The 144,179-nt window shown below is 38.8% G+C and overlaps 1 protein-coding gene and 1 long non-coding RNA gene across 5 annotated transcripts; one reads left to right on the plus strand and one right to left on the minus strand.

Moving 5' to 3' along the window:
- Nucleotides 1-7,493: 7,493 nt before the first annotated feature.
- Nucleotides 7,494-109,803, plus strand: CALCRL (calcitonin receptor like receptor). 4 transcript variants are annotated; one of them, XM_072811438.1, is made up of 17 exons: nucleotides 7,494-7,905; nucleotides 8,292-8,405; nucleotides 27,088-27,155; nucleotides 65,788-65,878; nucleotides 66,053-66,141; nucleotides 67,243-67,335; nucleotides 69,590-69,725; nucleotides 72,211-72,321; nucleotides 72,415-72,527; nucleotides 73,945-74,036; nucleotides 90,762-90,888; nucleotides 94,031-94,184; nucleotides 95,648-95,708; nucleotides 95,794-95,860; nucleotides 100,937-101,155; nucleotides 101,309-101,350; nucleotides 106,745-109,803. In XM_072811438.1, exons 6-17 carry the CDS (start codon nucleotides 67,285-67,287, stop codon nucleotides 106,958-106,960), a joined length of 1,389 nt encoding a protein of 462 aa, XP_072667539.1. In that variant the 5' UTR covers nucleotides 7,494-7,905; nucleotides 8,292-8,405; nucleotides 27,088-27,155; nucleotides 65,788-65,878; nucleotides 66,053-66,141; nucleotides 67,243-67,284; the 3' UTR covers nucleotides 106,961-109,803. The 4 variants fall into 4 exon arrangements, with proteins under 4 accessions (XP_072667539.1, XP_072667540.1, XP_072667538.1 ...); XM_072811439.1 differs by lacking the exon at nucleotides 8,292-8,405 and adding an exon at nucleotides 49,544-49,714; XM_072811437.1 differs by lacking the exon at nucleotides 8,292-8,405.
- On the minus strand, nucleotides 46,973-49,821 carry LOC140624524 (uncharacterized). The gene is made up of 3 exons (XR_012023999.1): nucleotides 49,635-49,821; nucleotides 48,884-48,943; nucleotides 46,973-48,608 (listed from the first exon to the last, which is right to left on the minus strand). It is a non-coding gene; the product is annotated as an uncharacterized lncRNA (long non-coding RNA).
- Nucleotides 109,804-144,179: the final 34,376 nt, after the last annotated feature.

Raw genomic sequence — 144,179 nt, forward strand, 5'->3', positions numbered from 1 at the left:
GACGGGATTAAAAACTAAATCACGTAGGTTTCAAGTTCCAGTTCTACCAATTTCCAGTTGTATAAATTTACCAAGATTCCATTCCCTCATCTGAAGGGTGAGAATAAAACCCTCACAGAGTCAAAGAAAGTAGCTAAAGCCCGTAGCATAATTCTGGAAAAACGCCAGCTATCAACGTTAGTTTTCTTCCTCGAGTTCCCCTAAAACAGAACAGGCACTACTAGATGTCAAGAACGTAAAGATAATACTAATTAATCACTATTCGTTATTGAATTTGTCTTTATGCTTTACAATCAACCCAAAATAAGAGAGTCCTTTCCAATTACAGTGTTTTTATTTTCTGAATATCCACAAATACCATAAGAAGGGAATTTTAAGGATACCACATATATAAGGAACCATGGTTAACACCGTGGACGTTGACTTCGGCGAATAACTGCAGAAAGACATGGAAACACTTGAGAGGAGAAGTTTTTGTACTTGTCTCCTCCCAGCAGCCCCAGCACCGCAGCCAGACCCAACCCCACGGAGACAAAGTGTAGGGCCTGACCTGGATGGTGAGACCCATCACATACAGGATGAAATCCCAATTCCTCACCATCATCTACAAGGTCCCACAGCTTACGTTCTGATGTATCCACGTGGGTCTCTCTTCTTACTGCCTGTGGCCCAGACCCTCCTGACGGTCTAGACGTGGCACCTGGACAGATCTCGTTCACTCACAATCGTTTTCCGGCAAACCCTGTGTGGCACCCCCTTCCACCCCCCCTTTACTGAGCCAGCGCCCTCATCCCGCAGTTGCTGGGAGAATGGGCTGCTAAGAGCCCTCACCTGCATCCTTCTGCAAATTGTCCTCAGCAGATGCTAACTCTTCCTCTAGAAATCACGTACCCCACTCCCCGAGGGCCTCACACACGGAAGACGGATTCCCTGGCACCAGGGGAGGCCCACTCTGCCAAGCAAATTTCACTCCAGAGCCCTCCCCTGGTCCAGCAATTGATAGTTTGGGTCAAATCCAGATTTTACTCGAGACCACAGGTTTGCTCACCTCATCCTTTTCCCAAATCTGCTCTGTTCCCCTAATGCTTTTGCCTAAAGCCTAAAGATCACTCTTGGAGCAAACCACTGGCATCCGAATCCTTCTTTCTAATCTATGGACTGTCTTGTATTTCTTCCCTTCTAGGTTCCAGGGTCATTATTACCTTCAGAGACGGTGGTTTTCTGCAGGAGATGTGTTCTCCCTCCACCCTGTCCTCCTTCCTACCTACTCAGCCTGATTTATGTCAGTCATCAAATGCACTGCCTTTTTTTTTTTTTTTTTTTTTAAGCAAGCGGAGCATCTATAAGTGTATATTTCTTAATGTCTACCTAGGGATAGAAAGCAAACTCCTTGAGATCAAGGACCACGTCTCTACACCAGACCTTGTACTTGCAATATCTTTCCAAATGTTTGGCACATGGTAGGTGATCAATTAATATATGTTTAATAGACGATTATTGTTCAGAAACCTTGCTTTCTTATGATACAAATGTTTATAGAGATACATCTTAGAGGAAATAACTATGCCCTCAAATAATGTCTCCTTCAAATGTCAGTTGTATTAAGCCAAACAGGATCATGGCCAATTAGTGATTGATTTTTGTGTGTGTGACAGATAGTGACGGAACATAGATTTTTTATGCTTGGATACAGTGTGGGACTGATTTAGCACAGGTCAGAGACACCTTCACTCTGTTGTAAGCTCTTGAAGGTCTGGTTTGGATTCCTGGTCAGGTACACGGGAGGTAATTCCCTGTAGCCTAGCCATGGGCCTCAGAGCTGTCTAGCTTTAGATCACTTCAGATATTTAAATATACACATTAAAAAATAAATAAATAAATATACACATTACATGTGTACATGAGACGTATGTTCATTGGAAGACAAAAGATGGTAGGTCTCTTTTGTTCATTGTCAAGACCAATGTTTTTCCTGCTTGTTTGTTTTTAAGATTTTATTTATTTAATCATGGGATCACAGAGAGAGAGAGAGGCAGAGACACAGGCAGAGGGAGAAGCAGGCTCCACGCAGGGAGCCCAATGCAGGACTCGATCCCAGGACCCCGGGGGTCATGACCTGAGCCCAAGGTAGATGCTCAACCGCTGAGCCCCCCCAGATGTCCTGATGGTAGGTCTTTTTAATTTATATTTTAAAATCTATACTATGTTTTCACATTTAATTATGATTTTGCCTTTGCATCTATTTTATGATGTCTTTTCTCACTATTTATAAATTGATACTTTAAATGTATAGTGCACAGGAAGTCCCTCCCCAGTGTAACTCTAGTTAGTATGTGCGCCAGAATATTTTCTTAGTAATCTTCCCTAGTTGTTGGGATTTATTTTTTTAATCGGAGAGGAAAAAAAAAAAAGAATTTCAATTTTCAGCTAGGGAGCAGCTTTTTGCAATTTGAGAATGCTCAACACTAGATGGCAGGATGAGACTGTAGATACTAATTCCTCAAAGCCCCGTGTAGGATCTGCTGCTTTCTCAAAGGTGTTGAAAATTCTGAGGGAAATCCATTGTATTATCCTTTAATATCCGTACTGCATATGGTTCCACATTCCTTTATGCTTAAAATTTTTCACCGTACGCAACAGAGTAAACTATTGAGGAGAAAAACATAAACTATTAATAACTTTACAAGTTATAGAAATATGACAATAGCTGAGTAAAGAATCTGGAGTGGGATTGATTTCATGCAATTTGGCATCTTTAGAACTGAAAGCGCGGGCGTTTAATCATACGCCACTTAGGTCCACACACAGAAACTCCAAGTTAAATAAACCATTTATTCTTGAGACCAAGATTGATATTCTGCAAAGCAGAAGCAATATGGCACCAATTCACAATAAATACGTATCCACAGACAAAAAGGGTATCTATTTCAATGCCAACTAAAACTATCCTAGAAATAGGGAGAACTATTTTAAACTCTTCTGGGAAAGGAGACTTAAGTCTCCTAAAGGGATTACTCACCGTCCATATTTATGTGACGACTTGTCAGTGCCATATGGATAAGCATGGCTGGGGGGGGATCATAGATCTATAGTATTTTCTTCATTCAAATCATGTCATTTTTGAGTGTGGAGATGGAAACTGGGACTAACCTAGCAAACTGGGGCATATGATCACCCTAACGAAGGATGTGCAGTCTCAGAGAGTCCATTTTGTACTCATTTAAGTGAGCTTCTATAATTTTGTTGATTCACAGCATCAGTTCTGAATTCATCCATGATGTATCTCATGTGCCTGCATTAGCTCTTTATTCTAGCAAGGGTGACTGCTTCTGGAGGAGGAGAGGCTCAAACAATCATGAGTATCCACAAAAAATATTGATTTTCATGGGAGATCCAAATCCATCAGAACTTAATAAGAATGATTAAAACCACAGGCAGAGTCGTAGCCAATTGTCTTCAGCGTGTTGTTGGACCCTCTTGGGGAAACACCTCGTTCGACACTAAAGCAGATACTACCTCTAGGTTAGGGAAACTGTTTTCTCTACCCATGGGCGGATGTAATGTTACTCATTTCAATTTTGAAGCTTTCTGCCTCTTCCAACTTGTAGTCTTAGTAGATGTTTAAAAAAAAATGACATTATAATTTCCCTCGAATACGATCAACCATGTGCACAATTACAATTAAAAATCAGCTCTTTGGTTTTAATAACAGAAAACAGCCTGTTCACTCTGCGTGACCCAGCCACTGGACCCAGGCCCTTGTACTGAATGAAGATTCATTTCGTGATGTGAAATAGCTTTAAGTACGCTGAGCACTTGCGAGGTAAAGTGATAAAAGGTCAGGTCAACTTATTACCTTAGTAGAATTTCTCGATGTAAAGATGATAAAAAGTATGTGTCTCTCCTCGAATTATTGGTACATTCTTAGTCATGTATGTATGTGTAGCTTTGCGGACGGCGGGGACTATCTCCGTGTAAGTAGTGACTCCAGAGCACCGACAACGCAGACTCACCACCGCAGGGCTCATACCTGAAACATAACTTGCAACATAATCATAGAAACCGTTCCTACAGACCTCTCTAGCATTGTCCCCAGGGGCAGTCTGTCCCTGCTACATTTCCAGTAGAAGCATTTTGTTTTGTTTTTGTCTTGTTCACTTTTGTAGCAAAACCATCCTGCAAGGCTATAGCTGCACAAATTCAAAGTCGCTGGCGCAGCTGCAGAATGAAATGCATCGATCCACATTTTGGTCCATTTGACTGAGTCTGGATTAGTCAGTCACTAATCCGGAGACTGTGGGTTGGCCTCCTCCGGAGCTAGAGTCCAAGTGCCTTTCACCCGGCAGCCGGTGTGCATTCCCGGGGCATGATGGAACTCCGAGCCCGACCCAGGCCATGTGGACAACCCTTGTGCAGGGCCTACCCTTGTGCAACCCTTGTGCAGGACAGCGAGGCTGCCGAGCAGCATGTGCATCACGTCCCAGGCACAGGTTGTTCCTCAGTTCTGCAGAAAGCCTACTGAGGCGCTCTGCGAGGCGGGTGCGACTCCCCAGGGGTAGTGACAGCGGTGACCACGGAGAGGCAGGTGCTGGAGGCCTCACGGGCGTCAGTGTGTGCTACCCACGGCTACCCAGCGAGGCCCATCTTCGTTTTCCCCAACTCCCCAGTACGACTACTACGCATCTGGCTCACAATAACAAGCTTGGTCGCTAGGATGGGTGGCGAGTGTCTTCAATCTGTGTGGAGAAAGATGATCCTACGTGTGTACGAGGTGCACGATGCTGGCTAACGGAGTCATAGCACACAGCCTAAAAATCACCTGGCTCATTGCCGAAATATTTTCATTTTCTTAAATACGTGTCATCATCTTTCAGCGTGAACTTGAGAAATTCGCATTCTCCGTCCTTTGTCCTGTCCCCTGGATCCCAGAGTGGCTGCCTGGAAGCGCTCGAGCCATTTGTTTCGTTGGGAGCTCACGACACGGCGACTCTTAAGGATCTGGTCAGTGGGGCAGCTGGCCCATCAGCTCTAGGGAAGGCTTACAGGTGCGCCTGGAAAGCGCCACGCGAGTGTCTGCAGGGGCTCCAGCCACGTGCCCGATGGCTCACTTGGGTGTGAACGTGATAACCCCGCTGGGCCTTGTGGTGGCAGCTGATGACAGCAGAGGGAAGAGCTTGGGTGGGACAGCCCTAGGACAAAAGTTCAAAGCACAGACTCTGCGGTCCCTAGGCTTCACTAGTGTGGGGCAAATGAAGTAAATGAATCTTTGAAAAAAAAAAATCAATGCTTTCATGAGCTTATTGGGAAAAGTTTTAGATTTTCATGACTCAGGGTCACCAGCTGCGTTCACTCTTCCAGGCGTCGGTGTTACACTCAGCACAGAAGGCGAGGACACAGGGACAGGCCCGCTCGGGTAGGACACTCTAGGGTGGGAGTCCGCTCTGACTTTGCAGACGGGAACAGCAAGACCTATGAAAAGCCCCATGAAAGGTCCCACACAGAGAGAGGGTCGGAACCGGGCCTGGGATTTCGGGCCTCCGGGCTTCCCGCTTCTCCCGGGGACTCCTGACCCCGCGCCCTCCCCACGGTGGCAGGACTCAGGGCAGCCGTCCTCAGGGGTTTCGGCCGCCAGCCTGATGAAGGAGCCCTTGTTTGTGGGGTTCTGTGGGGCTGGGCCTAATCTGCAACGTTGACTTTTCCTCTTAGGGGCTGGAGGAGACGCTCAAACGAAGTGCCTCCCAGCAGCCTGGCGGGGCCTCCCCCCAAAGCGCACCTGCGCATAGTCGTCTGTCACCCGCACCTGCACTCCTCTGCGTGTTCCTCTCCTTCACTGGCACGCGTGCATCACTCCGTTGCTTGCAGGGCTCTTAACTCTAACTGGCAGACATTAGGATGTGCCCTATTTTTATATGCGTGTGTTTTTATTCACCTGGATCCCACTGATCTTAAAACCCAAGTTGTATAATAAGTTTCTTCCATGGATCCGGGTAATAAGAAGTGTGGGCAGGTGCAGACTGCCTCAGAAACATAGTGTCCCTTTAATTTACGTTGCCCTTTCCTCTTTCACTCGCGAACGAAAACCGTGAGCGTCTCATTTTGTTCCCGAATGTCAGTAATCGACTAGTTGTCCAGCGCCTCTGAGCTCGGATTTACCAAGATACGGAGACTTGAATGATTATCAAAGTCTCTTATCTATTTCTAAATGTCGCGTAACTTATCGATTCAAATTCTCAGAGATACAAGCGATTTTAGGTATTATTTGATTCTCCTCTTTTTTAGCCTACAGATGAAGACATTGATGCCCGGAGCTGCTTAGGTTTCAGCAATGATGCTGATTGATGTATCTCACACATTTACTGGATTATTAAAAGACAAGTGCATCTCAAATTTAAAGCATTCTTCCTCGATACTGTCCAACGATTTATTAAACACACTTGGAATAAAACTATGTGTTGAGGGAAAACATTTTCTATAAAATTAGAATATGTTACGTATTTTACATGATCACTCTGTAAGTCATCCACATTTCCAGTAGGGTTACTCTGAGGGATACAGGTAATAATATCAATCACTTTTTAATTTCATAGGTGATAATGACAGAATGAAGTGCAATATTTCAAAACGTGTGCAGTCATTTTAAATTTATAAATATGTTCTCAAAAAGCTACTTTCCCTAATATACATGCCTACATGTAATGACAAAACAATCCCACGGATCTGTACACACACACACACACACACACACAGAGCACGTGTACACACACCGGGGTTCATTTATGACACATACACACTCAGTTATGTCTTGGACAAAGTAAAAAAAAAAAGTGTAGAGACCTACAGGAAAACATTTCATCGTTTAATTGTGAGAAACCGGTGTGAGAATAGCTGTGGTTCTGAGCTCGGTCAGAGTGGGGTCACGGAGCCAATCGTGATGGGTGTTGGGATGGTTTGTGTGTTCACTCACGAAGGCGAGTTAGATAATAGTTCCTCGACGCTTTGCAAAGTGCAGTTCAACACACACGCACGCATATGCACACATATGCACAGATGCACACGCGCACACATGCACACACACACGCACACACCCGCACACACATGCACACACACGCACACAGATGCACAGATGCACACACACAGGCACACACACAGGCACACATGCACACACGCACCCACATGCACACACCCGCACACGCATGCACACACGCACACACACACATGCACAGATGCACACATGCACCCACATGCACACAGATGCACAGATGCACACACACAGGCACACACACATGCACAGATGCACACACGCACCCACATGCACACATGCACACACCCGCACACATGCACACAGCCACACCCACACCCACTGCCCTGACGCCTGTGATCCCCGGAGCAGGGGGTGCGCTCGGATTTCCTCCAGGAGGCAGGCAGCTCAGTGGCAAGTTGTGACAGCCCCGTCCAGGTGAGCCGCAGCCCGAGGTGCAGCAGCATCTGATGTCTGTCTGTTCACGCTGCTGCTCCTCGCTCCAGCCCCCCGCGGGAGAGGAGGGCTGCCTGCCTGGGGTATGCTATTTGGGGAGGAAAGTAACCTAACACTAACTGCAGGCGGGGTCAGAGTGATGTAACAGGAAGCTCTGATGTTTCCCTTCGGCTGCTGAGCACTTACAATGTGACAACACTTGCAATCTCCTCAGAACAACCCTGTCTCTGCAGCAGAGAGAATCACCTCCTGATCTGGGGACATCGAGCTCTGCTAACCGGACCCCAGCCTGTCTGCGGGGTCACCTGGCAAGGCTTTGCCTCTTCCTCACCTTGCCCGGGGCGGGGGGTGAACCTCTTCTGCGGAATCTCAGAAAATCAAATTCCATCCTGAGACTATTTCACCAAGAATTTCCCTAGAAGCTACGCCGGGTAAGTACATTATTCAGAACAAATACATGTCGTGTGAGAAGGCTCATCCTTTAGTCTGGCAGGGTTTCTGTGGTGGGACATGGTGGTCGGACTAATGTCCAAGCATCTTCTCATCTATTGCAAATGTTAGGGAAACGACAGGGCTTTACTCCAAACTGTGTACAGAGCCTATTACTACGAGGTATTCTTATGTACCGTGACATTCCGGAAGACAAACTGAGCAAGGAATAAAACTCCAAATGGATTAAAAGGCATACTTCGAACAAATCTCTTAATCAGGGAACGATGCCCTTTAAATTTTGCTCTGCTATTAGCTAAGCTTAAATTTTGACAGCTGGAAAACATTTCCCCCCCAAGAAGGGTCTTTAAACTTTTTATATTGTCAGTACTCCGAGGAAGGGGGATGGAGTAACTACTTATGGGGTCCTGCAGCCTCAGTCACTCTGCAGTTGGGGAAAATGGAGAATTAGAAGAAAAGTTGATCACTCTGGATTTATGAGGTTTGTCTCCCATTCGCCTTTCACCTTTATTTACACATACATCTCTGACTATTGGACTAATAGAATTTTCATTGTTCATTGTTGCCAGATGTGGTTAAGTCTCTCCCTTGCTAACCCTGAATGGTTTCCGCTGTATTGGATCAGGGAGTGGGCTACAAAAAACCAAAAAACCGAAAAACAAAAACCCAGCTAGGGTCAAGGAAATGTTACTTCTACATTAACTGTAATTTTACGATTCTTTAGTTAATAATATATTCCTTCAATTTGTCTGGTATCCCTCTGCAAGCTTTGGGGGGCAGGATGTGAAATAGAGATAACTGTGAATAAAGTAACAAAGGTTTCCCAAATATATATATATATATATATCAGATTATTAAACAGAGAAAGTGTGTATTTTTTTTAATGAATGTCCAGAAAAAACTTACAGTAATGTTGAGATGAAACATCTGTTAATGCTTCCTTCGCCAGTACAGATTGTGCTGGATTGTGAAGGAACGATCGTCTACCTAAGTGGTGGTATAGACACATCACAAATCTGTTGCTAAGAAAGATTAGATGTCAGATTTGAGTTCAGATTATATGGACTGATTTAGTTTATTTATTATAAAAGTTAGATTCAGATATGGGTTCAGATTATATTGACTGACTTAATTTATACATATACATATATGTATATATTCTTATCTACGTAATGATACTCTGCAAAATGTCCTTCAATGGGGAAATCTTGCACTTCATCACCCATAATCTGGCGCATTAACAGTGGACTACAAACTCATTCTGAGTAACTCCCTCGTAATTTTCTACTCAATTTTTCCACAAATTACTCCAAATAATGGAAACGTCAATTAAGTCTTGTTTTTTGTGATTCTTAAAAATATTATGCCTGAGTTCTGATTTCCTTTCAATCATTAATTGTATTGAATTCTCTGATACATGTGCAGGAAAGGAAAATGTGTTTTTAGAAGGTGACTTTGTAAATAACCATTAGATAATTGGGGAAGGAAATGAAGAGAACACATTAAATGCCTAATCCAAAGCCATGGGCTAGTAACAAAAATTAGAATAGCATTTTTTTAATTAGATGATTTTCTTAGCAGGAGGTATTATATTGAGTTAATATCATATTTTATAATAAGGAACTCTCCAAAACTTCTCTAATTGTTACTTAATTGCTAACCAAAACCCCATAATTTTCTTCCGTAACTTAAGTTTTTGCAACTGTACTAATAGTATGATTTATGATTTTTATTTTCAGAAAATACTGTTGAAAACCACTAAGCAATGAATTTTGAAGGTCAAAGACTTATTATTTGAGAATATCATTGAGCGTTTGAAATAAAGTTTGCTTTCTTTGATGATAAGAGAATATCAGAGGATCAATGCATGCTTTCAGCCATAAAGAATTAACTTCTTTTTCTAGATGCTCTAGGATCATAAAATCAACGCAAAGTTTAAGGCCAGTTCTCAGTATGAAACATAGGATTCAGAAATCATAAGAATGGTGTGAGCTGAGGCATGTTCTACCTGTAATATTCAGTTATCTTAAAGAAATATGCTTTCTGTTATTACTACAAGATCTTTTTTTTCCTGATAGATCTTAGCACATTCCAAAATATTCTTTTGTTAGTTAAAATATGTAGACTTTTAGAATATATAAAACTGATCATCCACTCTGAAAAAAGAAGATTGGAAAAACAGGAAAATAAAAAGAAATTAGAACTGGTTCTGTAATTTTTAAAATTGTATTAAATGAGTGACCAAGGTGTATATACTCTACTCACTGGTGATGCCTAGCATAAGTTTAAATGGAACCAAAACCCTAGCATATTTAAGAGAAACTTCATATTCATTCTATGTGTTTAAACATTATTTTACAAATAATGAATTTATTTCAGTAAGAAATTCAAAATAATATCAAGGCAAAGAAAGATGACTTTATATGCTTTATGTTAATGTGGAAAATTATTTGATAAACACATAAAACTAATCAAACTTCAGTTAATATGTTGTCATATATTTTAACTTACATCATTTTTGTGACTACTATAACATCATTTTGCTTTCAATTCTTAGCTCCGTGGTTAAAATTTCATAGTAACTTAATTTTTAAGAATTGTCTTAGAGATATTTATACAAAAGTTACCAAAAAGCTGTTTAAAGGATCAAAACGTACGTTCATGAAACAAAACTGATTTCATACTCTAAGTATGACTGTCAACGCAGCTTTAAAAAATGTTTTTAGAGGTATCATGATTATGATAACAACTTTTCAAGAAACAAATATATTTAAAGGACATTATTTGAAATCATTGGCTTTATTCTCTAGCTTATCTTTGGGATTCAGAGATAGTATTAATCCTAAAACATAAGCTGTCCCATTGCAACGGTGTTACTGAAGGACACTCAGGGTCAAATTTTGTAGCTCCTCTAAGTTCTTGATTTAATCAGACTATCAGAGAATACACTTAAGATGAAAAGTCCGCACATAGCTGTTTAAAACATTTGTCTCTATCTGGGTTTGAAGCCCATGCATGAACTATAAACATTTATAATTTCTTAGGAAAGCTCCCTTTTTCTACCAAAGTACTTCCACCATGCAGCACTATTAAATTATTTCAAGAAATCCTCTCATTTAATATAGGAAAATGTTCTGATGAAATTAGATGGAAAATAAAAATTTATGAGAAACACAGGATCAGGGCTACCTACTAGATATTTCAATCATTTTCCTTGTTTAGAATTCCCACAGGAATTCCTGCCCAAATCCGTCAACAGCAGTTACACAACTCAAAGTATCTGGATAGTTTTCATACCTTAATTTTGGTTTACCTACTGATAATTTGGTTTATAAATTTGAAGATATATAGTCTTAATTAGTAAAGCATTGAAGCAGTGATAGATGGAATATATTTAATTGTAAAATTTGGAATGTAAGTATTGAGCTTGTGTTATTTAGGGAAAAAGAACATATAATTAGATATATGATAATTAAGTCAACAAACCATGGAAATGATAGGAAATATATTTTATACATTATATTACCATTCTAATTTAAACAGAAAAGTCCTCAATAAGTCTAGATTATTTTTTCATGTCTAATTAGTATTATAATATTGTACATTAAATTTGATTAAGTCAACAATCTACATTTTCCAATATTTGTGTAATCTTAAAATCAAATTAGTTTTTAATTTAATAAATTATTTACAAAAAATGAAGAAATGAATTTTATTTTTAACTACACAATAAAAGTCTTACTATCATTTAAAAATAAAATAGAATCACTGGCTGTAACTGAGAGTCTATGTTTATGAGATTAGTAGTATTAATTATCAGCTGATAAATTGCAAATATTTTCCTAGAACAGGTTTCTTCTTTTTTTCCTTTAGTTTGTTTACTTATAAGATGCAGTATTCTACAAAACTAACACACTGATATATTATCGTTTGCAAAAATGATCAAAATAGTGTATTTATTTTTTAAATGTAAAACAAGTTTTATCTTTCATTCCTTTGTGCTTTTAATTAAATGCATGTTTTTTTTACCTTACTAGCAACTAAAAGGACAAAAATCTCAACTCAACCCTACATAAATATAAATAAGTAAATATATATATATATATATATATATATACATAACCAACCTACCACTATGGTATAAAGGCTATAGCTCTGCTTCATTGAGGTTTTTGGGTAGAGCCCAATTTTCAGAGAAATCTTCTTCCCCTTACCTTGGAATGTATTTTTTAAACTAAAAAATGTTAATATGGCATAAACTTTTGTATGAATCTGTCATTATTTTTTGAGTGTAGGTTAACCTGAGCTCAACTATGTTTCTTGTAAAAGCACAGTGACTCCTGAGCATGTCGTTTGGCACAGTAAATAACAGCGCTCTAGTAAACGGTGCCTCTCTCCTCACAGCTGAGTCTCAGGGGGTTCATCAGCATATTCATGAGCACACAGGCTTGGTTTTATCAATCAAAACTAAGATAAATCTGCCTTATATCCAAGTATCAGTTTCATAAATTCTACAATGAGTATTAATTGAATCCATATTCATTGATTAGCATAATACCAGTTGTTTAGGTGTTTGGGGCATAAATCTCAATTTTGTCTTCTTTCCAAGGATAATTTGAAGGGGAACTTTGGTAAGTGCTAGAGAAGAATGAAGCATGTTATAACTGAAAATAAGGAGGATCAAAACTATGTGAAAAGAATGTCAAACAAAATGTGTATGTGTGCATGTGCACGTTTTCCTAACTATGTAGTTGTCTTCAAATGTGAGGCAAGAGAGCAGACTTACCTCTACTTAAATAATGGATTCTATAATGTGCCCAAATCACACAGCGATTCAAGTGGAGGTGGCAGGAAATGAATCCTGGCAATCCAGACTCCAGAGCTCTTGCTCTTAACCCCTCTGCTTCCCTTTCCAATTAGTGGCTGGAATCTGGTCCCCCCTGGTGTGAATGGATATTGTCCCCGGAAGCTTAGGTGGAAGGGCAAGCAGACCTCAGATACATTGAGGGTTTGGTTCTAGATCATCTCAACAAAGTGATATAATAAACAAAGCTGGTTGAATGAATTTGTTGGTTTCCCAGTACTTACAACAGTTATGTAAACAGTATAGTACAAGAGCATTATGTTTAAAAACAACATATATACCTTAATGAAAAAACACTTTATTGCTAAATGTATATGCTAACCATCACCTGGAGCTGAGTGACCTGTACTCTCTTTGCTGGCGGAGGGCGTTGCCTTGGTGATGATGGCTGCTGACAGATCGGGGTGGTGGGGCCGAAGATTGGGGTAGCCGTAGCTATTTCTTAAAATAAGTCAATAATGACGTCTGCTGCATCCACTGACGCCTTTCATGCATGATTTCTCTGTAGCACGAGATGTTGTTCGATAGCGTTGTATCACAGCAGATCTTCTTTCCAAATTGGAGGCAGTCCCCTCAAACCCTGCAGCTGCTTTGTCAGCTAAGTTTATGGAGTTTTCTAAATCGTTTGTTGTCATTTCAGCAGTCTTCGCAGCATCTTTATTAAGAATAGATTCCATTTCAAACCATTATCTCTGCTCCCCCTCAAAAAGCAACTGCTCATCTGTTAAAGTTTTATCTTGAGGTTACAGCAATTCAGTCGCATCCTTGATTTCTACTTCTAATTCTAGTTTTCTTGCTCTTTTTTTTTTTTCCTACCACATCTGAAGTGACTTCCTCCACTGAAATCTTGAACTCCTCAAGGTCAGCCTTGAAGGTTAGAATCAGCTTCTCCCAAACTCCTGTGAATGTTGATATTTTGAATCATGTGTGTTTTTAATGGCATCTAGAATGGTGAACCCTTTCCAGAAAATGTTCAGTTTACTTTGCCAAGACCCATCAGAGGAATCACTATGTATGGCAGTTTTAACCTTATAAAATGTATTTCTTAAAAATAAGACTTGAAAGTTGAAATGACTCCTTCATCTATGGGCTGCAGGACAGATGCCGTCTTAGCAGGCATGAGAACGACATTGATCTCCTTGTATGTTTCTATCAGAGCTCTTGGGTGACCAGGTGCATCTTCCATAAGCAGTAATATTTTGAAAGGAATCATTTTTTTTTTTTCCGAGCAGTTCTTGACAGTGGGCTTAGAATATTCATTAAACCATGTTGTAAACAGATGTGCCATCGTCCAAACGTTATCGTTCTATTTTACAGAGCACAGGCAGGGGAGGTTTAGCATAAATCTTAAGGTCTCTAGGACTTTTAGAGTGGTACATGGGCATTGGCTTCAACTCAAAGTCAGCAGCTGCATTAGCCTCTAAGAGGAGAGCCAGCCTGTCCTTGGAAGCTTTGAAGCCAGGCATTGACTTTTCCTCTCTAGCTATGCAAGTCCCCTTTTTTTTTTTTTCAGCTATGCAAGTTCTAAATGACATCTTCTTCCTACAGGAGGCTATTTTATCTACACTGAAAGTCTGTTGTCTCCTGTAGTCACCTTCATTAACGATCTTAGGTGGATCTGGATAACTTGCTGCAGCTGCTACATCAGCCCTTGCTGCTTGACCTTGCGCTTTCATGCCACAGAGATGGCTTCGGTCCTTAAACCTCAGGAACCAACCTCCGCTAGCTTCAAACTTCTTATTCAACTTCCTCACCTCTCTCAGCCTTCATAGAATTGAAGAGGGTCAGGGCCTTGCTCTGGATTAGGCTTTGGCTCAAGTGAATTTTGAGGCTGGTTTGATCTTCTATCCAGACCACTGCAGTGGGAGATATGTGACTCTTCTTTTCACTTCAACACTTAGGGGCCATTCTAGGGTTATTAATTAGCCTAATTTCAATATGGTTGTATCTCAGGGAGTAGTGAGACCCAAGGAAAGGGAGAGACATGGGGGAAGCAGTCAGAGTACACACGACACTTACTGGCAAGGTCAGTGGTGCCCCAAACAATCACTATAGTAATATGAAAGAACACTGATCCCAGGTCCCCATAACAATGTAATAATAATAAAAAAGTTGGAAACACTGAGAGAATTGCCAAAATGTGATACAGAGACATGAAGTTAGTAAATGCCAGAGAAATGGTACCGATAAGCTTGTTAAACACAGGATTACCACAAAACTTCAATTTATAAAAAATGCAATAGCTGAGAAGCACAATAAAATGAGATATACCTGTACATAGTAAGTAGAATCTGCCATTGGTAATTTCCCATCTTTCTTTGTGTATGCATTTCCTTCCACTAAGTTCTTTCATCTACGCCTGCTTAACCCTCACCTTTCTCCACAGTAGTTACCCAGTGCCCAGTAGTTACTCTCCAGCCTCCAGTAGTCAAGATTAGCTTGGAAAACAAAAATTTTGCAGAATTCTTTCTTCTTCAGAAAACCTCAGTGTTGCTCTTACAGCGACAATTGATTGGATGGGACTCAGACACATTATCCAGATAATCTCCTCTACTTAAAGTCAACTGATCTTAGATGTCAATCACATCTACAAAAATCCTCCATGGCAACATCCAGACTAGTGTTTGATCAAACCAGGCACCATAGCCTGGCCAAGTTAATGTATTCAATTAACTGTTACAACACGTGAGGGACATTTACCCATATTTGCTCTGTTTCCCCCCAAATTACTTAGGTTTTTAGATTTTGGAAGTTCTTTAAAAATTTCTCCTCAAATGATAATTGGAATTGCAGTGTGTTCATTAGTTAAATCGAAAATGATTAACATCTTAATAATGTAAAGTCATCTAACTATGAGCATTGAGCATGGTATATATTCTCCAGTGACTGAGGCCCCCTTTTTTTTTTTGGATGGGGGTGGAGTCTGATTATAGGTAGAAGAAATATTTAAAATATTTAAAACAATGATATTATAATTAAGGGGGCTTACAGGGTATAAGGTTCCTATATTCCAAAAAAAAAAAAAAAAAAGTAGCATGTTTCATGTTTTTTCTCTACATGACTCATAAAACCTTCCAGAATCGCCCCTCCTCTTATTAAATTAAAGTCTGTTCTTATTGCAGCCTATCTTATTTGGGGAATTTTCTGTTCACACCAGAATTTAATTCTGTCAGAGAACAGTTTGTTTTTTAAGTTATATGACTTATTGTTCTTGAGAGGTGCAAGGGTTCAACAGGATGATCCTCAGTTCAGCAAGCTCTCACAATGTGCCAGGCCCGATGCTTGCTGCTGCAGGTTAGCAAAACAGGACCCTGCTCTGGACCGCCTCAGCTCCACCTCAGTGCTCAGCACAATTAAAATATGCACCCTTCATCTCTCCTGCTGGCTGCCACTCTACTTTTCATCTTGTCACAAGGTCAGGACTGAATGCCTGAAGTAGGGTGTTTTCTAAAATGACAAGATTTGATAAATGAGATATTTTTCATACATATTGATTACATTTTGGGAACCTTGGATTATAGACGAAACTTTTGTAAAACAAAACAAAACAAAACCTCAACCCTGAAAGAAAGAACGACAGTCTAATGGACTCTACTTAGCCCACCATAGTATGTGCTTCGGTGAAGACGTTCTGAAATACCTTATTTTCAACTGCTTCTAATATGACTTTGACAATTCATACTTTAACAGAAAGATTTCCTTGCATCTAAATCAACTGCAAACATCATGGCTGGGTGAGAAATTGTTCACTTTTAAGACAGAAAGAATGTGATTAAAGAAAGATAGTCTTAAGAATAAAGCTTTGAGAGTGCACCTGGATGGCTCAGGGGTCGAGCGTCTGCCTTCGGCTCAGGGTGTGACCCCGGGGTCCTGGGATCTAGTCCCGCATTGGGCTCCCCGCAGGGAGCCTGCATCTCCCTCTGCCTGTGTCTCTGCCTCTCTCTCTGTGTCTCTCATGAATAAATAAATAAAATATTTTTTTAAAAAAGAAAGCTTTGAAGAATGTTTGGTTTCATTAATTTGAACAGGAAAGTCTTCAAATGAGATATGAGCAAGTATTAAGGTCAAAAACAAACTGACAGGGGTGAAGCCCCAAAAATTATTTTCCTAAATATTGTTTAATATTTTAATTAATTGGAACTCTTCACATGAGTTAACCTCCTTAATTAGGCACTTTCCAAAAGGATTTCCTGTGCTGTGTTCCATGTTATCAGTTCAAAATTATTAGAAAACACTGAACTGAATCTTTTTGATCTTAAAATTAATACATGTCCATATTTAAAGAACTAGATTCCAGCTTATTTCCTTCAAAATAAATACACCAAAATTAACAGAGAGTTTATGTTTGGGTCATTGTATAACTCACACATCCTTTGAAAATCCACTAATTGTGTGATTTTTTTCAGGTTAACCCTGAAAGCTGATTATTCACTAAATTCTAACTTCATAAAAGACTACATATTCAAAGTTGCAGGCTCTCAACTCTATCGACTCTGGTACTATCTGTACCATAAAGGACTACATGTTCAAAACTGTTCGTGTTACATATAGTTTCTGAAGCCAGAGTCCTGAGTAAGGTAAATAAATCTAATTAATGAGTTTCTAACTTAGAAATAGGAGACTCTGGCTCAATATGTCTTCGAAGGACTTCATTGAGTATAAATATGATATAGATTCTGAAATAGTGTATGCTTAAAAAGCAAAAAGTTACATTTCTACATTTAGACAACATTCTACTTCTAACTACTCAAAGTCTTATAGACTTCAAGGACTGGTCTCCATTCTGGTCTATGTTTTTATTCCCAGATATAACTGCAGAACTTTATAATCATGGAAGGATGCAGCCTGTAAATATAACGTAGGAGCTTTTCTATCTTTTCTATCAATCCTAACTCAGATAACTCTTTAGAATTAAACTAAATTTGTAATAAACAACAAACATCGTGCATCCTATTTATTGATATAAGATTATAATAGAGATTAATGACAGGAAACCTATTTGAATGAATCAACGGAGTAACTTTCTGAGTTTACCATGTCTCTTCTACTCTTCATCACATACCCACCATTACAGCACCTGAATATGAAAGAAAATGCTAATCTTTCTTATGTGTGGGCCCATAGTTCCTGAATTTCTGATATCAATTGGTATAAAATTTTTAAAAAGATAAGCACCTTATCTGAAGTAAGATTAAAAATTATCCATGGGTTTCCTGCAGGGAGCACAGAATGCTCTTGCCTCAGTAATCCATAGGCCAGCTCCCCCACCCCCCTATAGTCTTTGCTCAGGTACAAACTGTTCCTTGGGACCTAACCTAGACACTATTCAAAGTCAGCTACACCTGCACCACCATGACCCTTTGGCTCATCTTCATCTATTTTGGTTTGTCCTAGCTTTTTCCCGTAACACCAATCACATTTCAACAAACCATCAACTATAATTTACAAATTTTCTGTCCGTATCTTTAACATGGAAGCTCTACAAGTACAAGCACTTCTGCTGTTTTTTCTTTATTCACTAATATATCCCAAGCATCTAAATAAATGGCAGCACCTAGTAGGTGCTTAAGTATTGCTTAATAAGTGATTAAGTGAGTAAATATGTTTCTTTGTCTCCACAGAAAACTAAACAGCGACTCTCTGTGATTTTTGTATGCAGTGTACAAGAGATGCTAGAGCTGAAGCTTTGGAGGTGTTAGAAACACAACCCATGGCGAGGGAGAAAATATTCAGAAACTAATTATCATTTTATTATTCTTAGGTCAACCTAATACTTATCACTCCACTGCTTTTGTAAAGGGAAATAAATTAGTAAAGATGCTTTCTGTAATGTAGTTAGTGTTCAGGTTTCACTGAATTCCAAGGAGTGACCTTTCAAACTAGGGTAAATGAGAAGGTTGCTGGGCATTTTAACACAAAATGTTGAAGCATTTCCCCAAATGGCCAAACAATGGCTGAACTTGGCAGGATTTCTTGTTGAAACTGGCAGACCTGCCAACTGTGGCCTCCCAACAAGAGTCTTGCTCCATTACTGATTGCCTTTCTGGACAATAACCCTAAAAAGTCTATAGAAGGAGAAAAAAACTCATAGCAGTGACATTGAAAAAAAAGTGAATCAATCTTTTAAAAATATGTATATATGTAGAATCCAAATTTAATTCACAAAAAATTATACAACTGTTTGATAAGTGATGAGTTATGTGTGTGAAAATCTATGATTCATGAAGCTTCTAAGCGTTGATTTGTAAATATTGAAAGACAATTCTAAAAAGAATGCCAACTGTCAATGCCCTTTCATTCTTGTGTAGTTTTGGAAGTTTTCCAAGTGTAGAGCCAAAGAACTATTTTATAAATGGAAATCTATATTTGTCATCAAGTAGAGTCACGGTTTGTTTGAAAACTTCATGGTGGATTTTCACAAAATATATCTTCTGAATGGACTCCTCTCACAAGTTATAACAATATTTGTCTTAAATTTAGATTCTCTATGTGTTGAGATTCATATAGCTAACTTGATTTGCTTTTAAAATGGACTGCTAATCATTCATTCACCTAGAAATACTATAATCAGATTTTTTTTCTTCTGAGCCCAGATATGCATGTCATTTATGGAAACCGTAATCTTCCTTTGAGAAAAAGACTTCTCAAATTATGCTCATAATATTCAGAGAAAATACATATATAAAATATGTTAAAGTTATTTTACTGGTTATTTCAACATATTATCTGACTGACTTTTAAACCTCAAGCAACAAAACTTGTCTGGATTAAACAACCCTCCATCCCAAATGAAGTATTGCTCCAAACATTAAATTGTCAAATAGCTTCTTCTTGGCACCATCCTTTCCTGTTCTTTAACTTTTCTTGAACTTCCTGGCTTTATTGGATATGGTCATTATTGAATAATGTGCTTATAATCAGTTTCTGATTACAAAACATAAATGATACCAATGCCCTAACAAAAATGTATTTCGTTTTAAGGATTAGTCTACATTCAATTTATTTCTGGTGTGTTTACATATAGCATCACAACCCAATATTCTATAACATATTTTCTTTGTCCCAGGTAGCTTAAAATAGACAAAATTAATAATAATAAAATTAAGCTGAGACCAGGAGACAACTGACAACTTTTAATCTAGAGAGGCTTGGCAAAATGGTGGGGGAAAAGCACTTAAAAATAAACTTTACATCAATAAGAGCCAATAAAAGTTTCAACGCAAGTACTCCGTACTAAATTATTGTACAGGGGAGCCTTGTGGGTTCAGTCTGAAGAGCATGTGACTCTTGATCTCAGGGTTGGGAGTTCAAGCCCCATGTTGGGTGTAGAGATCACTTAAAAAATAAAATCTTTTAAAATAAAATAAGAACTTAAAGAATAAGGAACTCATTTAAAAAATAGACTGCAAAAAATGACTAATTTCTTACAGGGAGCAGACACACTTTATACTTTCTCAAGCTAGTAATCAGCTCTTCCCATGACAGATACTCCCAGCAGTCTGATTCAGAAAAAGGCAGTGCCAAACTATTTGTTCTCTCTCATCAAGATTCAGCAGAGACACCACATAATCTTGAGAACTTTTTCTAATAGTGCTACTTGTAGGATGAAAAAAAAGGCTGTTCTGAGGTTTGAATAATTGCCTGACATAAGAAATTGCTGACAATTTAAAAAGGTTTCACTAAATATCACAGTTGGCTCTCCACTGCTTAGTGGATTTAAAGGTATATCCTAATATTCATATATTATTTTAGCGATTTTTCAGCCTTTATATCCGCTAGATCACCTTGACTGTGTTAAGTATCTCTATTCTAGAAGATTCATAGTAACACCAGAGACAGCTAGCTCGCCTACAGGATAAAATATGATCTTAAATCAGTTTTGAAGTTCATGATGTTGCCCCAAACAAATGTGTGTGTGTGTGTGTGTTTAAGATTTTATTCATTTATTCATGAGAGACACACAGAGAGAGAGGCAGAGACCCAGGCAGAGGGAGAAGCAGGCTCCATGCAGGGAACCTGATATGGGACTTGATCCTGGGTCTCCAGGATCACGCCCTGAGTGGAAGGCAGACACTCAACCACTGAGCCACCCAGGTGTCCCTCCCCAAACAAATGTTATTAACAATTCTCTAATTAGTCCTATTTTAACTAATTCCTCTTTCCAACTGTCCTCACCTCCGATGTCTCTAAAGGAACAAATGTGCTCTCCATCTTCACATGCCTCCCACCCTCGGAGTTAATCCAGAACACGGTATTTTGTTACAGGTCTGGTGATAGTGTCTTTGGTAAATGACAAGATGGAGGGTTTGAAGATTCCCCCAGAAGCTGATAAAACAAGACATGAAAGGAACAAGTTAGGGAGTGAGGGGCCAATCTGGAGAGCAGAGAAAAGAAAATGTTCAGAAAATTTTTTATCTACAGAACCAATCTCTATCTCTATCTCATCTCTATCTCTATGACTGTCAGAATGTAATTGACTTAGAAATTATCACTCACTGCGTGAACATGAAACCAGAGTGAGAGATGGGCTTTAAAAGTAAAAGAAATTAGATCAAGAAAAGGGGAGTGAACCAAAGAGAGAAAAAACGAAAGAGAAGATGAAAGAGGCAATAAAGGGAGATAAGTTGGTTCAATAAGATATATTTTATTGCCATAAAGGTTAGAAAGTAAAAATCCAGCCCTGAACTGCATAAATTAAGATGGGCGGAGACGCTGTGAATACATGGCCACGTCTACGTCGTTGTATGCAAATACCTTCCAGCTGCTTGGTCTAACAGCTCAGATAGCAAGACTTTACCTGCCCTTTGGTTTGGGAAATTAGGTTGAGGGTTAAGCCTAGAAGTTATTCCTTCTGATAAGAGGCGAGGAGTGTTTATGAAGCAGGTGTGAGAAGCAAACACCAGCCCCTGGATGATAATCATACTCTAAGGCTTGGGCCCAATTGGTCAAGATAATGTCTGCACAATTAAGGATTCATGGAGTCTGACCCACTGGCAAGTGTAGTCTGTGTAGGACACTTTCTCAAAAGGCAGCCCAGACATGGAGCTGGGTTAATCACAGCGCATCGACAGCAGCAGGACTGGTTGGTAAGATACAAACGACCGGGCTCATTTCGGACCTACCAATTCAGGCTGATGGCTCAGCGTGTAGAGGGGAGAAGGCTTGAATGAGCCCTGTGTGTCCTGAAATCAGCGTTCCCTCTCCTGAACTCTGGATATGCTGAGAATGAGACATAAAAACACAATCAGGTCCAAATTTACAACAACAAAATCAAAGCATGAACCAGACACATGTTTAAACCAAATGATTCTCTTTCTAAATAATAAAACAGCCAGCATTGATTGCATGAACTACATACAAATAACAAAACATATATGTTACTTTCTCTTCCAATTTTGGCTTTGAAAATTACTAATTTTGTGATGTGGGGGTGCATTTTCCCTGCCTGAGTCATCCTCACTTAAAAGTCTTGAGAACCTGGTAATAATCCAAAATACAACTTTATTGACCCTTTCTTCCTTGACTGGACTCAGGGGTAAATACACACACACACACACACACACACACACACACACGCAAACTGATTTATGAACTTTTCACCCCTGGCATTCCAAAATTTCCTCCATATAACTAGGAAAGTAACCTAAAGTCAAAATAAGTCATACACTTAAGTCATATTTGCAAAACTTTAAGCTTTTAAATTGTACATGGACTATGTCTTAAGTGTGAAATATTCCAAGGGAGTCTAATCTGAACAATATTCTGACCGAAGGAGGTAAACTTTCAAATTGGGTTGGTAATGTGTGAGGCAGCCGCATTCCCGCCCCAGTGCCCCGGCCTCTTCCACAGACATTGCATTTTGATATCTTGCTCCATAATTCCACAACGAACACCTAATTCCAGGGTACGGAGTCACACTCTCCATACCGTGCCTACAAAACTATTTTATAATTGTAAGAATCGGGCACACACAGGATTATGCATACCACAAATATATTATTTAAACAAATCGATGCCTGTCTACCTGGAACCCGGCGTGTCCATCATGTTCCTCTCAGTTAAGTCCCACACATGGCCCCAGAAGTTAGACCATTACCCCAAACTTGCACTTGTCATTCCTCTGCCGTACTTTAGGGTACTTTAGGGTACTTTAGGGCTTTGTCACATATGCACATGCTTTAAGCAACGTGTCTTTTAGTTCTGCTGTTGCTATTTTTGTGAAAGTCCCATCCCTCTGAACCAGAGCCTCCAGAGTTTGCTTCTCTCGTTTAGCATTTTGGGGACGCAGCCCTATTAATGCATGTGCGATTTCTTCCTTCCCACGGTTGCAGCGCCCCACACTATGAGGGTTCCAGCGTGCATTTCTCTTTGCTCCCGCTGAGACACATTTGGATTGCTTCCACCATTTTACTGTTACAAACGATGAAGCAACGAGTGAATTTCTCACGAATCTTCTGGTACACATATGCCTGAGTTTCTTCAGGGAATCTACGTAAGAGTGGGATTTCAGGACTTTAGCAATTCAAAGTGCTTGTACCAATTTATACTCTCATCAACAGGGTCTGAAGTTTCCACTGCACCATGTCCTTTCCAACACTTTCCATTATGGTTAAAACTTTTAAATTTCTGCCAGTCTCGTGGGAGTAACATAATATCTCATCGTGATTTTAATGTACGTTGCCCTGATTATGCATCACCGAAAATCTGTACGTGAAAAGAATTAAAAATTTTCTCTGAAACATTTGTTTTTAATGGGGTAGCAGTGACTTGAGGCTATAGAATTATGGCCAAGCCATTTTTGCTTATAATTATTTAAAAGAAGGACTAACTATCTCGTTTTTGTTAGGTGGTCCGGGGAAAGGAAAGAGTGTATTTTAGTACATTTAGAACTCCGAGTGTATGAATAGCATTTCTCACCGTGACAAGACCACGAACTGATAATCCCTAGAATCATATCCCTAACTTCCTATTTCCTTTATTCAAAAACCCCATCAAAGACACATCAAAATCTCTTTTAAAAATTGAGAAAGAAAATGACTAATTCCATTTGGATGCATGTGCACTTTTTCTGTAATAGGCTTTATTTTTTAAAGCAGTTATAGGTTCACAGCAAAATTGGATGGAAGGAACAAAGCTTACCCCTACTGCGCCGTCCCCATTCATGCACACACACCCGCCCCCCCCGCCGCCACTGTCAATGTCCATCACCAGAGTAGCATAGTTGTTACAACTGATGAACCTGAGCATAATCACCCCGAATCCACAGTTCGCAGTAGGGTTCAATCTTGGTGTTGAACATCTATGACTTTGAACAAATGTATAATAACATGTGTTGTATGCTTTTTATAAACTTTTGCATAGTTAAGATCATTTATGGAGCTTATAAATCTCTTGAAAGAGCTGGTGTCTCTCTACTGTGGTAAAAAGTATTTCTTATTCATAAAAATATTACAGAATATTGGAGCTTGTGCCCTTCACATAATCCCTCATTTCTGAAACCCCTTGATTGCCCTTGTGCACATCAGCTGAATTTAACCAATATATTTTTTCAATATTCTGATTTCCTCTTAATCAGTATGCTTAGATTTACATTTTTTGTAGCTCAATTGTTGTGTTAAATCACATTACATGAAGAAGGTTTATCTGTTATTCTTGTTTGCTGTATTTCTTTTGTGTTTTCAGGAGGTTTAGTTGATTTTGATTTCATTGTCTAATCAGTTCAGCCAATGGCCCTACTTGAAGAAGATAGGTGTTCTTTTGAGTTTTATCTGGGCTTAAACCTAGAGGCTTTATCTCTTCTTTGCATCTTTTCTTCTTGGATGTTAATTAATTTCTGGTGCTACAGATACAGATATTTTTCAGAGGACAGTAGAAGTCAGACCATGCTGACATATGCATTATGATATTAAAATGTACAACACAGGGGCATCCCGGGGGGCTCAGCAGTTCAGCATCTGCCTTTGGCTCAGGGCGTGACCCTGGGATCTCAGGATCGAGTCCCCCATCGGGCTCCCTGCATGGAGCCTGCTTCTCCCTCTGCCTGTGTCTCTGCCTCTCTCTCTCTCTCTCTCTGGGTCTCTCATGAATAAATTAATAAATAAAATCTTTTAAAAATGTGCAACACATTGGGGTGCCTGGGTGGCTCAGTTGGTTAAGTGCCCAAACTCTTGATTTTGGCTCAAGTCACGGTCTCAAGGTTGTGAACTCAAGCCCCACAAAAGGCTCCATGCTCTGCGGGGAGTCTGCTTGAGATCTTTCCCTTTCCCTCGGCCCCTCATCATGCTTTCTCTCGTTCTTTCCCTCTTTCTCTCTAAAATAAATAAATAAATGAATATAAATAAACAAATTAATTAATTAAAAAAACATGTACAACATGTTTACTAATCAAAATTATGTCATCAGTAAATTTTCTGATAGCCAGAAGAAACTACTGACATACTTGTTTTTCACTCATCCCAAATCACCAAAAGAATGGAAAGATTCTTTCATAGTGTTTTCAGCTGGAGTGAAATAAAATCTCCAGGGCCATGCAGAAGAAAACCAGTCATACTTCACAGTCCTTTCTATTTCATGTGCTATTTTTTTTTTTAAGCAAGTTGGGAAAATGCTCAAAATAAACTTCTTTTTTTTAAAGATTTTATTTATTTATTCATGAGAGACACACAGAGAGGCAGAGACACAGGCAGAGGGAGAAGCAGGCTCCATGCAGGGAGCCCGACGTGGGACTCGATCCTGGGACCCAGGGTCATGCCCTGAGTGGAAGGCAGATGCTCAACCACTGAGCCACCCAGGCATCCCTCAAAATAAACTTCAACTTTGAACCTTCTGAAGTCCATATATAGGCCAGTAAAGCCGAGACTGACAAGAGTTTTTACTTTTTTCAAAATAGCTTGAAGAAAATCCAGATTCTAAAACTGTGCAGTGTTTGTTGGTGTAAAAATAAACATCTACTTAATAAGACAAGATCATGATGCTAATTATAACATATACTACTACACAATCTATAATAATATATAATAAATTATTAAAAATATGTGAAGGTGTATAAATTTACAAAGTAATCCAAGAATCTTTTTTGAGTCACAAAGATTTGATTGCAGAGACTGCATTTTTTTTTTTAAGATTTATTTATTTATTTATTCAGAGAGAGCGAAAGAGAGGCAGAGACACAGAGATTGCTTTTGACATAGCTTTCTTCACATAGTTTTCACGTAAATACCCCTAATGGCTCCATAGACATCCTGGGCAATCATCCAAAGATTATTATTCGAAGTAGCAACAAATTGATGATTCATAAAAGTAAGTTCAACAAAAGCCTCCCGAATCACAATATGAACTAATGGAGATGAATAGTTTGCGAACAGAAATTTAACATTTTTGAAGTTCAGTAAGCCCAATTACCATGTAAATGTGCAGCAGGATAAACAAGTAGCTATATCTTGTCTTCAACATTAGTTTGGGTCTGAAAAGATGCATATAAACTCCATTTATAGGGACGCGTGAGTGGCTCAGTGGTTGAGCATCTGCCTTCAGTTCAGATAGTGATCCCAGGGTCCTGGGATTGAGTCCCACATTGGGGTCCCCACAGGGAGACCTGCTTCTCAGCCAGTGTCTCAGCCTCTCTCTCTCTCTCTCTCTCTCTGTGTCTCTCATGAATAAGTAAATAAAATCTTAAAAAATATAGATTTAAACTCCATTTATATACATTAAGTCTTTGTTTGGTGGTGGGTGGATCTTACTTTTTGGTAATGTCCTCTGTTTAAAGAAAGTTAAATGTTAAACTGCCATCATCCAGCCTCTGCTCCCTCATTGACAGGTTTATGTCACTCTTTGCCCATCACTCATTTCACTTGGATCACCCAGAACTCCTCCCTGTACCTTGAACCTGTGATATTCCATCCTCAGAACCACTGACCAATCCTTCCCTTCTGGAACATTTCTCCTGAACATTTCAGGGCATCCACTTCTTCCTATTGCTAAGATCTTAAACAACAGGGACCATCCTTCGTGTTTGTGCCCCTTAGAATCTTCATTATCAAAAAATAAAGTGCCAAGAACAAAGTTTTTGATTACTTCAGGTTAGCATGATGGCAACCTGGCAACCTCAAAGTGCCTGATACCTCTCCTCCCAACTTCCCATTAAAATTCAACATTTAAAATACAGGGGTTTATGGTTTTAACAACAACAACAACAACAAAAAAAACCTCACTAGTATATAACTTTAAGTTAAATTCTAGGGAATCCCATTATTCACTAATAATATTGCCAAATTCACAGGAATGTTCTCTTGTCATCCAGGGTTCTACGATGATACACCAACCACTTGTGCTGCCACCTGTCAAAACTTTGGATGGCCCTACTTTCAGGTATTGCACACATTACAAAAGAACATTCAGGACCTAAAGAAAGGAACATGTTTAATTTCCAATGAAGTTGAAAACAATACGAACATGTAAACAATAATAAGAAAGATTTCACAGAATGATTTATAACTTAATGTCAAATAGCTCCTGAATAAAGGGAATTTTGAAAGGGAGTCTAACAAAATACTGGCAGAGATGGACTTATGGACAAATATACAAGGTCATTTCCTTGGGACCTTTGGATACGCATTGAGCCCCCGAGTTCTTGTTCCCTGGGCCAGAAAACTAGGAGCATTAAATTAATTTGATCGGGTCCTATCAGATTTAGTGATATTAGTGATATGCTAATATTTGCCACAAACATCACACACAGACACACACACACAGGTACACACATGCACGTATATAATATCTGTGGCTAACCTTATTATAACTGTATATATGTACATAGAAAACAGAATTATGTCTGATGTTATTAAATAATAGGGCTAGATTGCTCGTTTGAACTAAATAATGTTCTTCTCTAGAGTTCTTTCTTTTCTGAATCACACTGGTGCTGTTCTATTCCTACAAGTGATTGTAAAACTTGATTAGGACATCACTTATAAATAAGCAAACAGGAAAACGGCGGGGGGGGGGGAGGTAAACTGTTTCAAAGATTTAAGTTGTTCTAGGGACTATTTTTAGAACTCCCTGGCCAAAAACAGTTTCCATTTTAATCCCGGGCATTAATTACAAGCTTCAGGGGCAGGGATGCTTCCAAAAAGATTACTGCTGTAGACAGATGTGTCTTCTTATTTATATTTAGCGTTGTACTTCCCTGTCAGATAACATATTAATTATGCAATTATTATTACACCCTAAGGCCCCTTTCCTGACAAAATTAGTTTTCCTGTCCTAACTTATTTTTAGATTGCAAAGTAGTTAACAAGTCAATCATGTATCATCCCGATAAACGATAATAGCATTCATGAAAAAAGGCTCCTAAATAATTTTACCTTAAATTCGAAGCTAAGTGGTATAATTCCTTCTTCTGATTTTCAAATTCCCAAGTCATTCGGCTGGACCCAAAAATAGGCCCTCTATAATTATTCTTTTTCCCACAGCACGTCTTTGGGAACTCATCATTGTTGTTCTATCCTTTTATGTGTCAGCTTCCTTAGCACATTACATTTTATATGAGTCACTGTTCCTTAGAGCAAGGTTTGAATGCTCAAAATGCCTACTTATATCTGACAGCCGGGTTTTTTTTCCTGAACTTTTTTATGTGAAGTGGAGCCAGATCAATTTTTATAAGCCCCAATTTTGCTTAACGAAGACATATAGGAAAGAGCATAAAATGGAAGGAAATTCACTTACTAGGCAAAAACCAGTTTTGACCTCCACTGCCTGTGTGTACCAGTGGAAACTATGAGGATGACATGATATTTTTTCTAAGGGTCTTTCCAACTTACAAATTTTAACATTTATTGGATACTGCGAAGGAGATAAATCGGATGTGGCTTGAACATGAAAGGTGCTAATTTAAACTGTTTTCATTAGATTGATCTCTGATATGAGTATTGGTGCATTTCTGGGGAGAAGTTTCCTGCCTCTTTTGCACTTTTTAAAATCTTATGTGTAACAAGGACAGTTTAAGGTGACGTGTTTAAATTCCAGCAGGAAAGCTGCTGAAAACTGTCTCTGGGGAGGTTAAAAAATAGAACTGAGACCCAGGCCTGCCATTTGCTATGATACTAGTTTGACTCATGTGTGTGGTTCAACGTGAACCTAATGAAAGAAGCACAGGACTGGGACTTGGGCAGCTCCCGGTCTGAGCTCACCGACCACAGCTGGGGGAGAGGAGGCACGAAGTCTCCTAAACTCCTACTTTCCAAGTCTGTAGAATAAGCAGCCTTCACTGCGAGACTTGCTCAGGTCCACTCAGCTCTGAGATTCTAGAACCTCTGAAAGCAATTCTGCTCAATTAAGGACCGGGACGACATAAAGTACTATCTGAAGTTCTTCGCGACCAAGTGATTTGTGACAGTTCAAGGCTAACTTCGAATATTTTTGCGCCGCTTTATTTAGAAAATCATCACTTAGGCTCTGAAACATAATCGATGGCTAAGAGGTGGGAAAGAGGGAAAAACTAAGGAGACTATCTCTGGCTGGATTGAATTTTGGCGATAGAAGGATCTGTTTCTAGTTATCACTAAAGGTTAATAATCTGACTAAAAGTTCTTCTATGTCTCAACATAGCAGCAATATTAATTTTTAAATTTCTAATAATGTGACAAGTCCACTTTCACATTTAACTCTTAATCCAAGTGAAACTGAATCTCAGATATAAGTGTTTCCACCAAATTGATAGACAGGTGTATTCACACTTTCCATTAAATATTTAGTCTTTTCTATTACTGATTTGAAATTTAACTAAATTGTTGTATTTATTAAGTTCTATTAACAAAATTATTTTTTGTTTTTGTTATTTGCTCAGTTAAATTTTAGAATTATTTATCACCTTGGGGCGCCTGGGTGGTTCAGTCAGTTCAGTGTCTATCTTCTGCTTACATCGTGATCCCAGGGTCCTGGGATCGAGTCCCGCATCAGGCTCCCTCTCCCTCTGCCTACTGCTCCCCATTCTGTGCTCTTGTGCTCTCTCTCTCTGTCAAATAAATAAATAAAATTTTTTTTCTAAAGAATTATTCATTACCTTAATAGCATGATATTTATAGATTATTTGGGAGATAATTAAGCAATTAAGCATCTTCATATATTTTAGTTTTACATCTACTAACACACAATGACTATTTATTGAAAATTATTTTATGGCTATAAAATAATTATATATTTTCTTCTAAATGGCTTTATCTGCAGGAGGAGTATTTATTCTTGAATATTGGGTAAGACTTCCCCAACAGAGCAGGATGACATTTTTCTCAGAAAATATGAATAGTGCTGAGAATCAGTAGTGAGTCAGTTTGGTTAGAATAGTAAGAAGTAAATTGAGGTAAAGCTGGAACTTGATGTTTGTAAATTGTATTAAATTACTCCAGAAAAGTTGTATCTCTAGTCTTTTGAACCATGCTCAACAGATCAACTCCATGCATGATTGTCCTACCATCCCTTGTAAGTGTTACAGCAAACTGTCCCATTGCTCAGAGTTAAAAACAGATGAACTAGAAGACAATTTTTCTAGGAGATATGACCTATTATAAATATAGGTATAAAAACATATAAAATACATTCTTAAATGTAGTTTTTAAAGAATCAAAGGATTTAATTCCTAATAGTTAGAATGTCCCCCCAAATACCTGTTCTCATCTTGCTGTATAATGAGACATGTTTCCAATAAAAATGACTGAAATAAAAATTATGAATTCAACAAAATGAATTTAGCACAACTGATGAGGAACAGTTGTTATATATACTTGTTATTTATGTTAACTTACATATGTCACATGCAAATTTAAGAATGAATCTAAGTCAAACACCCACCTCAAAACTCAGTGTTGCCATGATCAAGTGCCTTGGTATCCCTTAAAAATATGCTTCTCTGAAAACTCCTTTCTAATTCACTTTTAACCTCTCATCCCTGAAATAGCCCTTTCCTTCCTTGACCTTCATAAAAAGTTGTATACATATAAATTGCTTTAGAGCATAGTAGACTTCATTGCAGATTTTCATAATGAAAGACTCAGAAGAAACTGACACGCTAGCAATGCAAACTTCAAATCACTTCAAATTAAATGGTGAACATCGCCATTTTTAAATTTTCACCTATCCCCCCAGTATCTTATATATTTCCAGCCTCTCTCCACTGTTCTGGATCCACTCTGACTTTCTTTATTCTTTCTCTTTATCACCTATTTGCCTGATTCCTTTCCAGAAGAGACAATAATACATTTTCTGATACTGATTTATGGAGACAAAATTTCTTTTTATTTGAGCACCTGCTAACATTTATGGCCATGTGCATGCTCCACTCCAAGTGTTACTATTTTATTTTATTTTATTTTATTTTATTTTATTTTATTTTATTTTATTTTATTTATTTTATTTTATTTATTTATTTATTTATTTATTTATTTATTTATTTATTTATTTATTTAAAGATTTTATTTCTTTACCTAATCTCTACACCCCTGCTGGGGCTCAAACTCAAAACTCTTAGATCAAGAGTTGCATGCTGTATCAACTGAGCCAGCGAGGGGCCCGATGTCATCTTTAATGTATTTTATCCAGAAAACCCAGTTCCTTCCATAAGATGATTTCTGATGCCAATGTTATGATAATAATTTAAGTTGTTATGAGAATTTTAATACTCACTTCATATTTAATAGCTAAAAAAGTTGTCATTGAAATTTAATAGAAATCACACTATATGTAGTGTAGATAGTATGAATTTTCATAAATTTATTTACTTATCATCTGTTCCTTTTCACATTTGCTTTACATTAAATTATAATTTAACCCTTAATCATTTTTCTGACTGTAGTACTCAGCATAATGGTTCTCAAATGCAATGCATTTTTATTTAGGTAGAATTGAATTTCATCATCTAATATGTCTTACACTTTAGACCAGTGATCTATAAACCAGGGTGTGGATACTCCTAAGGGTAGGCAGCAACAGCTTATTTTATAGGAATCAATTTTTATATCTTTAACCTTCATTTAAACCCCATTGTAACTCTTGCCATTAGAAAATCCCCAGGGTTCAAGCTGTAGGCCAGTTCTTCATTTTTACCTCTCCTTTCTTATAGTCTTCCTTTTTTTTTTTTAAGATTTTATTTATTTATTCATAGAGAGAGAGAGAGAGAGAGAGAGAGGCAGAGACACAGGCAGAGGGAGAAGCAGGCTCCATGCAGGGAGCCCGACGTGGGACTCAATCCAGGGACCCCAGGATGATGCCCTGGGCTGAAGGCGGCGCTAAACCACTGAGCCACCCGGGCTGCCCTATAGTCTTCCTTTTACTTCTTTACGCACACACACATGCACACACATGCACACATATATGTGGGCATTCTTTCACACTTTGAGTATTACTACAAAACATTTCTGCAAAGTGCTAACAATACGTTAGGCCATAAATAAGAGGACAGGGACAATGTTGACATTGATGCCACCCAGGCCTCCTTCAAAATGAGTTCCCCCTTTTCTTCATTTCATTTAACTATGTATTAATAATATAATTTTACTTTTGCATTTAAAAATCATGTTTCAAAATTTATAATAAATTTACTATGATTTGATCTAGAGTATAAATCCTAAAGCCAAACTACCTGGTTGAAATCCTGAATCAACCACTTTTTAATCACTTTGTGAAGTTAGTAAACCTACTTGTTCCTCACTTTCCTCATAGGTAAACCTGAGAAAAACATTGTACTTATCATACATGCTTTTTAATAAGGTGATCATAAAGTCCAAAAACCAAATATTACTTTTTAATCTGTTATAAGTGAGAAATTATTAGTATTGTATTTTAGAGAAGGAGGAAGAAAGAAGGGGCAGGGGCAGAAGGAGAGAGAGAATCCTAAACCTAGGGAAGAGCCCATCCTGGGGCTTGATTTCTCAACCCTGAGATCATGACCTGAGCCCAAATCAAGAGTCGGTTGTTTAACCAACTGCGCCACTGAGAAAAATCATCTATGATGCATCATTTATGTTTTCAGACTTGGTGGCCACCCTGTACCTAAATTGATAGAAATAGAGATAGAGGTCTTTAGTACTATCAAGGCTTGGTATTTGGTAAACTTTTCAAAAGTGTTAGCTACTATAATATCAACATCATCATTATTATTATTTCTAATAAAATCATAATGGTAATACAATCAGGTAGGATTTTTAAAAAGCATTCATTGGAAGTCATTTGGATGGGAAAAAATTTTTAATAAAATTTCGCCAAGGTACATATTTTGTTGCATAGAAGATTTTGAGAAACGAAGACTTCATTGAAAATCTTCCTATAAAAAGATTAGAAGAGGCTTGCATAGTAGCCATGTAGTGACTTCAAAGGAAAAGAAAGACAACAAACATTGCAGTCCTTAAAATGTCCTGCTCACTCAGTGATTGATTTTCTGCCTCTCTCCATCTTTCTGGCTTAATTACAGTAAGACTAATCGGATCTGGGGTAGCGTGACTAGATACTACATATATCACATGGAAGTGTGCCGTTGGTGCTACTAGTAAGTAAAACAAATATACGGCTTTATAAGCAGTGGGTTGGAACATAGCAAAAAGGTTTCTCTTTTGTTATTAAGGATAATAAATCATAGGGAGGTTAAGAAAGTTCCTTTTGAAACCGGGGCTTATAATTCTATGTATAATAATTTATATCTGTAATTTCTGATTATTAACAAACAGCTTACTTTTTTTGATAATGAAGTTTTATTTTTGATAATGAAGAACTTTACACATTCGCAAAAAAACATAAAGAGGTTGCCATTAGCTATGGGAAAACTCCCTAACCTTCTACCAAGATGCATGGACTCATAAAGTCAGCAATCAGCTGTACAGAGAGTATCTTATGGAGGGATTGTTAAGATATTTAACAAGCTTGTTCAGTGGGATAGATCCATCCTTATGACTAAGAATCAGACCCTTCAGGCCAAATTCCAGCCAGAATCTGTCAGACTCCAGATGAATTCTAATAGTTGATGGGATGTGGATTTCCCCTGTCTAGGAAAACCCCACATTAAAAAAAAAAAAAATTGCCTCCCCACCCCCCACCAAAAACATTATTTGTTTTGCTCCGATATCTTATTATTGTTTCATTTGTCTTCCATCCTATCTCCCAGACCCTCCTTAAGCTTCCTTTCAAACCAAATTACTTATCTTTCTTTGGTATATATTGATTTTGACAAAATCTTTCATCTTCCCAGAACATGCACACCCTAGCCTGAGTGTGACAAAGTAAAATCACCAATTACATCATGCCACTTCATTTATACCTATCAGGATTATAAACGAGCTGCTTATTAACTTCCAGCCCACTCTTCCTAAACTGCCCATATTTATATCTCTCTGGGATTATCTCATTTTCTGTTTATGTTACTCTATTAGTCACAATATACTTATAAATGCCAGATGGGGGGCGCCTGGGTGGCTCAAAGCAGCTGCCTTTGGCTCAGGTCATGGTCCGGGGTCAGCCCAGCCCAGGGCTCTCCTTCCGCCCCTCCCCCTTGCTCAAACTCAAAAGCACACACACACTCTCTCTCAAATACATAAATAAAATCTTAAAAAATAATAATAATAAATAGTGCCAGTTGGGCAAGGCTTCCTCTTAGTGGCTTGCTCTGTTAATGTATAGAATTCTGCTAATGTATTTAATGATATGCTATTTATATGTCTACTAATCATTAAAAAGCTGAAAAAACATTGACATGTATTGCTTCCTGGAAGAGGGAGCAAAATTTCTACCTAAAGCAGTGGAAAAATGCCTAGGACCTAGGAATTAAAAAAGGATGTGGCATATGAGGAAAGCACAGTCATTTATTGTATTTTACAGGAAATTCCTGCTGTGGCTAAAAGTTCTTTGCTCTCTCAGACTGCTGTAGATAGAAGACAAAGGAAAACCAACACAAATTGTTGTAGCTTTTAATATGCTGAATCTGAAGTTTGCCTGCCATGAGAAATAGACTCTGGATTTAAAGGAAACTAACGCTATGATTCAATAAACCTGGCAAATAGACCTGGTGACAATTAGTTAATTCAAGACAGCCTTTAGGCCCACTTTTATTGTTTTAGGCTGTTTTATAGGACATCCAAACCTCCAGATGAAAATTCAACTCTCTGTCAACTGTTTTGTCTACATGACACCAAAGAGTAAGAGAAACTTACGTAACCAATAGCTATCAATTCCCACCATGAAGATTGACCTCGTTGGGCATGTCCACATTTAAAAAAAAAAAAAATTTGGCTACTGTTCATGAGGCTTTCAGCAGGACAGCCCCTATCTACGAGGAAAAATTATGCCCCGCTGAAGTTATTATTTTTTATTATCTCTCAAATAGAGGAGACTTGTTTTTTTTTTTCACATTTACTGCAGAATTGGTAACAAATTCTAGGTTTAAATCATTTGGGATTCCACTTTAAAGAGTGTGCTAATCATAGTTACTTATTTCCAGGAAAAGTTTATTATTCCCTATTTACTCTCAATTTTTTCCAAAGTCTTTGGACATTCAGTAAAGGATCCAGAAAACAGTGCTGTGACACATAGACTCCACATCACTGGAAACACTAACACACATACACACATAAGGTCACAAAATACTTTAGAATGAATTTTCTCATCATAAGTGTAAATTTTCTGAATCATAGCAGACCTTAGAATTTATGGTTATATCCTGATCATAAAAATATTCCCCAATAATATCCTATAGGATAAGTTTTGTGTTTTCTTTCCAAGGGAAAATAATATTGGATACTTCTATAACATCTCAGATTCTACATGACGTTTGATAGAATATTCGGTGGAAAATTATGCATAAATATTCATACATACATAGATGTAACCTTGAAGAATGTTAGCTGAACTTCAAATGCGTTCTGAGGGAAAATTTCATGAAACAAAAACGAAGGGAAAGAAGTGTGTTCACAAAGATATACTAAGCTAAAAAGCATCAGACTATCTTTTTGGTCTACATTTTGTAATGCCTGGTTTGGAAAGGCCTGTATATCCTTGTAGCCATAAAAATTCTTCTAGGGGCACCTGGGTGACTTAGTCGGTGAAGCATCCAGCTGTTGATTTTGGCTTAGATCATGATCTCAGGGTCCTGGGATGGAGCCCTGTGGGGGCTCCCCACTCGGCAGGGCATCTGCTTGAGGATCTCTGTCTCTCCCTCTGCTTGTCCCTCTGCCCCTCCCCCTGCTTGCACACGTGCACATCTCTCTCTAATAAATAAATCTTAAAAAAAAAGAAAGAAAAATTATTTTATTACCTTCTATTATTATTGCCTATCACTGTCTTTGAAGGTCAAATTAATCTTTGCTAAATTTTAGCAGGGAATAGGGAATAGCTATGTTTTCTCCCATAAGCCCTCTCTATCTAAATATTGTAATGTAAATAGAATTGTAATTTCTATTGGATTATAATTCTGTAACTTACAAGTCTTTGCTACCATGTCTGGCACAGAGCTTTCAAAAGCCTCATATTCGATACTCTAAAATATTAGCTTTAAAGCTTTATAGGACCACAGGTATCCTTACAGATTTTTGATACAACCCCCTACATTTTTTAAATGAAAAAATTGAGAAACAAGCAAATAAAAAAAACGGTTAAAAGAAAGAAAATAGTAACCTCGTATCACAACCAAAATTAACATCTGTTTCTTTTCAATATACTTGTATTGACTGTTGTACACAATGACTGCAGATGACATCATCATGTCTTTTAGAAATTATCTATAGATAACACTCCATTCTTCACATAGACTTAATCTTTCTCCATGTTCTTCTGGATGTTCTCTAATATGGTGAACTTGAAACTTTAAGCATTGTCTCATGAAGGATATTGTTATCCTTAGGATATCACTCTCATTAGATTTGATAAATAAACCCCCTTCATGATGCTCCCAAACAGCCACATCCTGTTAAATCTAGACTTCAAGAAATCACACTGTTTTAGGTTTCATGTCCCATCCAATGTCCCCTAAGTTCGTCAAGTTATTTTCTAACTGGGCTCACATCATATGCTGATGCGTCTTAAACTTCAGGAGAGTTGTTGCCTCAAGATCTCTCATGCGGTTTTACAGCCAACTCTGTTCAAATAAGCACTGTGATCGTATCTGTTGAAAAAAATCTGAACTATCAAATTTTTGAAATTGTTCTCCATCACCTGACATGATGAAAATGCTACCCAATGAACAGACAGTGCACACGTGTGTGTAGAGACTTTGTGTCCATGGTGTCTATTCCAGGTCTCGTCATTTTATTGTATTTCTTTTCCCTTATGTAACAACCTACTTCGCACTAGGGCCTTAAGAAACTCACCAGGCAATAAGTTTTTATGTTGAAAAAGGTTTCAGATAAAATGTATTTTATATGGAAAATAAAACCAGAGTGAGCAGGGGCATCAAGCTGACGTCAAACATTGGTGAAATAGAAAAAATAGAGACAAAGCACAGACTGTTCATTACATATAACTCTTTTAAGTCATTGATTTTTAAATCTGCCTGAACCTATATATAAATATATATATTTTTTACTGAAATATCAGTAATAAAGAACACATGACCATTTGTAGTTATAAACGGTTGTGCACATTCTATCTCGAAAATGCTGTTGGCTCCGTTCACAGGATTTTGCATATCTGGGATGATTTCTCTGACACAGCATAGGGTAACAAATAGGGATTTGAGTTAGGGGGCATGTTGCTAGTCTCTCTTCTGCCTCTGACCAGTTGCATTAATGTGGTCAGAACATTTCACTTCCCTGGTACTAAGTGTCCTCATCCATAAAGTAAATGTTTTGTACCTATTTGATCTTGTTTTGTGAAATGATGATATTTAAACAAAATAATAAACACAATACATATAATTGGTTTGCGTCAAATACAAGCTTTTATTCCTATTATTATTAATGAAACCATTAGGTTCTTTTAATTTCTATGAATGGCATGGAGTTAAGTTTTGGCAGATTATGTTCTATTTTGAATCATTTCACTACTCTGTTTCACTAGAATTCTATGTAAAATATGGGTACTTACTGTGGGTAGCTAATATGAAGGTAAAATACTGAGTTGAAAGTGTCTTCTATAATTAATTCTCTTCAGCTGTTAACTGGTAATACATGTATGGCTTATAGATATCTCACTACATAATCTTCAAAAAAAATCATGTTACATACTGTTTGGCTTTTTATGAAAAAAAAAAAGATACTTTCTGGAGTCAGAAAGATCTCAAATTGTATGTGATTGCTAAAATGAACAACCTCAAGGCAAAAATTGCATAGCATTACTTATTATGGTCCATTTTTTTTCTCGAAGTATATTTTAATGCTCTTAATATAGGCAAAGAAACCAAGTTGAATATAAGAGAACAGTAAGGATTATTTATTTTCATATCCTCTCTGTAGGATGTACCATGGTGGTGCACACACAGTAAGCAAATGCTCCACGATAATGGATCTTTTAGTGAAGGTTTTGTTCTATAGGGGTGGGAGGGGGAGCATATGTTTCATATAAACTTTGAAATAGTGCTGATAAATATCATAGCCAGTGACTATTTGGGAGAGTGAAATATAACAGGGTCCAAAGGTAGTTCTGGTTAACAGGTATATTTAGGAGCCAGAGAGTCTCAGGTTGGAATCTTAGCTTGCTAACTTCATGAGTGAGATGACTTTGAGCTTTAATTTCCTTACCTGGAAAAAATAAGAGAGAGAATGTAATAAATTGAATGTGATAGTGTGCTTACGGCGCCTATGACCATGCTTAGCAAAGTAAACAATAAAGAGTAGTTATTACTATGTAAATTATCCTATAATCCTGATTGTAATTGTTATAAATAACATTGAATTAAACCTTGGTTTACAGTAATTTATTTTAGATCGTATTTAGATAATATATCTATTTTTGATATTTTGATAATGGATTAATTGAATGCTACCTCAATGAATCCTGATAATTTCTGCTTTCCTTTTATTAATTAGAGGAACCAGGATGAGATGCCCGGTCCAAAGTTTACTTCCTAGTACCTTGCACCAGCATCTATACACTTGAAAAATATACAGAGGGACTTTGAATGTTACTGAAGAAGAAAATAGTAGGTTGTTTTCTTTTGTGAGAACTAACCTGTGATGAGGAAAACATAAAGACCGAGTATGGCCTAGTGCCTATACTTTACTGGTCATTTGAATTGGTTTGGGGATTCTAAGGACCTGAAGATGGAAGCGACATTTTCATGAGAAAATTAGTAAAACTCTGGTCAGGAATTGTTCAGGGGGCAGTACAGCAGAGGGTCAAGTTAGAGGCCTTTTTTCTTTAGAGGCCGTTTTCTACCATTTCTGTGCAGAACACAGAAGGATGCTGGTGCCTCTAGATTTGAAGACTTTGAGAGGATTAGGATAGAGTCTTTGTGATATCATTGCCAACTTGAAGTAGTAAGTCATGGCAAGATTAAGGTCACTACAGTGATTCTTAGGGCAGAGGACATAGACCAAGGAAGTTTGAATGCTGGAGAACAAATGGTGTGGGTTGATCCTTTGAAAGAGACTGGCTTGTGAAGCATCTCTAGGGATTTCAAGGGACACTTGAGACTTTGCAGGATGCTGAAGGACCTGGGTTCTAAGGGGGAGACAAAATCAGAAATTTGTGGATTATTGATAACATGACTTAATATCCATAGGCTTCCAGGGTCCAAGAAGATTTCAGCCACACGAAAAAGAGTGTTTTAGTCTTAGTCTTAATTTAGTCTTAATGACAATTAAGATATTTCAATAGTGTGGAACCAAGAGGTTTCAAGGCGTTTGGATTTATGGAAATAGTATGTGAACTATGGGATTACTCACTTGATTCAAAGTGTCTTGTGGTTTCACGTGAGTCACCTGGCAATAAGAAAGTGTGTGATGCTTCCTAATAAAGTCATTTTCAGATCGGAAAAAATGAGGGTAGCGACTTCCACGTGGGAGGTCTTGCTATTGCTCTACGAAACCCTAAGGATTAATCTATTCATGGCTTGGATAGCTCTAGCTAAGAAGGCAACATGTAAATTCTTGTAAGTCAGCATTCACAAGTCAGCAGTTAGTGTGTTCAGAGGAAACTCTCCAATGGCTTTGAAACCCTTAACTCAATTATTTCTTAAAACCCATGCAAAGCTTTCAATATTTGCTATAAGTCTACTTAGAGATAAACTCCTAGACGTGTATTATTGATATATTGATGTGGAAATAATTTAAGACTAGATATTAGAAATTTTCTTTCATTTCTTGTCTGAACACAAGCCTTCCCCAACACTCTACTGTCTTATATCCCTTTCAGGTACATTTCAGAATTCTTTTTCTTTTTCTGAATATACCACTCAAACATGTAACACTCTCGAAAAGTAAACTCATATTATCTCCTGTTGGGTTTGGACTCCCAATTCGGTTGTATGAACCCTTAAGGATTTATTTTCCTCTTGGAAGTAGTTGACAAGAATTTATAGTCAGTTTCAATGTATTCTTTTAATAGATGTTTTTTGGCCTGGCACGCTCTTTGTAGCTGTAGGCAAACACATGAAACTTGGCAAAGGCATCATGCATGCTCTTCATCACAGAGACAGCTGCCTCTCCCTACTGGTCCCCTTCTTTTCTTTTAAAAATTTATCAAAAGGAGAAGAAAAATTATGAAAAAGTATGAGTAGTGGCCTATTTGAGCTACACTTTCAGCCAGGTTCCTTATAATGTTATATCTACACTTTGAAAAAATAACGTTTCTATAAAGAAGAGATTTTTCCAACATACGCATTATGAACATTAAGTCATAATATCATGAAAAAACTTTGATCTCACCCAGAACTAGTTATTTAAATGATTCTTTTCGTCAAACTGAAGCTTGATACAAAAGACTGACTTCTATCTTGCATTCATTATCTTGGAAAGATATGATCTTTTAAAAACATGAAATAATAGATTTCATTAACTTCAATCACTTCATGAAAATGATTTTTAATGTTCTTATACTGAAAGCTCTCTTAGAAATGTTAGCATCAAAAAATAATAATAATAAAAACAAAACAAAACAAAGAAATGTTAGCATCTATTAATTTTATAGATTTTGGAATCACAACTGAAGGTTCAATGATTAGTAGGGCAAAGGTAAGCTGGTATTTGAGCCAGTCTCTGCTTCCAAAAAAGATGAGCATGTGACTCCAGAACTAAGAGTTATTAATTATAGTATTTTTTGAACTGTTACATTTAATGGCTTAATATTATGCTATTCATCTTTATAATGCTGTCAGACAGATACTATAGATCCTTCAGAGGTAGATTTATGCTTCTATTAAAATAATCTAAGGAAGGCCTTTTAATGCCTTTTAATTTAACTGCACGTATAGTACGAATTGTTCTTTTGCAAATTAAAATATATTTCTTTGTTCTAAATTGTGAATAAATGAAATGGCCCATCCATCAATAAGAAAGTGTTTTAAATGAGATAATTTATAATAATACCATTTATAAAGTTCTTGGAAATTGTTCCAAGGTTTCTAAGGTTTCACTTTAGATTCAGGTTCTGAGAACTGACTAAAACCTAACTATGTTAGTCTGCTAGAGCTGCCATAAAAAAAGAAAATCACAGATTGGGAGGCTTGAGCAAATAAATTAATTTTCTCACGGCTCTGGATGCTGAAAGTTCAATATGAACGTTTTGGCTGGTTTGGTTTCTCTTTAGGCCTCCCTTTTTGGCTTGTAGATGTCCACCTTCTCACTGAGTCCTCACATGGCCTTTTCTCACTGTGTGTGCATCCCTCATGTCTCTTCCAGTTCCACACTTACAACCTCATTTAATCTTAATTTTATCTCCTTAAGGACCCTGATTCCAAATATAGTCACATGGTGGGTTAGGGCTTCAACATGTAAATTTTTGGAAGAAAATTTAGTCCATAAAGCCAACAGTTTCTAAGAAATTATTTCAAAAAAAGATGTAATAGGTAAGAGTTACTTTAAAAACTTGTTATCCTAGATAATAACTGAATTGAATCCTTAAGTAGAAAAAAATCATGTCCTCTATATGCCAGTAACTCCCTTATTCATTTATCCATTCATTCATTCATTCATTCATGAGAGACACAGAGAGAGAGCGAGAGAGGCAGAGACACAGGCAGAGGGAGAAGCAGGTTCCATGTAGGGAGCCCGACGTGGGACTCGATGCCAGAATCCTAGATCACACCCTGGGCTGAAGGCAGCGCTAATCCGCTGAGCCACTGGGCTGCCCATAACTCCCCAATTTAAATTGTTGTGTAGGAACATCTTACAAATCAGTCCTTCAAAAAAGGAATTTTTTCAGCCAAATATTTCATGAGCTATACATAATTAAAAACCCTTTAATGACTGAATGTCAAATTCAGATCAGAGATACTAGTAGTTTCCTACCAGAGACACTATTAAATGCCACAACGGTTTATGAAAAAATCTTCTGTATATCAGTAAGCATACTTTTCAGATCTATCTTTCTCAGATTCTTCAAAAAGATTTCTCTGTCCTTCATTCCTCAATATTTTTCAAGCATGCCCCTTTAAAGAACAAATTTATTTTGTTTGCTAATCGTGGCCTGAAGATAGATCTGCTTCCTGACAGACGCATTTTGAGAAATGACCTTGGCTATGCTCATTGTTTCCTAGGGGTTCCCAAAACCTCTTTTCTGGTCAGAAATTCAAAGGCAAGCATATAAGCACTGATTTTAGCCACATTCCCAACATTTAGGAAGCATTTATCTAAACATTTATCTAGATTGTCTAACGTGGAATGGCCTTAGATCCTATATATATATATATATTTTAATACATTTATTTTTTATTGGTGTTCAATTTAGCAACATATAGAATAACACCCAGTGCTCATCCCGTCAAGTGCCCCCCTCAGTGCCCGTCACCCATTCACCACCACCCCTAGTTCGTTTCCCAGAGTTAGGAGTCTTCATGTTCTGTCTCCCTTTCTGATATTTCCCACACATTTCTTCTCCCTTCCCTTCTATTCCCTTTCACTATTATTTATATTCCCCAAATGAATGAGACCATATAATGTTTGTCCTTCTCCGATTGACTTACTTCACTCAGCATAACACCCTCCAGTCCCATCCACGTCGAAGCACATGGTGGTATTTGTCGTTTCTAATGGCTGAGGAATATTCCATTGTATACCTAGACCACATCTTCTTTATCCATTCATCTTTCGATGGGCACCGAGGCTCCTTCCACAGTTTAGCTATTGTGGACATTGCTGCTAGAAACATCGGGGTGCAGGTGTCCCGGCGTTTCACTGCATCTGAATCTTTGGGGTAAATCCCCAGCAGTGCAATTGCTGGGTCGTAGGGCAGGTCTATTTTTAACTGTTTGAGGAACCTCCACACAGTTTTCCAGAGTGGCTGCACCAGTTCACATTCCCACCAACAGTGCAGGAGGGTTCCCTTTTCTCCGCATCCTCTCCAACATTTGTGGTTTCCTGCCTTGTTAATGTTCCCCATTCTCACTGGGGTGAGGTGGTATCTCATTGTGGTTTTGATTTGTATTTTCCTGATGGCAAGTGATGAAGAGCATGTTCTCATGTGCATGTTGGCCATGTCTATGTCTTCCTCTGTGAGATTTCTGCCATATATATATATTATATATATGGCATATATATATATTTCTGCCATATATATATATTATATATATATCCCATATCCTGTCTAGAGCTCGTACACTTTGACCAACAGAATGCACAAAAACCTCGGCTCAGCGGTTTAGTGCCTGCCTTTGGCCCATGGTGTGATCCCGGGGTCCTGGGATCGAGTCCCACATCGGGCTTCCTGCATGGAGCCTGCTTCTCCCTCTGCCTGTGTCTCTGCCTCTCTCTCTGTGTGTGTCTCTCATGAATAAATAAATAAAACCTTTAAAAAAAAAAAAAAAGGAACTTCAATATACTGCCACTGGGGCTCTTGCTACTTCATTTTTTCCCTGTAGGGCTTGATTTGTTAAATTATTCTGAACTGCTGAGGTTATTGAGACAACACCAGTGTCCACTCCTAAACCAAATCGATCAACCAATCAACGAACACAATATATTTTATTGTCCAGGGAGTGGAATTCTAGAGTAAATGGAAGGGCTGTGGAGCGGGGAGGGGATGCGGGGGTTAGGGATGCGTACAAAAAGAGGAGACTCATTTCTCTGGCTGCTTTAAAAAAAACAAAACCACCCGTACTTACTAATTTCCCGATGAGCACAACTCTCCATCCTATGAGCTTCAGAAAAGACAGCAATTTGGGGATGATGTGTTTGTCAGCTTTCTGTCTGTTGGGTACGTGATAGCAGATGGCATATATACGTTGCCAGTCAGACACTATTTGTAGCCAGGATCCACATACGTACTTTGATTTTACGTATTATTTATTCCATGATGATAAAAGAAAGATCATGTTTTCAATCTCCTGCAGATTTGGCAGCGAATAATTATGACCTTTCTTTATAAAAGTGGATTTAAACGAGTCCATTATGACATGCCACTCTCTACATGAAGATGTGAGCAGTGAGTTTAAAATGTGGTCATTTTTTTATAAGTTTATTATTTAAAGTAACTTTTTTTTTTTTTATAAGTGAAATATTGTTGACTAGTACTGGGGAATTAAAAAGCCTCCTTGGCTAAAATACGCTAATTGACTTTCTTAGGCAACTACAATTATACAGCTTTCCCAAACATGATGGGAAAGATGTTCCTCCCAAAAGTGAAATTTTTGTATGAATAAAATATTTGCTTACTGATGTCCCAATTTAGCTTTCCACTCCTCCTGCTGGGTGACGATGATATCCAATATTAAATTTGCATTATAATAATAACTAACATTCATCAAGTGCCTACTAACGTGCCAGAAAGTGTTCTTTACTTACTACGTCAGCCCTAAATGGGATATAACATCATTATCCATGTTTTATGTAGATACCAAGGTTATGGAGGTAAAAGAATTTGCCTGTTAGATACATAATATCGGTTTATATCAGAACTGAATGAAATACAGACTTCATCAATGACTAACTCCAAAAAAGCAATCCTTCTCACCTCTCCTAAGACGTACATGGGAACAGAGCGAATTCTGGGTTGGCCTCTGTGACACTTCATACCTCTTGAGACGTAAATCAAAGTTTTGTGTGTGTCAGCACAACAAGTTATGGCTTCAATCAAAAAGATTATTTCAAAATCAGGCCAATGACAACTACTTTGTGCAGTTTTCTATCAGAATTGCTGATGAGGAGAATAATTTCTTATTCTTAATCCTTATTTCTTAATCCTAATTTCTTATTCTTGATCCTTATTTGCTGGAAAGAGTTTGCCCCAAATCTGCGTTTATCCTTTCTGATGAAGTTTTGGAATATAGGTGAGGTTTGGTGGATGAGGTCCGGAGCCCACGACCAAGATGGCTTTGGTGCAAAATGGTGGTTTTGTTGAAGCCTGAGGACTGGGCGTCAGGCTGGAAGAGCCCCGGGGTTGTGAGGGGAGGCTGAGCATATCCCTGGGCGTTGCGGGAAGTAAGGAATGGGAGGTTTTCAACAGAATTTCTGTAAGCTAAAAGGACCGACAGGGTATGGGAGGCCTTGCCCTGGTCAAGTTAATTTGTTCATCTCCCGAGTGAAGCATTAACACTAAGAAGGTCGGGAGTTCCCTGCTGGAAGTGAGGTTATTGATAAGAATACTTTTTTTCTCGTAATTCACCAAGACATTTTGTGAACGGAGGGAGACTCCAGTCCATAGGACTATAATCTCTGTAAGGTAACCCTTTGTCTTTCCTTTCCCCTCGCGTTAGGGCCGCCAGGGGTGCCTGAGGAATGTCCCGCACATCCCCCCGGGGGTGGGGGTCTTTGTGGGGTCCTCAGCTGGCCTCCTGTTCCCTCCTCCCTTTTGGTTTGTGAGTAACAGTGTTAAGTAAGATCATGGTCCTCCAACGTCCCCTTGCCTTCCTCTTATGGGAGGGGACAGAAAGAATTTATTTGGTAAAAATGTAACAATGACAGGTAGCCCAGTCATCAGATGGAGCAGTTACCTTGTAAGATTTCAGATAGAAGAGCTGATCCGAATCACGTGAACTAATAGATGATGTCAAGGAAGACAATGAATGTTGGAATCTCTGAAATGGGAAATTCTGATATTTCATTTCCTGCTTTTCTCTCTCCCTGTCTTTTGTTATTTTTTTTTTCCCACCTCACTTCCCTTTTGGGGTAGCCTTTGGGTCCCACACTCGGGGGCTAGTTCTCTCCCCCTGCCTCCATCCCTCCCGCTCTCGTGCCCTCTCCCTCTCCCTCACAGTCCCTTAGAACACAATAATACTGTCCTCCTTGGTCCAGAGGAAAACCCTGGCCTTAACTAAGATTAATTCCTCAATCAAAACAAATGAGCTTGAAAAGCTGATCCAGGGAAGGGAGGGAGGGGGGGAAATCTTTGCTGCTTAAAACACTTTCCCAGGATTTCAGGGATGTGACCCATCATTGTTTGGTAAACCGAGTCAACTAAAGGCATTCACATGTAAAACACTGCTTTACAAAGAGCTCTCAGTGGCTGGTGCCGCCTTGGGACTTGGGGCGGAAGTCGGGGAGGAAGAATAGGGGAGGACAGACCGTTAGCTGAGTGTAAACACTTTATGGGATCTGAATTAATTTATGTGCGCTCTCTTTAAAATATAATTGCTAAAAATAAAAAAATAAAAATAAATAAATAAATAAATAAATAAATAAATAAATATAATTGCTACTCAATTTTTAGGGAAGAATTTAGGAAAAAGCAAATTACGGATCTCCATGAAACATTTTAATTATGAACTGTACGGAGCATGGAAAACGAAAGGCTAACTTAAAAATGTTAAAGAAAACTGCATTTTTAATCTCTTTTTTTCTTCTTGGTCTAGCTATTGTTATTCTTTAGCTATCCCTGGAGTATAATCACCATCCACTACACAGTGATTAAAACGCTTAATTTCTTTTACTCAAATTGTATTGGTAGCTTTTCTGAGATGGGGGAATTTGTAGATGAATTATAGTAAAATATAAAAATTGTTCTGGATTATCACAAGAGCAAAGAAAACTAAAACTAGGTGCAGAAGAGAGTTTTTAAATTTTCAGTTGTACAGAAAATAGTCCAGTGCAAGGTTATAGTGAATTCATTTATTTATTTCTGCAGGAGGCCTTTGAGCTTCTGTATCATCATCACTTTTTGAAAGGAAGGTACACAGTACATGATAGAATTTTATGAGCATCATATTAGCATTATTTTGCAAACTGTAATATTTGGTTGTCTGTATATCTGAAATAAATTAGTGGAGAAAAGTTCCTTTTTTTTAGCTTGGCCTTCAATACTTAATATATTTGCATTGATATCTATATATATCTTGAATATAATAACAGTATTTTCCACTCAGAACAATAGAACTAAAGAACAAAAAAGAACCTTAAGAATCTAGTTCAATAGCCTTATTTTACAAGTAAAATACAACTGAGACCACCAAAAATAAATAGGTTTGCTCATATATGTATATGAGCCAAGACAAGAGTGTACAGAGGTGAGAATATAAGTAACCTGAATGCACTATGTGCAAGAAGCCTTGGGTCACATCTGCTGCTACAACCAGCCCTCTCTCCATTTCCTCTATAATACTCAGGTTTGGTTAAAATTTGAACCCTGGGTTTGTTCATATTCAACCAGATGCTACTTGAATTTTTTTAAAGTGACATTTTACCTAAATACGCTTACTGCCAAGGAAAGCTTTAGTATCAGTCTATGTCTATATCTCATGGTATCCCAGTTCTCACCTTATGCCCAAAGACTTCTCAACTCTTTTATTTTTAGATCTGGATTTTTTTTTCTCTTAGAATACAAAAGTCAATGCTGTCATAAATTTCTAGGATTAACAGGAAAAAATATCCTACTAAACTTGTGAACATGCACCATTTACGAATTAGAATAGTTCATTTGAAACTATTCGTAACTTCCCCTTTTTGATTGCCATGATGTAGTCACGTACCAATCTTTAAAAATTTTTTTCAGAAGAATGAGAGAAGACTTTTTTGACTAGTTTAATAGTGTTTTTCTTTCTTTTACAAATGGGTGGGACAGGCATGCATGGCCTGATCGGTCAGAAGGATGTGTGACCCTCCATCTCCAGGTTGGGGGTTCGAGGTCCACAATGGATGTAGAGATCATTAAAAAAAATAAAATTAAAACAATTAAAAACCCCAACAAACAGAAAAACAAGTGGATGGGATAAACCATCCTAAATTTTCTTTTATCCTTCCTAAATACACATGAATTTTATTGTGATCAGTTTTTGTAAATCATTAAAATAATGGTAACTTTTAGAACTATGGATACACTTGGTAATGGGTATTGTTTACTTCTTCATGAAGAAGGACCAATACTACGCACCAGGTGAGGCCGTGGAGACCTGGGGATCAGGAAAGCAAGGCCCCCCACTTAGCCCTCACATTTAGTGGGGAAGATGAGGGATGGGGCCTCCCTGAGGCCCGTGTTGTAAGGTGCCGGATGGGGACGCCTGCAGAAGGAGCATGAAGCACAGGGTGGAAGAGGCAGGACGTGGGGGCGACTGCGGGATAAGCCCAGAGAGGGCTTCTTAAGGACGCGGGGAAGGCCACGTCCTGCAAGGACACTCGTGAGGTCCTTCATAAAGCCTTATTAGCTTCATGGCATAAAATAGCTTATTTTTTCCCCAAAAAACTCTACTCTTTTTACATCAGACTTGAAGATTCTCCAGTTGAGTAGTCACCATGTATTTTTAAGGATGTTGATTCCATCAGTCCTTCCCTGAGTAGGAAATAAAACAGGAAACAGGTCCTATCTTCTCATTTAGCTCCTCCTCCTTCTCCCTCTCAATCTCATTCTCTCTGCCCACCCCCCCCCCCCCCCCACACACACACACACTGCAGAACGGGACCAAACCACATTCATTTAAGAGGCTTTTTTTGTTGCTTATTTTAAGTACTCTCCGTGGCACTACAAACAATGGTTAAAAACCCATAGAAGGCAACCAAGGATATTAGGCTCCCCTATACCTCCTCTTTTTTCCTTCTCTTTCTTACCTACTGTTACGTTCTCTCGTCCAGAGGCGGAGTCCTCCTAAGATGCACTTCATGATGAGGCTGGATAGCAGAAAATTTGTTTCATTTGTAAACAGAGTACTCTGTGTATCTTCACTAAAGAATTTATTCCCAATTTTTAAATTTTTTTTTTAAATTGGGATTTTAAAAAAATTCCAATTTTTAAAAATTGGGAATAAATTGTTTCCTACAAGTAATTTTTCCTGTTTTCCTACAAGTAATTTTCATAAAATACTAAGAACTAACTGAAAATATATGCCATTTTACACAAGAAAGTAGTGTTTAGCTCAAAAATCATTTTGTTGTTTTATTATTTCTTTGCCACACACAGACATACCAACTTTTTATTCCCCCCCCCCCCCCTTGGGAGGATGGTGGGTGGCCCAGAATCAAGCCCTGACAGTAAGAATGAAGTGATAAAGCCCAACTGCTTCACAGCCCCGCACTGGCACTATTTTACAGTAAGGGACCACATTACGGTTTAAAACACAAAACAATGAATTTCACTAATTATTAACAGTATTAATTCAATCATTTTAGTTGTTTTGTGTGTGTCCTTATGCTGTGAGTATTTTGGACGACGAAATAGGCTTATTCAAGAGCTGCTGCAGGCTTTTCTTTCTCTGACCTTGAGCCTCTTAGGTTTTGCACCTGCCCCGTTTATCTGCGACTACTGACCCCTGGCCTCGCCGGCCGTTAGCGGGCAAATAAGACCCAGCAGCTGATAACGCACCGGGTGGCCCGGGCCGGCGTGTGCAGAACATCAAAGCCTCGGCTTCCGCCCGCGGTGAAGAGCGATGGACTGAACCGCAGGTGTGTGTTCACCTGTTAGAGGGACGTTGTAGCACGTGGAGGAAGGCGCCTCCTCCGGGGCGGGCTGCAAAGGCCTGGTGGGAAGGCGGCGGCCGGGGGGACCTCGAGCTGACCTCGCCCGTCACCCCCTACCCCCCAGGTGCTCCCAGGGGCCCCGGGGGACCTCGAGCTGACCTCGCCCGTCACCCCCTCCCCCCCACAGATGCTCCCAGGGGACCTCGAACTGACCTCGCCCGTCACCCCCTCCCCCCCAGGTGCTCCCAGGGGCCCCGGGGGACCTCGAGCTGACCTCGCCCGTCACCCCCTCCCCCCCAGATGCTCCCAGGGGCCCCGGGGGACCTCGTGCTGACCTCGCCCGTCACCCCCTCCCCCCCCAGATGCTCCCAGGGGCCCCGGGGGACCTCGAGCTGACCTCGCCCGTCACCCCCTCCCCCCCAGATGCTCCCAGGGGCCCCGGGGGACCTCGAGCTGACCTCGCCCGTCACCCCCTCCCCCCCAGATGCTCCCAGGGGCCCCGGGGGACCTCGTGCTGACCTCGCCCGTCACCCCCTCCCCCCCCAGATGCTCCCAGGGGCCCCGGGGGACCTCGAGCTGACCTCGCCCGTCACCCCCTCCCCCCCAGATGCTCCCAGGGGCCCCGGGGGACCTCGAGCTGACCTCGCCCGTCACCCCCTCCCCCCCAGATGCTCCCAGGGGCCCCGGGGGACCTCGTGCTGACCTCGCCCGTCACCCCCTCCCCCCCCAGATGCTCCCAGGGGCCCCGGGGGACCTCGTGCTGACCTCGCCCGTCACCCCCTCCCCCCCCAGATGCTCCCAGGGGCCCCGGGGGACCTCGAGCTGACCTCGCCCGTCACCCCCTCCCCCCCAGATGCTCCCAGGGGCCCCGGGGGACCTCGAGCTGACCTCGCCCGTCACCCCCTCCCCCCCAGATGCTCCCAGGGGCCCCGGGGGACCTCGTGCTGACCTCGCCCGTCACCCCCTCCCCCCCCAGATGCTCCCAGGGGCCCCGGGGGACCTCGAGCTGACCTCGCCCGTCACCCCCTCCCCCCCAGATGCTCCCAGGGGCCCCGGGGGACCTCGAGCTGACCTCGCCCGTCACCCCCTCCCCCCCAGATGCTCCCAGGGGCCCCGGGGGACCTCGTGCTGACCTCGCCCGTCACCCCCTCCCCCCCCAGATGCTCCCAGGGGCCCCGGGGGACCTCGAGCTGACCTCGCCCGTCACCCCCTCCCCCCCAGATGCTCCCAGGGGCCCCGGGGGACCTCGAGCTGACCTCGCCCGTCACCCCCTCCCCCCCAGATGCTCCCAGGGGCCCCGGGGGACCTCGTGCTGACCTCGCCCGTCACCCCCTCCCCCCCCAGATGCTCCCAGGGGCCCCGGGGGACCTCGAGCTGACCTCGCCCGTCACCCCCTCCCCCCCAGATGCTCCCAGGGGCCCCGGGGGACCTCGAGCTGACCTCGCCCGTCACCCCCTCCCCCCCAGATGCTCCCAGGGGCCCCGGGGGACCTCGTGCTGACCTCGCCCGTCACCCCCTCCCCCCCCAGATGCTCCCAGGGGCCCCGGGGGACCTCGAGCTGACCTCGCCCGTCACCCCCTCCCCCCCAGATGCTCCCAGGGGCCCCGGGGGACCTCGAGCTGACCTCGCCCGTCACCCCCTCCCCCCCAGATGCTCCCAGGGGCCCCGGGGGACCTCGTGCTGACCTCGCCCGTCACCCCCTCCCCCCCCAGATGCTCCCAGGGGCCCCGGGGGACCTCGAGCTGACCTCGCCCGTCACCCCCTCCCCCCCAGATGCTCCCAGGGGCCCCGGGGGACCTCGAGCTGACCTCGCCCGTCACCCCCTCCCCCCCAGATGCTCCCAGGGGCCCCGGGGGACCTCGAGCTGACCTCGCCCGTCACCCCCTCCCCCCCCAGATGCTCCCAGGGGCCCCGGGGGACCTCGTGCTGACCTCGCCCGTCACCCCCTCCCCCCCAGATGCTCCCAGGGGCCCCGGGGGACCTCGAGCTGACCTCGCCCGTCACCCCCTCCCCCCCAGATGCTCCCAGGGGCCCCGGGGGACCTCGTGCTGACCTCGCCCGTCACCCCCTCCCCCCCCAGATGCTCCCAGGGGCCCCGGGGGACCTCGAGCTGACCTCGCCCGTCACCCCCTCCCCCCCAGATGCTCCCAGGGGCCCCGGGGGACCTCGAGCTGACCTCGCCCGTCACCCCCTCCCCCCCAGATGCTCCCAGGGGCCCCGGGGGACCTCGTGCTGACCTCGCCCGTCACCCCCTCCCCCCCCAGATGCTCCCAGGGGCCCCGGGGGACCTCGAGCTGACCTCGCCCGTCACCCCCTCCCCCCCAGATGCTCCCAGGGGCCCCGGGGGACCTCGAGCTGACCTCGCCCGTCACCCCCTCCCCCCCAGATGCTCCCAGGGGCCCCGGGGGACCTCGTGCTGACCTCGCCCGTCACCCCCTCCCCCCCAGATGCTCCCAGGGGCCCCGGGGGACCTCGAGCTGACCTCGCCCGTCACCCCCTCCCCCCCAGATGCTCCCAGGGGCCCCGGGGGACCTCGTGCTGACCTCGCCCGTCACCCCATCCCCCCCCAGATGCTCCCAGGGGCCCCGGGGGACCTCGAGCTGACCTCGCCCGTCACCCCCTCCCCCCCAGATGCTCCCAGGGGCCCCGGGGGACCTCGAGCTGACCTCGCCCGTCACCCCCTCCCCCCCAGATGCTCCCAGGGGCCCCGGGGGACCTCGTGCTGACCTCGCCCATCACCCCCTCCCCCCACAGATGCTCCCAGGGGACCTCGAACTGACCTCGCCCGTCACCCCCTCCCCCCCAGGTGCTCCCAGGGGCCCCGGGGGACCTCGTGCTGACCTCGCCCATCACCCCCTCCCCCCACAGATGCTCCCAGGGGACCTCGAGCTGACCTCGCCCGTCACCCCCTCCCCCCCAGATGCTCCCAGGGGCCCCGGGGGACCTCGTGCTGACCTCGCCCATCACCCCCTCCCCCCACAGATGCTCCCAGGGGACCTCGAGCTGACCTCGCCCGTCACCCCCTCCCCCCCAGATGCTCCCAGGGGCCCCGGGGGACCTCGAGCTGACCCCGCCCGTCACCCCCTCCCCCCCAGGTGCTCCCAGGGGCCCCGGGGGACCTCATGCTGACCTCGCCCGCCACCCTCTCCCCCCCGCGGGGATCCAGCCCTCGCTCCAGGGACAGACACCCTCGGGGCCAGCGCGCAGGTGCGGGTGCAGGTGCGGGTGCAGGTGCGGGTGCAGGAAGCGGCCCCCCCCCCGGGCGTGAGGCTCACGGGCCCCCCAGGTCACCTCGGGAGGCGCTGAAGCCTTAATTTTCCTCCAAGAAAAAGAGTTGGGCTTATTAGGTCCCCAGGGAGGCTCGCATGTGATAAATCCGGTTTATTTTTAATTTCATCAATGAGTTCGCCCTGTACAGACATTTTTCTTTCCCTTTAACGGGGAAAACAAATCCGACTTCAGTGGACAGATTCCACACTTGAGTTTCTTTGGGAAATCGTCCGCGTCCTCGGGGATTTTGCGTTTTCGTGACGCCGCAGGGTGGGGGCGGCCGGGCTGGGGCTGGGGCTGGGGCTGGGGCTGGGGCTGGGGCTGCGGCTGCGGGCGGGCTCCTGGGGCGCGGACTGGGGGGGCGAGGGGGGAGGGGGTACAGGGGGGAGGGACGGGGGGCTCAGCGCGGCCTGCTCTGCTCCTGCTCTGCTCCTGCTCTGCTCGGGCCCAGGTTCAGAAAAAGTGCCTGACACGACAGTTTAGCAGGAAAGCAGCTATTTTAAAAGTCTTCTGGGAACATGTTTGTGCAACAGGAAAAAACACACAATTGGGTCGATAGCGGCCGCCGCGCGTGGCGGTGCTCAAGGGCCGCGGGCCCTCCGGCCTCAGCCCTCCCTCCCTCCAGCCTCCGCCTACCCCCTCCGCCTCCTCCTTCCAGCCTCCCCGTCCCGCCTCCAGCCTCAGCCCTCTCTTCCTCCAGCCTCCCCCTCCCCCCTCCAGCCTACACCTCCCGCCTCCAGCCTCCCCCTCCCCCTCCAGCCTCAACCCTCCCCCTCCGGCCTCCCTTCCCCCCTCCAGCCTCAGCCCTCTCTTCCTCCAGCCTCCTCCTCCCCCTCCAGCCTCCCCCTCCCCCCTCATCCTACACCTCCCGCCTCCAGCCTCCCCCTCCCCCCTCCAGCCTCCCCCTCCCCCCTCCAGCCTCAGCCCTCCCCCTCCGGCCTCCCTTCCCCCCTCCAGCCTCAGCCCTCTCTTCCTCCAGCCTCCTCCTCCCCCTCCAGCCTCCCCCTCCCCCCTCCATCCTACACCTCCTGCCTCCAGCCCCCCCTCCCCCCTCCAGCCTCAGCCCTCCCCCTCCGGCCTCCCCCTCCCCCATCCAGCCTCCCCCTACCCCTTCCAACCTCCCCCTCCCCCCTCTAGCAGCACAGACTTAGTCCCGGGAGGGAACCCTGACACGGAGCCCTGTGGGGTGGGCCCGCAGGCCCAGGGACAGGACAGGTGAGGGCGCACCCATCCCCGTCCCCATCCCCGTCCCCGTCCCCGACACCCTCCCCGCCCCGCGGGACCTGGGCCAGGGCCCCCTCGCTCCTCGTCCCGACCCCAAGTGGTCCCGCTGCTGCTCCCCGGGGGGCGGGCGGGCCTCCCCGCCTCCAGCAGCCTCTACGCGGACCGGGGTTCCCGGACTCTGCTAAGTAGTCGTGTCCCCACCCGTTACTCTTACTCTCACTTCTAGCCTGCGTGGTTACTGTCATGCTGCAGGTGCTTGGAAGTCACCGGAGCCCCCACTGGTCTCCCTAGCGCTGCCCTTGCCGCAGCCTTTGGCTTAATCCTTCCGCTCTGTGAAAGGAAAACCTTGCCAAGAGCCCTACTGCTTAAGGCCCCCACTACTACTACCACCATCACTGCCATCACTACCACCACTACCACCACCATCACGGCTACCATCACTACTACCACCATCACCGCGGCCACCCCCCCACCAGCACCACCACCACTACTACCACCACCACCATCACCACTATCATCACTACTACCACCAGGACTATGACTACCACCATCACTATTACCATCACTACTACTACTACCCCCACCGCCACCACTACTACTACCACCATCACCACCAACACTACCACTACTACCACTACCACTACTACTACTACCACCACCACCACCACCACCACCACTACTATTACTACTACTATTTTTTGTAGTGGACTTAGCAAGTCTTTGGAATACATGTCATTCATCCGCAGGGTGGTACCCATAGCAGACATCAGTGATGGATCATCAGCGCCTGTCACTGAGTCTAGACCTAAGCTGGTCGTTGCTGATCAGGGTCCCACTTGCCACCACAGCAAATCAGAGAGGCATTCTACCCAAACATCTCTAGCCTTAAACAGCATTAAACAAAACCTCCTTGATGTGACCAAAAAATACCATCTCCAGTCTGCCTCCCTGTGTCTCTGGAAGGCCTAATCACTTGTGTACCTGCATCTTTAAACATCTGTCACTTCAAATTACTGATTTTTAAAAACTGCACTCAAGCGTCCTATTCTTTATGTCTCTCTCACTCTCTCCACGTGCGTCCGCACGCACGCACACTCACACATAAATCACTCCCATGTAGGACGCATCATTCCATTTGATCAGACACTAAAAAGACATTTATTGACTTCCTGTAGCACTCCGTCATCCATATTTGTGCACACCTATTCTTCTAAGGTTTTAACCATCTCTCAGAGCAAAAATTAAAGCACCTCTGGATCCCCAGCACGTAACATTCCTTTGGGAATATACTAGGTTCTAAGTAAATGTTTACAGTAAATGAATACATGAATATATTAAAAAATACAAAGATGGAACTATGTTTAATGGTTGTAAGAAATAGAGATCCTGTAAAGGAACACATTTCAGTATTCTTGGAGTATCTGGGTGGCTCAGTTGGTTCAGTGTCTGCCTTTGGCTCAGGTCATGATCCTGGGGTCCTGGGATCAAGCCCCATGTGGGGCTCCCTGCCCAGCGGGGAGTCTGCTTCTCCCTCTCCCACTGCCCTTACCCCCTTGTGCTCTGTTTCTCAAAAAATTTTTTAATTTTTTTTTAGTATTAAAACATTCTGTTTACTTCCTTAGAAAAATAATGGAAAATGTGGTTAATTTTAAATAAAGTGTGCATTTGCCTGAGACACACCCCATTGACTTTTCTCTTTCCTCCCGCCCTCTTCCTTCCCCCTCCTTTCCTCCCTATTTTCCATCCTTCTTTCATTTTTTTATTTTGCCTAGTAATAACTTCATAGAAGGAAAATAGTTGGGATGTAAGCTTTTTTTTAAAAAGATTTTTTTGATTGATTTGAAAAACAGCAGAGTGAGTGAGAGAGAACATGAGTGGGAGAGGGACAAAGGATGTAAGCTTTTTAAACTTGGGTTAATTTCTAAGAATGACTGAACTAAGTTTCATTCCCTAGCTTTCAGCTGGTTGGCCTCATTTTTTAAAATAGGTTTTTTTCCATATGGCAAGGTAGCATGAATGCCTCAGGATGATAGATAGCCCAATAACCTTGTCCCATGCAAATCCCTAGAAATTGAAAATCTTCCCTGATAAGTCTAGTAGAAACGTCCCAGAGAGAATGCTGATGATGTAGCTTGACTGCATTTCCATGCCTAGACCGACCCAAGTCAGAGGATTACGCTAATCTGACCAGATTTCAGTGACTTCCCACCTCTGTGACCAGGAGGACAGACTCACTTGAACCAGAGGGAATAGATTTTCTACTGGAAAGTGGGGTGCATTTTATCAGAGAAAAAAGATATTGTTCTGGATACAGTATCTTCAGAGTTCCTGTGGTTCCCAAATGCTGAAATATACCAGGAGGTACTGCATAAATTTGATTTGTTAAGAAAAATTGAAAGCTCCAAATAACAGAAATACAACTTTGATGATGAACTGCTACGTTAAGTTAAAATTCCAAGGGAATTATATGTTTTCTGATTTTATTGCCTTTGGAAGAAAACATGTTTTCACATGGAATTTGACTCCTGACTTTGTAAAAGGGAAATAGGTGTAAAGCTCTTCATCCAAAGAGCTGGAAAGATATATTTTGTTTCTATGCTCTTTGAGCAAGCAATTCTTTCCATATTAGATCTCCTGGAGGGAGAGTGTTTCCATCAAGTACAAAGCATTTTTTTTTTTTCAGTATCCCTCCCACCTTTTACTAATTGGGCTGAGATTTGGCCCCTTGCCTCTTTCAAATAAAAAGAAGGTGACCAAAATCACCGGAAAATGGCTAATCATGCCCACAATGGGAAAATTATTCCCATGAGCACATACTTCAGAGTGTAAAATGAAGCCCCAAATTTAATCACAATTTTATCTGTCTTTAATGGCTATTCAGCTATTCAACCTGGAATGTTCATTAGATAAGCAAGTAAACATAGAGTCAATATATATATATATATATTCTTTTTTAGTTCCAATATGGTGTCAGTAAAGGCTATCATAGTCAACCTAAGACTAAACTCAAATTTGGGAGATTTTAAATCTTGTTTTTAATTGGATTAGCATGCTATATTCTTTAAGATGCAACTATTTGATTACAATGCATACAATTTGCTAGAGCTTTAGTTTATAGAAGTTCAATATGAGGAGATATGCAGTTATATTAACTAAATGGACATCATATTTGGGAATATGCTTGTTACCATTCACTTTATTTGATATTTTCATAACTGACTTCAATGACAGAATTAAAAAACAAACATTTTTTTCTAAAGCAGATGATAAACTGACAATGCATATGACCAACCCCTTGGAATATAGGGTGTTTTTCACTTACCTTGAAATATAGAATAAATTCTCACTTACAATACTGTAGAAATTGTGGCAAATAACTGAAAAAAAGGTGTATAAGCTTACTTACACTTCCAAAAATTTTAATGTGCTATAACAATAATAACAATAAAAACAATAGCTGACTTTACTGAATTCTAAAATGTCTATGGACATTATCTCATTTCATCTTCACAATAGCCTTCTGGTGTCGGGGCTACTTTGCAAATGAGAGAACTAGTCTTACAGAAGTTAACTTGAAAGTGGGAGGCTGAGTTGGGTTTTCAAATCAGAATTTGTAGCCAGTACAACTCCTGCGTCCACCTATCACAGTTGCCCCTCTATTAGGCTAATTATTAAATATTAGTTGGATGTTACTTTATTTGACCGTCTCCCTGGAAGAGGGAAAGCTGTGTCATTGGTTAGTAGGACAATATCTATAATATGTATTTTCTTAGCATGTGGAATTTAATAGTTGTAGTTGAGCTCAGATGTCTCTTCAAAAGTAAAACAGTTTCTGGAGGCTTTTATTGGCTTTTTAAAATTGGCTATTAGATGTGCTTTTATATACGAGGTCATTCATAAGATTCTGATGAATTAAATGTAATCATCTTCCTTGCCATTTCATTGATTACCTTGTTGAGTTTATGCATTGTGGATCATTCCCTAAAATGCCCTGTGATTTCTGGAGCTATATGATTAAAATTCTTTTTTAGGGATCCCTGGGTGGCGCAGCGGTTTGGCGCCTGCCTTTGGCCCAGGGCGCGATCCTGGAGACCCGGGATCGAATCCCACGTCGGGCTCCCGGTGCATGGAGCCTGCTTCTCCCTCTGCCTGTGTCTCTGCCTCTCTCTCTCTCTCTCTCTGTGACTATCATAAATATAAATAAATAAATAAATAAATAAATAAATAAATAAATAAATAAATAAATAAAATTCTTTTTTAGCCCATGTCATTTCCTTTAAAATGCAAAAGAGATAAAAACCCAATGTATCTCAAATTCTAGTCCAGGAGCATGTAGGCTGTTATAATATGTTGATGACAATAAGTGTAGCTTAGCTTAAATGAACTAATCAGATCCCATTCTGAAGAAGTCTAGAGGGGGTGGGAGGCTTTATGAAGAAGTATGTTGGCTTTTCTAATTTTAGTTTTCTGCAGTGGAGAAGAGAAAACTAGACTTGCCCCAAATGGCCTTTCAAAAGTAAGAATAGCTCTAGAAAGACGCAGCATATGAAGAAGTGAAATCAGGATATGATTTCTTTTGGCCTGAAGTACCTTTTCCCTGAATTCTTATGCAGCAAAGGAAAAAATCATGGGTCTTGGTTCCACTGCCTTAGATTCAAATGCAAATTCCTCTGGGCCATTAGTAGGAGGAGCCCTAGGGAACGTCTTCCTGAGCCAGAAGATACAGTGTCAGAAATGGGTTGGTTTCCAGGATATTTTGATTTGGATTAAGCTTAAACAAAACTATTCCTCCTGTCTTTTACATAAATTTTGAATCCTTACTCAGGGTTCAAATGATCATATCCTACTCTTTCATTTTACCGATGAGATACCCGGGAAGGTATGTACCTTGCTCAAGCTCATTGAATGGCAACATATTGACTGAGCACCAGGACTAAGTTCCTGTCTCAAATGTTGGTGAAATCTCCCCTCATTAGAACCTTATGGACTTAGTAGTATGGACTCTGTCTAAAAGTAATGAACTCATTACTGTTCTCCAAAATGATAAATATTTTTGTTGAGGAATCCTAACATTCACTTCCATCTCCTGACACAACTCGGTGAAAGTAGATGCTCAATAAATAGGGTATGATGAGTAATTGAATTTCTAGAAGTATTTCTTAAATTAAAACTCATGTGGGTTTTTTTTTTTTTTTCCTCATGTGGTTTTTAATCTTGGTACTTTACCACAATGGCAAGTCTGGGTCGTGAAGCTGTTTACTAATGTAAGTTTAAAAAAGGAGTAAAAATATCCCAACTTCCCTAAGAAAATGAATCAAAAGGGGGAATTGCAGGAGAAAGAAATGTAAATGTGCCTGATAAACGAAAGTGAAATGAAATGTGAAAATTGCATGCTTTGGTGAAATGAAATGTGAAAATCGGATGCTTTGGCAAAATAACTGAGTAAGCAAAGACAGAGATGTATCCTACAGCACTTTTTTTAGCCTTAACTATCTAAAAAAAAAAATGGCTCAATTCTCTCCATCAGTACAGTTGGGCTGTCGGGCTTCAGATGTAGAGCTGGAGAGTCTGAGTTCTTAGGTTGGGGGTTAAGCCCTAAGCATCTGGTTGCCCTTGGCCAAGTCACTAAGATGTTTGCTGGAATTCCCTGGTTCATTCCATCGAGGTTGACATTGCCATGACTAATTAATATTACAGCGTAATAACGAGAGGAGCAACAGCTAGTGCTTACTGGGTGCTTATTAGAAGTTCTTTACATCTATCACCTAATTCAGCGCTTGGAACAACTCGACGAGATGGGTTAGGATAAAAATCCTAGGCAACACTGACCAAGCCACTGTTTGTATCCTCCTTGTCCTGTCGGAAAACAGGCGTAGTGAGTCCAGGTGGCGTGAGGACTGGAGGCTGAAGCCCTGCCCTGTGATGCCAGCACGCCTCTTTTAATAAGTCTGCAGTGCAAAGAAGGAAGCCCAAGATTAAGTCCTCATTTTCTCGTTGGGTGCGCCACGCAGGAAAGAGTTGAAATGAGTTTCTTAAAATCAGCTAACGATTCAGGAACAGATAGAAGCAATTCTGCTGCTGAGGCGAGGGCCTTGCACCATGCGGCATGCGTTGCCCAGTTTTGGGGGGAATGATGACCGGCCAGCAGTGAAGCAGAAAGTCACCCCTTAACATTTGATGGGAAAATGTGATTTTTGATCAGATGGAGACCTGCAGTCACGGTCCTGTTACGGCTGTAGAGGACCGCCGGGCGTTTGGTAGCTTCAGACAGCACTCCTTCCCCGTGTCACAGAGGTCAGGAGCCCCGGGGGCACGGCCAGTGTCTCCAGTTCAAGTCTTACAAGGGAAAAATCAAAGAACTGTCTTGTGGAGGCTCTGGGAGAGACTGTCGCTCCCGATGCATTCAGGCTGTTGGCACATGAGGTCCTTGAGGTCGTAGAGCGGGGTCTCCGGTTCTTGGCTGGCTGTTCATCTGGGGCCACTCCTCCAGGCTCCTTCGGGTCCTTGCACATGGGTTCCCTGGCAAAGCCGCCAACGGGGCCACATCTCTCGTTTCCTCTTCTGTTGCGTGTCCGTGGCTGACTACTCGACCTTACGCTTCCCCTCGGAAGGCCTCAGAGGAGGAGTCCAGCCCACCAGGACACCTCGTGGTGACCTAGACACTCTTACTATTATAAGGCCCACACCCTTACAACATCACATTCCGGGTATTAGGGAATGGAAATACCTGGAAGCTTATGATTCTGGCTCCCTCGGGATTCTCCTGGCGGTACCACCGGTTCTCAATGCGAGCTGCATACCGGGGTCACTTCGCAACCTGAAAACACGCTTATCCCAAGGCCCCATCAAGACGCACTGAATCCAGTCAATGACTTTTTCTTAAGGTGTCAGAAAATGTGTGCCTCATGGGGCCAGGAGCACCCCAAACTCCAGCTTCTTCAACTCGATTACCTTCGTATTATACGGAATCCTTTCAAAACACCCCATGTGGACCTCCTCGGCACGCCTAGGGTTTGGAGCTACAGGGTCGGAGCAAATGCGTGTCCTACTCTGACTGTGCTCTCCATCTAGTGGCATAAACAGACACAAAAAGGAATCACAATATTACAGGCTATGTTTGAAAAATAGTTATCTGAGTACTTGGCAGCTCTGCGACGTGCATTGTGTGGGGGGTCGTGGCAGGCCGTTTTGCTGGATTTAGACCTGATAGATTTTTTTAGTAAGGTCTACCTCCAACGTGGGGCTCAGACTCACGACTTCAAGATCAAAAGTCACATGCTCCTCGGACTGAGCCCGCCAGTCTCCTTTGTAGTTACTTTTAAAACAGTCTTGCAGGGGTGCAGCTGGGTGGCTCCATCCGCCAAGTGATCCACTCCTGATTTCAGCTCAGGTCGCGGCCTCGGGGTCCTGGGATCTGGCCCTGGGTCAGGCTCTGCACTCAGTGGAGAGTGTGCTTGATGATTCTCCTTCTCTCTCCCCCTCCCTCAAATCAATCAACCAAATTTTTTTTTTAAGATTTTATTTACTTATTTATGAGAGTCACACAGAGAGAGAGAGAGAAAGAGGCAGAGACCCAGGCAGAGGGAGAAGCAGGCTCCATGCAGGGAGCCTGATGTGGGACTCGAACCCGGGACTCCAGGATCACGTCCTGGGCCAAAGGCAGGCGCTCAACCACTGAGCCACCCAGCGATCCCCTCAATCAACCAATCTTAAAAAAAAAAAAAAAAAAAATAGAATAGCCTAGTCTGGCAGGACCAAGAGCCAGGGGCGTGTGAGCGGGTCCAGGATTCAGCACGGTCCAAGGAGGCTGCTGTATTTACGTTCTGCTTCCCAAAATTTAAAAGGCCTGAATTTCCTTGAAGTCTCACCAAAAATGCAGAGTCCCAGTTCTCCCAAAGGTTCTGATTCAGAGGGTCTGTGGTGCGGCCTTGACATTCTCACGCGTCCAGCGGGTTCCGGGAGTGATTCTGATGCAGGTGAGGCAAGAATCCACAGTTTGAGGAACAGTGGTTTATGCTACATCAGCGACTTGGTGGTTCCCATTCATTCAATCGTCTAAAAAATCACGGAAGCCGCAAGGGATATTGTTTTTTTTTTTTTTTTTTTTTTTTTTTTTAAAGCCCTTGTCTTTGAGTCTCTTACGTGAGTATCAGATGCTGAGGAAGAAGTCCTCGTCTCTGAGTTGTCTTACTGCTTCATGGATTGAAAGTGTTAAGGACATTCCAGACCGAGATGGGGGTGGGGAGTTAAGACCTTATACTGGCATTTATTTCTTAAAGATTTTATTGGAAGTAAAGACAGTAATTTGCTAAAATAATTCCAGCAAAAAGACAGGTTTTGCCAAAAAAATAAGCACTGAAGGGAAAATAAAAGGTAACCAGGATCTGGTACTTGGATATGGTGAGTCAGTGGCGCCTTCTTCGGCCGAAGGAGCTTCCATCTGCCATCCACGCGGGGCCCCGGGCTTGGGGGGGCGGCCCATTCCCCATTTTGATTGAGAAATGTCACCAGTGAATGTGCCCTCAGGAAAGGCGTGTGCTAATAGGAGACCTGTCCCTGTGCCCACGCGAGGCTGAGGACACTTGATGGTAAACGAGGGGGTGCGGGAAATGCCTCTGCTCGCCCACCTTCCAGTGACGGGATGGATCGAAGGAGAGGGCGTGGCGTGGGGGGCATAGAAATCCAAGGTATTCTGGAAATGGAGGAATGGAAGTTAAAAAGTTGGGTTTTTTTTCTTAACCTTGGAAGTGAACATATCCTTTTAGTATCGGGGTTAGGCAACTCAGCTAAACATAAGAATTGGTAAGAGAAAAACACATTGATGAAAAGCGTATTTAAGAATGATACGATTTTGAGAAAATGAAAAGCAGGTTTGCAAGGCACTGCTATGCATTTACAGGATTTAGGCTTTTGTGTTCTGATAACTTGGTATTGATTAAGTCACCCTGATTTAAAACTTTCTTATGTAGAATAAAACCTGATTTTACACTGAAGTAAGCAAGAAAAGATTGGTTAAAAGTTTTAGACTTGAGGGACGCCTGGGGGGCTCCGCGGTGGAGCGTCTGCCTTTGGCTCAGGGCGTGACCCCGGGGCCCTGGGATCGAGTCCCACATCGGGCTCCCCGCATAGAGTCTGCTTCTCCCTCTGCCTGTGTCTCTGCTTCCTTCTGGGTCTCTCACGAATAAATAAATAAAATCTTAAAAAATAAATAAATCAAAGTTCTGGACTTGGAAATGTAGGCCCATGAAAATGTCTTGTGGTACAGATCAATGGTAATTTTAGGAAATGAAACCCGAATGAGATCACATAAAAGTCCTGAGTAACTAGGAAACTATATTTCAAAAGTTCTTTGAGGTTTTACGACATTCTTCAAAGTTCTTACTGTGATGAAATAAGTCATTTTTGCTTTATGTTGGCGATGCTTTGGACAAGAAGAATGAAGACTCTTTAGAAATAAGCTACTTTTTTATTCCACGTGTATAGTAAAGAACATTATTTTGCTTCTCATTATAGAACCAAAGCTTCCAGTTTGTTCGGTTTTGAGAAGTGAAAATAAAACAGAGCTGATAGGACCCGTGAGGCTGGCAGTTAGAGAAAGTGCCCGTACCTACTATTAGGATGCTGTGATCACAAATTCACTTAAGAGTTTAAATGAGAGCTTTCTTGGTTTTGAATAAGTCCTTTTCCTCCTAAACAAATCCGAGGACACTTGGAAAGGCCCACTGGCGGATCTGGTCATCTATCTTGACCCCTGGTTGCCTCACCTCTCGGTAGAGCTGCCTGGGACCACAGTACGCACAAGGCCACAGCAGCTCAGCTGTCAGTAGAGGATTTAACAAGACCTGAGATTTGCAATGATTTGCTGAAGAGCTTCGGTCAGTTACCATCAAACGTATCTTAGCAAAGATAAATTTGGAAAGAGCCAAACATGGAAGAGAGAAGGACTTGCTCAGCGAACATACCAGAAGCACGCAGAGAACCAGGGAGGCAAGCTGAGGAGCACGACCCAACATACTCTGGTGACCATCGTGCCCTTGCATCCACCGCCAGGAGCCTCGGCCCCACCTGACCTTCGGGTCCATCCTCAGGGGTCTTACCCATGTGCTCAGCGTGGGCCTTGGTTACCGAGTGTTAGGCCGCGTGGAGAGTAGGGGCCCCTCTGGGTTGGAAAGACTGAAAGACTGCCACCCAGACGTGCTGCTGCACCTGACAGGACCAGGGGCCACGGAGCAGGCCCTGGGTGAGGAGCTTTACGAGTCTGCACCGCCGGAAACGACCCTGTCACTAACAACAGTCACTACGTTAGTAGTTAGTGACCCTGTCACTAACAACCTGCTTCCCAGGTCACTACGCAATCGGGTGACGAAGGAGGCTATGAAAGCGGAATTGTTTGCATTGGTAAATAATGTCTGAAATGAACGAGGTCTTCTTAAATTGTTGGTGCCAGGATAATCTAGTAAACGCGAAGAGGTGCCTCACTGACATACTTTTTGGACATCTGATTCTGAAGCCTATTGGATAAGCAACATAAAGAGCTGCTGGTGTCGGGTGAAATGTTTTTCAAATACATTGGGTTTGGGCAAAACCCCAAGTGTGTTTGTGAAGCACTTTTCCCTCCAATTTTTGTGCCAGGCATAGAGTACAGTTAATTTAATCCCGACCCATGTGTAAATCGTCAAAGCATTATTTCATTAAAAAAAAAAAAACTTGATTTCCAAATAGAATGATATTTCTTTTCATTCTTGTTCACAGACTTCTGGATTCCATATAGTGAGCACACAGAAATGGGAACTACCAGTGCTTTAAGTCTGGTTTAATGTTTATAAAGACTTCCAAAGTCAGTAAACTACTGTTTATTCAATATCCAAACAGCCACAGAACTTAAAAAACCTAGTTTTCAGGACGTTATTTTTTAAGAAAGTGAAAATGCTGATATGAGAACTTGATTTCCCGATTTCCATTGTCAGTATAGATTTCAAAACTATCAAGAGCCTTCCAATAGAAGAAATGGCAGTTTTAATAGTTATGCTTATTTTTCTTGAGTGTAAATTTAAAATCCTAAAGCAGCATACTGGTTTAGTTTTTTCATTCATTTCCTCATGCATTTACACAGCAAATGTAAATTAACTGCCAGTCCCCAAAGATACATGGATCAATCAGATGTCGTTTCTGGCTTCCAGAGACCATACCGGCAAGGGAAATGGATGTATGTAACTAGGACTAATAACACATTCCAAGGAGTCATTAAAGAAAGTCATTCAAAGGAAAACTGTAGTGTAATTCAAAATTTCACTATCTTAACCATCGCAGACGAATGGAAATTAATGTAAATTTCTCCATATAATGGAAAACAACAAATATTTGTAAAAAAACCCCAAATATATTATAAGCCAGAGATTTTTAAAAATTGGAATAGCTTAATAAAAATACTTTAATATTTAATAAAAATACTTTAATAATAATAGCGGTATTTTCTTTGAAAATCTTAATTTTCATGGAAATCATGGAAATTTTGTTGGCTCATTGAAATGACATTAAATTATTACATCAATCAATTATTTTAGGTCATGACCCTTGGATTGAAGAAATTCTTCAAGACAATGTCCAATATGATCCGAGGGAAAATGTGATTTGAGTCTGGAGACAATTGTGTATGTAAGTATTGGAAAATTAGATTTTCTCATAGTAAAATGTAATAAAACCTAAGATATCAACTCATTAATTATTAAATTGCAAAAAACTTTAATTCATTGTTTTCCTTCTGCTTCTGTTTTTAATATCTAAAATTAATACAATGCCTCCTGAATTTTTGGTTATTTTTTTTTCAAGATCAACTAATAATAAAAGCTCAGCATAACTGATAGAAGACAAACATTATCGTGAAGATTGCTACAGTTAAAAGGAAACGCTGTGTCTAGGTGAGTCATTGGTGAGGGCAAGCAATGACACAGACTCTATGTTCTAGAAATTGGTGTGCTCTCATTGCATGTGATAATACAGATGATAAGTATAATATGTGGGAACGGTTTTTGTAATTCTTACTCGAACATTGGCCGTATATTAAGAATCATGACCAGTTTCTTAATAAAATTAAATCTAAGTTCATCGTTATCTGGCAAATAGCTATTTTTTTTTTTTTTTTTTTTTTTTTTTTTTTTTTTTTTGGCAAATAGCTATTAACTGGATTTTTAAAATCTCCCTTGCCTTGAAAAATACTTCTTATACATTCAGTTTAATATTATATTATGACTATATCATGATAATTTCTATCTCATAAAAATACTGTCAAAGTAGGCTGCTCATGGGCCTTGTGGGGAGTAAGCAATCCCACCAGTGTTTGTCTCTAAGAATTGAGAAGTTAGGGGTATTGCTTTAGAGCCATTTTCATGAGCTCAGAATTATATCTACCGTTAGAAATATTTAACAGAAATACTTAATGTGGTATTGTCCACTTCCTGTAACCTCATTTTAATAACATAGATGACTTGGGGAATCTTTTATTTCCTGATTAAATGATGAATTTCTATCAAGTTATAAGGGCCATTTTTATGACATATGGTTGTTGATTCTCAAGAAATTGGCCTGAGAAGAATTTTCCCCCATAAATTATTGATGAATCAGAAAGTTAAAAATGAGATTAATATTGATAGAAAATAAAGGTGAGCTTTATGGTAAAATACGTTTTCAAAATTTGTGCTTTTATGTTCTGTTTGTGACACTCTTTATTTTGATACTTTAATCATTTTATTCCAATTTTGGTAAAGGCAAGGAAAGTAAGATGTTTTATAATTACTTAGAAATTCATAGGTAAGAAGCTTTCCTGTTTGTAAGACTAGAATGTCTTTAGGTTCTTTAATACTTTAAGCCATAATGTTCTTAACATTTGAAATACAGAAAACTATTAATCAAATTCTTCAAGCAAAACTATTGCATAGTTTAAAAAAATTTACCGTGGAGTACCTACCATCTGTGTCTATTTCATAAATATTAATTATATATTTTTTTTGTTTCATTTGCAGTTTGTTTTATATTATATAGCTTATTTCTTTTTGGCTTCAAAGATGGAGAAAAAGCGTTTCCTGCATTTCCTGTTAATCTTGCCTTTTTTTATGGTAAGCATAAATTCCTGCAACTCCCTATTTACGGTTATTGGTTTTAACTTCCAATATGCCAATATTCCAATATTAAGAAGGGTTACGAACAACAGAATAACATGCAGTTATTCGATGCATAAATATAAGCACATTTTTAATCAACAAAGCAATACTTTATTCTCTTGCAGTTCACACTTCCAGGCTTTAATTCGGCAGTGGCGGTGGGGGTGGGATGTCAGAGTGAGGACGGTCAATGATAAAATGTCAAAGACATCAGAGGAAGGTAATTATCAGAGCGATTGAAATAAAAATGAAATGCTCTGTGGTGTCGTTGTACATGGTACATAGACTGTTGATTCTGCATTAAATCTGTTTAAAAAGCAGGCTGCAACCTGCTGGGGTTTCTCTCACTCTGCCAATAGATGAGTCTATATTAATTGAAACCAGGCACTGTTTTTAAATTAATTTCCTTATCCATTCTTTCCAACACGTATTAAGCATCTTTTTCTGACAGGCACTGATGCTGGGTTTGGGGCAGGTGTGTCTGTGAGTGTGCACACTCCTGCACGCCCCTGCCCGCGTCTGCAGGGAATGTGAGGCCACGGCTCTAGTGGAGGGATCATATTCCTTAAACCTAGAACTTTATTTACAGAAATTTTTTTTTTCACATTTTTCTCTGTCCCACGTTAAAAGAGGGACTGTCCTCTTATCTCATTACATGTATTAGGAACCGAGAGGTGTAATCCCACTTAATTCTGTGCCAGCAAATAATTTTCCTGTGGTGTTTTCAAGTGATCCCCATAAAAAGATTCAAACAAAGACACTCAAGAAAAATATAGAAAAACTAGAGGAGTAAAAAGCAAGACTACATTCCTGTCAGCATTTGTATTTGAAAACATTCTCTGGTCTCGGGCAATCCAGACGCTGCACTGCTCAGATGTTATCTTAGGTAAATAGACGAGAATTCAAGAAGCAAGACTCCTGTTTCTTCAGCTCGCTTCCTCCCTGAGTGTGCCAAAGAGCTGCACCTGCCAACTCTGCTCGCCGGCAGATAATTCCGTATCAGATTACCAATCTGATTATTGTAATTTAAGGATTGTGACCATTTTTTCTTGAATTCATTCAGACAGTACGCAAATCTGAGTTTTTAGGACGAAAAATGATACTGGTTTTATGCAATTCTACAAACTTCCTGAAAACAGGAGAAAAATATTAATTTTCCTGATGCTGTAAATTTACATTTATTGCTCGTGCAGCACAGCTGCTGCATCAATCTTTATTAGGAGATTAAAACTAATCAAAGATTAGAGTAAATGTTCAATGGTGGGCAGGTGATAGTGAAAATGAGGGTGCCATACACTGAGGGAATATTACTATTTAGAATGTATTACCTACAGATTCAGGCTAGAGAACAAGAATCAGGAATAAGGGGGCTTCCTGGGGCACCTGGGGGGCTCAGCAGTTGAGCATCTGCCTTGGGCCCAGGGTGTGACCCCGGGGTCCCGGGATTGAGTCCCGCGTTGGGCTCCCCGCATGGAGCCTGCTTCTCCCTCTGCCTGTGTCTCTGTCTCTCTCTCTCTATGTCTCTCATAAATAAATAAAATCTTTTAAAAAAAAATCTTAAAAAAATAAAAGAATATGGGGTCTTCATGGTACAAAACAGGAACGAAAAGTCATGAAGATATTAAAACAGAAGTGAGGCCTAAAATAGTGCTACTGAACTGGAAGATCATAAATATATACCTTGTCCAAAACATTTACTGACGTGTGTACGATGAAAAGTCTCTTTACCAACAGCATAAATGAATATTCTCAATATTTTATCAAAATACGATGATAAAAATGGCAACGATTTTGAATATTTGCCACGTGTCCGATGCTTCCCTCCTGTTACCTCGATATAATTTTATCCCACTTTACAACAAGAAAGCAGCAGCTCAGGGGGCTCAAGGTCTTGCTCCTGTTCACAGAGCAGGTGAGAAAAGTAGAGGTGGCTCCTGCATATTGCTCTCGTGTATTCCAGAAGACTCGTCCTACAACCAGCTCCCACAGGCGTCGGGGAGCCCCTTAGAGACTGTCCTTGCCAGGGCTGCCCTGGCAGCTGCTTGGGGTCACTTGAAATTAGATGCAGTGGGGATATTTAAACCATGAAAACTGGAAAACACTCCAAATCAGGGATTCTCCTCCCAGAGCCAAGCGACCACGTAGCACATCACTGTGCTCTGATCGTCTCCCAATTCTGAAGGTTTTGTTTGTGTGTCTTATCCCTTAGATTCTCGGCGTAGCAGAATCCGAGGAGAACATTGATGACTTAATTCAGTTGGGTGTCTACACTAGAAATAAAATCATGACAGCTCAATACGAATGTTACCAAAAAATTATGCAAGACCCTATTCAACAAACAGAAGGTAAACAGGACTATTTAAGTTTAAATGCATTTGATATATTTTTAAAAGAAAACTACTGCATTACATCATTTATGAGTTTCTTAGGTCCATAAATAAAAATGGGTTAGTTGTTAGCTTTCCTGTATGTGCACATTCTTAATTATATATGAATATTTTATGTCATGATTTATCTGGCTCCTTTTAAAAAAATCTAATAAAAGGTGTGTGTAACAGGAATATTTTTAGTAACTTTTTCTATGGCACAAAGATATTTGAAATATAAAATGTGTGTCTTGAATTAAATCAGTGGCTGTTGATCTTCAGTTTATGTAATCTGTATTTCTTTTTTTTTTTTTTCCACAAGCTGCTGGATGGGAGTCTGCATAATAAAATTACAATTTTTTTTTTTTTTGTAACACGTGCTCTGCATAATCCATTTGTTAGCAATGCTAATGAGCCTAAGTTCTTCTGTTTCAATTAAGATATTCCTTAGACATTTTTGTAACATTACTGAGGGCCTGCTAAATGCCAGATATCTGCCTTGATTCTGACAATCCAAAGATGAGTAGCACAATCAGAGTTGCCAGATTTAACAAAAACAAAATAAAAATCACACACAAAAAGAGGCCCTGTATTTTATCTGGCAACCCTAAAGACAGGGTATAGCTTCAAAATATAAAATGCAAAACTCACAACAAAACAAAGCAAAGAGTAAAGACTTTCAATATTGCTAAATTATCGGTGGAAACAAAGATCTTAAAATTTTTGGAAAAATACTTGATGATATATAATGTTTCTTATATAAATGAAATGCTAAAAGTAAGATATTATTAATATTTGTAATTGACAAATTGAACTTGCTTGTGAGGGAAAAAAGTGTCCCACATTGGGCGACATTTAGAATTTTAAGGAACAATTCTTCTTAATGAAGAGTCTAACTGAACAATGTAATTTGCTGAACTTTGGAGAAATATTTAGATATATCCAACTAGATATTTTTATCATGAGAAATGTATTCAGTTAAAGATATCTTGGAAGTGTATCAGACAATGACAAACTATCTGATGCTGTCAATAGGGGTTAAATTATCAAGTACATGAGTTGTGTACAAATTCTCTATTAATTGATCTGGCTTCTTGCTTTATTCCATTAAAATCTAAGTGTTGTAAGTTTAAAATTATTGAATTAATTTCTTCCAGGTCATGTAGATATATTGAATAGTAGAACTATCTTTATGAGATAATTTTGTGATAAAATAATTTTAGAATCACTGCATAATCAATCTTCCTGTTGGAGCTTCGTACCACACTTTGTGATTTTAAATACTCTAGAAAGTCTTCCAATAAAGAACTGTCTTTATTTTAACGTTGTGCTTCCCAAATCTTTTGACCACAGAAACTCTTAATGGAATACCTACTCCTGTCTCACTCAAATGCCATACCACACAGTGTGGAAACTTCTGGGCCTTGCGCTCTATCATACTGCCAAGGTTGTCATTAACTAAATAGAATCTTTTGGACCAGTGATAAGGACTTATTTGAAATGTTTTCTATCAGGAATTTTTCTCTGATAGTCCACAAAATGCATTTTATTTGGTAATGTATGAGGGCAGACTATTTAAATGAGTGTCTGAAAATCACAGGAGAAAAAACTGACATGGTCTGAGTTCTTTTTTTAATTAGAATTATTTATACTTTCAGGCCAATAGAATTTTTTTTTCCTACTCCCATGAAAGTTAGGTTGATTCTGAGATTGCGGCACAAATCTGTTAAAAATAACAAACATTTCATACAACAATCGGGCTTCTATTTATGAGTGCTTTGCCTGACAAGATGGAAAATTACTTTATTTGATTATAGACTGTTCTAACATTGTAACACTGGTCATTTTACTTCTCTATGCCTTTAAAAAAAACATAATTTTTTTTTCACGTAAGAAGTTCCTTCTCTTCAGGCTGGTAAACGGAAATCATAAGAATGTTAAACACTCTACTCCATTTGAGAAGGAAAGGAAAGGAAGTAAGAGCTAGAATTTGGTAGACGATTTGAAATATCTGTGAGGGCCAATGTAATGAAATAGGAAACACTGGAGTGTTTTTTTTTTTTTCCAGAAAATACTAACTCTTTGCCCTAAGAACACAGTTTCTAAGATAAAACATTTTCCAATTTCCCATATTTTAAAAGATTTTAAGTGGAGGAACACTAAGTAACTACTACCTTTCCGGTTAAGGACAACTATCAAAGACCACTTGATTTATTGAATAAATAGCTACCATTGAGAGCTGAACTTCTAAATATACTTTTATAGGTATTTCTAAATTTAATTTAGCAGTTATTCCAATAATGGCTCGGGGAAAAATTTAAATAATAGCTATAGATTTTATATGAGGTCTTCATTTTCAGTCGGTGGTCTGTATTTCATGTCAGTATTAACCCACCAGTAAGACTTTGTCTTCATGTACAACTAGAGGGACTAGTAATCGCTGTTTTCTTACTCTTCCCTTCAGGCATTTACTGCAACAGAACATGGGATGGTTGGTTATGCTGGAATGATGTTGCAGCTGGAACCGAGTCCATGCAGCACTGCCCTGATTACTTTCAGGACTTCGATCCATCAGGTAAAAGCAGAAATTTACATAGAAATCTGCTTGATATTACAGAAACCTAAGTTGACTAAATTACTGTGTCTTCTTTCCTTTTGAATTTTAAAGAAAAAGTCACAAAGATCTGTGACCAAGATGGAAACTGGTTTAGACATCCAGAAAGCAACAGAACATGGACAAATTATACCCAGTGTAACGTTAATACACACGAGAAAGTGAAGGTAGGGAATAAGTACGAACTGAAATGTAATTTACGTTGTCTGTTTAAAAAGTTAGTTGCTGATGGAGGATTGGAGAAAATTCACCTTGTGTTCCATTCTATTGTAAAGCCTTTTCATGATATACTTTGAGAAAAACAATGGAGAATAATTATTCATTTTGTCGTGACATGGAGGAAGCAATCCTGTTAGGTAATAGTGTATTTACAAGTCAATGTGTCGGTATTGGAGTTTCAAATTTCCCAAAGAAAACATGCTTTAAAAGTATGAGAAAAAGGAACACTTCCTTGGTGTTGGAATTTTGAGAACTAAGTTCAGGAGTTGTGCTCAGGCAAACAAGGTGAGCCCAACAGGGTTTGAACAGCTCCATCTGTCCCTCAACAGAAGGCTGCCTATCGACTGGCTCCTGGGTTATTCTCACTCACATTCCTACCTTTAGCCCCATCAGGGAAGTCAAGGTTAGTCACGATTTGTCACAACAGTTAAGATTGGATAGAAAGTGCCTGTATGTATTTGCACTTGGGGGACTACAGAGGCAGGTGGTCGGTGACTGAAGCCGAGTCCTGCAATCTGACTTCCTCTTCCCGCTCTTTACCACCTATGTGACCTGAGGCAAGCTAGGCCCTCTCTCTGCCTCCCTGCCCTTGTGTATAAAATGAAGATAGCAATAAACCCACCCTCTAGGTTGTCATAGGGATTGACTGAATACAAGGAAAAACCTGAGAAAACTACAGGCATATAGTAAGCATTGGCTGTCAGCTACCATTATAATTATAAATCACATACTCTTTGCTTATTCAGAGAAGGGTTTAAAGAGAATTATAAAAATATACAATAAAATAACAAGTTACAAATAGATGGAATACAGAAAAATAAAAAAAAATCAAAGAGGAAAAGTCAAAACCATGCGAAAGAATGGATTTGTATGTTCAGATCAGAGGCTCCTATAATTACTATATCGAGATTCATCTTGGGGTTTCAAATTTGTCAGAGGAAAAAGAAAAACTCAGTAGGAAGGAAAGCCTTCTCTAAAGTAAACATGCAAAAATAATTCCATAGCGTTTGATTTAATGTGCACAACGTGATAGAGTGAAAAAGGTCAATATCCTTCAAAACGTAAAATGCTAGTTTCACATATTACACAAACTAGATCAATAAAAATATTCCTTCCTATCATATGACTTCTAATTGCTTAAATAAAAAGGATATACAGTTCATAAATTTTGATGTCACTTAATGAGTTTGCATAGACACTCTTCATTCCAGATGTGTTCAAGTATCTACCACAAGCTAAATGAAATGGTAAGGCTATGAGAGAACATATTTTTAAAAATATAATTTATTCTGTTGACTCGAGCTTATACACATGGAGGATTATAGTATTGATATGAGCTTGTTTTTTTGTTCACACAAATTATAGACTGCACTGAACTTGTTCTACTTGACTATAATTGGACACGGATTATCTATTGCTTCCCTGCTTATCTCGCTTGGCATATTCTTTTATTTCAAGTAAGTACATGTAAAATATTTTTTAATTTACTAGTTGTCCCTGGTGAATGCATTGCCATGTGCATGTTTATGTCATGTGCTGATAATATATATGAAATATAGATGATTTATGTTTAAAATAAATTGAATTTAAATAATGTGAAATATATTGATCTTGACTTTGTAAAATATATAGAGCAGAGGTAGATGAAAATTTGAAGCCAAACTTTACAAAATTAGTAGACACATAAGACTGAAGTCATGTCGTAAGAAGAGAGCCAAAATCATTATATAAATATATTTGTTTTAGAAACTCAAACATTATAGGCCTTCTTAATTGAAATTTCAACTTCTAGGTCAATTTTAGTGTCGGTATACATGGTACAGTACAGAAACTGGTGTTTTGTGTGAATAATGGCAATAGGATTTTATATATATTATTAAATCTAATAATCTAAATATAGTGTGGTTAGGTTACTTTTCCTTGTTTGGGCGGTCATCATTAATATAGTTCGCTTATATTTTGAATTTTACTTGAAATTTACTTCCTTTTTTTTGGAAGGAAGCGTCAACTCCAATTTCTTGATTTAACCAATCAATAAGCGATTTTTTTAAATGGATAGGAAAGTAAATTCCAAATCATGCATAGAATAATTTATGCATTAACATGGTTTTCATAATTTTTTTATCAACAATAATTCTAGAATGCAGTGTGTAGAGTGAGTAGCTGTATTTCATTGTGTCTTCATTACCATTGTCATGATCTTCTTCTTTTCTTCTTCAACAATTATCTTGGGACATTAGCAGCCTCAGAACGAGCTAGAGTAGTAGCCCATCCCAATAATCCAAACCCAGAAATCATCAGGCAGCTGGATGTTAGATGCATGTAACTAGAGCAGCAGCTCTTGGCCCACCGTCCATCAAATATTCAGAGTATATCGAATAATAGATGAACCCACCAACTATTGTCATATCTCATGGCTCCAAAAATCACAGGATCTAGAGAATGCATCAGAATTGCTGTTTTTTGGAAAACTTTAAAAAATTCTTCAAGATCAGTTATTTTGAGGAATCCACATAGATACTTGTTAATGGCACTTTTGATTTATAACATTATGTAGGCACCTCTAGGAACTGATTTCAGAAAACTCCACTCTGAATAAAGCTAATTAGGTATTTGTGCACATCTTTATATTTGACATGTTTTCTTTAGTAAATTGTGTAAAAATGTATCGTTAATCGAAAAGAATTTTTATCCTAAAATACAGAAAACATTTCTTAAAGATTTAAATTTACTATACTATATTTTGCAACAAGTTATCAAAAGGTTCTTGCTCAAAACAAATGGCCAGTTCTCAGTCAATGCCTTTATAATGAGCTATGTCCTATCAGTTGCTTACATATAGCTTATTAAAACTTCATGTCTTTACTCTTAAATATATTCTTACCTCACTTATGATTTTTTAAGTGACTACTGTCTTTGGAGTTGGGAAAACTTTTTTTTATGATTGTATAATAGATTAAATATATCTGTTCTAAGAAGTAGAAAATAAATCATTTTCCAAAATGATAAATTTTATTTTTTTAACCTTTAAAAAGATTTTATTTATTTATTTATTTGAGAGAGAGAGAGAGACCATGAGTGGGAGGAGGGGCAGAGGGAACCAGCCTCCCCACTGAGCAGGGAGCCCGATGTGGGGCTCGGTCCCTGGATCCTGGATCATGACCTGAGCTGAAGGCAGACACTTACCCGACTGAGCCACCCAGGCGCCCAAAATGATAATTTTTCAATAGAGTCCTCTGGTCCATACTAATATGTACTTTATGCTAACGGACAAAGTGAAGAAATGTTGCTGATGCTAACAAACTTATTGGTGATATATGGCAATGAAAATTAATATTTAGTGACATTAAAAACAAAATAAAATTATAATTTCAAATTCTCATTTAGTATATTAAAATGACTAAACAGTCTAAGATATGGTTAATTCCTTTTCTTGTTCACGAAGACAGGGTCTTTATAATTTAAAAATACCAACTATCCATATGACTCTCAGCTCTTAGAACGAAATAATGCAATTAATTACCGTTAAATTTATGCAGTACTCCTAGAACTCAGATTTTTAGTTCATGAAAATTTCATATCTATGGCACTGTCCCATACCGCACAAACACACTGAGAGAATTAATTTAAACGTAACTAATATTAGCTAAGCTTCTTTGTTTTTAACCATGAAAACTCTTACAACTATGACTGAATCTCAAGGAGATCAGCCTCTATCCTAAAGGTATAAAATAGAAATAATATGAGTTATTTAAGACTGTCTTACAAATCTTGGGAAAAAAACTTGCAAATTCTAACCATTTCTAGCCTCAGGAAAAAGAATTCACTCCTTAATTAAAAACAAATAATCATGAGAGATAAGACTTCCACTTAAATTTGCAATATTTTTTTAAAACTCAAAATCAATTTAAGCATGTTACTTAAATAATTTTAATACTCTGTAATTTTAATACCCTACTGAGCAATTTCTTATATTTTTGCAGTTTAGTTCATATTCACTTCTTTTACTGCTTTGTTATGTACAAAGCATGTTAACTATTTTTATAATTTAACATTATATAATTCTTTCCATGTCCCTAAAGAGTTTTAAAAACTATTATTTAGTCATTTAATTGGCTGAATAATATTCCATTTAGTAAGCTGACAAAAATTTGCTAAATTATTCCTCTATTTTTGAGCACTAACATTACTTCCAATTTTTCCTATTCATAAAAAACACTGCAATGGACATTTTCAGATACAACCTTTCCCATACTTTGCACTATTTTTTTAGGCTACATTCCCAGGGACTTGGGATTTCTTGGTCAAATGGTATATATATTTTTATGGTTCTTGAAATACATCATCTCAAAAGTGTCTCAAAATAAACACATTTGAAATAAGTTCATGGGACGCCTGGGTGGCTGGCTCAGGGGTTGAGCGTCTGCCTTCGGCTCAAGGCGTGACCCCAGGGTCCGGGGATGGAGTCCCACGTCGGGTTTCCTGCATGGAGCCTGCTTCTCCCTCTGCCTGTGTCTCTGTCTCTCTCTCTGGGTCTCTCATGAATAAGTAAATAAAATCTTAAAAAAAAAAAAAAAAAAGAAACAAATTCATATGTACCTCCTAAGCTGATGCAGTTTTTTTTTTTTTTTAGAGTGACCAGGCTTTGAGGAAATACCACCAGCAGCAATCTGTTGCATCTTGTCAATTTTCTTCCCTGTCCTTTTTCCTCATCCTCTGTGGAGTCAGCCTTGCAACAGCTCTCCAATCTATCCGCTTAGTTACACCTCTACTGCCAGCACCACCAGCCTTGTCTTATCTAGCCGCAGCAAATCCATATTTCACCACCTTCATTAATTCTAAACAATGCAGCCACAATATTTTCAAAGCTTTGGATCAAATACAGATAGGATATTTTCATCCTTTGTTTTAAAAATCTTAAAATCTTTCTACTGTAATTTATATAAAATCAAAATCATTAATGTATCCTCTAATTGAATATCTTGCCTATCCTCCCACCCTCGCCTACTTAAAGGTATTCAACTTTCAGATCTAAGCATCAGTTCCTCAGTGAAATCTTCCCGAATTCCTTAATCCAGCATTTCTAAAACTGCAACTAGTGACAGTGGATGCAGAGTACATTTTTAATTGCCATTAAGGAGACCACCTATCTCTATCGATTTGAAACTAATGCAATTGAGACCCTTTATTCATTAGAAACACAAAGAAAGAGGCAGAGACACAGGGAGAGGGAGAAGCAGGATCCCTGCAGGGAGCCCCATGTGGGACTCGATTCCGGGACCCCGGGGTCACGACCTGAGCCGAAGGCAGACTCTCAACCACTGAGCCACCCAGGCATCCCAGAGACCCTTTAGATTTAATAATGTCTTTTTATTTTCCATGTAATAAGCCAAAATATTCAAGCACATTTAATATCTGAATGACAAAAAGTTAAGAAGCATAGCGAGTATATTTCATGCCAAAATCAGTAGTCATACAAAAACAAAACAAAACAAAAAAAAAAAAACAAAATCAGTAGTCAAAACGAGAACAACAGTCTTTTCAAATACCAAGTCGAATGGTCCCAAATAAGTTTGAATTTAGCAAGGATGTAAATAAAGTCCTACACTAATTCCATAAAGTCAAATGTAAAATTAACGAAGCTTCTTCATGAAAGTGTCTATGATTTAATTGAGCAAATGCTTGCTGTGAACTGAGGCAGTAGTGAAAACGATGAAAACTGCCAAGTGAAAACAATGCTACGAGCCAGAATATACCAATAAATGCAAAGTATCCAATTCCAAACCTCTACTCAGACCTGTCACTTACTGTGTCCACTGTGGACTGATTTTGTAAGAGGAAAAGCAGATGTTATAAGAATTGGCTTATTGACAGGGAAGCAATTGAAGAAAATAATGTCTACTGATGAGGGACTCAAGGTACCAAGCCAGAAAAAGACAAGATATAGGGGCACATTAGATGACTCGAAGAATCCAAATGACTATACTTGGGAATAGAGTTTATATAGTAACATAAAAGTAATTTGGCTCAATTTAAAAAAATAAAAAATACCAATAGCTAAACAAACCAGAATGAACCACCAATTGACCAACTGGCCATCCTGTCACTCAAGACAGAAATTAGAAGTCAATTTATTGGGAATTTTGAAATGGAGGATTCCTATACTGGGTTAGTTCATAGCTAGTCCTAAGGATCCATAATGCTACTTCCAAACCCACATCTCTGAATGAGCAGTAATTTAATAAAGAGGATTATAATGAGTTAATATTTTTAAAATAAAAATGCATAATTTCAATATCAGGGAAGTTAGTGTTTGTGAAAGTATTTTATAAGCTAAAAGCAAATTAAACAGAAAAACTGTACTGTTGATTAGTAATTTAAAGAAAATCTGGTTCAATATTTTTATATCTGTATTTAGGTTTTTTTTTTTTTTTTGAAAATTATTTATTTATTCATGAGAGATAAAGAGAGGCAGAGACACAGGCAGAGTGAGACTTGATCCCAGGACCCTGGGGTCCCACCCTGAACTGCTGAGCCCCCCAGGCGTCCCCATGTATTTAGGCACTTTACTTAAGAATGCAAACACTATTTAACTAATACAAGTAATTTTAATTTTTACTTGAAGTCTTTAAGTTTAAAGCTTTAGAATCAATTTAGTTTCTCTATGGAAAAACACTTTTTAAAAAATACTATAACTATATGTGTGTGTGTGTGCGCATATATATATGCTAAGTACTTTAGTTTTAAAGATACAATCTGTAGAGTCATACCTCACTTTATTATTTCATAATTTTATTATTTTTAAAATATTTTTATTTATTTTTTAAGAGAGAGAGAGCATGAGCTAAGAGAGGAGCAGAGGGAGAGGGAGAGGTTGGAGGAAAGAACCTCAGGCAGAATCCATGCTGAGTGTGGAACCCTATGCAGGGCTCAATCCCATGATCCCAAGACTATGACTTGAGCCAACACCCACTTGGGTACTCAACTGACTGAACCACCCAGGCACCCCACATACCTCATTTTAAAAGAGAAACTATAAATTTCTTGTTGCCCCAAATGTCGTTCTCATATTCTAATATAAATAAGCCTTATTTTTTTCATAAAGAAAGTTTTTAAAATTGAGAACACTGTATACAATGAATTTATATATCTATTATTTTCTAAAATTTCCATGCTCTTATACATGATATCTTGCATGCCACACAAAATTTTGTTAAACCAAATGAATGTCTTGCCAATATGTGGAATTTGGTTCTTGCCTCCACATAAAGAAAAATTAAGGTTTTCAATTAGTTACATTGCTTAAACTTTATGCAGATAGTACAATTCACTGTTCATTCTCTAATGAACTTAAAAAATCTTTAATGATGAGTTACCATGAGAAATGCGTATCTGATTTCAGGCATAAGTTAGTTTTAACAGATAGTGTAACACAGTAATTAAAAATGTGGGATATATTCAAATTTTGTCATTGCCACTTATTAATAGTTGGATTTAGCCTGATTCCACTTTTCAATAAGCCTCAGTTTGAGTCATAATGTTGTTTAAAATACTGGACAAAGAAGATTTACATAGTAATTGGCATGTAGCAATTTCTCAATAAATGGTAAGAAAGAGGTACTAATGGTATCATTGGACCATATTCATCATGTAGGCACAGAGACTGCACTAAGTCGTCATCTAACATTAATTAGCCCCATCTAATAGTAATATAAAGTGGAAAAAGAAAAAGCTAGTGTGGAGGTACAAAGAGCTACGGGAAGACAGAGGAAGGAAAGACTCATTCTGACTCATAGAATCAGAAGATTCCTAAAGTGATAACCTCACTGAGATCAATGTTAAATGATGGGTAAAAATTTCAACAGGTAAAAATTGTAAACCACAACCAGTGAAGAGATCACCCATCGAGTCCAACACCTGATTTTCTTTATGTTCTAAGTAGTTAACTAAGTTATCCAGACTTCCTCCCAATCTGTGTTCTTTCTACTTGGTGTAGTAATTTTATTTGACTTTGTCTTTTGAAAAATGGAGCATTTGAACAAAAAGAAGTAAAACTACAAATTATTTTTTTTCTTATTATATAATTTTTTTCTTATTATACATTCTCAGGCTTCAGGTTAATCATGAAAAACCCTCTTCCCAGTAAGACCAAGGTACAGTTTTCTAAATATGTTTTTATGTGTCCAGACATCCTGACTCACAGAGAGTGCTTAAGAGTATGTTCTCTAGAGAGGCACCTTTGGTCTCAGATACCACCCCTGTCATTCAAAGAACTTGTGTAGCAAGTTCTTTCATTTCTGCAATCCTTAATTTCACATCTTATTGTATCAGTATCTACATCATAGGTTTGGCCTAAGTACTAATATAGTATATATTCAGTGTTACATGGAATGTCTAATTTGGAAACGTTATCTATTATTGGCATAGTTGTCAGTCTTATTAGTCCACTGAAACATTTTTATATAAACATTTAGCCCTGATAGGCACATTATACCAGTGGGTGCTTTTAAAACAGAATGAAAAAACACAATTTTTAGTTTTGTATGTGCTACATTTATAAAGAAATTGTCATAATGTTCATGTAGAAAAATAAGTAAACCATGAATGAAAAATTTTATAAACAAATTAGTCGTATAACTATACCAGAAAAATTTATGGTTAAGTAAATTAGTCAAAAATAATAAAACTATGCTCACAAGATACCATTTAGCTTTAAACTCAGTGCTTGAAGCCATATTAAAGAATTTGTAGCCTTTGATTTTAAGACATTTCTATGATATGCTCCTCAGAACTACCTACCAAAACAGTAACAGCTGCTACCTACCAACCATCCCCGAACAGCAAGTAATGGAAAGAACATCACAAAGTTGGTTCCGCGAGAGCACAAATCATCCCTGTTTTGTTTGTTTGTTTGTTTGTTTGTTTGTCTATAACACATTCCAGGGCTTACCTAGCACGAGACTTTGCTCGTAGTAGGCACTCAGAACATTCTTGAGGAGTGAAAGACATGAACTGACTTGGAAGTTTGTTTCTAAGACTGACTTTCCCATGACTTATCTGTGACCTTTAGACAAGTCCCTTGAATTTATCTGGCCTTCCCTGTTGCCATCAACAAAAAAAGCATTAGAGTAAGACTCGTTAAAATTCTAATCAGTAGAAGAAAATGTATAAAACGATATAGGATACTCTGTGGCTAGACTGAAGGAAGACCAAGACCACTTCAGAAAATACTGACTTGAATGGTTAATGAAGCCCCTACAAAGAGTCAAGAGCCCTAGAAATTTTAGTGTTCTTCCCACCAACCTGGAAACATCCTATAGGAATTGAGGTTTCACATAAAATCATTGTGTGTCGAAAAGCTAGCAGCCTCTTTTTCTGTTTCTTTTTTTCCCAAAGATGTTATTTATTCATTTGAAAGAGAGAGCAAGCAGGAGCAGGGGGGAAGGCAGAAGGGATGAGGGAGGGACAAGGGGGATGGCAGGGGGGAGAGGGGAAAGGGTGGAGAGGGAGGGGACAAGGAGGAGGGAGACATAGACTCCTTGCTGAGCAGGGAATCTGACTAGTGGCTCAATCCCAGGCAGGATCATGACCTGAGCCAAAGGCCGATGACCGACTGAGCCACCCAGGTGCCCCTCTCTTTTCTGCTTCTTAACCCAGCTCCCCACACTGCAGTCATTCTTGCTCAGTCTTTGGTAGAGGTGACATATTTTGTCTGTTAATTCAGGGTTACTGACCCATCCTAATAAAAAGAACCAAGAACCAAGCAAAAAAGTTGATTTAGGGTGCTGCTTATTATTTAGAGAGAGAAAAGAAAAAGTCTCCTACTCATCCATGCTTTAAATTAGAAACAGAGAACTCAAAACACTATTTACCAGATATACTTCAGTTTTATATTAGAACCAATTAAAGGAACGAGTCAGAGCGAGAGATAAAAAGAAAGGGAACCAAAAGGGAGGGGAACAGAGAGACAGAGCTTTGGGATTTGCCAAGCCCTGAGAGGCAATGACTCTTACTCATAATGATCCTTAGAAAAACAAAGCACAACCCTTTAGATAAAAAAAATAAATAAACTTTACCAGAATTAGTTATAAATTATATTTTAATTACTGTTTAAAATTTGAGAGCATAACAAATCTTGCTCTTACTTTCAACCCAGATAAAGGGCTCCATCTTCTTGCACATAAAGGAGCACATGTAACATCTGAATTGTATGGGGGCGGGGGGAGAAATGGCTCTTTTTTTTTTTTTTTTTGACATCTTAATTTTTCTGACATTTCAGACACTGACTCCAAGTAATTTCAAAGCCAAGTTGCACATTTGCAACTATATAGACAATGATGTCATTTCTAGGTAGTTAAGGTCCTATATAAAATTCAGCAAAAATTCTACTCAGTTGATAGGCCAAACTTTCTTTCTTTCTTTTTCTTTTAAATATTTTATTTATTTATTCATGAGACATACAGAGAGAAAGAGAGGGAGAGATAGAGGGAGAAGCAAGCTCTCCACAGGGAGACTCGATGTGGGACTCGATCTCGGGACCCCGAGATCATGACCTGAGCTGAAGGCAGACACTCAACCAGCTGAGCCACCCAGGCATCCCTAGGCCCAGCTTTCCTAATAAAATAATCCTTTAATGCTTATATTTATGCTTTTCAGGACAAGTGATCCAAATCTCATCTTTGTTTTCTTAGATTGTTCTAAATATAGTCAATCAATGTTGTGAACACTTAATCTCAATTCCAGTTTCTTCATATATGTCTTGAACTAGAACAACGTGTAGTTTTCTTCTTTAAGCTAAGAATTGTCACCTAAAAACTGTTCATGATTCAACCTTCAAGTCAATTTTAAACAAGGCTAACCATGTAAAGAGATCCTACAGAGGAACATAGAGCACAGAGTCTTACTCTACAGACCATATCCTGACGTGTTTGTTTTGGGAAATCAGAACTTTGACTTAGTAAGTTGTTTAAAACCTGGCAGATGTGCCCCATCAGAGGTTTGACAATGGCTGAGTTCAGAAACAGTCATCACGTGGTCCCTGAGTAACATCTGTCTCCGGGCCTCCCCAGGATCAACCTGGCTTTCTCAACTCTTTGGTCCATTTCACTCCTGGTAAGTTCCTTAATGCACTAGGGTTCCAAGACACATTTTCTTCTGCTTTATGTATCCTAAGCTCCCTTCAGCTTAACACTGAATATTGGTTAATTAACCATAGTTTTTCATGTAATATTTTATTAGATCATACTCATTCTATTTCCAAAAAAATGAACTTTGATCAATGTGGTGAAAAATCCATCCACCTCAAACTAAACATGGTGAGAACAAAAAACATTCCTATTCAGTAATGTGAGTCTTGGTTGGAAAGCTTTTTAAACATGTCCACTGTAATTATATAATAAAAGCATTGTATTCCCACATTAGAGTATCAGATTTAAAAAAGGAGGGAGTAGTACAAAAACCAATAGATTTGCTCTAACAAAAATCAGTTCCACTCTAATATAATTGCTATTACTGGTTTACGGAGAAGAGTCCCAGGTATGGAAATACAAAGTAGTAACTGAATTAAAGATCTTGGGCTTATTTTCACCAGCAAATTCATTATTTAAAGCTGTAACTAAATGTTAAGGATCACATATTTCTGTTAATATTTTTGATAAATATGCAATTTCTTCATAAGTGTAATCTGTTTTGCGTGAGCAAGTTAAAACATTAGTGCTATTTAAGCATAGCTAAATTTTCACGGAAATAGAATGACAAATCATTTTAAGAAAACAAATGACCCATTGCTTGATGTTAAGACTATAGGCACTTGAATGGATTGAAACTTCATGATCTCGGGATCCCTGGGTGGCTCAGCGGTTTGGCGCCTGCCTTTGGCCCAGGGCGTGATCCTGGAGACCCGGGATCGAATCCCACGTCGGGCTCCCGGTGCATGGAGCCTGCTTCTCCCTCTGCCTGTGTCTCTGCCTCTCTCTCTCTCTCTCTGTGACTATCATAAATAAAAAAAAAAACCTTCATGATCTGAAATAGCATAAATAATATAACGTTCCCTCCTCAAAGTCATAATATATTTTGCAATTTGGTTTTCCACTCTTGCGGGCCTCGTTTATTTTGCTAGACTGTACCCACAGATATGACTATATATTAGGAGAAAGCCAAAGTAAACCCTCCGACGTGTACCATCTTCTTAGTAGTTAGGAAAAACAAAAACCAAAAATGACTGGATAATACGCTGTTAACATTTGCTAACAGAACATTAAAATGTGATACAAATGAGTATGAGCTTCAGAATCAAAAATTCTTTTAGTAAATTATGCTCTTTAACTTTCTTCAACTTGGAATAAATAGAAAACAAGGTGGAGTCTTGCCTTATGCCTTTATTCACATTGTTCTTTGTGCCCTGTAAAAACTCTAAGCTTAATTGAAAAAAAAAAAAAAAGACTTTGGCTCAGGGTATCTTCTTAATCTGCTTGGAATGGTTTTCTCCCCTATCTTCTCCTCTCCAGTTCTATCTTGAGTCTCCCCATCATTTTGGTCATAGTTTTTATTTCTTAATCCTATTTTAGTTTCTAAAAAACATGTAACACTATCAGGAATCCCATGACGTAACTTATGTGTGTATTTACCCTCTACTCTCACATGAATGACATCTGTATTATTCAGAAGTGTTTCCTCAAAAATCTAGAAATAGTGTAAAATATACTACTTATGCATCAAGAAACAGTTCTGAGTGATGAAATGTATAGTAAAAGAGACAAAAACCTTAATTATGTTCTTAAAATTCAACATTCAAATTCGACAGATCACTTAGGATTGTGATCGGAAGCAACCTACTTCCATTTTATTAAAAGATAATGACACTGCAAGGGCTTATTATGTGACATAATGAATGTGAAGTACTTATCTCTGTGTCTGGGATGTTCTAAAAGCTCAATAAATGGTGGCAGCTACTGTTATAAATTTTATCTCTAAGGGGGGGTTTTTTGAGGGGTGTAAGAGGAGGCCTGACTGTTCCTACTTTTGGTTTCCTGCCCATTAGAAGACCATGAAGCGGTCTTGCATGGGGCAGCTCACACACGCGAGAACACCATTTGGCCACACAAAATATGCCCATTTGTTTGTGCACCCATACTCATGTGTTATGGTAAATGAGCAGTCTTGGAAGGAAGGCAGGGGCGAGGGAGAAGGCAGTCTGATGGAGCAGGAGCTTCTTGGATTCATTGATCACCTCGGTTGAAACACTCTTGTGGTCTTCCTAGTGTGACCAAATGGACCCGCCGCAGCCTCCAGAGAGAGCTACTGAGAGAGTGTATCACTGTGTCGTACCTAACCTGCTGAACCCATCCAGTCCATGGTCCCCTCCGTAGACAAAAGATAGCTGTACTCCTTCTCCTTGTAGTAGACTTTTTGCTTTCTGCCTGCTTTTCTCGCAGTGTTCCAGCTGGCATGAGCTGTCCTCCCAGACACATGGTTAGTGTCTTGTTGGGGAAAGAGCTAAGCATTAGGGAATTAAATTAGACACACTAGCATAAGAAAGCAGTACTTGGTAGACCGGGCTGTTCTTCTATTGCTTATATTTCCTCTTTTCATTACTAGTTTTGCTCAGGAATAGTAATGAGTGAAAGTAGTTTGGAAATTTCAGGTCAAAACCAAATGGAAGACAAAGGCAAGTACTCTGTTGATACTGTGGCTGAACCTTGAATGCGGGGCAGGGTGACATTTGGGGCCTGGATGGGACCCCTGGGTGGCTCCGTCACTTAAGCGTCTGTTGATTTCAGCTCAGGTCATGACCTCAGCCCTGCATTAGGCTCTGTGCTCAGTGGGGAGTCTGCTTGAGATTCTCGCTCTCCTCTCTCTGCCCCTCCTCACCCACAGGCGTGCGTGTCCTCTCTCAAATAAATATGTAAGTCCTTAATATTCGGGGCCTGTATGATAATGAAAATGGTAATTTGGAGACAACTCTGGATAGGATGAAATTCCTTGGGAGATAAATCAGGTCGCTTGATCTATTGCTCTTCATCACAGGACACTGTCTTTCCAACACTAAATTCTTTTACTTTGTGACAAAAAGACGGCAATTCACCGTTTCATTGTATTACCTAAAATACGGACAGTTTTAGATTACTAAGGTGAGACTTGATGCTGTTTTATTATTTGTGAGAGAAGACCATTAGGAAACTTGATTAAAGTCAGCCACGTGATAACTGTGTTAAAAAATAATAGCTCACTTAACATGGATGAGATATTATGCTAAACTCTAGACGTGATTAATAATCTCACTTCAGTTTACAGCTAATCCTATGAAGTACTATTGTTACCTGGATTTTACAGATGTAGAAACTAAGGGTTAGAGTTTTAAAATAACTTGCCCAAGTCATAGTGTCAGCAGGTAGCACAGGCCAGGTGTTTGTAATATTAAATTAAAATTAAAATTAAAATTAAAATTAAAAATTAAAAAATAAAAATTAAATTAAAAACCTTCAGGCCACGTTTCAAAACCCACTTTGAAGTATATGTACAGATTGGATGGTTCCTCCTCCTAATCATTCCAAAAGAGACCTGAAAGGCATAGGTCCCTTACACACGAAGGATAATGGGTTGTTGACATGCTTCCATCAGCTGCCTCGATCATTCTGCTCATCAAATTATGTACTGAAATAGTATTCTAAAATAATTATATGTAAAAATATGAGGTGGAAACAATCCAAACCCACAAGCCACATCTTCTCTTCTGTGGCTATGCTAGGGTAGAAAGGGACATTATAACTTACGAAGAAGGCAGAGGGACTTTGTAAAACATTCTCCAAGTGTATGAAACAATTGTTTTAATATTCTGAGTAAAATAGGCACATTTTAAAACTTAGAGTAGATGAAACTGGTTTTAGGTTGACATATGAAAAAAAAAAAACCTGGATATTTGTAGGGTTTTATGTAAACAAACCAATGTGTTTAACCATGTACGTATTTTGGTTTTCATTTACCAATTGATTTTATTCATGCTGATGAACTTACATGTGTCAATGAATATGTTTAGAGAAAAACAATATGCATCACTAGAAAAATGGGAACATTTTTTACCCCAAACGTTGATAGAAAACATGTGTCAGATAGCATCTGTCTGCATTTAAGTCGCACAGGACCTGGAGGAAGAATTGGAAAAAAAACTAAAACCACAGCCATAGGCGAATATTGTAGATAGTGGGACATATTTACACAGCACAAGGTGAATTTACTTTGCAGTGGTTCAGTTCAACACAACAACATGAACAGTTAAGCTGGATAGGAGGGTTTCTAAAGCAGAAGTATTTGGCTTGAATATGTATGTGGACCGTATTGTCTAGATAATTTTGTAAGACACTCAAAATAAGCTTTACGTCTCTGTATTGAAATGATTTCATGCATCCTCTTAAGGATTGGTTTGGCTTTTATGTTAGATATTTTATTTATAATAGGATTTCATTTTATTATTTCAAAATTTTGCCCATAATATGGCATTATTTTGGCTCTCCAAGGGGAAAGTGCGGAATATCCATGTATCACAGAGTAAGAGAGTTAGAAGCAATTTATTTTTGCTAGTGGACTCTTGATAACTCTATCTTTAGAAGAGAGTAGATGCCAGCAGGTCATTTTTAAAGTTCTTAACTTTCAAACCAGATTGAGGTGGGAGCAGAGTCATCAGAAAGGTGTATTTCTGTTCCCCAGAAATGTCTGTTCTGGGGAACAGAAATACACGCTCTCCTAGAGTAGAAAAGGAAGTTTAAGTGTACACGAAGAAAATCAAAATTTAATAAAAAAAATTAAAATTGTTTTCAACTAACTACAGTTAGCATTTCATCTACTTATTTTTAATGTTCGCACACATGAATATTACAAACACCAATAGTCAATATAAATGCTGTTCACTTAGTGTTCCTTAGCTCATCCTTTGGCTCTTCTATCATGAATTGCTATTTTCAAAGGCCTCCTTTAGTGTTTGTTTTCCTTCATTACAACTTACTCTTTACAAACATTTCTTATTTGCTGTCTAAGCAAACCTTCCCAGTATTTTGGTCATAATTTGAAAACTCTGAAGCTTTGTTGTTTATATACATGTCTTAACCAAAGGACCTAAATATAAGTGTGCTCAGCAGGAAAGGGCAAAATAGGCCAGCTAAGAAAAATATTTTTTATTTCATTTTTCCCATGATGATAGTTGAGTTATTCAAATTCCGTTCTGGAAAAAAAAAAAAAAGTGTCTATTAAGCAGTTTTTCCCTAAACAATAGTTGGCACTGCACGGACACAGGGTAAGCTCAAGGAAGGCATTTTAAAATAAGACCACGTGGACATATTTTATGTGTTCATAGTGTTCATCATAAAAGAGTGATTACAAAAAAAAAAAAAAAAAAAAAAACCACTCATGATACAAATGCCTGGAAAAGAATATTCTTTTCTAGACCTATTTCTCACATTCATTGATTTTCTTCACTCTCAGGGAACACAAAGCTCTCCTCCCGGCTGCCGTATTTTGTCAAAATAGAGCCACCTTTGCATCGATGTTGACTTTACTTAAATAGTAACAGCCGTCATGCCACTTCTCTGTTAAAAAAAACTTGTGAAGATTTTTTTTTCCTATAGAATGTCATCTATACTCTGTTTGGTCCCTGCCTGCCTCTCACTGCTCTCATGCGCTGCGAAGTCGGACCAAAGACACCCTAATACGAAAATACCAGCATCTTCCAGCTGTTTCTGTCTTAAAGGACTCCAGCTGGACTTGGCACACTTGCCCCAAATGACTGTCACGCTCAGTGACTGACCCAGAGCCATCCCACTCATAGTTTCCCTCTTAGAACCCACTTCTGTGGAAGGCATGTATGGAAAATCAGTAAATACTAGTTTGGATTGAATTCACTTCTAGGCCCTTTAAAATACTAAAGCTGTGTATAAAAATCGCAGATCTCTAGCTGGAAGAAATTCCGGAGCCAACGCAGCTTAAACCTTGCATTTTTAAATATAGACAACCCAGGCCTCCAGCCTAGCTATAATATCCCGGGCACATAGTTTATTTAGGGTAAGGTGATGCAGTGATAAAATTAAATTATAATCTCCTGGAAGTTTCCAGAAGAGAAGTCATTAGTTTGTGTTACGTAGGGGGGGATTATCTAGGTTGACCATAGTAATATCGCGTAATTCTGTAAAAGTACAAAATGAGCTTTTAAGTCTCTTCAATGAAATCGTTCCTGTCTTCCAACAAGTGTTTTGTTTTGATGTTAAATATTCAGTTTCAAATGGATTCCTTTGTATTAGTTTAAATATAAGTGATCGGATAAAATGCTTCATGAAGGAGGGAGAACTTGGGTTGATCTTTGAGCCCAGGTAAGGCGGTCGTACGTGGGCAATCTGGTAGAGGCGATGTGGGTTCGATCCGAGGAACGGCATGACTTATCATTAACAGTGACTTTTCCTAAAATTCATTTCTATATGAATTCCAAATGGCCAGTTCTTTAATTTTGTTTTATGTGGGAGGACCTCCAGCCCAAGGTGGTAATATTTTTATACCCTCGTGTGGCTGGCTCAAATAGAAAAAAATTGAGGAAAGGTGAACAAACATCATTGGTTGCTGAGTATATATTTTTTATCAATTTATCCATCCTGAACACAACGTTATCTTTCTCAGGGTTGGTGTGCTAATCACTACCACCACCCAGAGACTCCGTGAATAGAACCACCACAGACAATCATAAACAGGCTATTTAGACAGAACAATCGACGTGGCATGATGAAAAGAGCATGATCTGTGTAAGATTCTGATACATAAATCCAAAGTTTTCAAATTAATTAGCTGCAGGATTATTTTTTTTTTAATTTTTTTGATCAATTAACCTCACTGAATCTCAGTTTCTGTGTTTCCGGAATAAATTAAAACATTAATCACATTGAGAGATTCACAGAAGAAATTTACGTAAAAGTTTGGTACGAGCAGATTTCTATTCCCACGTGTGTCTACCTGCACTGAAGCAACTCGTCTGTCTCTGTTTAAGGAATCACAAGTTTTCCCTAATTAAGATTCTATCGTGAGTGAATCTTGAGGAGAAAAAAAAAAATGATTCTCGCAGATTTGGAACAGCTACTAGGAATTGTGGATGTGTCTTATTCGGATGATTGTGAATAAAAATAAAATATTTGGTTTCTCTTGCCTTTTAGGAGCTTAAGCTGCCAAAGGATTACCTTGCACAAAAACCTCTTCTTCTCTTTTGTTTGTAACTCTATTGTAACGATCATTCATCTCACCGCCGTGGCCAACAACCAGGCGTTAGTGGCCACAAATCCTGTAAGTAAAACGAGGTTGTTCCCTTAGGTTCAAGAGTTTAGAGGGAAAGAAACGTGTCAGGGGTGGTGGGGGGTGGGTGCGTAGGGTGCCCTGATATGTGTGAATGTGTGTCAGGACTCTATGTTGATATTTTAAGGTCTGGCATATAAAGACTACGTGTATCTATACTCCAGTCTATGAAGGCAGACGCATCTCAGCCTTTCCCAAGTCATAAAGGTTGACTATCCAAAGGAGGAACGTGTCTCTTCGCTTCCATGATTCATATACAACATACATACCCCCCTCCCCCATTTTATGGCTGGAGTCCCACTGCTGGTAGGACAAGAAGGGCTTATGACCATGTGACATTCACTCTATCGAATTTAAGAAACCAGTCGAAGCAACTGACTACAGATGTAGCTCGAAAACACAAGGCGTGAAAACAGAAAGACTTTAATATGACATATTTGGGATTGGGTTGACTTTCAATAGTTAATAAAACCCCGGGGGAAAATGAATCATACACCCCCTGGGTAATGCTAACGTCTCCTGAGGTTGGACTTTTAAAGGACTCCACCAGGTCCTCGGATCTCAGCCAATATTTACGAGTTGTTTCCTTCTAACCCCTCTGGAAGCACAATTTGTTTTGCTTTTGGAATTTTTTTATTGAGGTATAGTTGACATACAATGTCACAGGAGTTTCCAGGGCGTGACCTAGTGACTCCACAGCGCTCTGCGTTGCTCCCGGGGAGTGTGGCTCCTGCCCATCGCCCTGCACCACCCCGGCCCCGTAGGCCCCGTCAGCGATGACATCTGCCCGCTGCACCTTGCGCTCCTGTGACTCCTTCCTTCCGACCCTGGAGGCCTGTATCTGCGACTCCCCTTTCCCCGTCCTGCGCACCGCCCGCTCCCCTCCATCCCTGGTTCCCTAGCAGCTTGTTCTCAGTATTATGGGGTCTGTTTCCAAAAGCATAATTCTAATTATGTCCTAATACAAAAGCCATATTTTCAAAACATAAACTAAAATTTATGTACATCATCAGTGTATAGCTTTTATGCAAACTAAATGCACATCTGAGCTATATTTAACATTATCGGCGTAAATAACAAACATATTTTCAAATATTTAAGATCATCTGCTTTCATAATGTTTGTGGTATCCGTATGAGAGCTCTGGACCCGGATTTGTGCAGGAGCGTGTATGCAGGGTGTCCATCACGTGGTCTTTTGAAGATGAAGTTATCTAGTTACTGAAATCAGGAAAGGGAAGGAATTTGCACTGGGGGCATCAACAAACAACACTCTATGCATTTTACATGTGTTTTAGGGTAATTTCCATAATCCTGAAATTCCCTGCACTGTTTGCACATATGTACCCGGACTGCGTAACCCTGTGTATGCTCCACTCTCGCTGTCACAGGGCCAGGAAAGGCGCTGGGACAGAATGAGCAACAGAAAAGATGGGCGGGCGGCCTACCCTATGAGAGGGACTTTCTCTAGAGCGAAGAGAAGCTTTGTCACGAAGCTGCAGAGCCAGAGACTCTAAATCTCACATTTACACGTGTTTAACGTACAGATGGCGAGCGGTACTGTATTTCTGGGGTGTTCTCAGAAAATTCATTGTTTGTGTCAGCAGTGCCCTCCGTAGAAATACTTCTATGAAGCATGTTTAACTTTTTATCATAGTGGCTTTTTAAATATTTTATTTATTTATTTATTATTTATTATTTATTATTTATTTATTTATATCATTCATTCATTCATTCATTCATGAGAGGCAGAGACACAGGCAGAGGGAGAAGCAGGCTCCATGCAGGGAGCCTGACGCGGGACTCGATCCCGGGACCCCGGGGTCACGCCCTGGGCCCAAGGCCGACGCTCAACCGCTCAGCCACCCGGGCTGCCCATATCACAGTGGCTTTATAGATGAATGTTTTAAGTGAAATCAGGAGTAAAAAGCCCATTAGATATGCATGTCTAAAAACTAGAACATATAAAAATTGGAAGCGAAAGTCTCTTATTTCTCTATAATATAGTTGGATAACTCATTTGTACCCTTGAGAGGACTTTGTTATGCTTGACATCGAGAAACTTTATTTAAAATTTAATGCGGTGCTCTCTGCCGATGTATTTAATGGAAGAACAGGTTTTATAAATGTCCGCGGGAAGAAGGCATTGTGTAGAGTCATGAAAACAAAATTGGAATTGCAAGACTCGTGTTCAGGGTGTAGCTTTGATCGATGTTGCCCGAATATTAGCACATCACTTAACTTCTCCAGTATTGAGTTTTCTACCTGTAAAATACGTGACTGGTGATAAATAGTGCTCCACAGAATTAAAGATTAAATAGAACGAGCTCTTAAAAGTATTTTAAGCTAACTAACATGCACATCACAATTACTGGTCTAGGAGATCCTGCTATGTATTCTCTAGTGTATCTCACTTCTGGTTTTCTCTTTAATGGAAAAAAAGTTTACTTAGAAAAATAATGATAACTGCCACCAAATATTTATTGACCAGACTGGAAATTGGAAGCTGGTGGGAGTAATTGGCTATATATTTCTGGGAGAGGTTTAAATTTATTCTCCTTTCTAAGGGAGCAAAACATATCTCTGACTCATGTTTACTCCGTGCTTGAACCTTCCTCTTCTGATCTCCTTTAGAGAAGAGAAAGTGGAGATCTCAGGAAAAGGGGAAGGAACCCTAACTTTTTCTTCTTTGCACTTACATGAAATCTTCAAACCTCATATTTGAATAAGATAAAATATGGGCTCATTAGATTATTTGCTAAGTAATAATTGCATTGGTAGCAGTCAAATGTGGGACTTTTGATTATTGGGCACTCCTCCTGAAAAAGCGTATTTGGAAAATACACGTTCATCCCTGTAATAAATTTGGAGTTCACACATTTCCCGGGGTGGGTGGGGGGTGGGGGAGGGGCATATATCATTATAAATCTTCAGGGTCACTGGTTAAAGACTGGATGAAGATGAAGACTTGCCTTTTCCAAATCTGAGTCATGAGTGTATAAGACTTTGTGGAGAGGAGAGAAAATTCCATGTTTCTGTATAACGAAGCTACACCAGGCCGTTGCGCTACATGTGAATTCACACACTAACTATTGGTGACTTGCTTTTTTTTTTTCTTTTCTTTTTCGTCACAGGTCAGTTGTAAAGTGTCTCAGTTTATTCATCTTTACCTGATGGGCTGTAACTACTTCTGGATGCTCTGTGAAGGCATTTACCTCCACACTCTCATTGTGGTGGCGGTGTTTGCGGAGAAGCAACACCTGATGTGGTATTATTTTCTCGGCTGGGGTAAGTGCCAGCGCGCGTGTCCGCGGACTCACGTTTTCAGAAAGCTCTTGGAGGATGGAGAGCTCCCTGGTAATCAAAATATACTTGCTCTTAATCATCCTTAAACAACATCAGGTGATTAACCTTTGCTTATTGCTGTAAATTGAAACATATATACACTGAGAACCACTGACTCATTGTTTCCAGGAGTCACAGGTCAATAACACAATGTTGGGCTTTTTTTTTTTTTTTTTCTATTTAATATTCCAGTGTGTATCTTGGCTAAACATGCAGTGGCTAACACAATAGAATTAGAAGCATGAATCAGGGATTCGGTCTTCATCTTGTTAGAATTTCCTTTTCTCTATGTGCAAAAATCCCTACGCACTGGGCTTAGCCAGCTTTGAAATTCCAGTCTAAAAAAGTTTTTTTTTTTTTTTTTTAAATAACGTTTTATCTCAAGAATAGAGAGATCAGTGGTTGAACAAAGCCATACGAAAGATCTATTTTTTCCACACAGTCTCCTGCTGTGGTATTATTCACACAGCAATTAACGATACACTTCTGGCATTTTTTTTTTCTGCGTTTTTTTTTTCAGTTTTTATTTTAATTCCAGTTAGCTAGCACACAGTATTATATTAGTTTCAGCTGTGCAATAGAGAGCTTCAGCACTTCCATCCATCACCCCGTGCTCATCACGAGTGCCCTCCTTAACCCCCATCACCTATTTCACCCCCCAAACCCCCTCCCCGCTGGTGACCCTCAGTTTGTTCTCTGTAATTAAGAGTCTGTTCTTGGTTCGTGCTTTAGTGTATTTTAAAAAAAAACAACTAGAATAGTGCAAAATATAAAATGCTGAAAATGAACTCAATTAGACTAGTTTCCAGGACATAACTGAAATTATAGTTATGTACATCAATCTGCCTGTCTACCCAGTAAGACAATAGCTACGGATATACGGAGGCACGGGCACACACACACGCTATCGCCAGGGTACATGGAATATTTAGTGTAGGTCACCTTTATAAAACGTTTCTTCATGTTGGAAAGATCTGAAGTAGGAAGTTAAAAACATGCAAAACCTCTAATACATAGACCCTCTCTCCTCCTTCACTTGGTCAGTCTCAGCTTCCCACCTCTGACCGTCTCTGAAATATTGGCTAATTCCTTATCACAGAAAATACATATAAATCCTAAGCCTTGGGGCTTAGGCAGCGCATTTATGGCCTTTGGCTCTGAAGTCCACTGATTCGGAACGACTTCTGTTAGAAGAAAACACACACACGGACACACAAACCTGAATATATCAACACCTCATACTTTGCCATATTTACTGCTTGACCGTACAGATGATATTTACTCATATAATGACCAGTTATTTTTGCTCCTAGAGACCCCTGAGTTTCATATTTTATGACACATTTTAGGAATTCCATCTGTAGAGAAGGTTGCCTGTTTATCTTCTTTTTGTCTGCTATTTACAGGATTTCCACTGATCCCCGCCTGTATACACGCGGTTGCAAGAAGCTTGTATTACAATGACAAGTAAGATCATCTCTCTTTCCGATTTCTGTTGGAACTAAATAAAATGAAAATCTTTGACATGATTTTCCTGTTTCTTCTCCCCAAGCTGCTGGATCAGTTCTGATACTCATCTCCTCTACATTATCCATGGTCCGATTTGTGCTGCTTTACTGGTAGGTAACTAAAATTTTCCCTTTTTCCATCATGGTTCATATTTCAACTTTATTCCCCGAATCATCTGACCTATGGGATCTTTCGGGATCCTGGTGGACATAAATGACATGTTCACAGTGTTTAATTGAAGACGGTTTAACAAAAGTGTTGTAGCTGAGGAGTTGGCAGGAAGGGCAAAGGAGCTAACTGGAAAGGAATGGCCCCGCACCAGGGCCCTGTAGCGGGAAGTCGTTAATGGTTCTAGACCTACGAGGGGACGAGAGTGTTACTGGGCTTGGGCTGGTGCTGGGAGGGCTGGTCCAAAGGAGCGGTGGCCCCGAGTAGAGGAACACAGCCACTGCCCCAAACCACAGTCTGGCAGGGAAGACGAAGGAGGAAGAAATACTCTAACTTCTCTCTTCTCGGCCCTGATTACTTGGCCAAATGCTGTAAATGTCAGAGAGCAAGCAGCCTGGGCAGGGAGGCCGCCCTTAGAGAGGGAGGCTCGGGCTTTCCTGGGCGCAGAGCAGAGCAGAGCGTTGAGCTAACGACAGGGAAGGGCAAGTGGGGAAACCCTCTACACCTGCGATGGTAACGAGAGGGAGTTTACAATAAAGAAAAGAGTCTAATTTGGAAAAGAGAGTGTTGGTTAAGCTGTTGTTTTATTATTATTAAGTTTTTATTTATTTATTCATGAGAGAGGCAGAGACACAGGCACAGGGAGAAGCAGGCTCCATGCAGGGACCCCGATGCGGGACTTGATCCCAGGACCCCGGGGTCACGCCCTGGGCCGAAGGCAGACGCTCAACCACTGAGCCACCCGGGTGTCCCTGTTGTTTTATTATTATAATGATCATCACTTAATACTAACACACCAATTGGATGTTTTCAAGTGTGGTCACAGGGAAACAGTCACATTCAGTGTTTTCATTACATTATTTCAATGGGGAAATAAATTCACATCAATATGCTTTTTTTTTTCCCATAGAGCATTAGAGACCAGAATGCAATTAATGTCTGAGATTATGATTACAGCTGACATTCCATCATATATAAAAAGATAAAGGTGGCATGTTTCTCAGTCAACATTCAGAGCTTCCTAATCCTTGTTTTCAAATGCTTTTTTTTTTTTTTTTTTTTTTACACAGAGATTCTTCTATTGTTTTGCTATATTTGCTAGATGCAGTGTAGTGTACAGTGGTGTTAGAATCCTGGTGAAGGGGATCCCTGGGTGGCTCAGCGGTTTAGCGCCGCCTTCAGCCCAGGGCCTGATCCTGGAGACCCGGGATTGGGACCCACATCGGTTCCCGGCATGGAGCCTGCTTCTCCCTCCTCCTGTGTCTCTGCCCCTCTCTGTCTCTCTGTCTCTCTGTCTCTATCATAAATAAATAAATAAATCTTAAAAAAAAAAAAAAGAATCCTGGTGAAGCCATCCTCAAAGGCTTGTCCCAACTAGAAGGGAAACTCCTGGAGGCTGAAAGCCTGGCCTTGAACGCTCCTTCCACCTTCTACTTGCTGTATGACCTGAGACAATGGGATTAATCACTGTTTCAAGTGCCTTATTGGTAAAATGAAGGATAAATAACAATAGGGACCTCTAGTCCTTTTAACAAGGAGTTCAATGACTTAGTACAGATAAAGGGCTTAGCCTGGCACGTGGGAAGCACGTGGCAAGTGTCGAACTTCTGAGCTGCGCCCGGCTACGCAAGAGGCAGCTGGAAAATTAACGCGTGGGATTCATCGTATCACTATGGGAAGTTTAAAATACCTTAATGTAGACTCTAGTGAGAATCTCACAGGCAGAGGCGTTTCCTTCCTTTCTGCCCTGCACACCCTGGGGACACGGTGACATACTGCACTTAAGCTGCACCTTACGATACCCAGGCCTCGTCGTCCTAGAGAGTCGGCGATAAATCTAGCTCACCCACATCAGGCTGTCTATATCGGAGCCAGTTCTGCTTTATTTTTAATTTTAATTTTAATTATTTTTTTTAATTTCAATTTTATTATTTTTATTTTTATATTTTTATTTTTATTTTTATTTTTATTTATTTTTATTTTTTGGTGTGTGTGTGTGTTTTCTGGTGTTTAATCTCTCAGTGCCGTTGTGCTCCCTCCCGCGATTAGGGAATAAAAAGAACAGATACCTTGTAAGGTTTCTTAAGGACTAAATGAGATGCATCTTGTCAGCCCGGTGCATAGAATACAATAAACTCTCCCAAAAAAACGCTTTTTAAAAGTTTCTTGTAATTCCCACACAATACCGTGATTCTGCTCCAAGGCGTGTTCAAAGCACTTAGATGCATTGTTCGGGCCACACAGGAGCTTGCAGAACAAATATAAGGCAAAATTTTAGTCCGAGAGCTCTGATTCTGCAGGGGGGTAAGTAATTCAAATGCCTACGTCCGAGAGGGTCAGGAAGTAAGTCAAAGCACTGAGCAAGTGAAGAATGTGATTGCTTAACCGTGTGGACACGGTCCTTGGAAAAGCCCCTGCACGTCAGCTCGGGAGGCGGGAGTCAGTGGTGCAGTCAAGGGTCAAGGGTCACGTAGAAACAGAGCCCATCAAGCGGCTCCGCAAGAAGCGAAGTGAAAAACCACAGTGTTTGCATGAGACTTTTTCCATTTTCTTGGCTTGAACACAGGGCAGGAGCCTATTTTTCTAACAGGATAAATGGTTGTGTCTTAGTTTAAGTCCTAGGGCTCCTCGCTGGTTCTGGTTGATTCCAGGGCCTTGGGAGGGGCCTTGGCCGCCGTCTACATGGTCACATGCTTCGGTACAACTTTGACACAGAAAATATTTCGGCCTCAATCAGTGTCTTTCCCCTCAGACTTCCCCTGTCCCGTTTCCCCTTGAGCAGGGTGGTATTCGAGTGGCCACAGCACTGTTGGGATCTGGCCAAAGGGAAGTCGACAGAAGACACATTTAATTTGTGTTCAGGGAGAGATTTTTGAGTCAGTTCAGCGTGTAGTTAAGTGGGCTGTCCCGGTCCGGGGATGGCTTCTAGTCTTCCTGCATCCCTGTGCTGATGTGCACCGCCTCCTTCCAGGGACCCCAGGGCGGTATCGTCACATGCAAACATCCTGTGGTGCCTCCGTCTACGGGGTCCTTATGAGTACTGGAGTAAACACGAGTTTCTTTTCTCCACCTTCACTAGTTCTGCTCTCAGATAAATGAGATTTCAGATATAGCTCATCTGAAATTTAAAACATCTATTCCATCCTTATTCAAAATAAATGGTAATATTTGCAGACATTAAAGTAGGATGACTTTCCGGTTCCTGGGTTCACATTTTTAAGTCAGATTTGCCATTTTGGGGAAGGCCTTTGCATTTGGAAGTTTCCATATCACAGCCATCTAAACTGCAACATTTCTGATTTTATAATTTTTTGATTTTTGCACATAGAGATCATAAAATATTTTATATTCTGAATTTATAAGCAGAAAAAAGGGCATTATTGTATTTTCTTCTAGGGGCTGGTAATAATTTCCACTTAGTCAAAACTTTAAAACAGCAATGGGCGCTTAGGAAGGGTTTATAATAAGATGGACGGAATAACAGCTGCTGTGTTGATTTGTCATATTTCCTTCTCACACCTGTTGAAATGGCTTATTCTGCTTTTGTCTGTAGCAGAGACATTCCTGTGTCTATCACCATGTTACTTTTCATAGATGTGTTTCCGTCAGGATCGCAGTGAGCCGTAGATCTCTGGAGCATATGTTCCGTTAGATTCTCTAAGAATAGTAGTGGAGTATTTTTAAGCCCGGCTCTTTTCATACCATATGCCTTAAATCAGCAAATGTATGTTACTTGTTCATTGTTGTCTACGTGAAATGAGACACCATCGTTGTTATTCCAATTTATGAAGGCGGGCAGATATAGATCACTCATCAGCATGTAGTTTTAAAAGTTTTAGAGGATTAAAGCACACATGTTAGAAGTGAGGGTGAAGAAAAAGGAAAGAAAATATCGCATAATATAGCCCCCGTCGGGCTCCTCTGCAGTTAAGAGCCATAATCTTATGGAAAGTGTAAAAAATGGGACAGGAAAAATAGAGAAGCACAAAAAAGCACAAAAGGTATTGATTTGGATAAAGATAAGCTAGCTCATATCCAATGTGAGAGAGGGAGAGAGATTAAAGCAGAACTCTGTTTCCTAACTTAGTAACCACACTATGTTTTTGAAGCTTTATTTTTAAAACGATTTTATTTATTTATTAATGAGAGAGCGAGAGAGCACGTGCACACAAGCAGGGGTGGGGGGAGGAGCAGAGGGAGAAGCAGACTGAGCAGGGAGCCCGGGTGGGGCTTGACCCCAGGACCCTGGGGATCATGACCTGAGCCGAAGGCAGACGCCTAACTGACCAAGCCACCCAGGCTCCCTATTTTTGAAGTTTTACATCTCCCTTTCAAGGAGAATGATTTCTCTTGGGGAAAATTGTGAACACGCAGCAAGTATGTAATTACGGAAAGTAATTAACAGAAGGCCCCTTGGGATGCCAAAGCTGCCTTAACTCTAGGATGATCTGGGTTGAACATCAGCTGGTGTAAGTGTACCATCAGCCTCCTTAGAATGATAAAGTGCTGTCTCGGGGAGTTGTGAGGGTTACAAAAGAGAAAGACGGGAAGGAGAAACCAAAAGGATAAAAATGGTTATTACGGTATAATATGTATTTGGAAAGTACTAGTTCGGACAGTGATACAGAGGAGACACTTGAAAAATTAGTATTTGTTATAAACAGTTCTTTATTTGAGCTTTTTGAAAATGTTCAAAAGATTTAATTTGGGGGCCATAGCAAAATTTAAAAAAAAATTGCATAAGAAAAAGAACTGAGAAAAACACTCAGATATTCCTTAATCTGTTCCACGATGATTCCACCATGATTTTATTTTTCTGAAACCTAACTCCATTAAAACTGACGTGCTTGTTAACAATTCTAGAAATATAAATTAATATATAAGGCGTATATTCTCTGTAATAGAACGTATTCTTGTACAATGAAAATAATCTAAGACATAAAAATCAAAGATCCTTCGATAAGCCTTAATATTAAATATTAAATAATTTTCAGTATGCCATTTTATTTTTTTTTTAGGTGAATCTCTTTTTTCTATTAAATATCGTACGTGTTCTCATCACCAAGTTGAAAGTCACTCACCAAGCGGAATCCAATCTCTACATGAAAGCTGTGAGAGCGACGCTTATTCTGGTGCCATTGCTCGGCATTGAGTTCGTGCTGATTCCCTGGCGACCTGAAGGAAGGATGGCCGAGGAGATCTATGACTACATCATGCACATCCTCATGCACTACCAGGTACGGTGTCCTGGAATCAGGAAGGCAGCTTGTGAAATTTGGTGTTAAATTGCACATAGCTTGGGTTTGGTTTTGACTATGTACGTAGCATGTGGGTTACAAATAATGTGTCTTTTCCGCTTGGAATCAGAGAATTCTATTTTTCTTTTACAGGGTCTTTTGGTTTCTACAATTTTCTGTTTCTTTAATGGAGAGGTATGGCGCTTGTTTTTTATTCCTTTTATCCTTTTCTATTTGTAATAGATCTTTTTCTTTAAAGAAAGAAAATCATGCGTTCTCTAGGAACAACAATGTCAAGTTCCTTTTTGATCAGGATAAAAACGTAGAATGCAATTCTTCTTCCCAAAAGCTTGGGTCATCCTGGAGTTCAAGAGTAGGGCAAATCCGGGCTCACTTTAAAACACTCCATCAATGACTTTGGTTCATGCAGCCTCTGTCCTACCTCTTGCATTAATCCTATTAAGTCTGTCCTTTGTCCTAGGTGTAGTGCTAGGCAATCCTTGACCCCATAAAACATACACTCTAATAGAAAAGAGAATTGGTTCATTTTCATGTTCTCCCTTTGTCTGTTTTTTGTTTTGTCTCGCTCATGTGGTCTTCTTGGAAAACAGTTTTTATGGTGGTTACAAAACGATTTTTAAAAAATTAAACTCTCAGTTATACAGGGAGGACATGCAGTAAGTTAGAAAACTTAGGAGAACAGAGTGCTGTCATTTGTAACACGGTGATGTGCTCCTGGATATTTCAAGATTTTTATCCATGGCTTGCCTGATTAGAAAGTTTCAGGTGTTTTAGGAACTGGGACTGTGTTTCTTATGCATATGAACAGCGTTAGAGCTCAGTGGTTTGGGCAATACTGATTTAAGCCCTTCATCTGTTTTTTAATCCATTTGACAAATTTTAACCTGTTGGAGGATTTTGGTAATTTCAACAAAGTTTAGAAATCTAGACAGCACCCGAGTGAGACTTGAATACCTGGTAACTGTGAAGCTTATCACAAAGCTTCAGGCGGGAAACGTATGAACCAGTAGGTGTAACTTTATGTGAACTATTCCTAAAAAATACATCGACATTGGAAATCATGTACACATCATAAAAAACTATAAAATATTGCTTCCTTTTGCAATGGTAGTTTACTTCTTTCCCTTAGCGTATAATGAAGTTTCACGTTTGCTTTTATTGATTTTTAAATTTTTAAATTTCATTTATTTATTTATTTACAATGGAGCATAGAACTTTCGAACGTAGTAGGCTATCTTTCATATGTTTAAGTGGTGTTTCCATGATTCTTCCGCTATACGGTGAACGAGAGTGACTTTTTCTGAGCCGACGAGAAGTACAAATGGATAATCCAATGAGGAAGAACAGAGAAATCATTTGTTTTGATACTAAAATTTAAATAGCATTTATTATGGACCTCTATAAATCAATGATCGTCTACTCGATGAATAGACAGTCTTATTGGTTGCCTATATGGGGTTTTATAATTACATGTAGGTGTGAGAGAAATGGCCTCCTTGCCAAAGAACATGCATACAATGTGAACTATAACACCTCTGTTCCTACAGGCACAGATTTCATTTTTATAAAGGGTGATTTCTAAACGTAGAAATCATCACCCCCAGTAAAATGTTTTGTGGCGGGAAGCAGTGCAGAATAAAGGCATAGACCCGGCAATGCATTCCGACCCCAGAGACGCCACCTTGTTCCTGGCTGTCATACTTGGGGGGCAATGTTCTGAACCTCCTGGAGTCTCAGAGTCCACTTTTATTCAAGGGAAATAAAAGCACGTTCCTTACACAAGTCCCACAACGATTAGTGTGAGCTAGAAACCCAAAGGTCTTAGCACCGTGCACCCCCCATCGATGACCAGGACAGTACAGAGTCCTTATTAGGTCCATCAAATCATTCATTTTCAAAAATACACGTACAAATGGGAGTGATATTTGTATTGGAATCTATCTCAAGTTGGACTTTTCATTTGGAAGAGTTGCCCGGGGAATATCTGATGCCAAACCCTCTTGCTGCACATCCCCCGTGGAAGCAGAACACAACGGACCTTGATCTTCTGCCATGCTCTAAGATTGAGAAAATTTTGGCAGTAAAAAAATTACAATAATACAAAGTGTTTGAGCCCAGTTGTTGCCAAGTCCTTTGGTTCCTCGTAACATCTCCAATATGTGTCCCCCTTTCTTCTCCTCTCAAGATACAGTCCCTATTTGTGGATGACTCATTTCTCATCTTAAGAAATACTATCATCCCTCCTTTCTTGTCTCTTTGCCTCTTAGTCTTTCCCACTCTCATAACATGAAGGTACCAGCTGCCAAATTCATTTTGTGCAGTTCCAACTATGTCATGTACTTCTTAAAATCATTTGCTCAGGCTTACGTTTCCTGCTTGCTTTCCACAGAGGTCAAACAGCTTCCCTTTAGCTTAGTCTCTACTCTTTTTTTTTTTTTTTTTTTGACTCTCACATTTTGTTTATTTTCTTTTTTTAGCCCAAATCTTCTTATTTGCATTTATCACTATTTAAATAACTGTGGTGGGCCAAATGCTCAGGCCACATTCATCACATCTCTAGCCCACTCAGCCCAAACTGTGGACCCTTAGCATGAACGAGAGACCTAGTCATGAGAAGGGCCCTCCCTAACCTCACGGGTAAATCTAGCTACACCTGAGAGGGATGCTTTCGTAAAGTGAACAAAAAGATTTATTGAGAATAAGCAAGCCAATATTCTATGATGAGAACTAGATAGCATTTTTAATATGGAGCTCTATGAACTATTATTTAATTAATTTAGGTTAAGGAGTATAGAGTTGATTCCTTATCAAGTGCTAAAGGGCATATAAAGTTGTAATGTCACATTCTAAAAACAGCTGGCCTCACTATTTGTATAATACTCCTGTGTAAAACAATGAAAAATGTTTTCATATCTTTAATAACATCAGGCTATCTTCCCTTCCAATGGCAATTTCCCTTGTTATCTTTCCCCATTACAGTTTTCTCACTAAAAGTGTATCGTAAGTGGCCACTTTAATGTTCTGTCAAACAGGTAGGACATTGTATTAGAGGAAGCAGATGAAAAATATGAATCCTTATAGAGAATAATATAAACAGATGCCTACAAGCCCCGTGGGTCTTTAATTAGGTTCATTTTTAACTTCAGTAAATAAGTCCACACAGTTCAGGAAATTGAACTTCCATGGGTTTCTGACGATTTAGTCATAAGGAAGAAATAGGGTGATGATTGTAATCAAAGCAGATAGTTTAAGAGCAAACAGATATTCCAAAGGTCATTTTGACTGCTGGAGTTGAATTTAAGCTTTCATTTTTAAGAACATAAGTATTACATTCACAGCTAAGATATTTCTTCTTGTCAGCTGCTTCCCTACATTTATGTAGAATCTTTTGTGTAAAGTTACCTTCCACTTCCTTTCAAGCAGAAACTATATAGTAAATATATTTAGTCCATCATTTAGTAACAAAGTGAAGTGAATTTAGCAGAAAATCAAGACAAAAATAATTCCCATAAGAAATATCTAGATAATTGGCCAAAAGTCATTTTTGTTATAAATCTTTTAGTATTGTTTTAAAAAGCATCCTCTAAAGACATTCCATTTGTCACTTACTTATGCTTTTGAAGATATTACATATGCAGATATTATTTTAAATTACTTTAATTAACATGCTATTTAGAGAATTAAGAAAGGCAATACTAAACCATGAAGGAAGCAGTAGTATTTAATTTTTTTTCAAAACAAATATATTTGTTGTCCTATAAATGCTTTTATTTCAAAGAAAATTCACAAGAATTAAGCTATTCCCTTCAGATGCAGTTAATATAGACAAATAAGCTTGAAAGTCCTGAATTTCTGAATTTCATAAAAATACAACTTTTAAAACACTTACTGCATTTCTAATGCAGTACCTGAAATTCTAATAACTCATTCTGAATTCTAATTAAAGAAACCTATTGACTTTGTATATGTGTCTTTCACTTTTCTCCATGCAGAGACAGAGTGAGACAGTAAAAACTTTGTGTTCATTTTAAGTGACAGAGTACAAGAGACTCTAAAAGGACTTTGAAGTATCCCATAGAGTTCTCTCATTAAAAGATCTTCTAGGAATGACTATTAGTAATAGATCGTTCATAATTTGGAGAAGTTCTCTTGATCTATTAGACCAAAAAAAAATGAAGAATGAAATAAACCAGTTCTAAAAGCTTAATATTAATCTTTACACATGAATACAGTGAATGGAAAGTTGAGGAATTCTATGTAATTAGGAGAAAGTTAAACAGTTATTGTATGACTACATTTCTGGTACATGGATTACTGGAAAATTGTTCCTAGTGATACTTAGATTCCTTCTGAGGAAGCAATCCAAGTGTCAGAGAGCAGTAAAGAGCTTGGGGAAGACCATTCAAAGCTTGACATGGTTTGGACAGACCTAGCTTAGGTCACAGGGACGTGGCCGGTACGCTCACAACGTAGGAGCAGATAGGCCCACGCTGGTCTGCCCGGTCATCAGACACCCGGAAATATCCAGGTTACCATGTTGGAGATACATTTGAATATGCTCATTTCTACTCCCTGACGCAATATGAAGAAAATCATGTTTTTCTTTTCTCAGTTTTGAACATGAGACATATTTAGTGTCTCTGTATATGGCCTACCAGTCCCGATCTCTACTCCTAGAGAAGGGAGTCATTAAGTATCAGAGTCATCCCGTCAGAGGGGAATCCAAACACAAAAAAGTGGAGCGGTGACATTCCTGCACGTTTTCACAGGCTTATCCCATTTGTAATTGCCTGTTCACACTTTCTTCCTTTTGGGTAATAAGCTTCAGGAGGACAAAATCCCTGATCATTCTTTCAAAAGGTAGCACAATACTTGGCACATGAAAATCACTCAATAAAAAGTAGTTGCTGCTGTTAATGATGATGATGATTTATATTCCCTGTATCCCTAACTTCTTTTTATATCTTTTGTCTCTTCTTTTATACTCAATTATATTCTTATTCTATTATTAAGATACTGATATAAAACTGTTACACATGCAAGCTTGCAAATGGGGGTCTAGATTAACTACTTACTTGACAATAATACATTCATATGCATTATTAAAGCTTCAAAGATAAAGCATTGAAAATATTAATGGGGGCAGCCTGGGTGGCTCAGCGGTTGAGCACCTCCTTTGGCCCAGGGCGTGATTCTGGGGTCCCGGAATCAAGTCCCGTGTCGGGCTCCCTGCATGGAGCCTGCTTCTCCCTCTGCCTGTGTCTCTGCCTCTCTCTCCCTCTCTCTGTCTCTCTCATGAATAAAACAATAAAATCTTAAAAATATATATTAATGGCATCTAAAAATAAGAGTAATGCAGTGAATTTCCTAAATATAAATTTCCTAATGTTCCCAATTTAATTTTTTTAATTAAGAAAATAAAGCAATATTATTCACTAATTAACATCAATGCTTTGAGGTTTTATTTTTTTTAAGTTTTACCTAAGTTATTTTATTGTACTTTTAAATACAGCATCTTTATTTCAGATAATGGATTGCTCTTGTCGTTTGTTTCTTTTTGATTGACAGGTTCAAGCAATTCTGAAAAGAAATTGGAATCAATATAAAATCCAATTTGGAAACAGCTTTTCCCATTCAGATGCTCTTCGTAGCGCATCTTACACAGTGTCAACAATCAGTGATGGTACAGGTTATAGTCATGACTGTCCTAGCGAACACTTAAATGGAAAAAGCATCCATGATATTGAAAATGTTGTGTTAAAGCCAGAAAAGCTATATGATTGATAATCGAGGGACTACTGCTTAACTATTTTGTGCCACTCCTAATTAAAGGACTTGGATCCATGACTTTACAACCAGAAGACTTCAACATTAAATGAATTTCTTGAATGCCACAAAGAAAACCCACACATCGATTCAGTAGTGTGTTGTCAAATGTTGAACATCTAGCTCTTTGGGGGAAAAAAAAATCCTGATCTGTAATATTTTCCAGTTTCTATGGTATATTCCCACCATGGCTGATTTCAGGCTACCAATTTGACTTTACCTAATGTGAAATTGGGAAAATACGAGCACAGTCAACTCATACAGGCTGGTATGTGTCAGCTCTAGTACAACACTGCATGAATTCACAGACAAATAAGACTAAAAGTTCATACACACCATGGGCGCGATTCTACTCTTGTTGACTAGAGAGCTAGCTAAGGCCTACGGACTCAGAGGAAAAATTAACTTTTCATTTGTGCGTTTTCAAAATCTTTCTCCCATATTCATTGGTGCAGTTTTTTTTTTAGCACAGCAAGTATTCTAGCCCTTTTTCTAGTGACACTTTCCAATGGACTTGATAAAGAAGTAACCATTTCTGTTGGCTTACCCTTTTGTCTCCAAGAAAAGCGATTGAGCGGAACTGCTATTGGCTACTCATTGGCTGATATTTCACAGTTATATCCAGTTCATATCTGTTTTTTTTAGATTAGATGAATAGGATGTAGGACGTGCAATCCTACTTTGGTATCGTTATGGAGACGTGTTAGTTGATGTTACAAACACCTTCTCAGCTACTTTCCTATCTTACTACACAAGTGGAAGGGAGTCAGTTTCCCTGTACCTGTAAATAGAAGTGTTGCCCCTTCCATTTCTACTGTGTAGACAACCTAGCAATTATTTTACATGAAGGAAATCAGTGAAGGATTTCTTACTTTCTTGGAAATTTGTAAAAAAAAAAAAATTGTTGTGAAAATAAGCTTGTAAATACTCTGTTGTTCTATTTTATAGTCTCAAATCAAATACATACAATCTAGGTAAGTTTTTAAAAGAACAAATGCATAATGTAACAATGTATGCTTGTTAATATCTGATACTGTGTCTGGGCTGATTTTATAATAAAATAGAGTCTGGAATTCTATATTTGGTAAATATTTTAAAGACAACCAGATGCCAGCATCAGAAGTTTGTTTGAGAACCAAGAAAATGGAAATCTCTATGATAAGATATAAAATATTTATTAAAAAAAAACTCAAGGCCATTGTTTTATTACATTAGCTTAGGTGATTCTTTCATAACTTAATAATAGATATGCTTGACATATTTCTCCTTTTATTTTGACGATGAACTTGCATTCTAATCTAGAAGCTTTAAAGGATTCCTAAGTAATAAATGCCAATCTGCCACTCTTATGGTTTTTATACCATTAAAATATTACTTTTCTCTTACTGTATAAATATATATGGCTTTGGAAATATTCCAGATTATTTTTTTAAAAAAAAGACCTAGAAAAAATATATATATATTCCCCAATACTTTACTAGAGCTACCATACTACACAATACTAAAAATCAGTGAAAGACTTGAATATATCAGTGAAGAAGAATTGTTATCAGAACATTTAAGGACTAATTAAGATGAAAGCAAGCCTTGCTAATGAATTAAAGTGACATTTAAATAGGATTCAGTTTCCCTAATGTTATTTTCCACTCAAATTTCTGAAAAACAAAAATCCCTTTAATTAGTAAAAGTCAATTTGATTAGAAATCACTTTATGTTTGTGTATGTGTGTTAATTTGCTTAAAATGGATTAAACTAATGACTTGGTAATCATAGTTTCTTTCTTAAGCTGTCAATAGAGCGTGAGTTCAGAAGTCCTTTGAAATTGTCCAGGAAAATTATCTAAATTAGTGAGAATTAACTAATGTCGATAGTTTTATAATTTATCTGTGTACATGCAAAGATTTTGCTGTCAGTGTCAGATTTATGGATTTTATAGCAAACTGTCTTAAGAAGGAATGCAGGCTGTTCTCTACTTACTACTGTCCAAATTATACAAAAATTCCTTTAAATAAACTCATTTTGTAGCTTATTATTCAAAGACACAGATTCAAATCCTTCGCTTGATAAGGTGCACATATTTCCACATTCTTCCAGACAAACTGTCAAGTCTCAACCATAAGTTACAGTAGAAAATTTCAAATTCTCCATGGGCATTCTATTTCTAAATACTGTAATTTTCCAGTATTTTTTTATTGTGATTTTATCATATTAAGTTCAGATCAGATTTCCTTTCTGACCGAGAATTATCTATTGCAGTCTTCAGGTGAAAGCATCCAATAATTACTCAGTGTTAGTTTTATACCCATATTTTTTTACGAGTAATATTTTTAAATATAAGACTTCTCTAAAGCAGAAGTGCTAATTAAGATCTCCTTTATGTCTTACGAAGAAAAGATAAAATCAATACTTTTTAAGAGGAAACTTTTTTGGTATCTAAAGACTAATTAGGGGAATTTCTAACTTTCAAAATATAGATCTATTTTTCTGTAAGTACTTGTGAAAGTCACATTTTAATTAAAAAAAATTCTAATCTGTCCTTTTTTTAATTTTCTAAAGTTATTTTCCAGTGCACTTATTTGTAAAATATCCATTCTGGAACTTGGTGTTTGCTCAAGTGTAATCCAGTGTACATAGAATTAGTGGTAGGCATAGTGCTGTAATTACTGCTTAATAATTTTTTAAAATGTGAACTTATTTTAATTTCTTTGGGTTTTAATCTGCTAATAGAAACCACCATTTCTTTTATCTGTAAGTCATAAACAAGATATTCTGATCAATTAAAATAAATCATGTTATGCCGACTTAATGTTTATCTCTATTTTCTGATCATATGAAAATATTAAAGGTATGAGTTAAACTTGATTTTCACTTATGTATACCGAAACCCGAATAATTTACAAACCTAATTCTTTACAGTGGTCAGTGGAATGCTACTTAAAATCAATGACTATATCTCTTTTACTCTCTTTAAAATCTCCAGTAAACCAGAAAAACACCTCTTAAACTGTTTTTTTTAAAAATTATGGATATGAAAAAATATTATGAATTAGTGTTTCAAGCTACAATACTCCACACAAACTGCAATATATTCAAATTCCTTCCTTGGATGAAAGAAGGGAAAGGATGCCCAGAAATAGGAAAATGTACAGGGATTTCTCTCCTCTCTCCAATATATTCCATTGTGTAGTTTTGTATTGAATAGCAGAAAGAAAAAGAAGGAAAGAAACTATTTAAAGACAATTTTTAAAAGAGAACATAATCATGACTCACAAACATAAGATGAAACCACGTCAAGGATTTTGTTTAGTTCATTAACGAGGGGATAAGATGTCACAACTATTCATGGAAGAATTCAAAATATCACACATATAGAATATACGAAATGCTGAAATGAATTTATAAAGAAATGCTCCCTTCTTAGGGCAATAATCAGTTGCAGTCTACTGAATAACTAATGTTTATTTCTATGATCAAGAATAATGTATCTCATGATCAGTTTTCTACAACTAATGTATCTGTAAAATAGTTCAAAATAATGAAAGGTAAAGATAACCCTCAAGGACATACAAGAGAGCACTAGAAAGGACACTTTAATGACTCTAACCTATATCTTGCCCATTCAATGAGAGAACAATATGAGGCACATGCAATAAGTATAATAAATACATAAAGAAATGATAGACATGGACGCACCTGAAATGCTCGTCTAAGCAGTGGGGGGATTCAGAAATGTAGCAACCCACACAGTAAATGTACACAGGTCAGTATTTCCCATATGCCCATATGTAGATAAAACCACCAGGTAGAAGGTGCACTGGGGTAAAAAGGAGCAAATTTGTAGCAGCATCAAGAAAAGGTAAAATATATAGGAACAAATTAAATAAGAAATGAGTGAAATATGTTTCAACACTATGAACAATCACAACAATCAATCAGATCATGGAAAGACACCCAATGTTCTTGAAAAGGAAGATCTCCATAAAGATGTCAATCTGCCCCTCGATAAATTGTAAAGTACATATGACCCAAATAAAAATAATGGTAGATAATTATTTTGAAAACAGACGTGATGATTCTCTATTTATTTCATAAATAGTTATGAAAGCTCTAAACAAGGGGCAGGGGTAGATAGGAGATATGCCTTGCCATATTTTGTAGCCTAACAGTTAAAAACAGTTTTACTAGCACATGAAGAAAGGTCAGAGAGAATGGGGAGAAGTGTGTAGACTACGCTCTTAAATATTTTGCTGGAGACAGAGCCAAAAATGATAATCCGGATAGGGAGCGAGATGACATTGTCACCAGAAAATCAGTAATTCTTTTCCTTTCTCATCTTTTCTTCATCAAAAACATGCCATCCCTGGAATACCAGGTGTAAGAAATGGGCTTATTAGCAAGTCACATGACTGGTATGGTTGCCATTGTGGCTTTAAAAGGGAAAATGCGTTGAAATGATCATCTGGTAAGTATAGGAGTCTGTAGAAAAACAGCCATCCTCCTCATTAATTTTCGCCTGGGAAAGGAGTGGGCAAGCCAATTGTCTGTTTCGAGTTACTAGTATAAGCAGAGAAGATTATGCATATAATTTCACTGATTTAATAGATTCAGGGATGCAAACCGCACTCAGGGACAATGTAGGGGCACCTAAACCCCAAGGAACACCATTCAGCCTACATTTATAACAAAGTTGGCTGGATAGCCTGTTGTTTCTAAATTCCATCCGCATTCGTTTCTTTCGACCCCAGTAAGAAGGCATTTCTCTGGCTTCCTGAAAACTCAAATATTTTTATGATGTAATTTTATTTTAAGAGGTTTCATAAAATATTTTTGCTTTTTCACTTTGCCCTTCAAAATCTATTTTTAACTTTCCTTTGACTTCTTTTTAAATTTTAATTTTATTTATTTTTTTTTAAGTAGGCTCCAGGCCTAATGTGGCGCTTGAACTCATGAATCTGAGATCAACAAAGTTTTGTCAAGAGTTGCAAGCCACCCAGGAGCCCCTCCCTTGACCATTTTATCTTAGTTCAGGCTATATGTCATATTCTATCCCATTATGGTCCAACATTTCCTGTAAACATATTTATATATCTAATCCTCAGTCTCTATTTACTCCATGTTGTAGTCTGCTCAGGCTCCATAACAAAACTACCATAGACTGAGTGGTTTAATCAAGAGAAATTTATTTCTCACAGTTCTGGAGGCTGGAAAGTCCAAGATCATGGTGCCAGCAAGGTACCAAGACCAAAGTTCCATTCTGAAACCACTTTTCTAGGCTTGGCCACCATCTCACTGTGCATTCACGTGACTTCTTGGTGCGTGTGGAGAGATAATGAGTGAACAATTTGCTATCTCTTCTTATAGGGATCCTAATCATATTGGATCAAGGCCCCACCTTTATGACCTCATTGAATCTTAATTACTTCTGTAGAGGCCCCGTCTTCAAATAGAGTCATATTGGGGGTTAGAGCTTCAATGTTAATTTTGGGGGAAACACAAACATTCGATTCGTAATACCCCATTGTTTCCTCTCAGAAGTTCCCGATGTATTGTTCATCACCTAATAAAGCAATAACAAAACTAAAATTTACAGTCCTCCTATAAATCTGATACTGTTTCCTTTTCTGAAATAAGAGTTCTGTAAAAGTTATCTTAAGCCTAAGTCTATGTCCAGACGGTTGTTGATGGCTGTCTTCTTGATCTTCTTTCTTCATGGGACATCCAGTTTCCTCCCAAACTTCGAAATTATCTCTCCTTAAAGTTCATTTAGGTCACTTTAACCTTTTATTTTTTTCATGCTCGTGTAACAAATGCAGCCAGAATCATTCTTCCCCTTTTGGTTTTGTGTTCAGAAACCTTGCCCAGCTCTATCTGTTTCGTATATTTAGTGTTACTCACACAAAGTTTGCATAAGGATACTCTTCACCTCCAATAATCTACAAAGAGCTCTTTTTAGAAAACACCTGTTTGATACAGATCTAGGTATGCAGGAGTTTTCTAGACTGCAGTTCATCCTTTAGTATGTGCTCCATAAATTTAAGCTAACAATACATTCCAGTTTTCTCAAGAATCTAGGGTTGTTGCATGTTGTCCTGGTGTCATTTCAGTTTAGCATTTGCAGCATTGGCCTCGGATCCATGAGAAAGGGGCTGTGCTCTTGTCCTGGTGCTTTAGAAACCCCACCTCTGGCCTTATTCTAGATTGACCTCTTTCCATGTGATTGGAAGTTATCTGAGCCAAGAAAACATGTCCACCTAGAGCTTAATCTTCCCCCCCCCCAATCACGTCCTGGGCACCTTGGGACCCCAGAGCTTCCAGTCCAAATGGCTTATGCTCATGCCTTATACTCAGGAACTATACAAGTCTTTGGGCTGGATGTCCCTGTCTGATGATGGACCTCGGCTCTTCTATGCCCACCCCTGGTCTCAAGGAGTAGCCGTAGCATCGCTATTTATGTTGAGAAGTGGATAGATTCAGATGTGCAGGCTGAGGGGTGCACTTAGATCTGCATGAGCACAAGTGAAGCTGAGGATGGACGGAAGGGCTTTCTGAGGCCAGGGGCCAGTTCACCCAATACCAGCACATCCCTGCACAAAACTCTAAGAATTCTGAGAAATCTAAATTTGAAACTAATCTTCTTGAGTGTTTGTCATATCTTGTTGTAAATATAGAAAGAACAAAACTACTTAATGTTCTTCTGGCTTCCTTTAAATACTTGAAATATGTCAAATATAAGGGCTTCAATTTGTACTCTTGCCTCTGGCTCCACAGATATTAAGGAAGGAGCCTGAGCAATTTTCCTAGATAAACATTTCTTGGTTTGGATAATGAGTTAGATGTTCCCTAATAGAGTTCTACCCTAAGCTTTCGCTGACCCCAATTGAAAAGTACTTTTTACATGGTTAAGACTTTCTCCATTTTTCCAAGAGATCTATTTCGTGCTTTTATTATGTGTACTAAACTCTACATTTACCTGCTATTTTCAGTCAGTCACAATTCAATAATTCTTGGCAATAGCCATAAAAAAATAGCTAGTTGGGCAGCCCGGGTGGCTCAGCAGTTTAGCACCGCCTTCAGCCTGGGGCGTGATCCTGGAGACCTGGGATTGAGTCCCACATCCGGCTCCCTGCAGGAAGCCTGCTTCTCCCTCTGTCTCTATCTCTGCCTCTCTCTCTGTCTCTGGGTTTCTCATGAATAAATAAATAAAATCTTTAAAACAACAACAACAGCTAGTTGTACCAGTTGATAATAAGCCTATTGATCAACTCATGGTCCTGCCAAGCATGGGCCACTCCTGAAAGTAACTAACAATCTTTATCTCCGACTTGCTAAGTGGAATTGCAATAGGATTCCTTTGGAAGTCATAAAGCTTCTTCCACTGATATATTTTGGAAACCAGCTTCTCACTGTTGTTCTAACGATCATTTTAATTGTTTCCTGGCACTAACATAATAAATATCGACTGCTTTCCCAAACCCTGAATTAAGCGTCATAGTTGTGGGGCTGTTGTTCTTTCTTTGGAGGTACTACTGGTTCCCACGAAGAAGCCCTTCCCCGAAGGGATCCTCACGCTCCCTTTTGCACAGAAGCTCTGTCACTTTTTCTCCTCTCTGCTTTTATTCAACTCTTCAAATGTAGAGATTACGGGTGATAAATAGAAACAGAAAACACTAGTTTCCTTCCTCATTCTCTTTTAAAAATGCAGTCAGTTCTGTTCCTTATGAGACAGATCTGCTCTGTTTTCCATCTTTCTTAAGTTTTCCATCTGTAGTTGCCTACAGACCCTTCTATACCCATAGCAAACACCGAAGGAGAAAACACAGCATTCTGCATAACTAAAATACTTTGGTTGGTTCCTGCTGCTGCAAATTTTTTGCAGACACTTCAACGTCACCGAGATGCTCATGGTGAGCATCACCAAAAGCTCATGCTCCTATACTGTCCTTTCTCTTCTGTGCCTTCTCACTGCAAGCCTCTGGCTTCCTGAACAGCTATAACATCTGCAGATATTTATTTTCTTCCTCCCCCTCCTCTTCCTTTCCTCCACCTGCCCAAGTGGATGTGTTACCCCCTTCCCTGTATTACACAGCTTCTTCTATATTGCAAGAGCTTGGCACATGGTAGGCACTCAATAAATATTCATTCTTTTTTCCTTCTCTTATTAAAAACTATAGTTGAATCAGTAGAGCGAATGTAATCCTCAGATAATTAATAAAACTGAGCTTTTGAAAACTTATGTTAAAGTCAGTCTGTTTCCAAATGATAAAGTTAAGACCAGAAATCATGGTCAGTCTTTGATCCCAGAAACAGTATCAAACTATTCAAACCAACAAGAAACAACATGGAAGAAAATATGTTATAAGAAAGCCCTTCAGAAGACCTTTTAATGCCCTTTAATAATTAGGGTGTGGGGGAAGAATTTGTCAAGTAAAATGGGCTGAAAGGCAAAGACAAGACTTCAAAATAATGGCTTCTGAAAAAGGGAGTTGGCAAAAAGTCCTTGAAAAATGTCCCACCTGCAAAAGAGGGGCATGTTCCTTTCCTGACAGTCTATTGTCTCTTCTGTCCCATGATGGAAGTAGATTTATCCTTTTATACTTTGATTATTTCCTGCTTGAGCAGTCTGTCATCAGTATCTGGAATAGAAAGAATCTCTTTTTTGTTCTTTTTATTCAACTGATAGCACCGCTTGGGTATCTCACATGGTGGCCAGGCCAGGTCCTGTTGGCTCCCCGCCCCCTGCAGCCATGCCAGCAAGGCCAGAATGCAGAACCAGAAAAGGGGAACTGAGTGGAAGTCAAGGCCCCGATTTGTGCTCCATGATTCCATGACCTTGACTTGTTTATATGCTCTTTGAATGTCCATTTCCTCAAATGGGGCTTGTGGGGCAAGGGAAGACTCGAAAATACTCTGTTCCTAAGAGGTTCCTAGGAGGTCCTAAGGAATTGTCAACAATACATAAGGTGACAGGTAAAGATCTACAAAAAGCATGTGGAAAAAAATGTAAAATGATAATGAATACAAAGGTTTTGTATGAATAAGCAGGAAAATATGTAACACAGTTGGTAATTTCCAGTAAACTATTAGATCAGCTATGCTTTCGCTGTCACAGGTGTTAGACCACGAGGTGCCCTGGGGGGGGGGGGGGGGCAAAACATTTATGGCTTTCAGAACACATTTGATTCACATCCTGCCTCCTATGTTGTTTTACAATGTATTATATTTATCATATGACAAGATAAGCATTTTTTTTTTAGATGGGCTGCAAACCACCCATTTTGCAATGCTTCTTCTCTCTGAAGGGATTGTGGATAGGATGCAGGGGATCCATGAATGCAGATGCACAGAAAACTTATATTCTCATCAACTGCTGGCTGAAATCCAATCTCTCCTTCAATTATGAATACAGGGATAAACCACAATAGCATTACCAATATCTGTGACTTTGTCACCAGTATAAATCATAGGTATAGTCATACCACACCATGATGGTTGCAGGTATCTGGAAACAACTTTTTGATCACCAATATTTTGATACTATGATAGTTATTAGACTCACCCATGAACCTTGTTAAATGTGTTAATAGATAAGCACACGTATTACTGTATCACAAATTTGTTTTTTAATATTCAGATCATGGAATGTCAATATAACCTGTTTCCTTAGTAATCTATGTATTTTATTTTGGATATTTAAAAATATTCTGGCAAAAGATCCATCAGCTTCACCATCCTGCCAAAGGGGTGAAGCACACAAGACACAAGCTGTGGTTGAGAAGAGAGCGGTGGTTCTGGGAGCTGAGTGTGCGTCAGAGTTCTCTGGGGAGCTTGTTAAGACACTGATTACTACCACCCATCCCAGGAGCTCCTGAGTCAGCCCCTCTGGGGGGACCTGAGGATGTGCAGTTGGAGTGAGCTTCCAGGAAAGCTGATGCCACAGGTCCAAGGACCACGCTGTATAAATGACCGCAAAAGCACTGCTTGGAAGGAAGGGAGGGCAGCTCTTAAAAGCAAAGCCTAGAATTGTTTTTAAAAGATCATATAGATGTAGGCAAATAATAGTTCAGAAGAATGTGAAATCCCTACACGTTATAAAGAAACGCTCAGATGACTTCTTGCTTTTGGAGCATAGTGAATCCACTGTATGAAGATTTATACCTTAATCAGTTGGCCCCGTCTCACAACGATAATGATATGAATCAATAGAAAACGTCAACCTCATCAAAGAGGAACACATTTTTACCTCAAGGAAAGGAACTTGCAGGTAGTCAGGATGCTGTCTTCGAGAAACCATACCCGAGGAGATGTGTCTAGTTTTGATATCTTCAAAGGTACATTCCTTAACACTCGGTGTCTCTAAGTGGGGCAAGCATGTGATGGACGGTTCATTGTAACAATAAAAAAAAAAAAGTTCTATTTCTTTGATTCTTCCTCAGGTCACTTCCCAGAAACTTGTCCAAGATAGGAATTTTCCAAGTCCAACCGCGTAGATGTTAACATGCATCGATGAATATAGTAAAGGCATCGTCCCGCCTACAATTGATTTAAATTATGAAGGTTGGTGTTGCATTTATCATTCAGTTAGTCTTGCTCCAAATTAGCACAGTTGCCTCTGGAATCTTTAATTTTCTCTTGACCATGTCTCTTTCTTCTCAGGCAGAAGAATTACAAAGATGGTGTGGTGATAGACTCTCTTGTTTTATAGCCTCTCCCCCTTGTGGCTGCGCATTTTTGATTAACATTAGCCCCTGAGTTATATTTGTGTTCACGGTTTAGATTATACATTTAGCAACCCGTGGTATTCTCGACACACCATGTTCTAGAAATTGATGTGCAGCTCAGAATTCTGACATCACTCCACTCCATATACACACGTTCTTTGCTTAGACAACCGTTGTATTCTAAGGCTTAGCTTACCCATTAAAGAAAAGGTAATTTTGGAGCATAGAGGGAACCAGAATGACAAAAAGTATGGTGGACCAGCATTAATGTTTGTTGGGTAAAAGGAAATGTGTGTTCTCAACAATACTCTCAGGATGGGGGGCAGCTGGCCAAGCTTGAGCTACATTGCTACCTGTGTGGGAGTATCAGCAAACAGGCTTGGTAAATTTAAATAAGTCCACCAAATTTGGCTGGGGGCATTTCAAATTTGAGAATCCCAAGTAAAAAGGCACTTAGGTTTCTAAAGGATAAGGCCTGGATCATTTCACTGTTTATTATTATTATTATTATTATTATTACTACTATTGCGTCTACTACTACTATTACTACTACTACTGACAAAAGCAGCAACAAGGAGAATGATTGAAATACAGATGCTAACCCATGAAAGAAAAAGATTTCTTAGTTTATTTTTTATCAAAATAAATGAAAGCTTTCATTAGCATCCAGGATCTCTAAGACATTCCAAGATTCATTCCAGTTCAGAGACGAAGCAGCTGACAAAGTGTTAGCAGAACCATCATCATCGCTCATCTTTTCTAGTGTACAAGGAAGGACGAACACTTCTTAGGTAGTAAATGGTAACAGGCAACCGATATTGTTCTCTCTTGTGTCAAAAGTGAAAAAGAGATGATATAAGGTAATATATAAGGTATATATATAAAGTATATAATGATATAAGGTAAGCTCTAAAACTTACATTACTACCTCTTTAATTGTAATTTCATATTTTCCATTTTCTCGTCCATGACATCAGCTTTTTATAGAGTCACTGCTTTACATTAAACAAAGAGAACTCAATGGGTCTCCCAGGAAGGGAGAAAATTTTAGTCTTGGTGAAAATATTTTGAACTGATAGATGTATACAATTTTAATAACTCTAAGAAAAATTATTGATGCCCCAGAAGGATTTCATATTACTGGTAGCCCTGTGTGGAATAGTAAGCTGAGGCTCCCAAGTGACTGATCTTGGGAGCAAGTAAGGAGTTTCAGAAAATCAATTGCTTTTCTGAATGCCTACTAGCAATTTATGGGAAATGAAAAACATTAAAAAAAATAAAATAAAATCAGAAGATGGAGGAAATGTGAGGAGAAGCTTTAAAGGAGACCCAGACTGGGTCATATAATGTTTAGTTGCATAGGATTCTGAGTTAGAAAGGCCAAGGTGCAAATGCTAGTTCCGTCATTTTCCACCCTAGCCAAGTTGCTTACATTGCTATATCTCTGTTTCTTTTGCTCCTCAGCAGGAAGGCAAAAAAATGACAATTTTCAAAATGTTGTATGAATTAAACTAGTTGAGATATTTATGATGTCTAGAGGGATACTAAGAAATGCAAGGAGTTTTGATGAACATAGTTATAGGATCGAGTCTGTTAAACAGTTTTGCTAGATACTTTAGGAAATTAATAATTGCTATTTATCAAAATCCCATTTGACAAACTAATTATTTCTTTCATATTTGTTCATTTCCTCTTAATTCATGACTCTGCAAGGCAGATATTGTAATTCTTACTGTGGAATTGAAAAGAAATTAACACATTTGTCTAAGAACCACGTGACTGTAAGTGGGAAAGTGAAGGACTATATCTGGGTCCAGGGTTTTATGCTGTTTACAACTGGCTGCGTCATTCATTTTTAAAGATTAATAGGGGAGCCTGGGTGGTTCAGTCAGTTAAGCCTCCGACTAGATTTTGGGTCAGGTCATAACCTCAGGGTCATGAGATCAAGCCACAGGTTGGGCTCTGCATGGAGCATGGAGCCTGCTAAAGAGTCTCTCTCCCTCTGCCTCTGCCCCTCCTCCCCTGCTCCTATGTGTGCACGTGTGTGCACGCTCTCTCTCTCCAAAAAAAAAAAAAAAAATGATGATTAAGAGTTAAAAATGCAAGGGATGCTTGTGTTTCTAATTGAGAAATTAAAAAAAAAGTTCACTTATATAATTTCCATTTTATCCAGTGATTTTAGATAATGATGTGTGGCTGTTAATAACAAGTGTGTGGCGGGGATGATGGGGAGAATTTTTTACTGATTTGTCATTTCAAGTAAACAATATCTAGTAACTGTTTTGATAGAAATCTCCATTTGGTTCATATCTTTGATTCATAAAAAGGAGGTTACGAACCTGTTGGTGACAGATGCTGTGTAACGAGATGCCTCTTCGATAAAATCACTATTGTTAGGGAGAAGATTGCAAAGTAAAGCCTAAGTGGAACCATGATGGTCTACTTGTAATGGAATACTTTCTTGGCAAAATTATTGGTAGTGTAAAAATCTGCAATGTACATCGTGGTATATATAGTTGATATTTGTGTCTCAAGCCCAAGTACAGAGAAGACCTTTGAAAAATACTTATTGAATAAATGAATAATTAAAATCTTTCACACTTAACTGGTCTTATCAAAGGCGCCAACATCCTGTTACTCCTCAGCCTCTGCAGAAGTTGCTACACTCTCCCCACTCTCCCCTTTATCTTTCAAGACATCATTGACTTCTTTTTGTTTCCCTAACTATCTTTATGATCTTGTTTTTTTTTTTTTTCCTCTGTCATCTTTACTGTCTTCTTCTAACCATCTCTCAAATGCAGGGAATTTACTGGGTGCCCTTGATGACTTTCCCCAATTATACTCACTCTCTCCAGGAGATCCCAATTAATGTTATGGCTTCAAGTATCATGTTGGTATTGAAGAAACAAAAAGAGAAGGGGGGAAAGTTGAAAAAGAAAGAACGGAGGAAGGAAGGGAAAGAGGGACGGAGGGAGGGAGGGAAACTGGCTTTGGAAATATCCAGCTGGTATCCCACAGTCTCTTCATATCAATTTGGCAAAAGTAGAACTACTCACTTATCCTGTTAATCCTCATCTTCCCAGCATTTGATATTTAATGACCATTGTCATATTGTGTCTGCTTACACTCATATTTGAAGAGTCCTTGAACACCCTCTTTTTTTACTGCCTGTCTGTGCTCATCAGTCTCCAGTACCTGTTCATTTGTTTTTGCCCGTGTCTCAGGACTATCATTCTGTTTCCCTCGTCCATTGCCTTAGCTCAGTTTCTCAGAATCTTTCCATCCAGTATTTCTTTCTCCTGTCTGGCTTCCTTCTGCTGATCTTTCCTTGCTCCGGGCAATTATCCACATGCTGCTCCCAATGGTTAATATTCTTTACTCGGGACAAATCAGACCATTTCATTTTTTCCTCCTGAAAACTCGCCATACCTGTGGTGTGAAGCTCAAAATCTCTCATACGGAAGATGAGGTCTCTTGTAACCCGGTGCAACTTCTTTCTCTACCCATCTTTCCCTCCCTTCTCCATGGTTTTGGAGCCAAGCACGCTGACCTTCTCCTCATTCTCTGAACGCACAACACGCTTTCAGAACATTGTGCCCCGAATACCCTACCCCACCTCCTCCTCTTGGTAAACTTCCACTCATCATTCAGTGCCAGTTCGAATATATCTCATCCATGGCTTTTCCACACTCCTTCAGGCAAGCAGTTGTTCTGTTTTCTTTCCTAAGGGACTCAAGTTCACATGGTGATTATATCAGTGGTTACCCCACTATTGTAGTTATTGGTTTGGGTATGCCTTCTTCACTATACTGTTTTATTCATCTGTGCCTCCGTTCCTAATAAATTCACAATAATTTAAATTTATGCATGCATATTTACATGCTGAAATTTCATTCAAATATCCTTTTAAATTTATTTCCTAACTCCTTTTAGCTTAATGTTATAGTCAGTATAATAATGATTTATTCTGGTTTGAAATTTTGGTAAAACCTAATTTTAATTATTTAAAAGAAATAATTTATTTAAATACTTTTTTTTTTTGAGAGAAAGAGAGTGCATACAAAGTCAGGGGCAGCAGGAGAGAGAGAGGGAGAGAGAGAGAATCTTAAGCAGGCTCTATGCTCAGCACAAAGCCAGATGTGGGCTCAATCTCATAACCCTGAGAACATGATCTGAGCTGAAATCAAGAGTTGGACACTTTACCAACTGAACCACCCAGATATCCCAAAACACCTGATATTGTTTAAAATTATGATCACTAATATAATCAGCATGCCAGCTTACAGGCATGTGTAACTTCATCAATATGAATTCCTTCTCTCACTCTAGACCTGCTCCTTAATCTTAGTGCCACAGGCCTTCATGATTGGCCGTTATAGTTTCTCTTGTCTTTTCTAAATCTACAAATAACAACCTGTCTATATATAATTTTTTTAAATATGATTTGGCTTGGAGCACCTGGGTGGCTCCATCAGTTAAGAGACCAACTCCTGATTTCAGCTCAGGTCATGATTAAGATGGTGAGACTGAGCCCTGTGTTGGGCTATGCACTCTCTAGGGAGTCTGCTTGAGATTCTCTCTCTCCCTCTCTTTCTCTCAAATAAATAAATTAAAAAAAATATGATTTGGGAAGGAAAAATAAAGTAAGATGAAAATTGAGATGGAGGCAAACCATAAGAGACACTGAATTCTAAGAAACCAATTCTAGTGGTTTCTGGAGGGGAAGTGGGTAAAGGGAAAGGGTAACTGGGTGATGGGCATTAAGGAGGGCACGTGATGGAATGAACACTAGGTGTTGTATGCAACTGATGGATTGCTAATTTTTACCTCTGAAACTAATAAAAAATAAAAAATAAATATTATTTGGCTTGAAGATTAGAAGTATGTTATAACTGTGTTATAAAGAATAAATATCCCCCAAGGAAGAATGCATTGGTTGGCCTCTCTGAGAGAATAAAATCTATGGCTTTCATGATGAAATTTTGTGCAAGATATCACGGGTATTTCGATCTGTTTGGCTTCCTTGCAAGAGTAAAGGGTATATTCAGGGACACTGAAGTTTACTAGGAACTAATGCAATTAACTTCTATTCAATGGCAATTGTAATATTGTACCTAATTTGTAATCATGGTCTTTTAAATTCATTTAATCATTTGACAGATATTTATTCAATTCCTGTAGTGTGCAAGAGGTGCAGTCAATGTTGAATAAGCACAGACAGCGCACCTGCTTCACAGCACTTACACTCTTCCATTAGTAGGTCTCTAACGTCCAAGAGGTGTGGCAAGCATTGTGTTACTAAAAGCACATCATGAAAAATTCCTATAATAAATTGTAGATGAAAAGAAATCAGTATGTTATGTATAATGAAAAAGGGAGTTAGAGAACTTAGTAGCTAGCATAGCTAATAAATAAGTGGATGTGAAAGTTTTAAAGAGTATATAGGAGAGATTGAGAAAATATTATTTAGGCAATACACCATCAGATTGTCTAACTTGCAGAAAGTGCCAATTTCACATATTCAATAAACTGTATTAGAAATGTGGAAAAGGAAAAGGACTTGCTTAGTCTTTGCCCCAGAATTTTCAGTGTTTCATGACTGTATGAATATACATGTAAAACACAGGCCAGAACTAAACTACAGAAGACCTTTAACAAAAGCATAGATTTCAGCTCAGTTGCAATGAACATGATCATCATGCCCTTTCACCACAAAGCTGATATTATTTTGACTACTAATAGGCATTTAGGTATACAGATGAGAAAAGAGAGCAATATAGCAAAACAAGTGATCTTAATGTGCCATCATGAATGAGCTTCAGGACACGAAATGATTTGCAGTATATTTTAATGGAAAAAGAGTCAATAACATTCATCAGATCCTCCAAGGAACCTATAATTACCTAAAAGTTTAAGAACCCAAAAAGCAGGAGGGAGAGAGAGAATGAGATCACAAATGAAATAATTCCAAGGCAGTAATTAAGAGTACTTTTGAGGCTCCAAATTAAAAAAAAAAAAAAAAAAAAAAAAGGTTTAAAGAATTCTGAAATAAAACAGGATATGTTAAAGACTTAAAGACTTCTCAAAAAAGTTGCTATTTTGTTTAGTATTTGGAATGGAGATAAAAGGATAAAAGAAACAGAAATTTTCCTTATTGTTTAGATGTTTTAGTGTTTACTACAAACAATTTTGGGGAAAGTAATTTTAGATCTACAACCCTCAAAATCATCTGAGCCAAGACTTGCCTCTGGTTTATTCATATAAACTTTACATTGAATTCTGTTCTGAAGGATGCCTGAAATTGTGGTTGTGATCTCCATTACCATTTGACTTATTATTGAAGAAAAATGATCTTTTAAAATACTCATATATCTCCTTTGCTCTTAGGTATTGTACTAGATCAATAAGATGTTTTAAAAACAAAAGCAAAGAGATTAAAAAGCAAATACATTCATTTCACCATGACCTTATTTCTCCAAATGATTTTTTAAAAGTGTAAGTCAAACTAAATGCAGTGAATGTCTACATATACAGGTAATGAAAGAGTGGTTTTTGAATATAGCGTATGTGCCATCCTTTTCAGAGTTTTGAGAGTTTACTTAATAAATGAATTACAGCTCTTTACTGAAGTCACTTCCTGATAAACAGCCAACATGAAGAAATAAATAAATATAAGGCGGTTTGTGAATTCCAGGCTTCTTGTCTAGTCATAATCGGTGTGTTGTTATCTTGGCTTGAGGACAATAATCATAATTTCTTTCCTCTAAAATAGCTGAATTCAATCCAACTCAGAATGTCATGAGTTTATGCATCTGTTTTAGCGAAAATTAAGGATAGCAAAGATGACAAATGCCACTGGAATAACTTTTTGAGACCTTTCCTTTCGCCCGTTCCCCCTACTTGTTTCATCAAACTGGAATCACTGCCAATTTTAAAGGATTCACAGACTGAATTGTACTTTCCCAGCCACTGTTTGTCCAGTGAGTTAAACAAACACATATGTAGCCAGAAAAATCTCTCTTCTGTATATGTGGCGTTTTATGTGTATTAAAATAATAAATTTTATTTTTGACTAAAAACTATGATTGTTACATCTTCATAACCTTATTTATGTATATTTATAGTAGATGGCAATTTCTAAGACGTATTTAAATGATGTTATAATGATAATGCCTCATTTAAAGATTATGAATTTTTAAAAAATTAACTAGATTTGAACAAATAAAAATTATTGATCTTTATATTGCTCAATTTTCCAAACAATATTATTAGTTCAATAATACAAATTAAAATCATATTTATATCATTTGTTACTGTTCAAGATGGTGAATAATCCCAAGGATTCTTAAAATTATTCAATTTATTAACAGAAATTTAAGAGGCTGTTGGGTGGCTCACTGGTTGAGCATCTGCCCTAGGCTTGGGGTGTGACCCCAGGGTCCTGGGATCGAGTCCCATGTCGGGCTCCCTGCAGGGAGCCTGCTTCTCCCTCTGCCTGTGTCTTTGCCTCTCTATCTCTCTGTGTCTCTCTCATGAATAAATAAGTAATATGTGCTAAAGTAAAGAGAAAGAGAAAAGTCCTATAGATCAGAAGGTATCTGAGGACCTTCAGGTCCTTAGCAATGAACTTGGAAGTTCAAGTATAAGAGAATCTGCAGGTTTGGTGGAGGATTTTTATCAAAAACAAAGGCGCATTGATTTGAAAGAAAACGACATGATGTGACTAAAACTTTCACTAGGGATTATCCTATTTGGGTAGATAAAAGAAGACAAATAAAATAAATTTTTTTCTCAGAGGAATACAGAAGAATATTTTGCAAGATTTTGATTATGAAGAGTGAGAGGAGGAGGAGATGGGGAAGACTGAAAATTGTGCCCAAGGGCCTGGAAAGATGATGGTTGAAGTCATTCAAGAGAAGGAATAGTGAGAGAACATTTAAAGGAAAACAGATGGTGTAAGGTCAAACATGATAATAGCCATAGTAGAGAAGTTATTAATGCAAATCTTAAAATTATAACATGTGTATAGTGCATTTTGTGTCACCAGTTTTGTCATGTGCATGTTACCTCATTTGACTTGATAGATAAGAGGAATGGCCCTATAAAAGCAAGAACAGCTGAAAGTCAACCAAACAGCAAATTATAATTTGGATTTAGGAAAGATTAGAAAACAACGAATGCCATTTATTTAATCCTACCCTATGTGCTTGACATGATGCTAAGTTTTTCAAAATCTGTTATTTTAACCTCCACAATAAATTTTCAGACAGTCATTATGGCTCCATTTTGCAGATGAGGAAAGTGAGATTCACAGAGATTTTGTAACCTGCCCAAAATCACATAATTAGGAGCAAAAAAGTGTCATTCACCCCAGATGTGACTGGCGAGAAACAACATATTAAAAAGACCCTAGATCAATAAGAGCTGAGGGACCCATCTGAAATAGTGACAAAAGATCAAATTTGCTAACTACTCATTTGCCATTCTGCACTGTGCTTTTTAAATTGAAAAGTAAATGAATCAAGATCAATCTACATATTGTTATAGTCATAAAAAATTTTAACTATGTATGATGACAGTTATTAACTAGACTTTTCACGGTGATCATTTTGCAGTATATACAAATGTTGAATAATTATAGTATATAACGGAAACAACCATGATGTCAATTGTACCTCAATTTAAAAAAGTAATCTATAAATTCTACGAACTAAGGAAAAGGAAAGTTGAGTACATTTATGGAATGTGTTCTATCGGGTGGTTCTCTTCTAAGTACCCTACGTTATCTCCACAATTTCTCTGATTTTACAACTTCATTCCCTTACTTGTTCTTGCATTACGTAGGGGTTCAACAACAGAAGATACATGGCCTACATATTCCCCTTCCTACAGATGGAGGGAAGTGAGAATAATAATAGCAGCTAACATTTTGTGTCCTGTTTCTACATTATTGTAAGCACTTTACATACATTAATGGAGTTGGTCCTCACAGTGGCATTATGAGGGGAGTACGTTATGATCGTCATTTCATCAATGAGTGAAAGAAGGCGCATGGTCAGTAACTAGTTTCTAGAAGTTTTCAGGGGTAAAGAGGCAACAGATTCAGGATTTGAATGGAAAACCTCTGCCTCTGCAACATGTGTGACTAGTTGATATGTTGTACTGACCTTGTACAAGTTAACAAAGGACATTGAGTGCCCCTGCCACAGTTTCAGAAGCCTGCAGAGGTCGGGAGTAGGAAAAAAAAAAAAGTTCATTAAGCAAACAAAACAAAACAGAAAAACCAGAAAATAAAAACAGGATAAGAAGCCACATTTCTGACTGCAGTCCAATCCCCACCAATAAAACAAAACAAAATACATAACACAGAAGCAACTTACATATGTTCATGTTTATATTTTATGAATTCTTAAATGCATGGGAGAAGAGAGATTTCACAAATATCAAAACAAAGAGCGGTTAAATTAAGAACATAGATAACTCCTGCTGATATTTTCATATCTAGCATTGAAATGCCAAGAAAGACTGTGAGAATGTCTAATTTTAAACATTCAAAGGGTGAATGTACCTAAATATTCAGACAAACGGAAGAGGAAAAGAGGAAGATGCCCTTTTGTTCCCTGATACAGTCTGAAGAATTTAGTTCTTGAAAATACAAATATCAATGAAATAAACAAACATATAAAATCATTCCAGGATCTTTTTTTTTTTTTTTTCTAACTCTGAAGGTAAAGAGATGTGGTTTTAGGCTTACCTCTATACTTCCTCATCAACTGATGGCTTAGGTATGTGATGTTATTCTAGTTTCCTGACATTGCTACAATTACCTACCTATATTTTCAGTGTCACCAGCTATTGGAGGCAACTTACAACAATGTGCCAGTCAAGTAACATGTGTATAAGCGTGAAACTAAAAATTAATATGACAGATTGAATTATTACAATAGTAAGGTCAAAATTTTAATTAATTAATTTATTGACTCAAAATTTATTGAGTACCTCATGTCAGTCAACTTGCTAGGTGCTAAGGATACAACATGGAGAAGCTGAATAGAAATTATATATGCGTACCATCATGAAACTTGCAATATGTTAGTGGTGACGTAGAGGAGAACTCAAAGAAATAATTAAACTGTATTGTGTGTTATAGAAGGAGAAATATAAGTCATATCTCACGTAGCCTTGGTAAAAAGGCAGAAGGATCAGTGAGGTCTCCTTGGGGAAGACACATCTAGAGAGAGCTCTGGGCAGCCAACAAGCAGGGGCAGTTAGGGAGATGATTCCAAGAAGAGTCATCTAGATTTGGAAATTCAGTTAAATATGAAATCTGCTTTACCACACTGCACTTACTACATACCTATGCTACATTAAAAATATTTCCCTACATGTTCACGCATAGATACAAGTACATTACAGGTAACTAAAAAAATTTATCAGTAGTATCCTCCCACTACCCTATAGAAGTAAAACGTTGGTAAGTATGACTTAAAATCCTTTTGACCTGATTGTACTACGATGCTTTTGTAGTCAAAGAATCATTTAGTGGCATCGATTTTACCACGATTTTACAAACCGGAGTTTTCCACTCTGTTCGGAAAGGTAGCTATTTTTCATTTTCACGAAGGCAGGGTATTGGCACTTGAAATTCCCACAGAAAGTACAGGACTAGATAAAGATCCTCATTAGGACTGAGCAGCTTTATGAAGCCAAACTCAAGACAGGAGAATGGTAGTTATCAGGAGCTCTGGGGTGGGGGGGGATTCAGAAGATGTTTGAGGATAGCAACATGCAACCAGAAGATAAAAATAAGTCCTGGAGACCTAACACACAGCACAGCGATTACAGATAATAATACTGTAAGATAAACCTCAACGTTGGTAAGACTAGATCTTAATTGTTCCCACCACAAAAAAAGAAATGATAATTATGTAAAGTGATAGAGTGTCAGCTCATGCTACTGTGGGAATCATACTGCAATATGTCAAATCTACTCATGTACATCTTAAACGTATGCAACGTTATATGCCTATTCTATCCCAACAATTGATTTTTTAAAGATGGAGAAATTTATCAAGAATAATCAGCTGGACAGCAATAGTTTAGGAAGACAGACACTTCCTACTTCATGTAAGGATCTTAGTGCAAATTACCAAAAAGGAAATGGCCCAGGGTGGTGATTTAAATGGGTTATTTCTTTCACTTTGAGTCTACTCTTCTTATAACCAAATGGTTCCAAGCCATCAGTAAGCTAATTTTGGCTAGTGGGAAACTCGTCTCTTTGCTCCCTGACCAACAGGAAAGCCTTCTAATAAAAAAATAAATAAGTATTTGGGGAACAAAATAATATTTTTTAGTATTCCTAATTATGACTTAAAATGAATACATGTTTATTTAATACAAATTAACATTAATTTTAAATAATTATTAACTCTCACTCTGAAGTATGGAGAAAAATTAAGGTAAAACTTTCAAATAGTGCTTTTTAGTCTGATACATTAAAATGTAAAAGCGTTCTTATCTAAGGGAATATAAAATCTGAAAACACACTGTAATTCAGTAAATATTGGTAACATTTTTCTAACACATAGGAGCACATTTCTTTTTGGTTTAAGTATGGTCACCATTTAAACACAAGAAAACCCAGAATTAACTCAAATATTTTCATATCCAAGAATTTTAACACAGATTTTTATATGGAAGATATAGTTCTTTTAAAGCAGAAGTGCCCCATTCCCATTCATATTGACTAAATATAAAGTGTGGGCTACTTCAGAAAGTCACATTTTGTTTTTTTTAAAAAAAAAAAAACAATCTAGATCCCTTACACAGCACAGCAGAAAGGAAATAAACTTAAGGGGTAATAAAATTAGGAGATAGCCTAATTTTGTCTTTTAAAGATGATGTTGGAAAAAAATCTGAAAATCACAGTTTTACTCAAAAAAAAAAAGTGCATATATTCCCCTAAATTGCGTAAGATAGAAATATACTTCCTCCCCAGACTCCTTCTGCTAGTTTATTTGCCTCATCCTTTATGATACACAGAAATAGAGGCTTTATCATTTTTGTTCTCTTTTTGGTTTGGAGCACTGGGGCACTCTGCAAAGATTCACAGCTGGCAAATCTTTCCCTAGCTTCATGAATATTCATCGCCACTTGCAAAGACAGAATGACAAGGAAAACTCAGTTCTTTTAATATATAACAGAGTCTGGCCTACTCCTAGTGATTGCTTCCTGCTTTCGAACATTAAATTACTCTAGTAGGGAATTAATGAAAGAAAACCTCCTTATGAAAGAGAAAAAAAAATAGCTGGAGGAGTGTGAACTGGTGTGATCATAAAAATCATTCAAGAAGTTTAAGCTCAAAAACCTTTACTGTTCCAATTAATGTTCTGTTTGCTCTGGAGTTGTGTTGTTACTCACAAATACAACTCACTGCATTATTAATTGTATCTATTCATCTTAAATCAGTTTAGTTTACTTGCACCTGAAGTAGACTAAAGGAATGGTCACGTTGGATTTCAGTACGAAAAACTACCAGGATGATATATTCTTGAATATTGAAAATAAGACATGCTTCATTGTCAACACCCTCAGCTCTTGCTGACATTGAAGTTCTTATTTGTTCCTATTTGTTTTACTGAGTCTTTTTAAGATGAATTCTGATTACCAGAACGAGCTGAGTGAGAAGTTTTTTTTTTTTTAAACACCTACCACGTAGATATTGTATCTAATGTTGTTCAGGCTTTTGGTTCACAGTATTACTGAATTCACAAAAGAAAACTAAAAAAAAAAAAAAGCCTTCTGCTGCAGTAGCATACAGCACAGTTTCATTTAAAACAACAAAACAAAAACACAAAAAAAGTAAAAGAACCCCAAACAAGTAGTCACAAACATGAGGAATTTCTCATTTTATTTCTTTGCTTTTTCTCAGTCTTTTTCTTTTATATTTAAAAAGTGTTAAAAGTGAATAATCATTGCAAGATTGTACTATATGCAGTAATTATGGGAAACATTAAATGTAGAAACACTCCCCAGTAGGATATTGGTTCACCTAAAACATACAAAAGGTAGCATGCATGTAAAGAGAAAACAATATGAAAATTTAAAAGTTTATTTATAATCTGACCATGCCATATTTAAAAGGTATTACATAAAATGAAGGAAACTATGTTCAATTATTAATACAAAAGACTAATATTTAAATCATTTACCACTATAGCTAAAAACCAGTGTATCTTCATGGCCTTAACATCTCAAGCTACTAAATAATTTTTCTGCATATAGTCCTTTACTACCAGGTGATTCTTTAGCAATGTTATGAGGCTGCTAAGTTTAAAACACACACACAAGGTCTTTAGACTTTCCTGAATACTACAACAACAAACTATTTTTATTCAGACACTTTATAAGGGAGAAAGCTATTTTTAGGATGAATCACATCCTGGTCTTCAAAAACAATGGGATAAAACTGGGTACTAAATACAGGGGGAATATTTCCACTGTGAAAGGAAATGTGTGTGTGTGTGTGTGTGTGTGTGTGTGCGTGCACACACGCCTGCACACATCTCTCCAAAAAATTATCAAATAATTGAATGCTCTATATATTTTGTGATTCATTTTATGCCATGAATACTGTGCTTTCTTTTCTAATGATTACAAATTATTCAGTTTTACTTGCTTTTCCTATATTCTTTAATAAATAACCCTACCCTAATTACCAGAGGTTGTGTTTTGTTTCCAAAGTCGAGTTCTTATTATTGCCAAATAAAGGATTATTAGGTTTACTACTGTGTACCTATTTCTCCTCCTGAGCACCATCAATATTTCCCTTCAAATCTAGAGAAATGTGCCCTTTACCAAAGGGAAATGGAATTTCTGTGAATCCAGTGGTCCGGGGCAGCTTGCAAACAGATGGGAGAGTCCTGCTGCTTTTGAACTTTTGCCACGCCGGGTTAGTACACACAGAAAAGCACTCTTCCATGGTCACTTGTTTGTGTTTTCTCTAAATAGAGGTGTTGTTGTCCGGATGCATGGCCTAAATGATTTTTTTGCTTTTTTAAAAAATACAAAGAAGTCTTGCCAAATCAAAACTCTAAAAATAATACACATTGTAATGAATGGGTATCTGTTTCTAATATCAACATGACATCTGCAATATTTACGCATTTTTTTCTAGCAACAGAAAATACTGAAATTTACTATGGAAGTCGTGAATGAAAAGAAACTCTAGAAGGATTTTTTTTTCTTCAGGTCAATATTTAACTTTCATTAAAAATTATTTTGCGATATTAAAAATACAGTTCTGATATTAACAAAAAATATGAATTTACCGTATGATGCTCTATAGAAAATGTAGGTATCAAATATAAAAGATTTTCATTCCATTTGGAAATATTTTTCCTAATGGATAGATATTGGAAGTGGAAATTGTAAGAAGTGTTTTTAGAGTATGTATATCCTTGATTCATCAAATAAATCCTAGGGCTATCATGCTTGAACATTTCATGCTTAAACATACATTTATAAATGTATTGTTATTAAAATTAAAATTCCTTTTTTTGAAACAACATACAGATTTTGCTCTTGTCATTTGAGAATCTTAATTTCATGGCCATTATCCAGATAATTACTAAAAGAATTGCAGACTAGGTTAAAATAAAAATATTAGAGAAAAATTTTGTTATATACCACAATACTACTTTTTAGAAATCTCAGAACTTTGTTACAACAGCTAAAAAGAAAACAAAATTTCCCTAGAGAAACTGAATGTATAATATCCTGTGATATGCTTTTAGAATATAGAGATGAAACTAGACAATGACCTTAGAAAGTTTGTTTTTGTTACTGGCATGGTTAAAATAATACTTCTCAGACAAATCTTTCAACCGACGTGTTGGTAAGGAAGCCTGTTCTATCAGTGAACAAAGGGTCGGGCAGTGCTTATCTTCAGTAATAATTCTCCTAATCAAGCAATGTTGATTTTTGATCTTTATATCAGTAAGATTTAGAAGTGCTGTTTTACTGGGCATAATACACATTATGGTTAAATTTAAGAAAACCTTAAGAGAAGTATAAACAATATATTAATAATAGAAAGCATGGAATGTGACTCAAATAACCAAGAAGGTAAATTGTGTAAGGCCAAGGGAAAAATGTGTTTATAAGGAAAAAGGAAATGATGAGAATTTCATTTGGTAGGAGAAATTTTCTGCCTATAGGGCTTCAAAAAAAAAAAAAAAAAAAGAGAGAGAACAGGGAGAGAGATTGGGGATGGGTAAGGAAGTGAGAGGCCTTCTGATTGTGCCCTTGTGCACACGTGACTATATGGCAGAAATTCTTGAGATTCTCTGTGTTGGCAGTTTTCTGACAGACTCTTGGGGTAGTTGAGGGTTTTAGGCACCTACTTCTTTTAAGGATAAGGCCCCAATTCAGAGAATCCCTCTGCCCCTGCAACAGCAAAACAGTTGTGTTGATTTGGCTGTAGTGATCACCTCAAAGACTACCACCCAAATGCAAGGTAATAGAGTACTAGCGGAGTACTAAAAATATCCCATCTATGTTAGGGCAAGTACAATAGTACACTCATTTAATAAAAATTGCTTGAGAGCTATTATCCTATCCTATCCCTACCCTTGAACAGTTCAAACTCCTGTAAAACTGTCATAGGTTCACCAAATAGGGAAAAAGCAGTAGGACTACGATGACCAGGTTATAAATACACCAAACTCAACGTTAAATGCCATGCTACAACCCTTGGCGATAAAGAGGGTCAGAAGACTTGGGTTCCCACAAGTCATGTAAGGTCTCTGCCGATTCTGGGCATAACAAAGCATCTTTTTAACCTGGAGGAAGGCTCTCCAAGACTTCAGAATCCATCCCCAATATTCTTTTAAAGACGTTGTGTGTCTTGTGGAGACTTAATGTCTCCTAATTCTGGTCTTCTGCTGCTTTCATTTTGCTTCTGATTCTTAGACTCTGCTCTTGGCCTTTGCTTTCATGGCTGAAACCTTACTGGCTCTGCCTCTTGTCAATCTGACTTGCTCATGCTCATGTTGGCTGGATTTTCTGAAAGAAGCCGTGGCTCTACTGTTGCTTGGTTGGGTGTTATTTCCCTCAGGTGGTGTCTAGTTATTCATACTGCAGAGAATTGTTTCAAAGCTTAAAAAGTGGTAAGGAGGGTGAACACAGTATCGTTTTCTTACTCATTTCATCAACTTTCTTGTCTACTCTTCCTGCTACAAAGACAGCAGATTAGTTTCTTGGGTCTACGCCTCTCCACTGCTAAGTGCTGCACCCACCTCGATGGTTCTTTCAGGTATACTTTTCATCTCTTCTCAGGCCATTTTGTCAAGTCTAGATTTCGGAAGGGACTGCACTTTGCTGCCCTCTTCTGACCCACAGTCATCATGGTTTTGATTTGGCAGAAACGAATCTGTTTCTAGACTCTCTCTAGAATTAACTCTTTTTCAGGTACTACTACTGCCACTTTTTATATTCCTGCCTATAGTAATAATTGTTATTTCTATCATATTTATCAGGATGAATATATACAATTATAACACAAAGCACTGTAGTTATCTATCTTTAAACAAACGGTAGCAATAAAAGTTAACCTACTTCCTTAATCGTTTCAACTGTGCCAAACTCCAGAAGTGATAATTAAATGAGGATTCAAGATAAGAGCATAACCAGACATGGACTAGTTATTATAAGTACATATACGTTTTTTATTTGTCTAGTCACCCCCTGGACAGATATTTTAAGTTTATTATATAGCCACCACTCTTCTGTAGAATGGATAATTCATTCATTCTATCAATCAACGAAAAGCAAAATGATGAGAGAGTTATGTGAAAAAATCATAGAGGAGGGTTAAGTAATTGTGTCTATAGAAGTGAGAAAAAAAATCCTTCCTGGATACTTGCAGCTCATATGAAGGAAGAAGAGAAGATATAAAGGCAAAGAGGATAAAAATATTTTGGGCAGAGACAATGGCAAATTCAAAGACATAAAGGCATGTCATTGAAGGAAATTATTTCCTCATGACCATGAGATAAAAAAATATGCTGAAAGATAAGGGAAATAAAGCTAGAAAGAAAGGCACGAATCAGATCATGAAGGTATTTGAATTTTTGGCAAAAGACTTTGATTCAAACCTTCATGCAACTAAGCAATTGGCAGCCATTAAATGATTGTTAGTGGAGAAGTGATGTGACCCATAGAGCATTCTGGAATTGCATCTCTAACTACTCTGACTGACCGTCTGAAGGAGAGGATGATAGGGCAGCAGCAATTAGAACAGGGTGCTAAAGGCAGAATAATTGAGACTTACGTTGAAGGTACATGGAGTCTTAAATGATGCAATGGACAATATAAAATAAATGGAGACACCAGAATTGCATATTTGACCACAATGCAATAAAACTGAAATCAACAAAATAATGAACAGAAGACTCAGACCTCTTGGAAACATTCCATATCCACCCATTTCCGTGCCATTTTCTAAATGTTGAAGATACAAAGAAAATTTCAAATATTTTAAAATCAGGATTTTCTAAAATTAATACCATTTTTCTTGCTAGTATCACAACAGTCAAACTCTTCATATATTCCCCATTGCCTTCTGAAACTGAGGCTGGGTTTCAGGTTTCCCTAGGATCTGGTTTCATTTTGCTCTCTTACTACTCTTCCTCATATCTGACAGCCAACGTGGCTTTCATTAGCCCCCCTAATATCACTATGCATGTTCCTACATCTTTTTTTTTCCTACATCTTTTCTATCTTCATTAATTGAATTTCCACCCTTTTATTCTGAACTAATTTTACTTCTTTCTTAATCTTGTGTTATTTCTGCAAATGCTCTCTCTCTTCTCAGTGTTCTCATACTCCTTTGTTTATTCTCTACTAAGATTCTTAACATCTTTAAGTTGTATATATAGTTTTTGATTTTTCTTTGGTTTTCTTTTGTGCTTATCTGAACTCTCTACCCTTAAAGTACACTTGAATACGTAGTTCACATAACTTACTTTGTTTACCACTTGAATTTCCTAGCACAGGTCTTTGTCCGAAAAGAGTTTTCAGAAAATAACAAAAACAGAGAGAAAAAGAGAAAAAGCAATGGGAGCAGGCAAAATTACTTATTTTAAAATAATTTTGAACAATAATTTAATATGAGAAGATTGAGAAAATAAATGTCTGTTAGCTGGAACTTTTCATTGTTTTGATAAGACCTCATTTTGTGACTATTTTCTGGCACGCAGGATCCCATATATTATGCGATTGTGGTGAAGCAGGGTAAATGAAATTCAAGGTGAATTACATAAGAAGATCGCCTTGGAAGCAGAAACCTAAAACATGTATCTCGTGAAGAGACCATTTATAACAGATTCCATGAGGGCTCGATTTGAAAATACGATGTTTCTGTTATGATGAAATGCTATAGCACTGCCTTTGATGAATGAACACAGAAGCACATTCTCATACAAGAACAAAAAAAGCCCTAGGGGTCCATCGAGTCAAACTGATGTACCGTTCAGGCTCTGTTTTCCTTATTCCCATGATATCCAACTCCTGCATTCTTGAACAGCGCTAGTAACAGGAGCTCATTTTGCTAAGACGTGTCCCTGGATAGTCTAACTGAAGCTATTGCTCCCCTCTCCCTCTTCCTCTCTCAGTTGTTACTTAAGAGTATTAGAGTATCTTATTGGTTTTTTCCAAGAAAGCAATATCCAATTTCTCATCAGTTCCTCATGTGCACCTCTCAAACCAAGTCCATCTCTAAAAAAGTAAATAAATAAAAATATAAAAATAAAACCAAATCTTTCAGATTGATAGGAATCTACTGTATTAGCCCAAGATTATTTATAAACAAACGCTTTGTTGTTTTAAGTCACTATAGTGTGATTTAAGATATCCTTGCTTCATCCTTTTATAACTGTGGGATATGTTTCAACAGTTAAAATATCCCTGAGAAATATTATAAAGCTTTTTATTTATCTGGTACACCAAGTCATAAACGGCTGAACTTTCAATAGAAGATACAAATACACATTTCTTTTTCAAAAGGTGATTTAAACACACATATTGAAAAATTAGCATCCTCATTTATTACACCTAGGCACTAAGTATGGAATTTCAAATTTAGTATGTAAAACAATATATGTATGTATTCATTATAGTTTCATAATACATACAAATTATAACAGGCAGGGGAATGATAAAGGCCAACCTCACTTGCTACTTATAGGGAGAGGAAAAGGAAAAAGACTCAAGGGAGTTTGCACTACATATATTTTAATTCTTAAAAATGAGACAGAGCTAAAGAAAATATGGCTAAATATAAAGACTGGACCAAATGGAATAATTTCTATTAAAACCACTTCTATTTATTGAAGTTCCATTACTATCATTAAGTCCTTTACACCTATTATTATAACAACCTATAAGAACACTGTATTCTTTCCATTTTATGGGATAAAAACTGAGACAGGGAAGTTAATTAAGTAAGCTTTCCAAAGTTACACAGCAAATAAAGGTTGAACTGGGTTTGAACCCATGCATTTTGTCTCTTGAGGCCATGTTTTTAATCACGGCATTACGTAATTTGCTTTATTTTGTTCTTTTACTTTTCTATGTGCCTAAAGTAGTTCAGAATCTTGTAAACAAATACAAAAAACAGAAAAATAAGAATGAAAATGTCAGTGAAGCTGAAAAAAATCCATTTTTTTTAATGCTTACATAGAAGCTTCGGCAACTTATGTTATGGTCTGTGACCATAGCATAGAAGATGAGTAACAGACATCTGTAATAACATTTATTCTTATAACGTTATTTTTATAAATTAGGTACTATTTCACAGAATTATATCTTTAAGAGACTTGAAGAGTAAGATTTTGACCTTTTTCATAAGAAACGTCTGAATTCTGGCTAACATATTGATACAGCCATCTTTTGGACAGAGAGCATTAGTATATTTTTCTCTCTGTGCATAGGTTTTTATAACAAATGGTTTGAGACTCTCTGAAAGGTCAATGTAGGAGTAAGAAGTATGATATTTAAGATGATCCAAATCCAGAAAGATCAGAAGATTGGATATTCTGAAATATTTCAATGATGCCCAATAGAAAATTGTTCAAATATATTTTTCCCTATAGTACATGATAGATTTAAATATTTGGAGCAAATTACATGGCCAATGGTACAATATTTGCAACCCTCAGTTCTCTGGTTGTTTCTCTGCAAAATTTCCTGTGCTCTGGTATTCCACCTATTTCAGCCACTTCAGTACCTGTAAATGACCAATCATGTTTTGTCTGTTTAGCATGACTGCAGTGCTTGCACTGGACTCCCCCTCTCTGTGCTGACATCCAGAAAATGCCTCTAGGCCAAAAACTGACTATTCTGGGGTTTATCTCATTGATTTCCCTTATGTTAGGTATTATCGCTTTGTAATAGTCTTGTTGAAAATCTGAAAATATCTCACGTATTTAATCCAGTTTTTTAATATTTATGGTGGGCTGCCACTTCAACCAGATATTCGATTATCTTTAGACACAGGAGTTGCCACTATAGATTTGAGGCGATCAGAAAAGACCCATCCGCAATATGCACGATGTATATATGTATATGTAACAATTATTAAAATTTAGATAATGATTAGTAGTAGTAGGTTTTACCATCATCTGTTTTGGCATATAATATTTCTATTAGTTTTATTTTTTCCTTTCTGTTATGAATTAAGATACTTAACCTAAAGGAGTCAGTACAAGTAGCACTTGCCCAAGATCAGCAGATGAGACTGGAATCTAAGTATTTTAATGCTAATTTCTGTGTTCTTTCCAAAATGGTGCACCATCTCCCTAGATAATGGATAGAAAGAATGGGCCCAGGCTATTAAGGAACATCTTACTATCCCTCAAAGCTCTGGTAAGCTTAGTCCTCAGTGCATATACTCATATTCCATCATCAGGCTTTAATTCTGACAGGCTAAGCTACAGAAGCCATCTGGAAAGAAGAAAAGAACTTTCCCCACCCATCGCTTCTTCCCACTGACTTTAATATGACCCATGAATACTGTTAACAAATACCAGCTGTCTTGACTCCATACGACATTTAATCCCTATTTGTTTGCCTTAGCTTCTTGCAACTATTTCAGGAGGGAAATTCATCACTGACTTTATCCTTGACATACTGACAAATTGAACTACAATAATTAGACTTCTTTTATTTTGACTCTTCAGTGTCACTTGTATCCTTTTACTTGCAGTGTTAAATATCCAGCCATAATAATAATGATAATTAACATTTCAGATATATTATTAAAAACCTACTGTAGTATAGGTGAAGAAATAGGTGAAGGAGATTAGGAGATATAAACTTCCAGTTATAAATAAGTCACAGAAATAAAAAGTACAAGATAGGGAATACAGTCAATAATATTGTAATAATATTGTATGGTGAAAAAACACATACTTGCACACATACATATACAATCATAAAAGAATAGTAAGAGAAGTTATATATAATAGAATCACTGAATATTGACAATTTATGTTTTCTCTGAGAGTTTTATGTAATAGATTAGGAAATTTTTGTCTCCTTGGTGTGTATTTGTGATGTTTTTCAAACTGCTTATAACAGTCTCTTTGTCTGTAAAATGAGTGGGTTGGATCCTTGAAGTCTTTCTGGTTCTTCATAATTTATAATTCCATAGGGAGATATATTTCTATTAGAAGCAGTGGGAAGGCCTCAAAGCACCTCTCACCTCAGTGAATGTTGATCTCTCCTTAGTGAACAACACAGAGTCTGGGATTCACTTAAGAAAATGTGAAATGAAACCTCTTCTTCTCAGTTAGGTACCCTTTTGCCCTCGGAAAAGTTATTAAATATATATGAAAAAACTACATATATATTTATATATATAGTGTAAAACTGTGTGTGTGTATATATATCTCTCTCTATATATATATATAAAATATTAGTTCCATTAGGAAGATTAAAATACCTACTTCAAAATATGCCTTAGAGACAAAGTAAATATATGAGAGAATGCTTTGTAAACTGTGAAGTATTACACAAATGTGAAGAAGCCAATATGATAATAATTAATCTCAAAAAGAGACAATCGCTTCAGCTAGACTACCCATAGGCATGTCTTAGCAAAATAAGCTGCTGTTATTAGTGCTGTTCAAAAGTACAGGAGACAGAATCACAGAAATAAGAAAAATATTTCATATCAACATGACAGTATTGATTTGTCTAGCAGAGGGATATTTAGAACAGCATCTGCAATTTGATTTATTTTATGACAAATGTACGCAATTAATTTATTTTACGACAGTTAAATGTCATTTTTCATGGTTTTCCTACCTTTTGCATGTATTTATTTTGCATGCTAAATAATTAAGTAAACCTGAAATGTAACTGTAATCATATATGAATCTTTCAAGTTTTCAATGATGGCTTTGATTTCTGTAATCCCACCACAGACAGAGTATTGTTTTGGTTTATTCATGGAGGGAGGTTCATTTCAAAGCTTTTTACATGATCTTCTTTTTTTAATAGCTCTTGTTCCATGGGTCAGGAAGCCATGTGGGTGTTTTGCCGGTTGCTAAATATGTGTCTTCTAACAACTCATTACAGAAAGGGAAAATAGCCACAGGTTGTATCCACAGACCCACTGGATCCATTATGAGATGGACTGGGTTCCAATCAACATTAATCACCTGTCATCAATAACTCCCCTCTTTTGATCAGTGTACTATAATGACAGTTCAGATCTTCCATCATTAAAGCCAATTCAAGGTTATTGTTTTAGTAATCCCATAAAAAGATCTGAATATTTCCATTTTTCCAATACACAATAATTCCAAAAAATGATTGTTGGTTCCTTTGGAAAAAGGATGAAGGAAAATTAACAGTACATAGTTGTGATTGCTCACATCCCTTTTCAAGGGAAGAGGCCTCACCATCATTTAAGAGGTCCTGGGTCTTTGGCAAATGTAGAGAAAATGGTAAAATTCTTGAAACTGAACTTTGCCTATTTTGATGATGTATGACAGGTCTTGTGTTGGTTGCACTTTGTGTTTTTTTTTTTTTAATACAGATCAATAATATTTTAGGAGGCTACCCATCTATTTCAGTCACAGAACCTGAACAGTTAGCCAATGCTAAAGAAAAAAATCATTCTGACTTTGATTGCCACCCAAACCCTCTGTCCTCCAGCAACTATGCCCACCTGACTCTTGTTCTTTCAGCCACCATAGCTTATTTTTTGCCATTGCCAGAATTTCCTCTGAAATCAAGAAATACATTTTTTGACTCAATCTTGTATCATCATCCTCAAATTTCAGGAAACAAGCAATGCAAAGATTTTCTAGATTTTTAAATACATTGCTAAAGGGAACATCTTATGGGCCAGCTGGTGGATAGGAGGGAAAGTCACACGTAATAAAATCACTGTAATACTCTTATTGCCATAAGCCTTTGGGTACTCTCTTTTACGTAATTTTAAAGAGGCATGCAGGAGGAATATTCTGGGATCTAAACTTCATGAATATGAGTTAAAGTTTCAGTCAATCAACTGGGCAAAGTATTAGATCTACTCCTAGTTGCTGCTCAAGATAACATATTGATCCAAGAATCTCTGGCAAGTACTCAGATATTGATAAATTTGACTTAAATGATATGTTTTACTCTCTTTAGTTTAATATCCTTAGAAAAATTCCCATTGCAGAAATTAGTGACATTATATGGTGTATACCTCTTCCTGGGTTATACTTTAGAATAAAAACTGGCAATACTATGAATTCAACTCACTTTGTAATTTTTCATCCACAGAATTAAATTTGGGGTCTTATTTTTATCTGCAGCAGCCTTGCAGCTATTAGAGAAAATAATTAATTTTAGGGCAATACTAGAAGTACTCTGGTTGTCTGACAATGACTTGAGCTGATTAAAATATTCAGCTTGACATTTTATTTCTATAATTTCTCCAGTTAAGTCAAAGACAGCTGTGGTAACCTACCATTTAGTCATCATTTACTCATTATGATCAAATGTAGCAGATCCTTGGTCAGCAGATCCAAAATTTTGTCTTCAATAGGCACTTCATACAAGATGACTGCAGAAAGGAACCTGAATGACTATTTTTCCACTGCATCATTTTGACTTCCAGCCTCCAATTTTCCACTATCACTGAGGTCATCACTGCATTTCAATCCAATTAGATCAAGTCACGAATCCTAGAGGCTTATTTTTGTGGATTTGTTTCCTGATTCCATTCCTGATAGCAAGAAATCTATCAATCAGTGCTCAGTCAGAAGAAAAATAAGTCTGGAAATGCAGCTGATGGCCATTATTTAGGCCATGAAATTTGTTATAAAGCTCTTGATAGTGCTGAAAGGCCGAGTGCCATACATGGTACTGGAATAGCAAAAGGGAGTAAAGGGCTTTCCGAAAAAATCAAGGCGCTGTTAAGAAGTCTGAGGCTGAATTGCTGGAGAGCTGCTATTTTTCTTTGGTTCTCCTGGAGGAACATAAGAGTTTTCCATCTTATAAACAAATGAAAAGAGATGGCTCTTCTTGCCTTGTTCCAATCTTTCATCAGTGCCACCTACTAATGTAACATAACAGGAAGGTTGGGAGCATTAAATTAGATTTCGGTCTTCTAGCTCCCATGACAAAGAGGAGGAGTATCATGAAGAGTGATAAGAGACACTATTCAGTGCACAGAGTAATTTTTAGATCCTTAGCTTGAATTCCTTCAAAGTCTCCATTCTATCAAAATCATTATTTCTAGATAGTCTCACTAATGTCATACTCAGACTACTATCTGGATACTACTACTACCTATTTAATGCTCAAAGGTGTAGCCACGAGTTGTAACTAGTACTCTCAGGTGTAACTGCAGCTAATATTTGTGGTGAAAGAGAACTGATGGAACCTAGTTGCCTAGGAAGTCTGGTAATAATGGAAGGTCTCTATCTTCAAGACTTCGGAGCTCTTGTGGAGCTATTAAGGCCTTGCAAGGGAAAGGAAGACTCACCTGAAAGTACAGCTATTCTCAACAATGGCTGCTGTCTGAAAGACTGAGGAAGTATTGCACAGCAGAAGTCTAGATCATGAGGTTTGGACCGACATCTTTGCAGTGATGTGAACTGATAACAGATATAATATGACTGGAGGCTCCAAAATTGATTTGCTTTAGATGGTTTCTTGCTTATTATTGTTACTCTTTTCTGTATTTAGACATGACTGAGGAAATGGTATTTTTTCTCTGTTGGGGAAAAAAGGCCCTGATACTAAAGAAAAAAAAAAAAGTAGATGATGGAAAAGGATGGTTATAATGAAAATTAATCAAGACACAGGCAACTAAGTCTGACCAAGAGAAAGATCTTGGGAGGAGGCAATGTTTCTTCTCATTAGATTTTCCTTTGAATCCCTCAGTTTGGGATGGCCCTATGGAAGCTGCATGAAATTGAGACAGTGTGTGGCTTCTATGGAAGATAATCAGCTTTTTGAATGGAGTTTTCTCCCAATGTCATTTAAACCAAGACATTATTATAACATTTTGACAACTGGCATGAACTGACTGGTATCCCCAAAAGGCAGAAACCAAGAAGCTTTCCATTTTTGTTTTGTTTTTGTCTTACATGCTCTCTACAAATTCTCTTCTTTCCAAATAGCTCTGAGCCTTAGCTGTGGCCTATGAGTGATTAAAGCAAGAAGCGATCCAAATTTAGGGTCACGGGGCTTGGGTATATTATTCTTTATTGATATAATGAAAATAAAGCTTAGATAATGCATTTCTATATCCTCTAGTGATTTTTAAATTTATTGAGTGTGGAGCTATTTTTATTGAACTTGGTGATTCTTGAAATTTTGAAAAAGTAGAACATGTAAGAAATGGGACTGAATAAAACAAATTTGGATCTGCGGTGATGGCTGCAGCCATTCCAGCGAACATGAGCATGCTACAAATGCTGGGCAAGGGATTCAGACCATCCAGACATCCGCATGAAAATCCTTCTGAGATGAACAAAGTAAGACAATAAGAAAGAGGAGTGCAGTGGACTTTAGTTACTTTGGAACTTTATCCAGAGAAAAGAGGTTTCATTTTGAGAACTTAATGTCTCTGTATGATATTTGGGATTTTTTCCATCTTCCCTATTAGTTTAGAATGCTAAAAAAGAGGTGATTATAGGCTTTCTGGTTGGAACATATAATGGTTTACTTCTGCAAGTGCTTAGAAATGGGGTTTATTGGCAGTGGCTTAGCTAAAAATAAAGTGATAATTTGTTTCCCATTCTGTATTATTTCTTGGGCCTCTCTCATTCAGAAACTGTTATCAGGAGAGAGATGACTGGCAAGGCAGGATTCCAGCATGTCAGGAACTTAGTCAAATATTCTCAAATTCCACCAAACTGCACACATACCAAATAGTGATGGATGCTGCTAAG

Source organism: Canis lupus, chromosome 34 (assembly GCF_048164855.1).
Source record: "Canis lupus baileyi chromosome 34, mCanLup2.hap1, whole genome shotgun sequence".
In the NCBI taxonomy this organism is placed as follows: Eukaryota; Metazoa; Chordata; class Mammalia; order Carnivora; family Canidae; genus Canis; species Canis lupus.

What these genes read in the sequence shown, in the direction of transcription:
- CALCRL (XM_072811438.1), top strand. Translation starts at nt 67,285, where the DNA reads ATGGAGAAAAAGCGTTTCCTGCATTTCCTGTTAATCTTGCCTTTTTTT. An exon ending in AGCTTGTATTACAATGACAA is followed by an intron (nt 95,709 to 95,793) that starts GTAAGATCATCT and finishes CTTCTCCCCAAG; the next exon opens with CTGCTGGATCAGTTCTGATA. An exon ending in TCTGTTTCTTTAATGGAGAG is followed by an intron (nt 101,351 to 106,744) that starts GTATGGCGCTTG and finishes TTTGATTGACAG; the next exon opens with GTTCAAGCAATTCTGAAAAG.